Source organism: Equus caballus, chromosome 14 (assembly GCF_041296265.1).
Source record: "Equus caballus isolate H_3958 breed thoroughbred chromosome 14, TB-T2T, whole genome shotgun sequence".
NCBI classification, from domain to species: Eukaryota; Metazoa; Chordata; class Mammalia; order Perissodactyla; family Equidae; genus Equus; species Equus caballus.
This window is the reverse complement of record NC_091697.1, coordinates 46,132,600-46,243,798: the sequence shown is the minus strand read 5'-3', so window position 1 is coordinate 46,243,798 and position 111,199 is coordinate 46,132,600. Positions and strand designations below refer to the sequence as shown.

Here is a 111,199-nt window from a genome sequence, read left to right as displayed (position 1 = left end):
TGGAATGTTGAAAGATGATATAAGAGGGTTCAGTAGTCAAAAAAAAGTTTGAGAACCTGGAAGTAGACAAATTTTGAAAGACATGGGATTTCTCAGAGCCTTTAACTTGATGATATGTACTTTAAATCTCTCAGAGGAGTTGACTTAGTAAATAAGCCTTTCCAATACTCATTAGACAACTTGAGATCAGTTTGCTAAAGAATGTATTTTGGAACATGCTTAGTTTTGAGTTTTCTCAAAGTCTAGGCTTTTAGGAAGAAGCAGAAAATGCTTCAAGGGGATGATAAAAAAGAAAAAAAAACTTTCAGGATCTGTTCTGGACTCAGCTGGATTTATCCCAATGGGCAATGTCTTTTCCACTAATACTAAATTGGGGGATCCACAGAAAAAACTTCAGTCATTCCCCAAAGTTTCAATAACGGTCATCAAACATTGTGGCCAAAGCAAAAACTCGACCTCAACTGAAAAGATAGAAACTCTCCAAATTTTCTGAGGACAACTCTGTTTTCATCAGAACTGCCCCTCTCACTAACCATCTCAGTTTTATTGTGCAAGTTTAATATGGTAGGTGAAATGGCACGTCGCACACAGAAGAAGGCTGGACGACATCTATAATTTGAGTTATTTTAATAACCAGGTTTACATTAACAGTCACTTGATGAACTTTTTTTTTTTTCTTAATCTCAGCTAAACTCAAAACACAGTTTTCTTCACGATTCAAACCAAACAGCTCTTCACGTTCCAGAGCTGCCTCACAGCTACCACAGATCACAGGGAGATAGTTACTGTCTGTCCATATTCACCAGACACAGAACTGACACCCACACACCATTTTCCAAGAGGGAACTTACAATGGATGCTGGCTGCCCAGGAAAGCCCATGTGTATAGCTGGGACTCAAGCTGGAGTTTTCTAAGGGAGAAGGCTTGGGAAACTTGGGGCAAGGAGCTGGTGGGAATTATCACCCTGTTGGGAAGAGCTTCTCAGGGTGAACAGTCCAGGCTTTGGATTGAGGCCTTTGGAGCAGAGCATGACTCTCTGGGTGTAGTTACGAAGAAAAAGCCACAGGATGATTGGACTTTAAAGAAAACCCATTTTCGGGATAACTACAATCCTGCCATTTTTAGAAAACTTAGAAGAAATATCTCCACGGGATGGCTGATTTAACAGTTCCACAAATACCTTCTCAACTACCCAAGATGGTGACCCTCCCAGAGAGAAACTCAGTTGACTGTCATCTGGGTTTAGGAATAATGTGAGAAGGCTGAGGGGAAGGCAGGTCATCCTTAGAGAGGGGCCAGGCCAAGGGATGAGACAGCAAAAGAAAGCATGGTGGGGAGAGGAGGACCCAGCATGGCCTCCCACACTTGGGTGAGACGCCAGTGAATTTTGAGAGGGCTGTGACTCATTGTCATGTTCTCGTCCTAAACCCTTTGTATGGGGCTCTTAGATGCGTCTCATGGAACAGGACAAATCTGAATATAAATCTTAAGTAACAAGTAATCAGAAATCAAAGCCAAGAAAACAGTGGGAGTTTTCTTGGCATTCTCAGGAATTTCTATGCTTGGGAAGTTAATAAGTGAAGAAAGAGAGGCTTCCTCAGATCATGTTGCCCATCGTGAAGGCATTAAGGGGTTGTTCTACAGCAAGGAAAGCTTGTGTAGAATATAAAGTTCTGGTTGAATGTTTCATTCAGAAGTCCTGAGTGTGACCAAGTGGCTATGAAAGATTTATTTTCACGGCATAGAGAGGTCGCAGAGGGATGAGTTGGACTCGGGCTGGGTAACAGCAGCAGATGGGACCCAAGTGGATGTTCCGACTAGAGTTATTTAACGCGTCTTTTCCTCCATCTGGTGTTTATGGCTGGTACTGCAACATATCCCCAGCCCAGCCAATGAGGTATATAGATGCTTCCCATTTGACACGCTCCCTCTGCCTACAAAACCATCATTCCCAGTTCTACGATAGGCCCCCAAATCTCTGAGTTATAAATTAAGAGCTAATCCTCCCCTTCACTTGTTTCCCTTAAAATAAAGGGACCATAAAAAAGCTTAAAATAGCAAGATTCCCTATTATGAAGAAAAATAAACTTTTTCATGATTAGAACACGTTAGCTTTCAAGGGGAAATCCTCTTCTTTGGCTATTTCCAAATTCCTCTTTAGCCATGCATTTCCTTTTCTCTGGTCTTCAAGTTATAAAAACCTGCAGTCAGAGATAATGGCTCCTCCTAAGCACTTGAAAGGTGTCTGAGGCCTGCTCTTTTCTTCAAAGTACTTAGAGCACACGGTTATGGGTTCTACCAGCTGGATCCCCCAAGCACAGAAGTCTGATCCCAGGTTGAATATATTATTTCTGTATCTGGGCCTCTTGGTTCTATAGATCCTCATCTGGCTTACAGAACTTGCCCCCAAAATTGAATTTTCAGAAGTGGCATGATGGGGAAATGGACACTCAGCTCTGACAGACAAGACAGATGCAAATGCTTCATGCTAATTTCCTCTACGTGCCACATCAGGAGGCTGCATGTCACTTCCACTCACCTTAGGAGATTCTGATACTGAAACAAAAAGTTCCCCCAAAGGATATGCTAACGGTAGGGGAAACAGATGGTTTAGGATTGAAAATTAGAACCAGGGCCACAGAATGTGCTCCCTCTGTTCCAGACTAGCTTTCCCAAAGCCCTGCTTGAGTCTCATAGAAGCTGAGATTACCTAGTACTAGTGAAAGTTAGGAACACCTAAGAAAGTAATTCTCAACAGCAACGAAAAGTCCTCTTCTGTCATGGATGTGCCTGGATCTCAGGAGATGGAGAGAATCAAATGCTCATGGTGGCAAGAGAAGCCCTTTATTCAGGCCCATCTGAGCTCCGATCCTAACTCAGGATGCCAGAGGCATGCTACTCTTCTCGTTTGCAAAGACAGCTGAGTGGAAGGTGATCTCCAACACATGTGGAGAGGGAGGTGTTACTTCAGCGTGGCTGCCCTCACCCTGAGGGCCTTGCCTTGCGCCCAGCTGTTGCCTTTTAAGAGCACCAAAGAGGCAGGGAGAGCCAGAGGCAGAGAAGTGTCCTTTCTTCTCTCCTCTGTCCCTTCCCAGGCCAGGAAAGAGAAGAATTTGAAAGCAACACTGAGAAAGAGGCCCGACCAAACACTGGCACGACCAAGAAGGTGGAAGCAATGGTTGGATTTTGGTGTTTTAATAAAACATTCAAAGGAATAAAATCTACTAGGAGGGGACGTGACCAAGTTCAGAACCCAAAGACTGCCTGTCTTCTCCGCAGACCCCGGGGGACTGTGATGAAGTGACGGCTGCCCAAGTGGCCATCTTCCATGGAAATAAACGCACTTCATCAACACAATACACAAGACCCCTTCAGCTCACCCACCCACCTCCCCCGTATCCACCCTACCCCACCCTTGAGCCCTCCGCTTTGCTCTGGGCTCCCACCACCCACTCACCCCAAATAACCTGCGTCCCTTCTATCATTTTCCTGACATCCCAGCTTTGTCTGTCCCCTTGTCATAAGATGCAGCACTACACACGCTCTCGACACTATATAGCAGACTCTTTCACCTTAGTGGCCTGTCTGATTGCATGCATGTAAATGGGGGGGGGGGTCAAACCAATCAAGGCTATGCATAAACAGAAAACAAAGCAATATTCGTAAAGCTAGGCAAGCGAGCGTAACATTGGAGAAACATAAGGCTTGAGGCTTATTGATTCTTTAGATCGCAACTGTTTGGATTCGCTTTCCTTCTTAAATATTGGTGTACCATTTTGGCTTCAAAGAAATCTCTTCTTGCTTCTGCCCCTCTGCGGAGGGGTTGCTTAACTCAGGGATGTGATGTTAGAACGGCCTCCAGGGGGCGCCACGATGCGCTTGCTGGCGGAGCGGACCCCCTCATCCACTTGGGTGCCTGCAGTTGGCAAGAAATTCCCAGGGAGAAAAAAGGGAGAGAGAGGGGTGTGGACAAGAGAGAAAGTGGATTAATTTTAAGGGTGTAAGATATTAAGTGCCTTCCTACATTCATCTCTCAAGACACTTCTATTCCAGTCTGTCAAGTATTCTACACTTTTCATACCCACCTTCCCGAAAACCACCCTCTGCCAGGAAAAAGCCAGGTTCACATCTAGATTTCACGGGACTCTCAGCATCATAACACAGCTAATAAAAAGAACACTGATAACACTACGAAAAATAGCTGCTTACATTCATAGTGACAGGCAGGGTTTTACATGCTTCTCGGATCCTCTCATTCAATCCTTACCACTATCCTGGGGAGGAGGACTGTTTTATCCCACTTTGCAGAGGAGTGACTGAGGCTTGTGAGGGGTTAGGTCACTTGCCAGGGTCTCAGAGCTTGGGGGGTGATGGTCGGGCCCCTGTGGCCACAGCACAAAAGGAAACAGCGACGTGCATTTATGCCCATTGTAAGTTTAGGGGTCACCATAGCCAGGGAGCAATGGAAAATGGCAAAACACGGACAAAAATTTCTGTGGTTAGCAGAAGGTCACCTCTGGCAACGGCACCTCAAAACTGTCAGCCCTTTTCTTTGTCTTCCTCCCCATCTGTCTCGCTCATTGCTTTTTCTCCCTCTTTCCCTGTTTCTCCCATTTCATACTCTTCTTGTTCCCCCATACTGTTCCCTTTACTTAATCCCTCTCCCTTGTTATCTTGCCTCCGTCACATTTAAATTGTTCACCAGAGATGCAAATCTACATTTATTTTTTCCCCATTTTAAGACTACAGGTAATGGAGCAATGGAATAATTATTTTCTTTTAATATCAGACAGTTCTTAAAGAATAGATAAGATGAATGATCTGGCTAACCCATGGTAAATGTGCTATCAATGGTAGCTATGTTGGCATTATTATCATTATTAATATAATAAATATAATAAAGAGAATATAATAAAAATCCTAGGTTAGAAGAAGTTATTGCAACTTAAGCATAAAAATAAGCTATCTTTGAACCTGGGCAAACAAAGAAAACCCAACACATTGCACAGCTCTCACAGTCTAATGCAGAGAATCATGATCAGTTCATAATGCAAACCATCCAGCCACGCTCCCACCCCCGCCCCGACCAGGTGTGATCTCTAAGCAGAATTGGTCATCATTTAAACCTAATCTTTAACCTGACTGAGCCTGGGCTTACTTTCTCAACAAGACTCCTCTTTGGTTCTGCAAACTTTCCTGCTTGCCCCAGTAACCTTCTCCCTAAAAGGTGATGTGGCACTGGGCTGGCAAAGGCCTTCCGGGTTTGCTCCCAGGATCACCCATTAGCCCCAGAGCACAGATCTCTCCCTCTCCCGCTCCTTCCTCCCCTCACTAAAGGTCACCATCAGCTTGTCCAACTCACCGGACAGGCTAAATCCCGACTGATGGAGGTTCCTCACGGGAGGGGTCGGCCGCGTGGGAGAGCCCCGGGTGGAGCCGGCAGGTGTGCCCCCCTTGGGCGTGGTGGTCAGGTCAAACACGGGCCCATCATACATGCCCCTCGGGACAGCGTGCAGGTCTGCCATCTGCAGCAGAGAAAGTGCATCACTGGTTATTCCTTCAACAGTTCGAATCTGTTCTAGACAGCACAAACATAACAGTGAATTAGTGTGTGTAGTGGGAACCAGAAAATCAACGTAGTATTATTTTAAGGAAAGGAGAAGTAGTATAAAATAAAGGGGGGTGTTACGATAGGGTGACAATGGAGGTGGTCAGTGAAGGCCTCTCCAAATAGGTGAGCTTTGACCTTAAGGATCAAAGGAGCTCGTTATGGGGCTGGGGCTGAGGGAAGGAGGAGGCTGGGGGATGCAGAGGAGTGGTGTGGATGGCAGCGTTCCCAGCAGAAGAAACCAATGGTGAAATGGTACGGAATGGAAGAACCGCGCTTGTCGGGCTGGAGGAGAGCGGGCGGGAAGGGTGGCAATTTGAGACGAGGTGGCAGGTGCTGGCAGGAATGAGATTCTGTGGGAGCTCGACATTCACGCTCCTCAGCACAGATCAGAGTTGGCAGCCCTTGAAATGAACATCCTGTGGTCTGACCCGCTGACCTCTGGCTGTGGCTGTGAACTTGCCCTGGAGCCAGCCAGCATCACTCAAGTGCATATTCTGTACTGGGCCTGGTGCCAGGCACAGGGGCTCAGGGTCACATGAAACACGGTGCCTCCCCCAAGGGGCTCACAGGCTATTGCACAAATACAGCAAGACCACCTGAGGCAGCGGTAAGGCCAACACACAACCTCCGCATGTTTCTTATCATTGGCCAGAGATGAGGCAATGAGGACATGTTGCCGTGGAGCCTGAGAGTACAGGATGGCTCATGGTAAGACTCCAAGAAGGCGGGCCACAGAGCCTTCCTTCTCTGTTAGTGACTCAGGCGCAGGTGCAGAGGCAAAGCCAATCAAATTTGCGGATGCTAATAATTCAGGTGAGAGGATGACTATCCTCCCCCAAACCCTTGACCAATAACTCTAGATCATCATTTCTTTGGGTTCAGAATCAAAGTCACATTAATGGAAATAAAGAGCCAAAATAAGGGATGTTTGAGTTTCACTCTGTTCTCTATTGGGCCAAAACTGGAGTGTGGAATTTGACTCCATATAACTAACTTTAAAACGATCACTAATAAAGAGATAAGAATAGTGAAGGGATTCAAAGCGTTGTCATAAAATAAAAAGTGAAAGGCCACAGGGATTTTTAGACTAAACCATAGATGACTTTGGAAACACATGGATGCTTTGAGAGATGGGTTTAGCTCATTCTGTGCAGGGGCCAGGAGCAGAACTGAGCTGGTTGGTCGCCTTCAGGAAGGCAGACTTCAGCTCAGCAGAAAGAAGTTCATTCTCACAGGCAGAGCAGGTCGGCTGCCTCAAAGGTGGGGAGGCTTCCTGTGTTGCAAATGTCCATACAGAGGCTGACAACCACTTACTGGGATCACTGGGGGTCTGGGAGTGGGATGGGGCACTTACTTATTGAGTTTCTGTGAGCCTCTCTCCATAGTGTGTAGACGCTGGAGTGTGCACCCATATTCCTGTCCCCAGCCCCCTACCTCATGATCACGACTGAAGACTCATTCTCCCAGCCGCTGGAGGTGTTGGCAGTAGGAAGTTCTCAGCTGAGTCTCTTCCAAGAACTGCCCTCAGCTGAAGATAGCCACCTTGCCCAAGGCCTCGCCCTCTGCCTAGGGGCACCCCACATCCAGTGACTGGTTCGTAGGTTGGGGTGGGGGAGCATGGGAGTGAACACAAGGCCCAGACCCCCTTCAAGGACCAGGCCAGATCCAAATATCCCTGTTATCAGCTGAGGCCTTTGTGGGGGAAAATCTCTCTCTCAGAGTCTGTTTCCCAGGCTCTCTTTCTCACCTTGACTTGCAGGGAGGCCGGGGGCCCTGGGGTGGGTCCAGGCACAGAGGTGGGCATGGCTGCTTCCTCTGGACTGGCCCAAAGTGACTTACAAAGTGAGCCCCACTTCTCCTCTTCTCCCCAGCATCTCCTCCATCCCATGAGCACAGATGACTGTATCCTTTCTAACAACGAGGTCAGGACCCGGGCTCAAATTTCACGACCCCAGGGCTGGGCTAACCCAGCTTTGCAGAGCCCTAACTTTATAGGAAGGTGACCTGGAGACTGATGTGGGGTGGGAGGGGGAACTGAAAAGACTGTTCTGGGCCTCACCCCTAAATCAACAAGGGCTACTCTGTTTGTAATGTGTAGACAGACACACATACACATAGACATAAATATGTATACACAAGTGTGTGTGCATCCATCCATCTATCTGTGAAATCAGGGCCATAAATAAGATTTTACTTGAACCACAGAACTAGCTAAAAGAGTTACAAACATTTGCCATTTATCAGTATATATTTTTTAATGATTTTGAATTACTAAAATTTTAAATTACTTTTTAAAAAAGCATTACAAAAGTGGAGGAAACTCATTTTAAAAAAGCTTCTTTAGCCAGAAAGGTTTCTGAAACCCTCCTTCCTAATACATTAAATCTGTGTGATTGTCCTTCAGGAAGAGACTGTTGCTGTGAATTTCTCTGGGAGGGTCCTGAGCTATAGACCCCTCCCAATCTCATGGTTACTGTCCCTGTGCCTGAATGGGACACAGCCCTTCCTCTCCCCCAGGTGTGTCTTACCTTCCTCCGGGCTTTAATGCGCTTGTAGACATAGTCAGAGAACGGGCTGCAGGGGATGAAACGGCCGGTCCCCTGCGTCACGTGCAGGTTGCCATCTTCCAGCATGATCTTCCCCTGGCAGATGACCACCAGAGGCGCCCCACGCAGCTCCATCCCTTCAAAGATGTTGTACTCTGCAGCCTAGAGACAGGGTGAGGGCAAAGCTGTGGGTGTGGGTGCAGGAGGGAGAAAAAAGGAAGTGGTTCTCCTGGGCTTGGGATCCTGTCTTCAGGGTCACTAGGAACTGATTCGCCAGGTAGGCCAGGAAAAGCTTACAAGGCATATGCAAGCTGCAGTGGGTAGAGGCACCATGAGACAGATACTCGCTAAGTAAAGGCTGGAATTTCCAGCAAAGAGAGGCATCCGTCTTTAGTAAGGTCCTCATGCAGAAGTAACTTTGGTCGCTGGCAGTTTCAGAGAGAACCTGGATAACCAACAGGGATGCTGTACTTGATGGCCTTGTGTTGAATGGGTGAGTAAGTGGGCTACATTGACCCTTAGGTCCCCACTAGCTCGAAATTAAATAATGTGATACGACACAAGGTTTAAGCAAAGGCCATTCCCACCCAAAATGGGATTTCTCCCTACCCTCTTCATTTATTCAACAAGTTCAAGGCATTATTGCAAAGTGATTAAGGACATGAGTTTGGAGTCAGGTCCTCTAGGTTTGAATCCTAGCTTCACCATTTCCTTGCTGTATAACTTATCTTGTCTCTCTGCATCTCCATTTCCTTATCTATAAAATGGGGATGATAATAGTGTCTATCTGTAAAAGACTATGAAGATGCAATGAATTAAAGTGCTTGAAAACTACTTCTACTAACAACTATGAAGCCCCTTTCTGTTAGGCACTGGGCTTTAATTATTATCTTCCACATGGAAGTCCTCATGATGATGTCAGTGCTGGTCACCAGTTTTTTCCTATTCTTTCCCCTCCTATCATTGTACTTCCTGCACCCCTGGAGGAAGGTACGGCCACAGGACTGGCTTTGGCCAACACAGTGGGAGAGGAAATAATGTCACGGGAAAGCTTCCAGAGCCAGTACACCGTTTACCACGTGCTGGCCCCTAGCCTCAGCAATCACGGAACCGTGGATAAAGATGGCACCTCCATCAGCTTCCATCCCTGAGTGACCAGGATGGGCAGAGCCCCTTTGCTGACCCATTTTAGAAATCAGGAGTGAGAAATAAACTGTTGAGGGTTTAAGTCACTGAGAATTTGGGATGGTTTGTTATTGCAACACCTCCTAGTCTGACTACCCCCGCACGCCACATACACACATCTCTGCTGACCAAGTTCCTTGCACACATTCTCCCGTCTGTTCCACTCCCACCAGCTCCAGCCTTACCGACTGGTGGTTCTTGGCAGAGACAATCTTTACAGCATCTGGATCCCAGATCACCAGGTCGCTGTCAGAACCCACAGATATTCTTCCCTTACGGGGATACAGGTTGAAGATCTTGGCAGCATTTGTGCTTGTCACGGCCACAAACTGGTTTTCATCCATTTTTCCTGTGGCCTATTGAAATATAAAAAACAGAAAAATTGTCAATCTAGGGCTTCTGAGCTCAGAGTGGGGTGACCACCAAGGCCAAGAAATGGAGTACAAAGAGGGGATTCTGAGGTAGTGAGGATGGAACTCCATCCAGCAACCTATGGAATCAGCTTGGCCATCATGGTGGCCCGGGCAAAATGGTTAAGTGCACGGCTTAAGATGGAAGTTACTGCTCCTGAAGTTTGCATATGTGCAGACATCTACCTACTTATTTATCCTTTCTAATTCTAAAAAGGATTATAGAGAGTTCATAGTAAAAACAAATGTGACTATGAGTCCATTTTTTTAGACATGTGTTTGTATTTACATGGGCATAGGTCAAATCGGGAAGAACCTCACCCAGAGGATAACAGTGGTCATGGCTGGATTGTGGGATTATCAGTCATTTTTGTTTTCTTTCGTGTGTGCACTTTTCTGTGGTTTCCAAGTATTCCTGATTCAGCATGTATCATGTTGGTAATAAGAATATGTATATTATTTTTTAACAATTCCAGATAGTGCCAACATAAATATATATGTACATTCACAAATACATAATGATGTTAAAAAAAGACAAAATCTATGTAAGAGACAAAAATATTTATACCTTCCCTCTTCTCAAAACAAAAAGCCTGGGTAAGGAAAGAAGAATTTAGTTTAAAATCTAGCTTTGAGGGCCAGCCCTGGTGGCCTAGTGGTTACATTTGGCACAGTCTGCTTTGGCAGCCTGGGTTTGGTTCCTGGGTGCAGACCTACACCACTCATCTGCTAGTGGTCATGCTGTGGCAGTGGCTCACATAAAAAAGAAAATAAAGAGGAAAATCGGCAATGGCTATTAGCTCAGGGCAAACCTTCCTCAGCAAAAAAAAAATCTAGCTTTGAGCTTCCTGGGAGCCAAGAAGGAAAACTTGGTGGATTACATTGTCCAGACAAACAAGGCATTAGTTTATCTGCATTCTGTTTGGCTCTGAAATGAGTGTCTTTAGGGTTCTTAAAATAAAACAGAGGGAAGTGATCAACTTAATAATGAGTTATTAATTTTACTAAAATCTTAGGGAGAGCCTTCATTTGCATAGCTATTTTTTTGGTCAGCTTCTATGATGCTAACAAGGAAAATAAAGCCAGGCCACTTTGCCAGAAGACGTTGATAGACAATCACTTGTACAGCCTGGATGACCACACAGCAGTGTAGGGCACCCTTGACGAGCAAGACAACTTTAGTCCTAGGCAGAGACGCCACACTTCTCATTTCCAAAGGGCTATAGCCACCCCTTTCAAACGAAGTGATAAAACTCTCCAAACAAACAGAATTTTAATTCCCTATTATTTTAAGTACAGATCATTCGTGCGTCAGATGAAGGATCTGTACATCTCGTACCTAGTCCTTAACAACCCAGGAGGCCCCCTCAGAATCCTAGACCTCAGGATTCATCACTCTAGAAGGTACATTCCCAAACCACCTGAGCCACCTGGTTCCAGACACCTCAGCAGGTGTGAGTCCTTGTCTGCACCCCGCCACCCCGAACAGATGGACATGGAGGAGCAGTGGCAGCAAGTCCTGATCTGGCCCTGGCCACCCTCGCATGACCTCCATCCTTACCACGGCCTTGTCCCAGATGACAGACATCCGCTCCTCCACCCCGTTGGTGCCCTCGGGAATGGCTGTGAAGTTGTCCTTCCCGATGGCTTTCTGGGCAGTACTGAAGGTGCAGTGGGCACTTCCAGAGAGCTGCAGGTCCCCACTGGCAGAGGAGAAAAGCTCCATGTGAACGGGAGAGGTGGCTAGAGGCACCTCGGGGGCCGGGAATCGAGTGTCTAGTGTAAGCGTTTGGAGGGCCATGACTTGAGTTTGGGATCCTTCCTCTGCCTCTTGCCAATATGTGAACTTGGGTGAATTTCTTCCCCTCTGTGGGGCTTAGATACCCCATCTGGAAAATGATGGGGTGGGAGCAGATCTCTTGTGTAACACTCCAAGTGAGTGATGGAACTGATCTTCAGAGGCAGCAGCCAACGAGTCTCCTGTCATTTTGGTTAGGTGGTCATCATGACTAGCCATCCAAACTTAGGCAAATGATTTCATCTCTCTGGCTCTCAGTTGCTTAATCTGTAAAATGGTGATGATACTCCCCACTCATAAAGTTGTTATGAGGGACAATAAGATCATGTGTGTAGTGCTCAGCATGCAATACATATTAACTATTACCATTATTAATATGATTACTGTAGTTATTTTTAAAATATGATGGGGAAGAGCCTGTTGTCTCTGCTCAGCACTGCAGGGGAATTCTCAATGTGTTTTCCTCACTGCAGACTCTAGTCTAGCTGATGGATGGGCTGTTCCAGTCCTCATCCCACTGGCCCCGTGATGTTTCCACACAATGCCTGCTGCTTGTCACTCTGCACCAACCTGGCCAGCAAGGAGTTGATGTAGTCAGGAGTTGTCGGGTCGGGACTCAGAGGTGGGGATGTCACAAATGCAGCAGCCTTAGCCCAATTCTTGCTCCAGTAATGGGTTCCATCTGTGCCGAGGCTGGCAGTGATGGGCTCGCCAAAGACCACATTTCCTGGAAGAGGGGGGTAATAGGCACTGGGCTTGCAGAATGTGTGTGCTGCCCTGGGCCCGGCACAGAGAATCACAGCCCCTGAGCCTGCTCCAGGCTGCGGCTCTGGAGTTAGTCAGACCTGGGTTCAAGTCCACGTTCCCAGCTTTTCTAAGCCTCTGCTTTTCTATCTGCTAAATGGGAACAATTTTGTATTCCCTAGATTACAAGCAGCCATTGGTTGCAAGATGCAGCATTAGTTCTCAATTTTTGAGGCAAAGTAAAATTTGAAGCCAAAGAAAAAAATAAATACATTGATTCTAAGATCCATCCTCATTTCAGAAATGTTAAAATGTAGAAAAGATCTGTCCTGGAATTGATGAAAAAAGATGATGTCAATTTCTCAGGCTTGCAAAAATGAAAACATTTGGCATATACAAAGTGTTTGGCACACAGGAGGTGCTCAATAAATGTGATTTCTTTACACCTCCCACTCTTTCCCACTGTAGGGGCCCAAAGCCCTAGATGTGCCCGTTTCACTGGGAACAGCCAGATCCTGCTGTTACAGGGACACACTTTGGTTTTGCAGAGTAAAGTCTACTCCCAGGGATGAGAGGATCCCATGATCTTGTCCATCACGTTTCTTACTCCTTAGCCTAAGGCAAGGAGTGATTTGCTCAAGGACACCCAATAACCTGGGGCCCATCAAAGATGAGGCTAGCTTCTTGGACCCTGTGTCTGGAATTAGGAGCTTACATGCCCAAACCAAGGAGAGAGGAGGAAGGATATTGGGAAACACACCGATGCAAGCTGACCTTCTTAAAGAAGAAAGGATCAGAAGGCAAACGCTGTCTCACAAAAGATGAGTTGGTATCAAGTTTCTCTGTGCCAGAATCTCGAACTAAAGATTCCTGTACAGCCCTGGGCTTCACTAGCTTCGATCCTACATCTTCCACATTCAAGTTTCCCACAAGATTGAAATGTAGGAAGGCTCAATGGCCAGAATTGTAAACAAGTATTGCCTTGCTTCAACTCTAATCAATGGGTTTTGCGTGCCTGGAATTCTGTGTCTGGAAGAATTCTAAATATGCTTCTGATCTCATTCAAAAGGACTCATGATTGATTTGTGATGTCTGCCAGGGGCAAAAGAAGGAAGCAGTGGCAATGATTCACATATGACAACACTGCTCTTTGGGGGGACAGTAAAAAGGATCAATGCTTGACTAATGAGAACTTCAAGGGATCTCCCAAAATATTTACCAAACTAAAGCATACAGGATCACAAAGAAATAAAGAAATGAAAGTCAAGGCAAGCACTCAAATATTATTAGGGGAAATACAACCTTAAAAATGGAAGAGCTCTCTCTTTGGGCTGTCTCTAGATGGGAGACTAGAAAGAGAAAAGATTGCAATTATGCCTGGGTTTGAATACAAGCTCTCCCAGCTGACAGATCCTGGACAAGATCTCCCAGTTTCCTATTCTGAAAACTAGTGATAATAATGCCAATTTCTCAGGGCTCTTTGAGAATTCTACATAATAGTAAAGACAAAGTATTTATCTCTATGTAGTGCCTACAGTGGGTCCGTGTTAAATCGTAGACTCCTAATATGAATTTTGAACAGCTATGCAGAGTCACTAAAGGGCTCTTCATGATTAGACACGCTGGGGTTTAAATAGTAACCTGGTCAGGAGGGAAGAGCAGACCCTGCTGCCCTCTCTCTTCCTGCTCTGAAAGCTCTTGACTCTTCCCCGAGAAGGACAGGTCATGAGATGTTTACTGCCCTCAATCTCAACAGGCAGTTTTTCATCACTGAAATAATGCCTCCCGTCCACCCTGAGACACAGCTGTACTCGTTCTCCTTGCCAGAGAATCATGAGCCAGATAAGGGTGGGGAATTTTTCTATGTGAAGTTTAAAATAAGACCCGGCATCTAATTGAAACAGGCTGTCCTTGAGAACCCCAGGTCCCCCTGAGAGTGGATCCCAGACAGCAGGTAGCCATCTGCAGCAGGTGTCAGAGGGCGAGTGTGGCAGGTGGTCATGGGGAGAGATGTGGACTTTTCTTTTCTTGTTGGCTTTCTCCAAGAATGGGTAAGGAACAGTGGACTGCTTTCCTGATTCTGGCCCGATGACTCACACCCAGTGGAGCAACCACACAACGTCATGTTGAGACATTTAAAAGCTGAGAGAGAAAACAGCAGGCTTACTGCGAGCAGGGGAAGGCAGGAGGTGCCCCAGAATCTGCCGGCTAGAAAGACTGTCTAGACAATTAGGAAGATTCCCCTCCCACAAGAAAAGGATTGCCTTTGCCAGAAGGCCAGGCAGCTGAATACTCAGCCATCACAGTCAGCTGGGACTATTTTAAGCCTTCCCAGTCACTCACACGTGGAGTTTTACAGATCAGTTGTGAGTTTGGTAAATGAATCACTCATGTTGGGTCTCGCCACCACCAGAACGGCCAGCAGCACACGGCGGTCATGATCGTACAACCAACAGGGCCTACTGAATCCTCTCTCCCAGCCAAGCACAGAGCCCTATGCCTCCAGTTTCTCAGCCACACTCTGTTCACAAGCGAGCCCATCAGGGTGTCACTGAGGACAAGAATGAAAAGCAGAAAAGAAAGCTTTGACATGGGGGGTAACCTTTAGCTAAGCACAGCTGAGTAAATGAAGCCCACGTTAACAATGGATGGAGGAAAGCAGCAGAAATGAGAAGGGAGTGTGGATAGGGTCCCGAGTCATGAAGGCCTTGTTGCTAGACATGCTTGGAGACCCATTCAACCCCTTTTCTACAGTAACTTATCCCAACTTGTGTAGCTTAAGTGGTGGGATTCCATCTTCACAATGCCCTCAACCCTGGCCAATCAATTATACCATTCCCAGAGCAGTAATTGGTTCAGGGATGAGCCCATGACCCAAACCAAGGCAATCACAGTTCTCTTGGGGATTTATCCTCGTGCTATTAGAAAAGATGTACTCTACCTCCTCATCATGCTCCCTACCAAGTGTTGAGGACAATAGGAGCCCCTTGGCATTTATTCTCATCACTGTTCATACTGAAAATAAGGCCAACAGAGAGGAAAGCAAAGCCAAGAAAGGAATAAGAGTGATAGAGCCCTAACATCATTGTTTAAAGCCCTTGATTCAGCCATACCTGAAACATCTTCAACCAATAATTTACTTTTGTTTGTTTGGTCAGTTTGAGTTGGATCTTTGATTTCTGCATCCAATATAATCTTAACTAATATGTTCATTTATACAGCTCAGATGATATGAACTGACAACGAAAAATCAAAGGGAGGAAGAAAGATGCATCAAGTCTTCAAAGAACTGATGTCAGCTATGTCATCTTGGGCAAACCTCTTACCATTCCTGAGCCTCAGTTTACTCATCTGCCAAGTGGGAGCAATCCCAGGATCCTGCCATCCACACAGGATACAGAAAGGATCAAATGGGCTAACATGGATGAGGGGCTTCCCAGAGACCAAGGCAATGAGCAAAGTAGGTACCATTTATAAAGGACAGCCAGGGAGGGAAGGAGCCACATGGTGTGTCAATGGCTCTGAGATCTTGAGAGCACAAATCACCTTTTTTCCTGGCTTGTGAGATGAGGTCGGCCGCACTCTTGCTCATGACCTTCGTGACGTAAAGAGGACAGTTGGTTTGGCTGGCGATGGTGATGGCACGGAACACAGCCTCAGCTTCTAGCTGCAAAAGAAAGTCCCCAGCAGTCAAGAGGAGCCTGAGCCTCTCAGAGGCCACGCCCCTGTGTCCACAAACTGGGAGCGCGGTGCAGCACAGAGGCTAAGAGAGGATCTGGAGTTGGACGCCCTGGACCCGAATCTCAGCTCTACCACTCCCCAGCTGGGACACGTCACTTGGCTTCTCAGTGCCCCCGCCCCTCCCCTGTGATGTGGAGAGCAGGAGATGTAGCACAGGGTGGCTGCGTAAACGCAGAGCCTGGCATAGAGTAAGCCCTGCATCAACGTGGCGGGAGTTTCTCCTCAGCCTCTTTTCACTCCAGCGGGCATTTCTTAGACTAATAATTCCCAGGCTTCTCAGGACAAAGACTTCTTTGATTATCAATCTCCTCCATCCCACCCTAACGTAGAGTTCATGTTTTCAAATATGCTAACCAGCCCTGTTGCATTTATTAAGTAAGAAGTAACGAGTTTTCCCTTATTTTATTAACAAAGTTGGGTCTGAGAGCCGGGTCCTTCTCAAATGGCCTGGGGCTGAGTTCTGGTTCTGCCACTTGGAAGCTGGGTGACTTCAGCAGCCTTAGGCAACCTCCCCAAACCTCAGTTTCCTTGTCTGTAAAGTGGGGATAAGGACCTGACACGCATGGCTGTGGTGAGCATTAAAAGAGTTCATCGAAGTAAGGCAGGTAACCCATTCCCGGGACAAGGCAGTGTTCCCTGCAGGCTGGTTATTGGTGTCACCACTGATCACAGCCTCCATCCGGTGTGAGAGCCCGTGTTACCAGCCAAAGCCTGACTTCGTCTAATTTAGCCCAAGGCAGAGACGTTGGCATTTTTCCATTCCATCGGCAACAGTTCTTTTTTGGATGGCTAGCACATTCTGGTTAGACCCTGCAGCCCAACACTTTCAAGAATACCAAAAATAGCTTGCAGATGCCCAGCATTTGTCTAATGCAAACCAGTTACTGCCCGTGGTGGCTGTGGCTCAGCAGACAGACTCTACGGACTTGGCTGGTCCGGCTAGCGTCCCCCGAACTGCACTTTATTCCACATGGATGAGACCCTGGAGGGTCCGGACCACAAGTGAATGCAGTCACCTTGCTGAAGCACCCAGACTTCTGGAGTTCTGCAGTGGCGGTCACTGGCCTCGGGTTCAGCTCTCTGAACAGCATCACTCAAGACAGTATCTGGCTGTGCTCTGAACTGAAGAGGCCTGGCTGGCTCCTCCTCTGCCCGTTCCTCCCTCTTCACACCTACGCTGACTGCTCCGGCCCCCCAGGACCTCAGTCCTGGCCCCTCTGATCTCATTCCCCGGCAGCCCTGCAGGTTTCTCAGCACCTTGACAACATGACTATCTTTGGAAGGTGACATCACCCTCCAACTTCACCCAAAAGGGCTTCCAGGGTTGTCGGGATCTGCAGCTGAGAGGCTTTCTACTAAAAAGGAGACGGGAACAGGGAGGAGGGTGGGGTAGAGGGGTTGAAAAAACAAACCAAGGAACAAAAATAGACTTTGCTCAGAAATCCCCTGGCTGCTGCTGAAGAGCTCTATCTTGCCAGCACATCTCTACAGTGACCAGCATTTAAGAAAAGTTTCACAAACAGTGCTGATCAGCCTGGCCTACTCGCACCGTGTAAACAAACTTCCAACACCATTGACCAGTGGCTTAACCTCTCTGAGCCTCAGATTCTTTATGTAACAAGAACACCGACCCCCTAGAGCACCGGCAAGGATACCTGGGATAATGCAATTAGCAAAGTACAGGGCGTCAGTAAATACTGCATAGAAGGGGCCTGGTATAAAGGAGACAGACTTTTCAGGAATGCTGTGATTATAACCCCAATCACAAATTTTTCTTATCGAGGTATAATTGACATATAACACTACATTAGTTTCAGGCGTACAGCGGAATGATTTGATATCTGTACATATTGCAAAATGATCATCACAACAAGTCTAGTTCACATCTGTCACCACAGTTACAAAATATTATTCTTGTGATAAGAACTTTTAAGATCAACTTTCAAAAATGCAATACTGTATTATTAACTGTAGTCTCCGTGCTGTGCTTTACATCCCCGTGACCTGTTTATTTTATAGCTGGAAGCTTGTACGTTTGACCATCTTCATTCGGTTCCCCAACCCCCAGCCCCTGCCTATGGTAACCACCAATCTGTTCTCTGTATCTATGAGAGCCTGTTTGTTATTTGTTTGTTTTTTAAGATTCCACATATAAGTGAGATCCTGTGGTATTTGTCTTTCTCTGTCTGATTTATTTCACTTAGCATAATGCCCTTAAGGTCCATCCATATTGTTGCAAATGGCAAGATTTCATTCTTTTATACGGTTGAATAATATTCCATATTATATTATATTGTACTATATTATATATGTATATATATATATATATATATCACATTTTCTTCACCCATTGGTGGACACTTAGGTTGTTTCCATATCTTGGCTCTTGTAAATAATACTGCGGCATACATAGGGCGTGTAGATATCTTTTCAAATGAGTGTTTTCGTTTTCTTGATAAATATCCAGAAGTGGAATTGCTGGTAGTTCTATTTTTAATTATTTGAGGAAGCTCCATATTATTTCCCATAGTGGCAGCACCAGTTTACATTCCCATCAACAGACAAAATTATAAACTATTTCAACTGTCAATAAATTAAGTTTCATGAGACAAAGGAGTTTCTGGGGTACTGACAAAGTTCTGTTTCTCCAGCTGGGTGCTAGTTACACAAGTGTATTCAGTTCGTGAAAATTCATTGTACCTTTATGACAGGAACACTTTTCTCTATGTCTGTTGCATTTTAATTTTCAAAAAGATTCTAGAAGAGCTGGGTGATGGGAAGACAATCATTTCTGGTTCTGACTCCTTCTTCTACCTGTTGGACAGCGTGGGGCTTGGAATGACAACAGGAACAGGGTTCTCTTTGCTGACATGGAGGGCCTTGAATCTGCTCCAGGCGCCAGACCCAGGCTGGTCTCCCAAAGCCAATATGCTCTCAGCCAAATGGGCAGCCAGTTCCCAGCTCTGTACCCTGCGCCAGCAGCTGAACTTGTTGACATCCCAGAGACATGGAATCAGCCACTAGTTACTTTTCTTTCACTCTTCAGCTGCTAAGTACAGCTGCTAATCAGCATTCATTTTACACATGGGAAACTTCCATACCTGGATGCAATCATCACCTTCCACAAATCAAGAGATATAATGCCTATGAAAAACCCACTCAACCTCCTATCCATATGGCCGATATTCTGCAGGACTCAAAATATATTACGGAATAAGGGAGTAAGTGGAAAGTCTGGAGATTCACACTGATTAAGAAAGGATTTAGATATTGACCACTCCCAGTGGATAACTGAGTACACTCCAACTTGCGATATCTTGAAAGAGATTACGGGTCAGAAGTAAGCATTTCCCTTACATTCTTTTCTAATTTTCTCAGGGGCTCTTGAGTCAGAAGTGGTTTTTGGAAGAAAGGTTCCAATTTTGCTGTCTGGTATTCATAGTCTCCCCACCTTTCAGCGATGTTTGTTCATACCGTGTGTGTGCGTGTGCCCAGGGAAGGTAGGCTGAACGCAAACCCTCCAAATCTAAAACGAGCAGCAGGCCATAAGCGAGGCTGCTGGGGATTGTGATAATGGGAATCACTGGGAAGAAGCTGGTAAAAAAAAAAAAAAGAGGCTCCACTGCTACCTCTTCTCTCTCCCTCCCCTCCTCCTCCCACCCCCATCCCTGCAGCTTACCTCCTCTGGTCTGCTCAGTACATGGCCTTCTGGGCCAGTGATCCCCATTTCCAACATCCGAGTTTGCTCCTAGAATGAAAAGAGAATAGAGAACAGTTTTTTACATGAGCTCAAATGAGGTTTGGAAAAATCATGCTGTATGTTCTAATCTAGAAATGTGTTCAAGGGAAGAAAAAGAATAAAATGTGTACGTTGAACAAATTTGTTAATTCTGTATCTGAAATTGCAAAATAGGGTAGAGTCTTAACTAAAAGGAGAAAAAACATTTAAGGGTGGCTTGCTTTTATTAAAAGGAAGACAGTCTGTTAGAGTATCAGGGTTTTTTTCTACATTATGCATCGTCACACCAGTTCCTTTATTCTTCATTTCTTTCAGATGCAGATACCGCCAAAAGAACACTCCCTTAACTCTGTTTGCTTACTCAATCATGCATTTTAAAACCCATTCATTTAATAAAATGTACTGAGTATCCACTTCATGCCAGGCTCTAGGTCAAGTACTTGAACAAAGGCAACAGGGCCCCTGACTTCAACGGGGCCTGCGGTTTAGTGATACATTTCCCAAAGTCTGGTCCACCCACCACCTACAACAGAATCACCTGGGCTGCTTTTGCAGCCGTGCAGATGTCCGGCCCCCTCCAGGCCTACCAAGTCAGAAAATGTGAGGTTAAAGCCTAAGAATTTGCATTTTAATAAGCTCCTCAGGCTTTTTTATGCTTTAAATTTATGACTTAAATAAGTGAATTCAGAATTTAACCAGACAATATAATGCCTCTAAACAGCATTACCTGAGTTAGCCTTTTGGTTAAATTCTATTTAATTACATCATAGACATGGCAGAACTGCCTACTCCTGGCTGACAGCTAAATTCCTCAGACCTCAGGCCAGCTTTCTGGAAGAAGCAGGTGGCTGGGCAGTGAACACACATGTGGGTTAATTGGAACTGGCACAAATCCTAAGCCACCATATCTACAGTTTTGCTGGCATTCACTCTCAAATGACGAAGGCCAGTTCCCATGAACCTCTGCACCAGTGATACGCGAGATGAAGGAGAGTGAACTGAACAGAACCTTGTCTCACTTCGAAACCATGAGATGTTTAGAAAGGAAGGGATTCCTTCCACCTGGAAAAGAACTATTTTTTATTGTTTTTTGTTTTTAATAATGTAACTTTTTTAAAGAGGAGTAGGAAGAAAGATGCATTTACTATAAGCAACCACGAGAAGTAAAGCGGTCCTTGTCTCCAGCTTTATAGAATTCAGACCGAAGTCAGAGGGTGATTTTTCCAGCAAAGTACCTCCACTTTTCATTCTTACTGTTCCGTTTATGGAAACTTGGACTGAATAAATTTCTTTCAAGCTCTAGTGAGCTTCCACTCTGAATCGCCTCCTGACGTCACACAAGGGTTGAGCTGGCCAAATAAAGCATCTTCTGTCTTCTATGACACTGTCACTTCTATCTTGTTAAGAGTGCTAGGACAATACACAGGAGGAAGCTCGCTCGAGCAGTGGTTTCCAAGCACATTCGAATCGCCAGGGGACCTTTTCAAAATACATTTGCCTGAACCCTACTTCTGACCTCCTGACTCAGAATCTCCACAACCAGGAGAATCCCGGGAATGGTTCTCTAAGCTCCACAGGTGATTCTAATGCATTGCTCATGCTGGGAAGTCCTGTTCTAAAAGCCACGGTGTCCCTACAGCTGGAAGATTAAGAGTGTCACGTAAAGACCCATCGATGCCACCTTACATGAATGGGGGAGCAGTGGGCAGTTTGAGGCACTCATCCTGCTGTTTGGTCATGGCACAATTTTGTTTGCTCCACGAGGAAAGGAACCCTGTCTTTTTCATCTTCCCTCTCCAAAGCTTGGCACATAGCAGGCGCTCAATAAATATTTGTTAGATGAATGGCTAAAGACGCTGTACTCTCAGACTGTCCTGCCAGCTTGAAACTTTTGAAAATTTCCCTTGTGGGTACCCATAGGAAGTATTTCTTCTTGCTCTTTAGTCCCTTTTGCATAAAGTGGAGTGAGAAACTGAGTACAGCAGCTGCCTTCATTTAGACAATGTGATCAAATCTTTCACCTCAAGCTGAATTTAATAAACACACACAAGAAATTCATCCAAATGGAAAAAATGCCCTTATTCTTTTCCTGACTGAGAACAGATCTTCCCAAGGAAGGGAAGGGTGGAGGTGGGGGGAAACCAGGGAAACTTCTGTGCTAAGGAGCCACAAGAGGAAGCTAGAAAAGGGGCCCATTTGCCTCCACAGGGATCAGAATGAAGAAGGAGGTTTCGTTTTTAGGGCATCTGGAGGGAGGGCTGGGACCTCTGGCTGCTGCACTGAAAATCTGGAGAAAGGGGAGGAGTGACAGCTCTGACACCACCAGGAGGCCTCCCATGGGAGCAAGGCATTTGGACCCTCTTTGGAAAATGATTTCATTATATCTGGGTGTGTGGGGGACTTGGGAGAAGGCTGTCAGGGGCCTGACTAATTAACCTCTTTGGTCATAAGCAAGAAGAAACTGCACACTTAGCTTCCCTCCCCCAGTAGCGAGATAATGTTCAGAGTCTGCAATTCTAACAGCTGGAGCCCTGCACGGCTGGGGCGCTGCCTCTCCGGGAGGCCTGCAGCTAGATTGATGGAGCAAGGGGCCTTTGATGCACCATCTCTGGGCAAAGATGCCTACCAAGGCACATCACATTAGGGGTTAAGAGTTTGTTCTCCTAGGTGTTGGCTGTGATCCTTGGGCTGGTGACCTAATCCTTCTGAGCCTCAAAGTTCTCATCTACAAAACAGGGAGGGTGGTAGCCATCTTTAAAGGGTTGGGTGAAGATCAAATGAGAACATACACTTACAGTCCTGGTACACAGCAGGAGGTGCTCACCAAATTACCTACTGTTAGAAGCTCACAGGCCTGAGATGAACATCGGCCTCAGCATTGTTCCCACACCCCTGCTGATCACACTCACCAAGTCCTGGACAACTTCTAAAATGAAGACACAGCCCAGCACTTGGGAGGTATGGATGCATCTGTTTTGGCTCACCTCTACAGCCTAGTGCCTGGCACAGAGTGCTCAGGAAATACTCTTTGAAAGAATGAATAATGAGTTCTTGTTGTTAATGTTATCAAATGGACTAAGAGAGCTCACACTCGTTTCTGGCTGCCTCCTCCTAGCGGAAGCCAATCATGAACATTTCTGAGATAAACAAAACTCTAGCTAAGACACATCTGTGCATCTAGCCCATTAGGCAACCCAGGAGATAGAGAGAGAAGTGCTGTCTGCTTCCTTACAGATGCTCACTTTGGGCCTTGGGGCCTCACTTTCATCACTCTTTCCTCAAGTTTCTCAATATGATTTCGAGGAAACCAGTGGGACGTCTGATCCCCACAAGACCTAAATTCTTTATTATCTAAGGCCGTGAGTTCCGCAGTCCTGGATCAGATGTCTAGCTTCCGAGAAATGCTGCCTTAGGGTTTTTCTTCAGGACAGAGAATGTCACAAAGCTTACAGTCATTTTCAAAACAGCATCAGCAATGCTCTCTCACTCAAGGGCCCTATTTGAAAACCTCCTCTTCCAGGATGCCTTTTCCGATTCTCCAGAATGGTCAGACTTCTCTCTGTTTTACAGCACCTTCCCCTCTCCACCTCACTTGTCTACATTTCCCCCTTTCTTTCCTCCTCCTAGACTGTGAAGCCCTTAGGGCAGGTTCTGTTTTTAGCAGAGTAGTTATGAGGGGGTCTTGCATATATTGGGAGCTCAAGCAACAGTGAAGAAATGAGGAAGCAAATGGAATGCCACCCCGAGCGCAGGCAGAAAGCGCACTTCAGGTAGCTGCAGTGTGTTACCTGGGCAATGATATCCCCATTCTCAGCATGAACTTGAGCAATGGCTCCCAGCTCTCCCAGACAGGTGAAGATCTCATAGAGCTGAAACAGAAATGAGTCTTTGTCACCTTCACAAGCCACTTTGAGCAAGCTCACATAAGGGCCAATTACTAGAGCCAGAGCTAAAACGAATGGGATAAACCAGAGAAAATAAGTGACCAGGGCAGAAATATACAGACTAAAACAGGCACACCAAAAGAGGAGCACTAATCCCAGGGCACTGCAGGAAGCTGTCTCTATAAAGAACTCATCGTGTCTCCGAGGCAGAGAGGGCAAATATGGAACAAAGTGCTACCAACTCCTCTACTCTGCCTCCCACACACACATTTTAAGTGGAATTATGTCCCACTGAGCTGAGATAGAGTTTCAGAATCCTTCTCAACAAATGTTCCCCAAAGCCCCCACAGCCTGGCCAGAAGCTAACACAAAAGCTTGAAACCTCATCTCTTAACCTGCCTTCATCTCCTCACCAGAAGGTATGGGAATTCATTTCTGTATTTCCTCTGAAAACTTGAGATTTGTCTTAAACAAACACATCCCATGAATTTCTTAGGGAGAAAGGTGGAGGCAAGCTGGTACGATTACCCCAAACAGCAGAGGGCCCTCCTCAATCCTGCAAGGCTGAGCACCTCACCCCTTCACTGAGCTCACGAAGGGTTTGGGGGTCATTTGGTAAATGGAGATTCAGGTATGCCCTTCCTCTGGTCCTTTTGAGAAAGCCGCTGCCAGTGGGAATCCTAATTCCCTGTCTGCCTTGCCATGGGCACCCTGCCCATTACCTTATTTAAAGTGCAAGGGCTTCAAGAAGCACTCTTGCCCAGTGGTCTCCCACAGTGACCACAGTGACTCATGTTCAAAGAGCCAAGGTCATCGGCAACAACAGGAAACCATCCCGATACCCCAAACCACACAGCAATGGGTTGTTACCTCCGTGTTGGACACTTGATACAAATCCTTATAGGCCATGTAAACCATGAAGGAGTTAACCCCTGCAAGAGAGGGAAGGGAGGGAAACGGGAAAAAGACAACATTATCACCACCACTCTCCATCCTTTCCTCCCCCTTCTATCGCCCATGGGGCCCAAGTGCATCACAAGCTCCCGTCCAATAGAAAGCAGATGCCTCTCATTCTCCAAGAGTATTTGTCTACTTCCTCCTCTACCCCGTAAAATCAACAATTCCTATGATGTCATAGCAGAATGCTCTCTTCTTCTGTGCCTCTTTCTTGCCTCCCCTCTCCATGATTCCCCAGCCCAGAGGGTCAAGAATTTTCGAGATTGCTCAAGGAGGTATATATCATCGAGAATCACTGTAGCACAGTAGTTGTATTCACACACTGGGAGTTGCACCACATTCTAGTTCAGTGAGCTTGGAATATCTAACCTCTTGAGCCTTGGTTTCCCCATCTGTAAGATGGAAAAATAACAATACCCTGCTTCATAAGGTAGTTGGAAACGTTAAATGAGATAACACACGCAGAGCTCTCAGCAGCACATATTTGGTCTCCACCAACGCATCTCCCGGGATCAGCTTATTTCGCTATTCAATGAATGCTTGCTCTACACTAGGCCAGTGCAGGGTGCTGGATCTGAGAGGAGAACTAAGGTAGAGATCCGTCCTTGGGGAACGAACAGAGCTAATGGGCGGAAGTCAAGTTTCACCTTGTGCTTAAATATCTAAGTCATAAGGGCTATAAAGAGACAGCCATTTAATTTTGCACCCAAAATAAACCATTAATATAGTAATTTACAGAAATAGGTGGGACTGGGGAACAGAGAGTCATTTTGAGGAAAGGAGGCCAATTTTGGTCTCCAACCATTAGGGCCATCTCAGCCCACAGGGTTCCAGGCCAAAAGTGGGCTGTAATTTGAGAAGCTCCCTCCCCAAAGTGGTTCAGCTCAGGGCAGTTTTTCCCAACACCACCCTTCCCACAAGCCTGTGTCACCCACGGAATGACCCAGGCCCTTTGGGAAGGAAGTAGGTGTTAAAGCCGTTCAATTTCCTACCCCAGTTGAGATACCCAGTGTGAAAGGACACACAAGAAAAAAGGGGGAGGGGATGATCTCACACTTCATATCAGGAAGATCTGGGCAGAGCTTGTGGGGTGAGGACAGGCATGGAGAGGAAAACTCTTCTTCTAAGAGGTCATCTTCTCCCCTCCCACCCAGCGCACACTCTCTCCCACGGCACTCCTGGCATTTGCATCGAGACTGCTCATTGATAACAGTATTATAAAAATCAGTATTATAATAATTAGTATTATTAGTATTAGTACTAGTATTATAGTCCCAGTACTATTATAATATAATTAGTCATATAATATTACTATTATAGTAATATTCTGCATCCTGGGGCGTTTATCCTGTTGCTCTTCACTGGCCTGCTTCTTTTTGCCTTGGATGCTTGGCAGAGGCCATTCTTTAAATTTCCCTAAGTCCCCAGGCCGCCTCAGGATGCTGAGCACATGGCATGTCTGTGTGCACATCTTGGAGGTGGTGCGCACGTGTAAAATATCTGACAATCAAAACACAGAAGTAGAGACAGAAGACTCTAAGAAGACAATAGAAACTTACATCATGCACTCACTGAGAGGACACACACAACGAACATGTTTTCATGCTCTGGACTCCTAGCTTGAGTACAAACACATCTTTGCTCCTTTTCTGAGGATGCCATTGTTACATAATAGCAATGGTTTGATCTTTGGAGTAAAAATGATAGAGGTTAAAAATTCCTAACCTAATATTCACCAGCCGTGTGACCGTATGTAAGATGTTAACCTCTCCTGACCTGCGTTTCTTCCTCTGTAAGATGGACAGTATTGCAAGGAGGTGAAGAGCATGGACTTTGGTAGATCTACTGATTACTAGCTCTATGATCTTGGGCTACTTATTCTGAGCCTCAGGGTCTCCATGTGCAAAGCAAGGACAATCATCCCTATCTCATGAGGCCGCTGTCAGGGGTAAGTAAGATGGTATAAATAAAGAGATGGTGTCTGGAACACAGTGGGACCCCCACATCCAGCACTCATGCTCAAGCTTCCAGGCTCCAGCAAGGAGAAGTGACTCAAATGAGCGGATGGTGTGGGAAGGACAGGCAAGGGAGAAGGGAAGAGGGTGAGTGTGGGCCCACCTTTGTCCTTGATGAGGCTCTGCACCTCCTGCTTGACGCTGTCATTCCAGTGGGTGACGTCCACGTGCAAGGCGTAGTCACAGCAGCTCTTGCCATCGGCCCACTCCCGCCACTTCTCATAGGCCTCCGTCAGGCTGGACTCAGGCTCGGGCACCACGTGGTCAACTGAACGACAGAGGCCCCAGATGGGGGACTTACCGACACAGCCTTTGTTCCCCTCTGTGCGGGTCTGCTCCTGCTTTCTTAGTTGTGACTGCAAAGTCTCTATTTGCTGACATGGAATTAACTTTAGAAAGCGCTCCCTGGTGGTTTCAAGGTGGCTGATGATTTAACTGTCACTTAGCTATGTGACCTTGGGCAAATTACTAGCTTCTCTAAACCTCAGTTTTCTTGCCCTTAAAATGGGCAGGAAGTGGGGTGGGAGACAGGGTGTAACAGTACCTTCCTTCTAAGTTGGTAAAAGATTAAATGGGAAAATGCACGGCAAGTGCTTCACCTGATCCTGGCACACAGGTAAGTGCTCAGCTAACGTTAGCTGTCAACGAGTGCCTACTATTTGCCATTATTACCAGGACTGTGGGGAGTCATTGCTGGGGGTAAAGGTAGGATTCCCTTTTGTGGGCAGAAGGTGAGGTTTTAAAGTCATGAGAGGGCACAAGAGAGTGACATCCTTGTGCTTATTGTCATAGGAAAGAGCTGAGTATTGGTTAAGGGAACCTAACACTAGGCTCACAGATCTTATTTCCATGTAAACTTTTTGTCAAGAATATGGTTTCTTTGAGGCCCAAACCTACCCTTGCAGTACCTGCAACTGTGGGTAATATTATTAAAAATAATAACATTTACACAGATAACAATAGTGACGATGAAGCAAAAGTTACACTCTTACAGTTCCCCTGGGCAGTTGAGGGAAAGTGTGAATTGGCACAACTTCCCTAAGAAGAATTTTGAAACAGATATCAAAAACCTTGATGTTTTTCACACCTTTACTCAATAATTATTCCCGTGCCTAAGAATTATTCCTAAGGAAATAAACATGGCTGTATGCTAAATTTGAGTTCTAAAGATGTTTACCACTGCAAACATTATATATTTATGTAAGCAAGAAACTGGAAATAAAACCTTTAGCAATAGAGAAGTTTGTTTAAATAAATAAATTGTGCTAACTTCATAAAATGGACATTAGGCACCCATTTTAAATGTGATAAAATAAAAACAAATGAATGGGAAAACATTCATGACATATTATTTGGTGAAAATGGTAGGCTAAAACAGTATGTCTATTATGATCCTGTTTTTGTTAAACAGGGAAAAAAAATAGCCAAATTATATATAACAGCGATGTGGGATTTATGGGTTTTTCTTTTCTTTTTGCATATCTAGGATTTTAAAATTATCTACGAAGGACATGTACACTTTTATGGTTCTTTGTACGCTTTTTTCTCTTGTCACCTCGAACTGTGACTTTCCTCCTGCTCCTTCCCGAATGCAGAGATCAAGCATAATACACATGTCCAGGATGCTGAACTGGTCCAAATCCTTGCCTAGACGGCAGAAAGCCAGGCCAAGAGCAGTCATTTCCTCTGCCTTCTATCACAGGCAGCCCAAGTGCACTTATCGGAAAACAAACGCAGGGAGCTACATTACTGATGCTTGGACCCACACCAGAGCCTTTGTGGGCAAGCAGCTGCTGAGAAGTCAGCTGGCTTCCTCCCTTCGGCTGGAGAAAAGCTTTGCTCTCCCTGAATTGCACCTTTTATGGCCTTGATGCAATTTTCCTGGGCGTCCACACCCAACTAGCTGAAGCTGAACCCTGCTAATGCTCCCATCAAACAGAAGCAAAAGACAGTGAATAATTCTCCAGCTCAGGCTGTTCTGTGTTCTTGGGTGGATGCATACGGTGTTAACATAAACAGGGCTCTTGCTGATCAAGTTTGGGAACATTATTGGGATGGGACCCAATTCGTCAGGATTCCTTTGGGACAGGAAGGATTGCCCTGGAACGCTATCCATTCGGTAATCCAGTGGCATGCAAATCCCTAGGTTTCTTTGGAATTGCAATAATTACCAGTAAAAAAACAAAACAAAACAAGGGAAACCACCCCCACAGCTTGCCTAATCTTAAAGATAGGAATTGGTCAAAATACAGTGCAGACCAGATAACACTAAATGCCACTGCAGTCTACCAGTTTCTCAACAACTGCACGTCTCCATTACCATTCTCTCTGGGATGCTCTTAGCCTCATTTGCACTATTCTGCCTGTACTCTCTGCCTACTTCCACCCCAGACCCCAGCTGAAAGTGCTGAAATAACTTTGTGCCCACTATTTACAACTTTGAAGTCCACTTTCCCCAGTGACTGGCCCAGAGATGATAATTGCTGACTCCCCACCCAAGGCACACCCAGCCCCTGCTCTAAGGCAGACAAGAGAGGACAGCTGTTTTCATGGTCATGAGCTTCATCCGTCTCCTCTCTGCAGTTAAGTTACAGGGAGCTGCCAATGTCCTCACTAAACCTGCTTTTCTCAGGTCCCATCAGGCAGAAAGTCTATAAATTGAATTGAGGGAAGTGTACAAGTTACCATCAGAGAGCACTGTGATTAAGACATTAGTTAAATACTTGCTTCTAGGGACCACTTACACACTTTACATGTGCGTATAAAGTCAGGGGACTTACTGATCATGGTGGTGCCCCCCGCTAAGGCAGCCTTTGTCCCTTGGAAGAAGTCATCCACTGTGGTCATTCCCTTGTATGGCATCTGGAAGTGAGTGTGGACATCGATGCCTCCAGGGATCACCATCTTCCCATTGGCCTCGACGGTCTTCACTCCTCCAGGGACAATCAGATTGTCTCCAATTTGCCTGGTGAGACAGCAAAACAACTGGCAATTTAAAAGAACAACTTCCAAGAAGAACATAGTATTATAAGGATTCTAAACATTGTAACTTATATTTATCTAAGTCGTCTCTGCAAGTGATTTACAAGCTTAGCAATCTAGAAACAAATAAAGATAAGTACACATAGCGAAAACTTTTACAGACACAGAACAATCCAATATGCTGTTTGGTAGGACCACGTATCTGGCTTAATACTGTAACCCCAGTGGTTTGACAGAGTCTAGAATATAGGGTGTGTAATAAACATTTTTTTAAAAGTAAGTGTTTTTGTTATTCCTTTCGTTTTGTTCTTTATTTAAGGGTGAGAAATAACATTTGGAGAAGGATCAAGAGTGTAAAATAATGAATCTTTAGGAGAGACTGGAGGAAGTAGTGAATCATTTAAAGAACAGATGTGTGAGCTTAGCTATCCTCTAAGTGGGTTCACCTGTAGTCCTAACAAAAGGCATCTGTCTGGGTCATTTCACACCTCAGGCTTCACTCGAAATTCCACTCTTCCCTGATTAATTTCTCTGTCAGTCACAGCTGAAGGCAGACTCACAAAAGGGAAGTTAAAGATGCAGATGCCCTGGGCACCAGCTGCTTTTGTGCAGTCAGCATCTCAGTAGAAGCTTCAAACCAAGGAAGGTAATTATGACAACCTCCTCCAGACACAGCTTCCCCGAGGAAGGTTCAGAACATCCCAGGGAGGAAGAGCGGGGGGACTCAGGCAGGGAGAAAGGCGGTGAGTATCCCAGAGGCACACTACACAAAGCAAGCGACAAATACAACTACTCCTGGCACAATGTTACCTCACAGACCATCCCATGTTGCTTGGCTTACATCTGATTTCACATCCTCAGTTTAAATGGCCAGTTAAACTTATCCAATGTGAATTCCAGGTAGACCTATGACTCATAAGCCTCTCGGTGATCATCACACATCTCCTGCCTTGGGGATGCAAGTACCCCACAGCCAGTAGCATGAATACTTTCTCCTTTTGTTCACAGCCAACCAAGAAGGACACTCTCTTAGGGCAGTAAGAAGTCTACACTGGCCTGCCAAAATTCAAGTTCTACAACTAAAGCCAAGTATTCCTGACATCTCCAAGAGGGCAATTTCACCACAGCACCACTGGGCCATTCCAGAGCCACCACAATTCAAAACACACCGTGGAAAAAATGCAGCCTCTGGATTGTCACTCCACTCTCATCCAGATCCTGGCCAGCCGTGCTCTCATCTTTCTCCTTCACTGATTTTCCTGTGAGGGAAATTGAGAACCACTGGCATGAAGAACTGCCTGGTCTGTGTGTGTGTATGTATGTTATGTTCCCACCATTTTGACAACTCATATAAGACCGAGTCTGAAACAGAAATGCCTTCCCCCTTTTTCTCCACTGAACCAATCAAGGTCACATTAATCTTTGAAGGCTCACCTTCTATCTCCCCTCTTTGGTCAAGTTTCTACTGACAGCCAGGCCTAAAAATGACGAGTGTCGCTCTGCCCTGGATATGGGCTATGTGGATTCACCATCTTGGCTCTGCTAGTTACCAGCTTTATGACTTTGGCCAAGTTACTTAACCTCACCATGTTTCAATTCCTCCATCTGTAAAATGTAATAAAAATGCCTCCTCCATAGGTTTCTTGTGTAGATTAAATGGTAATATGTGTTAAGCTCACAGAACACTGTTAGGCACATAAGAATTCAACAAATATCAGCTATTATAATTAACAACCATTCTAATCCCATATAGGCCTCTCCTTCCTGTTTCTCATGTCTTCTACTAATTTAATACTTGATATTTATATTATCTGGTAATATTATGTCCTTTGCATATATATAGATATCTCAGTTCCCCTAAAAGACTGTAAGATCCCTGGGGGGAGAGAGCATGATAATTTGGGTCCCAATAATATCTACCAAGCATGTGACATAGCATGTGTCCAGTGGCTAGACTACTGCCTTGCACATAGCAGGCACTCCACAAATACTCACAGACAGGCAAAAAAATGCTGTAACAATTGGAGGAAACTATCTCTGTTTTTATGCTCTGTGAGTTAAGAATGTTTTTGGAGATACGTAAAATTTCAGGATTGGATGAGGATTGTGTTTATCCACTCTCTCTCCACCACCAACACACACATCTGATGGTTAAATTCTTTCTATAACATGCTTCCAGTCTCTTCCAACAGAGATGGCAAAAAGAATTCATTTTACATATTCAACTCTGGTAGTAGATGCCTGAATCACTGTGTGAAGATGGTTCCTGAGCCTGTAGTTAAGGCTCAACCGCAAAAAGTACTGTGATCAACTAGTGATGCCTGACATGAGCTCTGAAAAGAGGGAGAAGCATTAGGTACTAAATTCTTTTCCATCTCTAAAAATCTCTAAATGAGGGAACTCGCTACCTCCGAAGAGAGTCGACTATACACAATAATTTCGTAGCAAGGGAAAAATATAAAATCACTTGTGGCTTATATTTTGAAGAAATTATTGTTTCACATTGGTTAGCTTGCCTAGTGTTTCCATTTTTCCGACTTGTAATATGAAAAAGTATGTACGTAAATTGGCAAGGCAAGTAAACACGAATATCTTCATTCTTGCATTTGTTCTTTCATTCATTCATTCAACGTATTTGACTAATATATTGGCAAGTTATTTACTTTCTCTGATCTTCTTTCTCCTTGTCTGAGAAGAAGGTAATAACAGTACTTATTTCATAGGATGGCCGGCAGGTTAAATGAGATGAGGCATGTAAAACATTTAACACAGTGCCTGGTACCTCCTACATACTCAGGGCAAGGTAGCTCTTATCAACGTCCTTCTGTACTAAGTACTGGGTTAAGTGCTGGGGATATGGAGATGGACAAGATATGGTCCTTGCTCTCAAGGGGGCCTATCAGTGTCAGAATTGCTGTGATTGATAAAAGCACATGGTGTTTTGAAAGGTCATAGGAGGGGAAGCTAGCCTAGATTTGGGGGCTGGTAAGCAATGTCTACCTACACAAAGTTAGATCTAAGGCAAGTCTTCAAAGATAAGTAAGAGATGTCCTATCACCAGAATCTTAAACTAGCCAACGAAGTTGAATAATATAAAAATAAAACTGAACAAAGCCAGAGATGGCTAATAGGATGGGTTGTATAAACCTGTCTTAGACAATACCTTATTAGTATGGGGCATACCTTGCTTTACGTGATTAAAGGCTATGTGTAGATAAAATCCTTTTTTAAAGGTCCTTATGTCAGGAACCTGCACATAAAGGTTACCTGGTCGTGCTGCCTACGGGCCCCCAACAGCATATCATTTTGTAAAGTAATTATACATCCCTAGGCATCTATTTGGAAATCTTGCCTGAAATGTATATTCTATCTGTCTTCTCCTCATCTAAGGCCAAGCTAAGTCAAGGTTTAATTTAAATGCCCTCTCCACCCCCAAACCTTCCTCTGAAGGGATTTCTCCCTTCTGTGCACTTCTAAATCACTTATCCTCATTTGAACTCCTTTGGTAACTATTACACAAGGCCTTTTATTTTTAGGGTACTGTAATTTGTGCAGATTTTTCAGTAACCTTAAAGATATGGTCACCTCTTCCACTTTTCCAAGATGCATGGAATATCCATCAGTGCAGCTTGCACAGGGGCCCTCAGCATCATTCAGTTGATTGAATTCAGATTTTTCACTTCATTCATGTAATCCAAGTGAACTAAGACTAGATCCTACTTCTTTTTTTTTTTGGTGAGGAAGATTCACTCTGAGCTAACATTTGTTGCCCATTTTCCTCTTTCTTTCCCTGAGCTAACATCTGTGCCAGTTTTCCTCTATTTTGTATGCGGGTCGCTGCGACAGCACGGCTGATGAGTGATGTAGGTCCATGCCCAAGATCTGAACCCACAAACCCAGGCTGCTGAAGCAGAGCATACCAGACTTAGCCACTATGCCATGGGTTGGTCCCTAGCTCCCACTTTTAAGGGATTATGGCCATCCACACCAAAGGACTAAAATAAAGACTCACTTTGAAGGAGAAGGAGAAAGAAAACACAGAGAACCAACAGTCTAGGAAGCAGATAAGCAGCGAGCTTCTTTCTGAGCCTCTAATGAAGATAGAAAGTGCAAAAGGATAGAGAGAAGCACTCTACATACGTACTTTATTAAACCATCTTCCATGTAAATATCAGCATAAAAGGACTGATCATCGTTGACAATTCTGCCTCCCTTGATAAGAAGACGGTCACTCTAGAAAATAAGAAAAACATGAGTCATTCTCACAGCTGGGATTTCAGAGAAGAGCAGTCTGCCAAAGCTTTCTCAATTCATTGTTCTAGAGGTCTAGTAGGAACACTTTTACTCCAGACATCTGCGTGCTCAGTGCACTCAATATTTGAACTGGGTGTATTTGTTGCGGATCCAGCCTTTCTTGTTTGCCCTTAATTCAAATTATTCTGGAGTTTCACCTCTTGCTTCTGCAACCTATCATAGCCACTCAGAAACATAGCTACTTGAGCAAAGACATTCTTTATATAATCTTTTCTGGTTCAGTAAGCACTAAATATTTTCAGTGGGATAACACATACCTCAGTGCCTAGCACCCGTCTACTACTCTGTTGGCACTCAATCGTGATTCTCAAAAATAGAACTTAGGATCAGGCATATAATGAAATAGACTTTAAAAGTTTCTATAATAAGGGGCAGGCCTGGTGGCACAGTGGTTAAGTTCACACACCCTGCTTCAGTGGCCCAGGATTCAGGGTTAGCATTCCAGGTGCAGACCTACACACCTACACATGAAGCCATGCTGTGGCAGTGTCCCATATACAAAATGGAGGAAGAGTGGCATGGATGTTAGCTCAGTGACAATCTTCCTCAAGCAAAAAGAAGAAGATTGGCAACAGATGTTAGCTCAGTGCCAATCTTCCTCACCAAAAAAAAAAGTCTTTATAATGAGATGGGGGTCATGTTTTGTTTAAAATTCAGGATACTTTTACATGTATACAAAGTTGTGGAATGTATAAGAAAACCACTTAATGAAAAAAAGACAAAATATCTACGGAGAAACTATGCAGGATTCATATTTGCTTCATTATACTCAATATTTCTCACATTTTCTGAAATGTATTTCTTTATTGTTTTTGTTATAAAAAATTGCTCTTCTTATGAGAAAAGTCTTTTTAAAAATTTTAACTTAGATGACGTTTGGATAAGTAATCCAACTGGAAACAACACACATATACTCCAAGGTTATTAATAAAATATAAACATATATTTTATACATAAGTCAGAAGAGGAACAAATCAGTGTCAGCTTTAGAGATCACAGATTTCATTAAATGAATGAAGCTTAGGCTGCAGCATGCGGGACGGGTGCAGCTTTGTTGGGGTCATGAGGGAGATCAGAATTCTCAGGAGCCTGGATGAGTAGAACCACAGCATGAAAAAAGAATGGTGGGCTGGAGTTTGTTTAGAATTCAACTTACAGACTTCAACTCCATCTATCCATCCATCTACCCATCCATCTATCCACCCATCCAGCTATCCATCCATCCATCCATCATTCATCTACCCTCCCATTCAGCAAATAATTATTTAATATTTACTACTAAACAGGTAGGGAGGGTACAGTTGTGAATGAGTCACATGGGGTCATTGCATTTATGGAACTTATAGGGGAAGTCTGACAATAAAGAAAGAAAGTCAACAAAACAAATAAAACAATATGAAATTGTATTATGTGTCACAAAATAGAGGGTAGTAGGGCTTGTTTAAATAGAGGCTGGAAAAGGTCTTTTCAGGGAAGATCTAATTTAGATGGGGCTGGGGATGGATGCCTGCGGGCAGAAGGAATAGCGTGTACAGAAGCACTGAGGTAGAAATAAGTTTTGCTTCTTTGAAAATTGGAAAAAGATCAGTGTGGAGGGAGCTTAGGGATCAAGGAGAGAAGTGGCATGAGATGAGGTTGGGGTGTAGCACTGGCTTTCAAGAGGATGCAGGTTTTATGGGGAAGGAAGCCCCACAAACAGGCTGACTTCTGGCTTCAGAAATAAGAGAGCATGTAGGGGCCGGCCCCGTGGTCGAATGGTTAAGTTCACGTGCTCCGCTTCAGTGGCCCAGGGGTTCGCTGGTTCGGATCCTGGGCTCAGGCCTAGCACCACTCATCAAACCATGCTGAGGTAGCGTCCCACACAGCAGAACTAGAAGGACCCACAACTAGAACATACAACTACATACTGGGGGACTTTGGGGAGAAGAAGAAAAAAAAAAGATTGGAAACAGATGTTAGCTCAGGGCCAATCTTTAAAAACAAGAAAAGAAAAGAAAAGAAAGAAGAAAGTGTGAACAGCACCCGAAAATGAGAATTGAGCCTACGGTTCCACGTGGGATCTAGCAAATTACCACTTAGTTTCTCCTGCTTCCAAGGTATTACGTGAGAATAAGAAATTTCATCATGCCATATTGTCAGGGGAGAGGATTTTAAAAAGATACACATCAATGTGGCATTTAGAAAAAACCTATCTATGTGGCAAGCAAGATGCGCTAATGAAGTCAAATACAAACTCCCACCACACGTGATCTACAAGCCCCTTGCGGTCTGGCCTCTGTCTGTACGTCCCCCTCACCGCCATTTCTATCATATATTAGCTCATATTTTATACAGTGGCAAAACTAAGAAATATGTAGTTCTTCTCACCTATCAGGCTCTCTGGCCACTAAGCCGCTGCAAAGATGTTCTCTCTGCCTCCTCTTATGTGCACCTGGCATCCGACAACCTTCTTCTCCTTTGTCAGGCCTCCAGTCAAAGGGTTTCTCCATGAAGACGTTACCTGACTTTCCAGAAAATTTCACCTGCCCCCACTGCAATTTAGTTCAAACAATTATAATGATCTATAATAGCTGGTTTATTGTACAATTGTCTCCTGACTAGAACAAAGACTCCTTTAGTCTTGGAACCATGTGTCTTTTGATCTTTTTACGTTAGTTCCTGGAACCCATTCTAGACAGCTGTTAAATATTGGTCAAATGAATGGGTGAAGGGTGGGACACAGGAGGGTGTATTATATTAGTATGATGGAAAGGCCATCTGAGTCAGAAAATTATGTGAAGTGGCCAGAAAATGGGATTTTTAAGGAAAAAAATGTTTTTAATTGAAGGTTATTGTAATCTACTGTTTTAACAGTAATTGCAAAATTATAGGAGGCAGTCCTAGGACTGTGCTTCCCAAACTAGGGTGCACATTAGAAAAATACAGATTCCCTGGCCCTGCCCTAGGCCACTAAATCTGTATTTTATAAGCTCCATCAGTGGCTCTTATACAGCCATCAGCCAGCCCAGCACCAAGTCACAGACCAGCATCTGGAACCAGTGCCCCAGGCACACTTCTATGTGTCTGGGAAGGCAACAGAAGCATCTCCAGCAGGAGCTTCATAATACAATAATCTTGGTAACTATAAGAGTTCCCTCTCATAGCTCAGTGCTTTTCTGATGTTCTTTATCTTTCCAGCAAAGAGCTGAAGTATGCTAGTTTTTGGAAAGGAGCCAGTGGCTGCCTGAACTGAGTCCAGCTATGCAATATGACCATCCTCCTGCCTAGGGACACCCAAACCTGAGCCACTGGAATGATCATCACTTCTTTCAACAAGCATCAAATGTCAGCAAAGGGGCAAAAGCTATCTCAGGCCCCATGTACATCAGGGGGATAGTAAGAGGTGATCCAAGTGGAATTAACATCATTGAGATGGCATCATTGGAAACTCTTCAAATGCTGATTAAACAAATCTTCTCTGGTTCAATAATCAAGAGTCCAGAGTGCAAAGATGACTTATAGGCCTGGCGTAGCCTTCAGAAATGGGAGTAATAAGACCTCTGCTCTATGGTCTATAGTATTAATATTATTATTTGTCAGAGATATCCAAACCTTAACTCAGAGAGCTCAAACAAATGCTGCCCTTGGGGGTCCTCAGCTTATCCTCCTAACTTTTATTAAAGTGGTTAATAAAATTGCTTTATTAATTTGAACTCTTCCCATGCATGTGGGACCCACTACAAAGGGCAGGCTAGGCAAACTGCCATCAGACACAGAAGAGTCTGAAAGGTAAGTCTTGGGCTTGGCATTGAAAATGATGTAACTTCTGACCCCTCCCAGGCCCTATAAAACCAAACCTCACTGGTTCCAGGTTACAAAACATCCTTGTCTGTGAATAAGGACCAGCCTTATAGAGTAAGACACGCTAGGGTCAAAACCCAACAAGGCAAACAAATCTGACAGCTATGATTAAAAGTCATCCTCACTGTGGAGAGAAGGGAACCCTCATACACTGCTGGTGGGAGTGCAAACTGGCGCAGCCACTATGGAAAACAGTATGGAGTATCCTCAGAAAATTTAGAATAGATCTACCATATGATCCAGGTATTCCACTGTTGAGTATTTATCCAAAGAACTTGAAAACACAAATACATAAAGACACATGCACCCCCACGTTCATCGCAGCATTCTTCACAATAGCCAAGACTTGGAAGCAACCTAGGCACCCATCAAGGGATGAATAGATAAAGAAGATGTGGTATATATACACAATGGAATACTACTCAGCCATAAGAAATTATGAAATCCAACCATTTGTGACAATATGGATGGATCTTGAGGGTATTATGCTAAGAGAAATAAGTGAGAGGGAGAAAGTCAAATACCATATGATCTCACTCATAAGTAGAAGATAAAAACGACAAACACATAGCAACAGAGATTGGATTAGTGGTTACCAAAGGGGAACGGGGGAAGGAGGAGGGCGAAATGGGTAATTAGGAACATGTGTGTGCTGATGGATTGTAATTAGTCTTTGGGTGGTGAACATGATGTAATCTACACAGAATTCAAAATATATTACAACGTACCCTTGAAATTTATATAACGTTATAAACCAATGTTACTGCAATAATAAATAAATAAATAAAGGTCATCCTCAATGACGTTAGAAAGGACTGGTGAAGGGGGCTTTGTGGGATGCTCCATTTTCTGTTCCTGGCAGCTGAGGCTGTCAAGCATCCATGAGCTAAGGCCCAAGAAGGTAGAATGGTCTAGTTTGGAGCCTACCAATGTTTCTCATGTAATGATATATATAAAGAATGACGTATTTCTAGAGCACACTGGGGTAATCTGGAGGGTTCTGGAACCCCAAATGAAGCTATTCCAAGCCTGAAGCAACCAGCTGAGGACTCTGGCTGCCTTAGACCCTGCACAGCCGCCCAGGGCTGGGTGTGGCAAAGTCTTGCAGCCCAGAGGGTACCAGGCATACCAGCAGGCAATGCTGGGTTCAGCTGGGTTCTCCCACTACTGGGAGAATCAGGCAGACCACTTAACTAGGTGTGTGACCTTGAGTTAGGACTTAACCTCTCAGAACCTCAATTTTTTTATTTACTCAGAGTGGATAATAATACCTAGCTCACCTCACAGGATGGCTGCCAGGAATAAACAAGGGGGGGAAGTATGTGTGTATGTATGTATGTGCATGTATGTACACATAAATATATATAAAAATCTAGCTTGCAGTAAACACCTCTAAATATTAGTTATATTGATTCCATTCATATTATTTACCGTACTTTAAACTTTTTTAAAAGCCTTAAATTAAGAAGTATATTGGAGAGGGACTATTGTTCCCATTTCCTACATGGGGAGATATACACAGAGAGGCAAGTGACTTTCTCCAAGTGACAGCGTTGACTAGTTCCAGTTGGAAGCAAATCCAGGTCTCCTACCTCTTAGCATTGGATTGATTTCCATCTGAGGCCACTGTATCAATGGTCCTTAAACCTTATGACAAGTGGCTCTTTCTGACAGGGCTCTCTTTTCTGTTTGATACTGAATTTGACTGTCCCGGTGCTGAAACTGCTGACCGGTTCTCTGCGGTAGGTAACTTAGGAATCCAGTAACTTTTGAGCTACTATTTATAAAATCAGTGCACTAAAGCTGCCGCTTACGGCCTGAATGTGTTCATGCAGCTTATAAAGGGACTTAACTTACAATCCAGGATAACACAGGCCCTTGAAGTCTGATAAAGTCCAACCTTTTTCCTTTCACTAGGGTATGATAATAATTAGAAAAATCAGCTATAAAAAATTAGGTATTTATGAGAAAAAAGGGAGAGAAGGGAAACAGAGAGAGAAGCAAAGAAAAGAAGAAAGGAAAGGAGTGAGGAAAGGGAGGGAGGAAGGAGGAAATAAACTCTGTAACAAGGGATGCTGTTAAGAATGAACGCCAGGGCCGGCCCCGTGGTCGAGTGGTTAAATTCGCGTGCTCCGCTTCGGCTGCCCAAGCTTTCGCCAGTTCGGATCCTGGGCACAGACATGGCACTGCTCATCAAGCCACACTGAGGCGGCGTCCCACATAGCACAACCAGAGGTGCTCACAACTAAAATATACAACTGTGTACTGGGGGGAGAAGAAGAAGGAGGAAAAAAAAAAAAAGATTGGAGAGAAAAAAAAGAATAAATGTGATTCAAACTAGACTAGAGAATGAAGGAACAGAATCTTAAACTCAAGCCTGTTGGAGATGTTGGTTTCCATTTTCGTTTTCCTCATCTAGTCTTCAATTTAAAGAACTTAAATTACCTCCTCCGTCTCTCTGAGCTAATGAGAATGTGCCTCCCAGAGAACCCAGAGCTGTCCGTGGATTTCTTCCCAGTCAACAAAGTCAGCCTGAGAACAGGACTTAAGACACATCTGTTCTATACTCTGCAGACATTCCAGCAGCTCAGAATAAAAACTATAATCCTAGGAAGAGAAAAGGAGGATGTAAAATGGAGAATGAATCTTCCAAAATCAAATATTTTGTTACCTATGTTCAAATCACAAAGCACAGACCCTCAGTGGGGACTCAAGATCCTTGTAAAAGTCCAGATGAAGGCGCAGGTGGTTATTTAAAATAAATTCCCATCTGGGTAATTAGATTTGACTTCCTAAAAACACTCCCACTCTTAAGAATACATCAGGATGGATAGACAACATGGATAAAATCTTGTTTTTCTTCCCCAAAGCAGCATCATTTAAAAAAGAGGGAGAAAAGGCTTTCTAAGATAGCCCAGTTGACTCAACATGGTATTCAGAGAAAGGAACAGACTAGGCTCTAAGGAGACCAGAGTTCTCATCCTGGCTCTGCTCTTAAACATCCACCCTTGAGTGAGCCACGCAGACGTGAGTTTGAATTCTAGCATTAAACTAGCTGTGTTTGGACAAGTGACTTCCCGTCTCTGGGCTTCAGCTACTTCACCTGTGAAATGGGGACAATGAAAGCTTTCTCTTAGGGTGCTGGTTAGGATTCTGGGAGACACTATATGTAAAGGGCTGAACTCTGCTCGGCACCCTCTAAATGCTTAATACATGTGAGTGACCACCATTATTATTACTTCTTACAATTATAACTGGTCACTGTAAAACTCTCCTCTCACAAATAACTCAAGAAGAACTGAACTAACACTCTGGTAATCAAAATATAACAGACTTTGCCATAAAGGGAATTCCAGAGACGCCAGTCCCCAGCCAACCCTCAGCAACTGTTCTCAGATCCTGCCACCAGCAGCCAAGGTCAGCCAAGACTTCTCCTTTTAAACCCACCCCCACGGGGCAAGTTCCCATGGCCCCTCCAGGTCATTCTGCCTCTGGAAATAAGCCTCCTTGAGGAGATAACAATCTATTTGCTCTCTTCCAGCAGGAATGGAGAGTGGGTGGTGAGGTCTTAAACCTGCCCCCAAACCCACTCTCCTTGCCCAATGCATGGATCTGTTTCTAGGACCCTCAATGACAAATATCCCATTGAGACAGAGAGAAAGAGAAAGGTCCAGGAAAAAACAGACAACTTGAAGAGCAAGGCAGTTTCTTGGCTCTGAGTCTTTATTGAAATTGGGCATAGTTTTACAGGGTGGGCTACTCCACACCTCTGAATTGCTACAGATGAGTCTCAAAAACATTCCTCCTTTCTCTCATCATCCAAACATACTTAGGACCAAGTGTGCTGGATGGAGGTTAACCTGGGCACTCCCTTCGAAACACAGCCCACTCAGCAGAATTCATAACAAATGGGAAGCACTGTTTTCACTTTCTTTATTAAGTTTGGTTTGGCCCTGGAGGGACAGTACACAAGATAGGAAGAGCAGCAAGGCAGAGGCAGCAGCCAAGGGCTGTGTTAACCAGGGTAGGGTGGCTGCTCGGTCTTCTGAACCAGATATCAAAGCCAGCTTTGTGCATTCTTTCCTCTCCAGAACTTCATGTTAACCATTTTAAAGATGTAATTATCAAAGGGCCAGACAAGTTATGTGGCCTGCCCTGGGTCAGAATGGAGCAGGGGAATGAACTGTGGATGGCATCTTAATCCTAGCCCCCTGATAATGGTCTCTCGATCTTCAACAGGCTTCCAGACACAGATAAGCACAAGTGGATAACCAGCCCAGGACCAAGAGGGTGGAGAGCAGAGGAACAACCCAGTGTTGCACGAAGCCATTCCATTCTCAAGCAGAAAGGTCAAGTGGCTCTGAGAAGCCCAAACCTCAGTCACCCATGCACTACTTTCACAATATTGGACGTATCCTGGTACAAGCTGTACTGTTATTACTTACTATTATCCTTAAATAAATGTATTTTAAAAGTAAACATTGTCTCACTTCCATAAATTCTAAGCCAGTATCACTTACCAAAAATAGACAGTAAACCTAGGAATGAATATGAGAAAAACATCGCTACATTTTGGCTATATTCTGCTGCCTTCCAAAGGGTTCTAAAGGATGAGCTCAGACTGCTCCCTTGGTTAAAAAGGAAGATTACCAAATGTCATGTAAGTGTTCAAAACAGACTAACACTACACTGAAACATTTTCCTTGATCTACTCAGAAGATTTGAAAAAGAATTAGAAAGGGGACAAAATTTCTCCCTACGTGATTCAATGTTATTTAATGCCCTCTTCCAGAATCACCTAAATGACCTAATGTAATAGCAGGAATACTATATCTGCTATTGAAACATGGACCAACATGCGCCAACATGAGCCAACATGGATGGACATGGGTCTGTCAGAAGCAAGAGCAGAGCCCAAAGCAGAGAGGCAGGGACCTCACAGGTACTGGGCAGCACAGCCGAGGGAGGAGATTGCTGGGGATGTTGAAGGATCACTGGGTGAGAAGGCAAGGAGGGATGTAGAAAGGAGGCAGGGTCTAGTGTGGGAACAAACATGCCTTATCGGAAAATAGGATGTGCCAGATCTGGATGAAAGAAGAAATGTGGTACATCCTTAGCTGGGCTTTTGGGAGGGAAAAATGGAAAAGTTGCTGCCTGGGATGGAAACGAGCCCTAATAGACGTTTGCAGAGCCATTCAGAATTTAGGGAGCGACCAGTGGAGAACGGAAACCAGAGCTGCATTTGCATCTCTGCTACTCTCTTATTGTGTGACTTTAGGCAAGTGACTTGATCCATCTTTGGGCCTCAGCTTCCTCAGCTGAGTGAAGGTGCAGCTCTCTAAAAAGGCCCATTTATGTATCTGTAAAGTACAGAAAATAATGCTGATATCACAGGACTGTCATGAGAATTAAGTGTCATGATGCGGGGTCAGACACTTAGAAAGGCTCCATAAGAGGTAGGCATTACAAGTTACTACTGTGTTCTTATTATAGAGATGCACAATTAAAGGCAAATCCAAATTGCAGTACACATGTAAGGTAGCCAATACTGTTATATATAAAATGCCTGAGCAACCTGTTGCTCAGGGCCAAGAGTGTAAAGTAGAACACAGACTAAAGAGAAGTCACTGCTTCAGAGAACTAACTTTTGGTCATCTTTGGTCTGGATGTATAGGATAGTTTTGTGTTTTGTTTATTACTTATTTGGGTGTTTTGTTTGCTTGCTTTCCATTGTTCTTTTCGGCCTCAAATCCACGTGCTATGGGTGAAAGCTCTCTGTATATACACAGGCTAAAAAACTGGGATCCAGCTTTGTTCTGACAGGGTCCCGCGTCCATTAGCCCAACAGCCTGTGCAAAAGCCAAATGCCGACTTCATAAGGAAGGAGAGCCTGAAATTTCAACCCCAGCGTTGATTCAAGGGATAAACGAGTTCAATAATTCATGCCTGAAACATACCCTGTGTGACTACCAGCTGTGAGTTGTATGTTAGGTGTACGGAGAGGCAAAGATGAAACAGTAGGAAAAATAAGCCATGAACATAAATAATAATGTGAAGTAAAGAAAGAAAGGGTAAAGCTATAGAGACAGTAAAATGATGACTGGTTGCCAGTGGTTTGGGGAGGTGAGGAGGGAGGCGGACTGAATAGGTGAACAGACAGAACACTGAGGACTCTTCAGGGCAGTAAAACTATTCCAGAAGCTACATTAATGGCGGACACATGACACTGTGCATTTGTCAAAACCCACAGACCTGTCCAAAAGTTAAGCTTAATGTACACTACAGGTTTTTGTTAATAACATATCAATACTGGTTCTTTAGTTGAAACAAATGTCCCACACCAACACCATATGTTAATAATAGGAGAAGCTATGGGGCAGGGTAAATGAGACAGAGTATATGGGAGCTCTCCATATTTTTTGCTCAATTTTTCTGTAAAACTAAAACTGCTTTAAAAAGCAAAGCCTATTAATTAATTAAGAGAGAGCGCGAGAAAGGGAGAGAAATCCTGTCTGGTAGAAATCAAAGAACAGTTCCCAAAGGCCTTGTCAAAGTAGGTCTTGGGAAATGCTTGATCCGGACATACAGGTATGGCCAAAGGCAACTCTGGTCAGAATGAGGGACAATAATTCATAAGTAGCACTTACTGAGAACTTCTTATGTGCCAGTAACTCTTAGAAGCTTATGTACTTTTCTTTCAATTAATTCTCAACAAAATGCTATGAATTATATGCTACTATTATATCTGTTGAGTTGATGAAGACACGGAAGCTGAGGGAGGTTGGCTTATGGTCCAACATCATATAACCAGTCACTGAGAGAACCAATTGTCCCAATACAAAAATGCATTTCACTGGGAAATTGTGGAGCTGCACGGGGTCCCTGACGCTTGGCATCCTGGTATGGCGGGATGTGAACGATAGCTGGCTAGAGAGTTTGACCTTTACTCTGTGGGGTCCTGGACAGCTCTGAAAGGATTTTGAGAAAATAAGTGAAATACAATCTCAGGGAAAAGAAAAAAAAATTAAGCTGACAGAATGGCCATGCTGGAGAGCAAGGAAGAAACTAGTTTAAAGTACCAGCAAGCGGCAGGGAGGAAAAAAGAGAAAAGGAAAAGAAACCACCTTTGTCCCTCAGATGCCAAGAAACAGATGGAGTACTCAAACTGGATTACTAGAGAGAGTTTAACAAAGGGGCGATTCAACCACGTGCCGGCCGCGTTTAGGGAAATTAAATGGATGTGCAGTATCCAGGGCCTACCAACAGCAGGGAGCCATCACCGTCCCCAGGTCTGATGGAGGCAAGGGCAGGGAGTGGTTATCGGAGCTGAAGAGGGCAGCTGACAGGAGCCGTGACCTTCAGCAGAGGCAGGCAGCCAGTCTACAGTGACCCAGCAGGAAGGAATCAGGGAAAAAATACCCTGACTTCATTGTTCACCCTCCCTCCAGGCTCCTTGTGGTACCATATGAACTGAATCCAACCAGAAGCCCAAGGGCAAAGGACTTATAGAGGCAGACCAGACAGGTCCAGGGCATGGAGCAAGGCAGGAAAAGGTGGAGAGGGTATCTGGAGAGGCAAACAGAAAATATCCAGCCCAGTCCCTGCACATCCAACAATGGGGCACGATTTAATAAATTGTAATACAGCCACACTATAGATTATTATGCAGCTACTTTTTCAACAGGTTAAATCTGTATCTTGAGCTGAAGAAATATCTAAAATAAGTAAGTTGCAGACCAATGTGCAAAATACGATTCTATTCTTGCAAAAGCAATCAAAAAATATTATAGGTAAATATGTTTATATGCTTTTGTGTGAGCAAGAGAAAGGTCAGGAAGGATGTACACCAAATTATTAACACTGGGTATGACAGGAGGAAGGGATGCAGAGGGTGGAGGTCCGAAGAACTGAGCTTTTTTCTCTTCTCTTTCTCCTCTATTTATTTATTTACATTATCTCACTAGTTGCGCAATGCATATGCCATTTTACAACTTTGAAAAAGGATTTAATAAAGAAAATTATAAAAAGGAAAAAGAACAGGTGATTGCCATGGTCCAGTGTGACAGCAGGAATATGGATTAGAAATGGCATGGTGCACTGCAGAGGAAAGCTGGAATCAACTAAGCAAGAGGAGGAGATTGGAAAGCCGTGTGTCAAAGTCGACTGACGTTTCAGGGGAGGATGGCCAGGAAGGACCATTAAGAAAAATGGAGAACAGAAAGGAGAGTAATAAAGTTGAGGAGAGAGACTATGAATAATAATTTTGAGGTGCTGGTCGACCATACAGCCATCTGTATGAAATTTCTATAGAAATGGGGGCCTGCGACTTAGGAGAATGGTCAGGTGTTAAAGCACGGACTTGAGTTAACGCCATGCTAAAATGGCTACAATAACTGAAAGGCAGCAAGGGATAGAAGAAAGACCCCTGGAATGGGAGGCAGGAGCCCTGGATTCTGCTCATAGGTCTGTGACCCTGAGCAAGGCACTGTGCCTCTCTGAGCTGCTATCCAATGAATGGGACCGATTCCCCTCTTTTAGTCCTCCTTGCTCGTTTCTGACTGGCAGTTGGCTCTGACTGGGCCTTTGGAAAGACAGGGAAGCCTAGTGAATTCCCACCCTATTTCTTCTCAGAAACAAGTAACTCTTTCACTAAATCTGAAAGCCAGCCAAAATGCAATTCCCAGAGGAGGAATGTGGGCTCCGGCCTTGGAATGTGTGAGCGGCACCTTCAAATGACAGGCAATTGCTCCCCATCTATTTGTGGAGGCCACAGGGATTCTTCTCCAAGCCTTAACTTGTACTTTTAAACTTGGCGGGGGCTGCCTGGGGATTGTGGTTATAAGCACACAACCACTGGCTTATGCAACTTCCTAAAACCGTCCCGCGGTGGATGCGTTTAAGAGAACGTACAGCTGCGATGTTCCAGCTCACACCACGCTGCCATGGAAGGGGCCCTTGGAGAGACAGCGTGGGAGGAAGGGAACTGCTTCAAAGACCAGAGATGTTGCCCACTTTGCTCTGTCATGGAGTCCAGACATCAGAGATTGAGTCTATACAGGAGGGCAAAGAGGGGCCTCATCATTCACTTTGCGGATAAAGAACCCAAGTGGTGAGTCAGTGCCAGAGCAGGCTGATGGAATGATGAAAAAGAGAAGGGCTTTACAGTCCCGGCTGCAAAATAAGGAAAATGATATCTGTCCCAAAGGACTGAGGTGAGGATTAAACCCAAATTGTGGCGCATAGTAGGTGCTCAATAAATGCAGATTTATTTAAAAGCTAGGACCTAAAGCTTCTCAGGTCAATGCCTTTCACTTGGATGCCCACCCGCTCTCTCCTCTGACCCCAAAAGTAGCTTGACTTTTCATTTCTTTGTAGTTTATATATATGCCTTAAGGACCTTCCTACAGGAACCCAGACCACTTCCTAAGAAGGAATACAGGGAGCAGAGGGATAGAGGAGTTCACTCTTTTTTCTGGCTCTTTCTTGACACAAGAAGCAGACAATGGTGATGACCGATTCTCTTGGTCACAGCCTTCTCTCAGCCTAGAAACCCACCCACGGCTCCGCTTTCATTTGATAGATCGGTGGTTATTAAAGCAGTGGTTATTTTTGACTCTTGGGTCCCAAACTTCTCCAAGTTACATTGACAGAGAAAACTGCAGATGCTCTTGAGAACAAAGACTTCGAGAGGTCAGGCAGAGTTTGAATGAAATGAACACTTGAAATATATAGAATTGAGGCACCACTTGAAAATTATCAGAACTCAGAAATGAGACTAGTGGGCAGTAAATCCCATAACGAAAGGTTTCTTCACCTTCAACAAATATCTAAGGCTTTACACAACAGGTACCTCCTGGAATGTGTTCAAGACTGCCTTCTATTTGCAAATCCATGAGGACATTACCAGGATATATTCGCTGTGCCCGATGGCCTGTAGACTTCATTCCTATCTGCAAAACCACAACATTGCACATTGTACTCTTCTCTTCCCAGTGATCACTACCTAACAGTCTACGATTCTAACACCAGGAGAATAACCTTTAGGAATATTTCCAAATAGTCCGTTCTTTTATGATGAAATAGCCTGTTCTTTTATGACGTGCCCCTGCTCAGAAACGTTTCAACAAGGGTTATGACCACGGAAGTTCACAGGTGCAGATGTTTCATGCATATCAAGCAAGATGTCATTATGACATGTATTAAATTGTGTCTAAAAAAACAGCAAACAAGTTACAACCTTTGCAAGTCTCTCCAAGTCATCTCAGACCCCACAGGTTTTCACCTCTGTGTTACCACTTTTGTCCCTGTTATCCCAAGTCTTTTCACCTTTCTTTCATCATTCCATCCACTCAAAGTGAGACTGCGCTAGGCCTTGGTGATAGAGCGGGAATGACACAGCATGATCTCTATCATCCTGCAGCAGTTCTGATAATACTGTTTCCTTGACACCCATTCTTCCCAAACCACTTAACCCAGGGAAAGCACATTAGTTGAAAGTAAGGGAACAGTGCGCCTTTTCACTTATTTACTTACTTATCCATTCACTCCTTCATTTAATGTTTGTAAATGCCTCCTGTTCACGGTACTAGGGATACAACATTGAACAAAATAAATTCCCCGCCATTGGACCGCAGTGGTTGAAAAGGTGAAGAACAATTAAGCTACTAAATAAGGGCTGTAATTTCAACAGTGATAAGTGAAATTTAGAAAGACAGGGAGAGGAGGGTGGGGGCTTGGAAGAGTCTGGGACCGCTTCTGATTAGGTTTTCAAAGAAGGTATGTCTAAGAAGCTGTCTGCAGAAGAGAGGCCGGAATGATCTGAGCCAAGTAAAGAACTGAGTCTAGAAAAGACTGCTCCCCACGCCGAGGGAGCTGCAAGTACAGAAGCTCTGAGCTGGAGTTGGACTTGTCAGGTCCGCGGGAGAGCGAGAGGGGAGGATGCTGATGCCAAGCCACTGACGGGCAGTGGCAGGATTGGAGTTGAGAAAGATAGTCAGGACCAGGCCACATGGAACCTTGAGAGCCATGATCTGGGTTTTATTCCAAGTGCAACAGATGTTTGACCAGGGGAGTGACTTGATCTGATTTACATTTTTAAAGGATCACCCTGGTTACGCACGAAGAATGCCATAAAGGGTAGCAAAGTGGAAGTACAGAGACTGGTTGGGGGGTTCTTGCAATAAGATGACAGAGGCTTAAGCTCAGACAGTGGTGGCAGTGATGAAAAACAGTGAGAAGCAGTTGGATTAAGATTCTATTCTCAAGGTAGAGCCCACAAAGTTGCACAGCTAGTATAAAGCTGGGACTTCCAGTATCTGCTGGAAACAAAGCCCATCCACCTCTTAACTTGATCGTGTCTTTTTATGAATAAAGTCCACATAAGTTTAACCTATATCTTTAAGCATAAGACCACATCACCTTGAGACAGGGAGGATGCAGCTGCAAGAGAACCATCTACATTCCATATTTAACACAGCTCCTATTTCCCACATCATAGCAACGGGGTGTACCACCAGCTCAAGTTAATTTGATTTTTTGGCTTTTCTTGGTTGATTGCATATTTATCGGATCTTATTGTTAAAAATACTTCTAAAATATGTCACTGTATAACTCTGGCATAGGCAGTTCCAAAATCTGCTCATGTTACAGACGTACGGGTCTGGTTTCCTGCTTTAGCAAATGCGACCCAGTGTGGGTAATTGATTCTCCTTTGACGGGTCAGATTTCTTCAGGGCCTGGGGTCCATCACTGCGAACATTAATTCTTCATCGCGTGTAGCCGTCCATTTCGACACGCGAAGGTGTAAGCCACTGGGAAGACTTTGTAGTGAAACTCAAAAGCCTTGATTATCTTTTTACGTTTCCATGATCTCCATTTTTATTCTAAAATCAAGGGCCAAATAGTTCCTGTTCAGTTAAGTGGGTTCCACGTTATTGAGACTTTGGAGTACATTTTTTTTCTCCCACGGTAACTATTACCTAGGCATGTTACAAGGATGGGACGAGATGCCGTATATAAAATTATGATTGAAAATCAGTTAGTATGGACTCTGGCATGGCATCATTTCTTATAAATATTAACGATCTTGGTTTCCCTTTTCTGTTCATTGAGAACTTCCCAAGTTTGAAGTTCTGAATTTTTAAACGTCTTTGTTCTTAACTTCCCCCTGTATTAGTTTGCCAGGGCTGCCATAAAAAGTACTAGAGACTGGGTGTCTTAAATAACAGAAATTTATTTCCCCACAATTCTGGAAGCTAGAAGACGAAGATCAAGGCACGGCAGGGTTGGTTTCTTCGGAGGCCTCTCTCCTTGGCACATGGATGGCCCTCCTCTCCTCCCTGTGTCTACACAGGGTCTTGCTCTCTGTGTGTCTGTGTCCTAATCCCTTCTTGTAAGGACACCAGTCATATTGGATCAGGGCCCACCCTAACGACCTCATCTAACTTAACCACGTCTTTAAAGACCCTATCTCCAAATAGAGTCACATTCTGAGATACCAGAGGTTAGGACTTCAACACGTGAATTTTGAGGGGACAAAATTCAGCCCACAACACTCCCTCATACTCCCTGGAAAAAAAATTGTGAGAAAAGCACTGAACCAGAGCAGGAGAAATGAGTCCTGTGCCCCATTATTTAAGGCTATTTTGCTATCTGACCTTTGGCTAATTATTTTCCCTCTCTGGCCCACACTTTCTTAATCATTAAAATGAGGGAGTTGGAATAACGGGTCCCTTATTTCTCTTCTTGCCCTTAACCGAGCAAAGCTAAGTTTTCCCCACAATTTCTCACAGCAAAAAGCGTCTGAGATAGAATACTCAATGAAGCAAGTGAAATAAAAGCAAAACAAAACAAAAACATACCTTCTTTGCAGAATGAACCTAGGATGAAGTCTCTAGAAGCAGAGGATTATATTCAATTGCTTTAAAACTTTCTAAGTTGTTTAAAGCCCTTCCTCTTTGCAAGGCTATCATTTAAACCAATTTAGATGGCAAAACCAGAAACCCCACTCTGAATTTATCAATATCCCCAAACAAAGTAATCTCATCAAGATTTGGGGCACAGATCGGCTTTGAGGGAAAGGAGGATTTCAAATAAAGGTCTCCTTGAAAGAATTAAGGAGAAAAAAGTTTTAAAAACAAACACACGTACACACAGAAAATGTAAAATTAAAACCAGCTTCCAAGCTTATAGGTTAAGCCATTAAGAAGAGGGGGGAAAAAGAACTGGGCATGTTTCCTCTCCAGCTGTGTAGCTTCAGGTCCCAAGACACTGTGTACCTCTACAAATGTCAACAGCCTCCACAAGACAGGGAGGCAAGCAGGGTGGCTGAGTTGGAAAACAAATGTGCTCATTCAAGAGAGGAAGAAAATAAAGGGAAAGCAGAGTTTTCCTGGAAAATGGCACAACTGTTGAAGCAAATGATGACAAGAATATAAAACTAAGATTAAAGATACTGGGATTCAAATCTACGTCTGATACTCATAAGCTGAGCAACTTTGGGCAAGTTACTCAACCTCACATCCTGCGGTAGCTCTTAATTTAACTTCAGCTAAAAACCTGCAACTGAAAACGAATCCATCATTTCATTTTTGTTGTTAATACCAAGGTCTTAAAAACAACAAAATAAATTCAAACAAAATAGGATTCAGATCCCCATGCAGGAAGATAATATGTAGGTATTTGAAATTGTTATAAAAGGGCATTTAAATTGTGGAAAGATGTCATAATATATTGTGGATGAAAGGCAGGACATAAAACAGGATAAACAATATGTGGTACCATTTCAATAAATGGCACATATAGCAGTAAGAAATAATTCTAGATGGGTGTACTCAAAAGTTTACAATGGCTATCTCTGAATAATTTCATTGTAGCTTAAAAATATTGCGCTCATTTTGTTTGTTTCTTGGTAAATTTTTCTACAACCATCATGCTTCTTTTTTGTAACTGGAAAACAAATTTCCTACTCAATTTTTAAATTTCAGTGCCCTACAGTAAATGAGACCATATTAAAAGCCATAATTCATTCAGCTCCACTTGGGTCTCAGTTTCCTCATCTGTAAGGGGGGAATTTACTAAAAAAATCTCTAAGGATATTCTGATCATGAATTTTACAGAGCCACATTAAGTTAAAACCTCAGCAGAATCTTGCTTAGGGTTTATTTAAGAAGCTGAGGAGTGCAGCATTGGATGTGGAAAGAGAAGGTGGCATTCAAATCCACATTAAGCAGAACCTCTTGGAGCCAGCCCTGTGGCCAAGTGGTTAAGTTTGCATGCTCCACTTCGGTGGCCCAGGGTTCGCCAGTTTGGATCCTGGCACAGACCTACACACTGCTTGTCAGGCCATGTTGTGGCAGCATCCCACGTAGAAGAACTAGAATGACCTACAACTAGGATATACAACTACGTACTGGGGCTTTGGGGAGAAAAAACAAAAGAGGAAGATTGGCAACAGATGTTAGCTCAGAGCCAATCTTCCTCACCAAAAAGGATACTTTCAAAAAAAAAAAAAAGAATCCTTCATTGGTATTTTTGCTAATTCAATGCATAATAGCGTCTGGTGCTGACAGTGGTGGGCACCTCCCTGGCAAGTTGGCTGTGTAAGCAGAACAGTGTGGAGCTGCTCCAGGCACGCTCAGAAGCAAGAGTGCTCTTAATGGGAAGGCTGCAGAGCTGCCCGAAGTAGGCAGTGCTCATGAGTCCAAACCCATGCACCAACTGGCTGTCATTCCTCCCATAACCTGAACTACTCGTGCCTCACAGGAAATAGGTGCAGAGAAGAACTTAATCCTGTACTTGAAGTAAGTGAACTCCAATTTGAACCAATGTCTCCTGACCTCGGAGGTGGGAGCAGATAAAAGAAGGTAGAATTTAAGAATTTAACCCCAGATAGAGGGGTTAAGAATGTGGGCTCTGAGTCCGTTTGAATTTTGGATCCCCCACTTAAGGCTTGTGCAATCCTAGGCAAATTTCTTGATCTAAGTTTCCTTATCAATAAATGGGAAGACCTAGTTGGCAATCCATCTACCAAACTTTGTTGTTTTTAGGATTACATGAGATAATGAATAAAAAGTACTTAATACAGGATACAATAAATATTAATTCTTCATATTATTAAATTAATTTTCTCTATATGGTCTAAATTAAATGTCCCATTGCTAGGCCCAGAGTTGATGGTCAACAAACACTTATTTATTCAATCAAAAAATAGCAAAATGCTGTTATTATACCTGCTTATATTATATATGACACATAGTACTTCAAAGGCTTTCTGACCTAAGATTTTAGGTTCCATGAACATACTTTAATTCTCCCATTTTGCCTTCCCTTATAGATGCTCCCTTTAAAAGGATCTAGTGATTATTATTACACATAGACCTATTTAGATCATAAACTGTACTGTTCCTACCCAGAGATGAGCTTGGTAAAATATGCTTTAACTGTCCCCACCCCTCAAACCAAAGAATGAATTTTAGAATAAAAGTTAATAACAGGAAGAGTTCCAAATATAAGCCCAGAGAAGTTGACAGATGCAGTAGGGTGAGGAACTGAAAATCTTTGAGAGAACACACACACAAGCATGAAAACATTCCATTTAAATGGCCAACCCTAAGAAAGAAACAAAAAAGAACTATGGGCTGCTCTTGAACCAAGCTTTCTAAAAGGCGGAATTTGCTGAACAAATGCACATTGGCCTATCTAATTGCTGCTAATGACTCTAATGATGTGTGGTTTCTGTGCAAAGGCAGAAAGAGGCCTCGATTAAGATCTATGTTAGATCCTCGTTCAAATAGTCATGGTGACAATTTTCTCTATTTGAAAGAAGACATAAAGGTCGGCATTAATTCTTTTAAATCATCTGCAGTAAGAGAAATGATGGGTCTGTTAGCAAGCAAGTAGTACCCAGGTAGGCCCCTCAACTAGGCTGAGGAGGAGGTCAGATGCGGAATTTGGAAGGAGAGGAATGGAGGCCTGAAAAGAAAGACAAATTATGGATGGACTCTCTGGCACATGTGCCCAAGTGTGGTCCCAGATTACAGTGAACTCCGCTTGTTCTACTAAAGTGCTGTCATGTTTCCCTTGGCCCAGTGATCCTGTGCGGTTTCTTAGAACCAGGCCTTATCTCTTAAAAGTTAATATACTAGAAAGTTGTCAATGAAATGGAGGATGATGTACAAGCACAAATGTATGTACATTCTGATCATCTTGCTTGAAACTATTCCTGCAAAGCAAGTGTTAAATGTATCCATTCAATTCAACAATTTACAGAAGGCTTAACATGTGCCAGCCAAAGGCTAAGTGCTGGAGATTCAGTGGGAACAGAATGAAAACCATCCCTACCTCATGGAGTGTCCATGGCATTATTTGGCCTTTGGGGTGGGTTATTTCCATTGGATGGCCGCCATCACATTTAAAATATTGGCAAGAGCAACTAGAGAAAGCTTGGTGAGCATTTACAGACCCGGAGTTGTTTTCTGTAGATTTGCTCGTTTGTTGGAGCAGTCTAGATTTGGGGCAACTGTCGCCTTTGTCCTCTTACCAATGGTAGTCTTATCCAAAAGAGAGACTATACGTGCCAGCAGATGAATCATGGTATCATTTTAATAATACTCATTTGAATTAATACTAAAGCTCTGCTAAGAAAAGGATGTATCAATCATCATTATTCCATTTCTCTCCTGCATAGTCTATTAACCAAGTCCACTCTCTGAAGGAGAAAAAGGAGAGGGTTTTAAGGGTAAAAAGCAACCAAAGATCCTTATATCCAACACAGATGTTGGCTGGTCCCACTGAGTTTAAACCAACAACTACTACCCTCATCCATTTTCTCCTTGCTCTCTCTTCCCTCACAGGGATGGCTTAAAATTCCTCTCTGTGCATTCAGAACAAAGTGAGGATGGCTGACCATGATCTCAGGAGAAAAGCGAAGACACAATAAAGGCCCAGAGGGTCATGTGCACCGGCAGGGACCTTGGGGATCATCTAGTTCCATGTCCTCATTTGACTGATGCAGAATCTGAGAGGAATAATAAGGGTTTGGCTAAAGTCACAAATAAACTAGAGGCAAAGGCAGGCCTGAACCATAATGTGCTGACACTCCATCCAGGGTTCTCTTCCTTTCCCTGCGTCAGAAAACAAGAGGGCTCCTTTGCTCTGCTAGTCAGAGGAACTCCTCTCTTTAAAAATGCAATCTCATTTTATCCTTCACATCTCATCATCCAGCCCTTCCATCGAAAAAAAGAGATGGATTAATTAAGCCATGAGAAATGTGTTCTCAAACTCCAAATGTCCCAAATAGGTTCCTGGACCATTCTAGTGTGGAGCTCCTCCATCTGGCTTAGAGTGCTGGGTGTGTCCTGTGTTTCTCTGCCTGGCTGAATGGGAACAGGGAGCCTGGCTCCTTCCACGTCTGGGAAGAGGACAGGGACAGAAAGTAAGAAGGGGCCTTGGGCCCAGATCTGCACTTACGGAAGGCAGAAAAATAGCATCTGCTTTTCCACCCTGCACTCATACATGCTCCAAGGCAAGAGCCAAAGACTAACTCATACAGCTGGAAGAGCAATGCATGCACCACTGTTAGGAGGACATGCACTCAGTCATTGTTCCAACGGTGATGTGATAGGTTTGGCCAGACCATCCCCACGCCTTCCACCCTGTGAATACTGACCCACACTGTGAGCTAAAAGGAGCGGACAGCTGGAAGTGATGGAGGTGGGGATAGTCATCTGTGGATATGGAATTACTGCTTTCCTGCCTATGAAACAAACTCATCTCTGGAGGAATCAATCCCAGGATCTTGCTTTTTCAGCTGTGTAACCTTAGTCAAGTTACTTAAATCTCTCTGAGCCTCTATCCAGAACACCAAACGATGGTTAATAATTGCAGCTATAGGAGTTGTTGTGAGTAACCCGAGATAATCCAAGTAGTTTGTGGTAAGGCATTCAATAAATGGCAGCTGTTAATAACCGCTCCACTATGTTGAGTCCCATCTTTCTAACCACTGAGTCCTCTACAATCTAATTAACAGAAGAAACATTCCTCAAGCGAAGCAGTTTTCATAGCGGACTCCACGTAGAGACTAGAGCCAAAAGAAGAGGGCGAGCTGAGGGGTTCATCCTATTCCAACAAACTATTTATTTTTTAAAGATTTTATTTTTTTCCTTTTTCTCCCCAAAGCCCTCTCGTACATAGTTGTATATTCTTAGTTGTGGGTCCTTCTAGTAGTGGCATGTGGGATGCCACCTCAGCGTGGCTTGATGAGTGGTGCCATGTCCACACCCAGGATTTGAACCGGTGAAACCGTGGGCTGCCTCAGCGGAGCGCACTAACTTAACCACTCGGCCACGGGGCAGCCTCCCAACAAACTATTTTTTTGAGGGACTCTATTTTATATATTGAAATAGACACATACTGAGTTTGATGAGAAAGGGACCTCGCAATAGAAGAATCTGAAAATAGAGGAGCCTACTCCTCTGGGCTGTCCAGGGTCCTTCTCATTTGTTTCCCACTGGCCTACAGAAAATGGGAGAAAAGGTAAAGTGGAGCATTGATTTGGGGAGGGAATAACCAGGGAGGAGTTCTTGCCTCCTGTTAACATCCATCCCAGGAGATGGTGAAATATGCAAATTTCCAGTCCCTTTATGATTAGAAGCACTGACTCAATCAAAGAGAGGCACATTTACATCCTAGCGAGACACTCCTACTGTTGTAAACATGTTGTAATTTTTCAAATGTACTAAGTAGACAAAAATAGTTCCAGGAACTACGTCAATAGGTAAAGAGCAGAAGGCCCTTTAGGATATGAAGGGGTTTTTGTCCCATTTCAAATTCCATTTTATTTTTTTCCAACGAAGGAGAAAGGGCAGAGAAAAAGACACTGAAGAAGGAATTGCGAAGAAATTGCTAGAAAGGATATTCACCATCTGTGTCACTCTAGGCTACATTGAAAACAATATAGCTAACTAAATAAGGAAAATGTGCTTTATTGAGGTTAAGGGACAGTCTCTGTACCCAAGTCCAAAGGCATCTAATGGCCTCTATTAGGTTGTCAGAAATGAAGGACAAGCATAACTCTGAGGAACAGTGGAATATAACTAAATCAAGAAAAAATAAGAGTTGCTATAGCACTGTTAATTTTTGTTTGTTTTTGAAAACTTATATTAAAAAAAATAGTTTTCCAAGTCGTCTTTCTACCCCAAACCTTTGTCAAGTGTTCTTTGATTAATTTTTACATTCCAAAGTAGTTGAGATTTCATAAATACATCAGTGTTTACCATCTTGAATACATCCAGGGTTCACAGACCACTTTCCCGGTCACTACCTCATTTGAGCCTTTCCATAGCCCAGCGAAATAAGTGGAGAGGATTTTTATTTATAAACTGACAGTTCTACCACACAGACTGGAATTCTCTCAGGAAATCTATTTCTCCAGAATTCCCCCAAGTGCCCAGCTGGCTCCGTCACAGCTACTAACACAGCACTTTGTCTACCTGAGGCATTTTGCTAGTATTTGAGAAAGAGGAATAACCTGGCTGAGAATAACCACATACCTGCTCAAAACATAAAGTAACAAATGAACACCCCAGGCAGGGCCTGGGCTAAGATTTCCATGATCAGATATCTAAGATGCTTTCCATTCCTAAGTCTTTGATATTTTTCCTCTGTCTTTTCCTCTGGAATTTCCCTTCTAAGATGCCTTACAGGGACAGAGCTGGCTTTGGGTGACTTCTTTCTTTTTGGTCTCCCAAACTTGAGTCCTCCATCTCCAAATATTTGCTCCCAATCCAAAGTGACACCTATTGAAGCAAGAGGAAGGCACAGATCCAGGGATGGGGTGGCACTTCTTGTCACTGCCCAGGTTCTAGTTTAGTTCTAAGCTTAACTGCTACAGAGATCTGGCTGTTCCTCCAGTTCCTAAGGTCCCTTCACTTCCCGTCCAAAATGTAAAATTCCCATGGCACCCGCAATGCTCACAATCACGCCCTTCAGGTGAGATCACAGCGCTCTGACTACGGGAACTAGACTGCAGCCTCCAGATCGTGTTCCTGACTGAGGATGTCTTCTGGCAATTCCCAAATGTCACACACGCTCAACAAGTCTCCAATGCAGCGGAAATGCATTATCTGCAAGATGGTATTTACTGCAACCCAATTAGCATTTGCAAAAAGCCAGTTCTCTGTGGTTTGTCTCCTAGAGGGAATTCTGGAGCTCTTTACCCACACCTTTCAAAATCACTGCACGTGCCTCTGGGAGGCAGGAGCTGTGCCACAGCAGCTGAGGCTGTGAAGTCAGACAAGACCTGGGTTTGATTTCCAGCTTTGCCCCAAAATTCTTGTTGTGTAACTCTGTATAACTGACTTCACCTATCTATGTTGCAATTTCTTTAACTGTAAAATGGGTTTTTGCAGAGATTCTGATAAGATAATACATATAGAGCACTGGAAGCTCAGTGTTAGGTCCCTACCCGCTCCCAGGGTCAGCTTCAAGTTGTAGCTTATATCAGAGGAAAACAAGGACTATTCCTATCAAAACTTTCTACCTGTGGAAATGATATGGTAGCTCCCATCCCCCAAATTGTTATTTATATCTATTTAAAATAAAAGGTAAGAGAGACTATATTATGGGATTTGTTGATAGTGGCAGTAAAAATATGGTATATAGGTCCTGCCAGGAGTAGGGACAGTCTGAGTCTTTCCTCTAAACCATCTGTCCTACCAAGACCAAGTACAGTCATGTGTCGATTAGATTAACGACAGGGATACATTCTGAGAAATGCATCATTAGGTGATTTCATTGTTGTATGAATATCATAGAGCGCTCCTACACAAACCTAGATGATATAGCCTACTACACACCTAGGCTATACGGTACTAATCTCATGGGCTGCCTGTCATACATGTGGTCCATCATTTACCAAAACGTCGTTATGTGGGACATGACTGTAACAGCGAGGACGGGAGCAGAGACACCAAGAGGAGTGTGCTGGTGAGGGCCACGCGCTTTGATTTCAGTCGGGTGGGTAGGTTATTACATCTCTGATCCTGGGCAAATGCATTTGATTTTCCAAGTTTCTTTTTAAAAAATCTCTAAGATAGTAATAACTACAGCACCTCTCAGCCAGTGTTGATCCAAGGATTAAATGAGACAATGCATGTAAGGGACACAGCAAAATACCTGACACAAACACTCAATAGGTGTGAGCTATTCTTATTAGGAACAAATTTAATTTATTTATTGATTTAATTGACAATCATTAGTCACCTATGTGCTAGCCACTGTGCTAGAGAGTGGAGACAGAGGTGAATGAAAGGTCCCTACTCCGATCTGCTGAACCACCCCAAACTGCCAGTCTCTAACACTTAGGAGCAAGGGCTAGTGTCGAGGTAGAAGGTGCAGGTCATGCACATAGGTGACCTGAGAAGGGACAATGAGATCTGAAACCTGAGCTATTCACAGGGAAAGCCCCAGCCAATTCTACTAGCAACAGAGAAATGCCCCCCTCCAGGAAACCAATTAGCACAGGATAGTACCAAGGCTTTAATCTCAGGAGGGGAGCAAAATTAGGTGGAAGGAAAAACAAAACACAAACAAACCCTGAGTGTGGCCCCCAAATTGTGGCAGACAGTAGTGCCTAGGGAGGCAAAGGGTACACGGCAAGCAAGACTGCCCCCATCGGTCCTCAGATGACAGTGACATTTAGCTACTGGGTGGGGCAGCCTTCACAGAAAAGGAATATAGAGAGGAGAGGAAACTTCATTCAAATTCCATAATCCTACCATTTTAAAAAATGGACTAGAATTGACAGTAGAGGATATATGTTATGTTTAAATATTTAATCATGTTTTCTGTATATGTATATCTGTGCCTGTATTTTGATGTTTGTGACTATATCTAGGAAGGGTATCTCAACCCTTGTAGTATGCAGATAATCATAATCATCTATAGATATGCAAACATATAAAAAATATTTTATTCTACAATAGAATTCTTGTTCAGGGAAATACAAATACAAAGCATGGGAAAAATGTGCAAATGGATTCCTTGCCCCCAAAGCCCAACGCCCCCCTCCTGCCATGCCCCTCATCTCCCCGCTACTCCACATCCCTTTCAACAATGAAGACCAGGCAGGGCTGGCTGGAAGAAATTCACAACCACGGTCCATTCCTGCCACAGCTGCTGGAGACACAGCCCCAGCTTCAAGGCAGAGGCTGCGATGCAGCACCACGCCCCACGCGCAGAGAGAAAGGATGGAAGCCGCACTGAAAATGAAGAATGCACCCCAGGGAGGACCATCCAAACAGGAACAAAAGGGAACCCCTTGCAAACCCGGCCCTGAGATTAGGGCACAACCACATTTATGGGGGCTTTCTAAGGCAAGTTATCAGGGCTAAATTTCTCTATCTTTTCTTAAAGATGGTTTAAGTGATACCTAAAAGAATGGGCGTGGCCCTCAGTGCCATATCATAGGCTGAGGCCATAAGAAGAACCATCGCAGTCTTCAGACTAGGAAGAAAAAAATAATCTGTTCTTTGCTTATCCCAAACAGGAGAATCAGCAAATGCATACTGGATGTAAAAGCAAGCGGCACACACGCAGCATACCTCCTGCATGTAACAGCATGTGAGCTGGGGTCCATCCCTCCTGAATTAGGGAAATAAGTATAAATATTGAGCTTTTGTCCCAATCAGCCTTTTTTTTCATGATATCTTCCACAGCTCTTGGCAAAGATGACTGGCACTGAGAAAATACTGTGCATTGTAAAAGACCCACAATGTTTCCTCAGTAATGTGAGGAGTCAATGGTATCAGGTAGTGGGAAAGGAGGATGGGTTTAAAGCCAATGCCTCTACCTGGCAAAAGGATCCCTACTCATCCCAACTCTTCCCCCTGTGGAGTGTTTCTTCCCTGGGACCAGGTGGACAGCAGGTAGGGGTGGGGTGCACTTGTGTGGGGTGAAGCTCAGGTGCATGAAAAAGACAGGATGCTGCAATAGAAATATACTACTTGACAATAAAGTGCTCTAGAAGCGAGAACAGCTTCCTCCTGCCTGCAGAGGGAAAGGTCCTGGATGGCAATCGCAACCACACAGGGTGTTGCGAACATACTGGAACAAGCGCAAACACACCCACGCCCACAGCAAAACCTGGCGGATCTGGGCAAATTAACCACGGTAGCAGGTACAGCTTTGCCCCAGGGCAGCTGCAGAGCCTCCCAGGGGCCAGCTGATCACTTCCTTTGTTCGTCTTGCAAAGATGGAGTAGCCACCCATTTCCCCACTACACACCCCATTCACTACAGACAAAGCACAACCGCACTGCTTCGTGCTAAACAAACAAACGTCAGTGGTTTTTTGTTGCTGTTTTGCTTTTTCTTAAAAATGCTCATCCCAGCCTGTCGTACGCCCCTTCCATTCGGGGGCATTATTTCAGCGCATCCCGGAGGAATCCCGGGCCGGGGCGCGGTATTTTGCTACGAGATCTCCTTGCGGGACGCCGGTGAAGATGCGGTTCCTGTACCTGATAATGGCACGTCCCCTCTCCACCCCGCCCTAGGCGCTCGCCCAGAGCATCTGACACCCGCCGGCCGCGGGTGGCTCGGTCTTGCACACAATGGCAGTTGGACACGGCAGGCACACTGCGTGCGCCTGCGACCGCAAACTAAAATCTGCTCTAAAAACTCAGCCTTTTCTTGGGATGAAGAGGAGAAATGACATGAAAATTGTAAAATACATCGAGGGCAAAAAAAGTTGGTCGTTCCCGCTACAGCCACGTTAGCTGTCCAGTCCCGAATATGACGCACCGAAATATGAATCGGGGTGAATGCAGGCAAGAAGGGGACAAGGTGAGGACGGATGGTCCAGACACCCCACCACCCTCGAGGCGCGGGGGCCAGAGCCATAGGGCTGGAGCTTGGAGAGGGGCGCGGTCGGGCTACCAAGTATCCCTGGGGAAAGGTGTCATCTCTCCACACCCCGCCCCGCCAAAGGAACCTTAAACAAAAAGAACGCTCCGCCTGGGGCAGCACGCACTGACACCCCGGGCGGCGCGGGGGTCCAGGGAGAGCCGTGAGCCCTGCGTGATTCGGGAACTACCGGGTGGTGGGAAAGAAGGATAAATAATCCAAAGTTCTCTGCGCCACTGTTTGGGTTTCCTCTTTGTTTTGTTTTCCCCAAACCCCAGGGTCGTTCCGTCTGGGTGGCGCCCGCCGCGCCGGCTAGACTGACCGCCGCTCTCCACCCCCCGGACCCCGGGTCTCCATCCCTCCCCGGGGACCGGACCAGGGAAGCCGGTGGATCCGGGCCGCCCCCGCCCGGCGCAGCGGGCAGCCAGCGATGAGAGACGGAGGCGCCCGGCGCCCGACTCACCGTGATCCGCGGGATGTTCTTCTTGCCTTGGTAGGACATGGTGGCGGCGGTGGCTGCAGCAGCTGCCTCCCTCCCTCCTTCTTCTGCTCGTGCTCGCCGGCGCCGTCCTCAGCGCACAGCGCCCCGAGATCAGGTGGAGCGAATGGTGCGCTGGCCGCGGCCGCCGCCTCCTCTCGCCTCCGCCCCCCTCCCGGGCTCCCGCGGCGGCTGCCAGAGACAATAGTAAATCTCCCCGGTCCCCCTTTCACCCCCGACCCCCCCGCCACACACACCCTCCTCCACTCGCGTTCACGCCCGGGCTTTTTTTTTTTTTTTCTTTTTGCGGTGCCAGCTGGGACCCCGTAAGACAAGAATGGCTGATCCGCGACTCCTCCCTCTTCGCTCTTATCCCTATTGATTTTCCTCTTTGCATCTGCCTCACCCACTTTTTCTTTTTCTTCCTTTTTTTGTGACTTGCGAGTGCGGCGGAGCCAGCCTGCTCCACAGCCACCAGAGGGCGCGAGGGACTTTTCCGGGTGGGGATGCTGCAGTCCCGGGTGTCGAAGAGAAGCTGTAGCGTCGCCTATCCTGGCCTGGCGGGCCAAGCCCGGGAAAGAGCCACCGCCTCCGACCAGCCCCGGGCCCGACTGCCCACCTTCGGCGCCCTCGCTTCAGAAAGGAGACGGCTGGGGACTTCCCTCCCCGAACCCGCTCTCCACCGCGCTGATGCACGGCGGCCGCCTTTGTTACAGCGAAGGGCTGGGCGCCGCCTCTGCCGGGCTGGCCGCGGGGTGTGTAAACAGCCAGCACGGTCCTTCCGAAAGCAGAGAACGGCTCAGACTTTGTGCATCCTGGCCGGCCCGCTGCTATCCTGAGACCACGAAAATCCGTATCAGAGCGTGTGAAGCAACCACTCATTTTCGGAGGGAGGGCCGCGAGGGGCACCGTGTCAGTTAACATCAACTGTTCTCTCCATTTCAAAAGTAGTCTCAAAATAATATGTTTTAAAGGAACTGCACTGCCTGGCTCTCAGAATCGAAGGAGGGGTATTAATGCTGCTCTGTGAGTAGAGTGGAAACCACCTGCAGTGGGAAGGCCAAGCCTGGCCCACGACTGTGCAGCCACGGACCCTGAGCCGCACTGCTCCTGCTCCCCTCCGTCGCGAACCATGTGCGCGCCTCCCACTCGAGTTTACTTTAGGCAGAGCTGACAGACAAAGGTCAATACGGTACTGGCAAAAATACGGCCTTTCGGCGCTGGAATATATTGTCCTTTAGCTACCTGCTAAACTCAAAGGGCCAAGGGAGACATTTGGAGGGGCCACTGTGGGTCAGGGCTGAGCGGTGGTCAGTGTGGGGGAGCTTCCTCAGCTCTGCTGAAGAATAATCCCAAACATACGGTTTAAATAGCAACAACAAAAATGGCTTGCTATGCAAAAACTGTAAAACTCTAAGACAAGTCTTCTACCATCCCCACTCCTCAGTTGTGATCCTCATGCCCTACTCCTAAATAGAAATTCTGTAGATGTCACTAAGCATGACTAGGTCTGTGTTAGGGATCTTGAATTCACATTTCTATAAGGCAGGCCACTAACCACAGTTTGGAACAGCTTTTCACTAAATTGAAGGTTTCCTTTGCAATAGAGAAGCTATTTAAGCATCCACAAAAAGAAGGTACAGAATATTCCAGTTTGCGCTTTTCCATAAACCTGAAATGAACCAGCCTGGTCACATAATCAAAGGGCAGACTAGGCCCCCCCGAAACACTCCCTCAAGTGAGTTAATCTTAGCAGCGGGTTATTCATGGGTAACTGGACTGAATGCAGTCTTCACAGGAAAAGTCCGCAGCAGTCTCCACTTTATTTCTGTGATACTCTGGCTAGGAGAATGAATGCCAGGCAAAGGTCACCTCCCAGTACTCTTCTGCAAAGCACAGGGGGAAAAAAAGGGCTGAAATGCAAGGCACGCCCTAAACATTTTGCTTTGTTCTTAGAGCTTAAATGCGGAGACCACTAGCCAAGAGTTGTGAAATTACAAAGCATTCTGGGGATTGGCATGCAAATGAGCAGGATTATATTTAGAATAGAGTAAAAAGAGAATTAACTGCATACTATGAAAACTTGCAGAACTCTCTCTTAATCTTTCTCGTGGATTTGACTGCCCCAAACTTGCTGGAAGGAATCTTGCAAGTTTTTCTTAAGAAAAGCAAAAATATGTAGAGGATATTTACAACCCTAAAGAAATACCACTGCTTTTTTTTTTTAATTTCATTGGTTTCTTTCCACTTTTTGTATCCTGATTATCTCCTGTTATTATAATCCAGGACACTTTCTACTAAATACATTTATACCATATTTTTGATCAGTTGATGATTTTGTGTGTGTGTGTGTGTGTTGTTTCACATTACAAGACTTGGTTAAACTCTTTGAGGTTTGGTTTGCATGCAAGAGGCCATGCAGAATAGGACTTGTGATGTGTTTCTCCGGATCAGACTCCTGTGACAAGCCATGCCCAGGAATGCGTAATAACCAGCTAATTGGTTCAAGCTGTTGCCAAAATCAGAAATGTACAACAAACACGAGTTTTTCCCTCTTTCGTCTCCTTCAATCATCGTTCTCTTTCTTAAAATAGTGTCTAAGATGAGTTTGAAAGGAAAAGCCTTCTTTGGCTGTGCTTTTCTATTCAAGGAATAAGAAAGGCAGCCATCAACACAGGATGCCTCTGTGTCTGGCCAAGTGAATGAAGAGTGGAACCAGCATGGATGTTTTCCACAGGAGAATGACTCTGAATGGTTTTCCTTGGACACAGCAATGCTTGGCTTTAGGTATCTCAGGAAACTATGAGAGAGAGAGAGGGAGACACAGAGAGACTTAATTTATGGTCCCAAAGAAACTTAATTTTGGCCACCAAACCTGCCACATCAGTAGAATTCTACACCTCAATCAAGGCTACTTTGTCCTCGTTGCTCAGGCCAAAGGTTTGACATCATCCTTGACTTCTTTCCTTCAATCACACTCCATATCCAATCTGTCGGGAAAGGCTATTGGTTCTGTCTTTTAGCTATATCCAGACTATGGTCTCTTCTCTTCATCCAAAGCTTCTCTCTATGTCTCACCACCATCAGCTATCACCTGGACAACTGCAGTAACCTCCTAATTGGGCTCTCTTCTTCACCATCATTCATTCATTCATTCAATCTCGAAATAGTCACCCAATATTCACCTTGTGCTTACAACATGCTATTATTTTTCTAGGTGCTAGTGGTATAGAGGTGAATAATAACCACAATAACAATAATGTCCCAGATCTCATGGAGTTTATTTATATCCTGAGTCAAAAGAGTACCACCTGTCACTTTTTCGCCCCCTCTGTGCTTTATCTTCTTGGTACTATTAATTTATTATTGCGTATTATCCTTTTCCCCATCATTAAAATGTAAGCTCCCTGAGATGAGGGCAGGGAATGTGTCTATTTTATTTGCTGCTATGTCCTGAGTGTGTGAAATAGGGCCTTGCCCACAGAAATCTCTCAATAATTATTAGGTGAGTGAATGTAAGAATGTTTGAAATTGTGTCTGAAGATAGAGTAAGTAGACGGAATTAGAACTTTCCTGTCACTAAAGGGCATGTGGTTAGAATCGACACTGAAGAATATTTTTGCTTCTCTAAGTCTTCTTAGCCTTTCCTAATTCTAGATTTCAGAGCAGGTGAATCCAAGACAGCAAGGAATCACTTTGCTAATATGATACAGTCACAAAATGCCAAGTAACACACGGGCCAAAGAATGGCTCAGAAGAAGAGACTTGTTACCTGAGCACAGATTAGACAACTGTGGCTTTGAAAGGAGCTGCCATCAAAGTATAGCGGAAGATCAAAAGCCTTGTGTTAATTTACAGACTTGTTTTAAAAAAAGAAAAAATCAATACTGAGTTCAGAGAGGAAACAGTGGACTGGAACCCAGACTGGTGTACTGCTTAAGGATCTGGACTTGGGAGGAGAGGAGCCTCAGTCTGTACCCACTTCCTATTTCTGCGGCCATCAGCAGACTACCGCAACTTCTGAGCCTTGGTTTCTTCATCTCTAAAATGAGGGTCTTATTACCCACCTTACAGTATTTTTGTGATGACTTATTAATTCACTCAATTAATATTTATTGAAGACCTACTATGGATACCTAAGCACTAGGGATACAAATAGTTTGATATTTGTATTAAATAGACAAAATCTCTGCCCTTTTGAAGCTTACATTCTAGGGACAAGTCAAGAGTAAAAAGATAAAGTATACAGTGTTTAAAATGGTGGCGAATGACTGAGGATAAATAAAGCAGGGATGGGGAGGTGGAATTCATTTCAGTGTCTTGAGGATGTGGTGGAATTTTACATACAGGGGTCACAGAAGCCAGGTAAGATGATGGTAGCTTGGACCAAATGGTAACAGTGGAAGCAGTGAGCAATGGTCAGATATTGGATATATTTCAAGGTAAAGCAAACAGCATTTGCTGATGGATTTGAGTGGAGGGTGAGAAAAAGAGGAATCAAGAATTACACTAAATGTTTTGGCCTGAGCAACTCAAAAGATAAAGATGTATTTTACTGAGATAGGGAAAATCGTGGGAGGAAGGGGATGTGTGAAAATGGTAAGGAGTATCTTTGTGGACACTCCTATTAAACTTCCAAGTGACATGTTGAGCAGGCTGGTGAAAATGCAAGATTGGAAATCTAAGGGAAGACCTGGGTGAGAGATACAAAATTGGGAGTGGTCAGCCTCTAGGTGTTATTTAAATAAGGCTGCATGAGATCACCACAGAAATGAGTGTAGACAGAGAAGAGAGCTGAGGTAGATAAGCATCCTGAGCGGAAATGCGCAACCAGGAAAAGAAGCAGAGAGAGTGGTCAGTAAGACGGAGGGAACACCATGAGAGTATCATGTCCTGAAGAAACAAAATTATTTCAAAGAGGAGAATGTGTTCACTTTGCTAAATGCTATTGAAAGGTCAAGGAAGATGAGAAGTGGGAATTAATCAGTGCATGAAAATACTGTCAAGGTCACGGAGGACCTTGACCAGCGCACCTACAACATGAATATCTTAATACCACCTCACAGTGGTTTTTTGTGAGCGTATAATAAATTATTCAAGTAATATTTACTGAGTACCTACTATATGTCTGTGTGTGCCAGGGCAGTCTTAATGAAGCTGCGGGGGTAAAAACTAATTGGAGTGTTTCCAATAAAAAAATCAAAGTGGAAATTAGAGACATCCAATATAGACAACTCTTTCGAAGGATTTTATTGCATATGGAAACAGGGAAATGGAGCAGCAACTAGCAGAGAAAGTGGAATCGAATACGAGAGAAAACATAGCATGGCTGTGTGCTGATGGGGCCGATGCAGAAAGGAGAGGAAACTTCATGAGGCATGAGAGAAATGGGACAATTGCTATGTGGTTCTTGAATAGGCAACACAGGTGACATCTAGTGTTCAAATGGAGGGCTTGCCCTTAGCAAGGAGCAACAATGAGTCCTCCACAGGAGCTAAAGCGTCGAGTATAGTATTGGCACGGAGACAGGTAGCTGGGTAAATTTCACGGAGAGAGTTTATGGAACTTCTCTTCTGATTGTGTCTTTTTTTCTCTGCTACCAGCTAAGACAGTTTGGGAGAGAAGGTATCAGAAGTTAGAGGGGAAAGGAGTTGGTATGAAATAATATTCTAGGAGACTGAAGGGACTAGGGAAATATGGTGTAATGACCTGGCAGCACTAAGGATTCCCTTCAGCTAGTGGCCATGAATTTAAAGAGAGACCCGTAGGCCTGGTTGTGGGTTTTCCTCCAGCCACACACAGCTGTACACATGCAGGCATGGAGTAGGTAGGACGTGGAACTTACCGAGGATTTTGCTAGACGAGTGCTAAGAAGGGAGAGAGAAACTCAGGGAATGAGGATGAAACATGGGATCTAAGCTAGTTAAGCGAGAAGGGAGAGTAAAGGACAGCGAACATATTGAAGATTAAATAAGATTATTCATATAAAGCTCTTAGCACAAAGTAAGTTACTTAGCTGGCAGCTATTCCTACCATTACTTTTAACATTCTGATTCTTATATGCTAAACTCATTTATGTCAGGGACCATGTCTTATTTATCTTTGTAGTCCCCAGCTCCTTTATAATGTGTGGAACAGAGTCAAATCAATGGGGAAAAGTTAACTGAACAGAGGAGAAAATCGAGCATATTCTCTGTCTTCCTTTTAATCTCCAAAATATCTAAAGTAAGTGCTTAGCCATTTACACAGTCTGACTACTGAAAATATTTTCTACTTTTTAAAAACAAATTTACATTTTGCTACATTAATATGGGGAAACATTTCCCCCTGGTCTTGATTTGAAGAATGGAGGGAAAAAATAGTCCCAAAACAAATATAGAAAAGTTTTGAAGAGGCAAAATCCACATACCAGGCCTTAGTGAAATATACAGGCTGTTCCAATGTGCATAAAGAAACGTTTAGTCTCAGAACTGCCTGTGAAGCCGTTTGGGTCCGTTAGTTTTATGTACATTTCAAACAAAGGAAATCACAGTCATGTACTTCCAGAGTCACGGAATGAAAATCAAAGTGATGATTCACCTGCTATTATTAGATGTTTACATATTAAATACACAGAAATAACCTGACAAACAATCCTTCCCTTGATACACATAAGCCAAAAAAGAAAAAAAATACAGCCACAAAAAAAAAATACTCTCATGGGCTTATTCCAAAATCAAACTTATACCAGCGTGAGCAAGGCGTGCAAACCTCCTTCTCCCTGGATGGCGTTTCCGTTCATTTCATCAGATGATGATTCTGAAGGTTTCTGGCCTTCTCCATAAGCTTTGATGGCAGTTCATTTCCAAGCCACAGGCAGGGCCACGCTGGCTAAGGTTGTGGGTTAAGGTTAGGAGGGAGGGATAAACTACTGTGTGTTCATTTCCATTTCTGACCCAACACATGTTAGACACGCAGGTGAAGTTACATTCACACTACCAGTAATTCTTGACAGTTTTGACTTGGAGATCATAGGGAAAGATACTAAAATCACACTTTTTATGGTCTGATTGATTTATTTAAACTTCAAAAATTTTGCAAAGAGTGGGTCTTCCCTAACTTGTTGCTGTGTGTTACCTTCCAGCCACCAACCCCACTTTGCTGCAGCTATGTATGTGCATGGGACTGGGAAAGAAGGTAGCCCAGTGCATTTCACTTGGATTTGTAGTCTCTAGGGTCAGCTGTGGATATAAGCTTATGTATATTCAATTCCCCATACAACTAGCTCCCTTTCTTACTAAAACCACTTTTGTACCATGCCATTCAGTTGAATTTCCCATGAAAGAAAACGAAGGGGCTAAAACTGGATGCTTTTTTGAGGAGTGGTGAGGACTGAATTTGGGACTTAATATAAATTTACAAATGATGAAGTTTTATTTCATTCATTTATTCATTGATGTACGCATAAATTTAGCAAATATTATTTAATCCCTCTTTAGGTCAGGATCGATGGTACGAAATGAGTCACAGAACTAAGCTCACAGAGGACTCTGAAACAACAGAGGCAGGTGGTAGCACTCAACTGTCAGAAGCCAGGTGGGTGCAATTATCATAATGATTGCCAAGGTCAGAGTGATGGGCAAGAAGGCCTGACCCGAAGACTTACGGAGATGGTTAATAGATGGTTGCTGTCACTATGAGCGAGATAGATGGAAGTCACCCAGAAAGGTACTGTGGCAGGCAGAATAATATCCCCCCGAAATGCCTATGTCCTAATCCCCAGAAGTTGTGGAGATGTCACCTTACAGGACAAAGGGGATTTGTGATTAAGGATCTTGACATGGGGAAATTATCCTGGATTATCCAGGTAGGCCCAACGTAACCACAAAATGTCCTTAAAAGAGGGGGGCAGAAGGGTCAGAGAGAGAAGGAGATGTGATGATGGAAGCAAAGGTCAGAGTGATGTGTGCATGAGCCAAGGAATGTGGGGAGCCTGTAGAAGTTGGAAAAGGCAAGGAACAGATTCTCAGAGCTTTCAGAAAGATTGAAGCTCTGCTGACATCTTGATTTTAGCCCCGTAATAACCATTTTAGACTTCTGACTTACAGAACTGTAAGAGAATAACTCTGTATTGTTTTAAGCCTCCAAGTGTATGGTAATTTGTTACAGTGTAACGGGAAACTAAAATAGGTAGTAATCAAAGTGAATCGAGGATTGATGATCAGGAAGATGAGGGTAATCACTCCATTAAAAAGTCACGATCCCTTGCCACTTTCTGGATCTGATCCAGTTTTCAGGCTTGCAAAATGTTAACTGAAAGGGAAGCTGGGTCATCAGGAGGAAGGAGCCTGCAACACCTTGCCTAGTGTATATGGTAATGATTTCTCTACTCCTTCCTCAAGGGGTCCTAGGGCTATATACTAATGCCACGGTAAACATCCTGAGGACCAATCGATACAAGTTCCCAGTTGACAATGATACCTACAGACTTAAAGCATCATCACAGCTCTTCTGTTAGAGTGGAAGCATGTTGAGGCCAGATAATAAATGGACTCCTGGTGTAGATCTGGCTTCCATTTGGCCATTGGGTTCACAGATCCACCTAGTGGTCATTTTTACAGACCTCCATTGATTAATTGAGACAGACAAATATGACAATTAGCCCAACCACTAGGTTGGTTTCTTAGCCTGTGGAGTAAGAGCTATCAAGTAGGAAAGACCAAATAGAAGGCTCTAAAATGGACCCCCATCCCTACCCTGAGATATTAAATCAAGATAGTAAATCTAAAAAATTTTTGCATCTTAAGGGAATGGTAGAGGTTAGTGACACCCTTGAAGACCTGAAGGATGCAGGGCTAGTAGTCCCCATCACATTGCCATTTAATTCACTAGTCTGGATTTTACAAAAGTCAGACAAATCCCAGAGCATAACTCAATCAAGTAATAGCCCAAATTAAAGCTGCTGTGATATTTTTCTAGAGCAGACTGTCACAGCCTCAAGTACATAGCCTTTGAGCTAACGAATGAGTTCTTTTCCATCCCTGTCAGTAAAGGAGATCAAAAGCAGTTTGGATGCACTGGGAACAGACAAGAGTACGTATGAAGAGTCTCAACCCCAAGGCTATGTTAATTATCCTTTCCTCCATTATAATATCATCTGGAAAGATCTAGACCATCTGGACATCTTAAAGATGTCCCACTGGTATACTCTATTGATGACATCACGCAAATCTGACCAGATGAGCAAGAAGTGACAAGCACATGGAAGGCCTTGGTAAGGACACATGAACTCTCAAGAGTGAGAAATAAAGTCTACAAAGATTCGGGGCCTGAAATCTGTAAATTTTTAGGAGTTCAGTAGACTAGTGCATGCTACAACACTTCCTCTAGAGTAAGGGACAAATTATTTCATTGGGCAATTCTCCCTGCAAAGAAGGAAGCACAAAACCTGGTCAGCCTCTTCAGGTTTTAGAGACAACATATCCCATACCTGGAAATACTTTTACAGCCCATTTACATGAATGGCTGTCAGCTTGAGTGGCACCTAGAGCAGGAAAGGGCTCTGCAGCAGATCCAGGGTGGAGTGCAAAAAGCCCGCAGGATTTATGACTCAATAAGTCCGATGGCATTGGAGGTATCTGCAGTGAGAAAAGTTAGTACTTGGAGGTTATGCAAGTCCCAATAGGAGCATCACAATTTATACTCCTAGGTCTCTGGAGCAAGAGAACTAGGCACTATTTGAAAAATAGGTCCTTGAGTGCTACTGAGTCCTGCTAGTGATGGAAAGCTATAGTCATGAAGTGACCATGCAGCCAGAAATGCCCATCATGAGCTGGGTGCTATCAGACTCAGTAAGTCATAAGATCAGGTTGGCCTAGCAACAATTCATTGTAAGATGGAAGTGATGCATCCAGAATTGACCGTGAGAAGGGCTGAAGGGCATAAGTAAACTACCTGAGCATGGTCCAGTCTCCCATGTCAGCCACTACCATTGTCCAGTACCTTTCTGTTAGCACACACCTATGGCCCTTATGATCAGCTGAGGGAGGAAGACAAACCCTAAGCCTGGTTTACAAATGGGTTGGCTTGGTATGTCGAGCAAGTTGAAAATAGACCATGGCCACATGATAATCCCATTCAGAGGTGGTGTTGAAAGACAATAATGAAGAGATCTGTTCCCAAATGGCCAGAGCTGCAGACAGTGCAACTCGTCATCCACTTTGGAAAGAAAAGGGGCTTAAGATTATATATAGACTGCTGGGTAGTGTCAAAGTGTTCCTAGGCAGGAAGGGGAAAGATTAAAAGATCAAGGAAAAGGAAGCCTTGGGTAGAAGCGTATGGAGTGGGCAGGAAGAGTAAAGATGTATGCATTACATGTTAATGCCCTCCAGAGATCATCTATCACAGAAGATGCACTAAACAATGAGGAGAACAAAATGACTCAGTCAGTTGACATCACCCACGCTCCAGCATCAACCACCCTAACATTGGTACAAAGGGCACATCAATGGAGTAGACATGGTGACAGGGATAGAGGCTACGCAGGGAAATGACAGCCACTTACCAATGCTGATCCAACTACTGATACTGTGAAATGCCCATTCTGCCAGCAACAGAAAGCAACACTGCCTCCCCAACATGGCCTCATCTTTCAAAGATACAGACAGCCATTTGGTACCAAGTTGAATACACTGGACCCCTTTCACACTGGAAGGCACAGAGATTCATGTTTATGGAAATAAACATATATTCTAGGTATGGATTTGCCTTTTCTGCTCCTAGGGACTCAGTCAACACTACTATTTGAGGGCTTAAAGAGTGTTTGATGCACTAGCATGGGTTCCCGCATAACTTCACATCAGACCAAGGGGCCTGTTTAATAGCAAATGAGATGCAAGCAAGACCACGCGACCATGGAATCTGCTAGTTATATCAAATACACATCACCCAGAAGCTGCCATCCTGAGTGTGGAGGAATGGCTTATTAAAGCCACAACTGAAGCACCAATTCAGAGATGATTCCTTGTAAGGATAAGGCACCATCCTCCAGCATGCATTGTACATTTTAAATCAATGCCCTTTTATGGTGCTGTGCACCAAAAGGGAGAATATGTGGATCCAAGAATCAAAAGGAAGAAGCAGAAGTGACCCCTTTTACCTCCATTCCCAGGGACCCAACTGGGAATATGTGCTTCACATCCTTGCAACTCGGTTGTTTAGTGTCTTTTCTCCAAAGGGGAAATGCTTCCACCAGGGGGCATAGCGAGGGTCCTACTGAACCATAGTTATATCTGCTGTGGGGCACTTTGGGCTCTTTGTGCTTAGGAACTAAACAGGCAAGAAGGAGAGTCAGCATCCTTGTAGGACCCTGACTATCAGGAGAAGATAGGGCTGCTGTTACACAATGGGGGAAAGATGGAATATGTATGATGCCCTTGTGATCCACAGGGGTTCTTTTAGGTACTATCTTGCCCAATCATGATGGTAAACAGACAAGTACATCAGCCTTAACCTGAGAAGGATATGTTGACCAGGGACTCTGACCTCTCAGAGATGAGGGTCCATGTCCCAAAACTAAGTAAACCACCTGGACCAGCAAAGGAGATAGCTAACATTGAAGAGGAGAGGATAATAATGAGTATTAGTGTGGCCCGAAGACCAACTGTGGGAAAAGAGGCCCTGAGACCCCCAAGAGATGAGGCGAACCCAAATCCAGACGTTGCTGCTCCCATAACTTACACAAAGAAGTGAATCTGTGCAGTGTAAGGAATGGTCTGTAGTAGACACCAAGAAGCTCCACCCAGCTCCCTCTTCAGGACTGAAGGACTCATTCCCCCAGGTACTCTCAACCCTCAGTGGTCAGCCCTTTGTGCAAACTGCCCTTGTCTAGGGTACCCACACCCACAAGGGCAGCCTGATCCAGTCATTGGTTAATGCGAACATATAAAGGGCTGGCCTCCTAGCCACAAAAGGGCAACAACTCCCAAGGGTTAGCCCAGTTTCAGGCCCGTAAGGTCAGCTGAAGCCTTTGCTAAGATCACATCACAGCTCGACTTCTCCCTCTGCCCAATACTCTCCTTCCCCTCTCTTCCGTCGTTGTGGATCCCAGGGTAACTCCCTAATGAACTTCCTGCAACCTATTCCCCTCCTCAGATCTGCTTTCCAGGAAACCCAACCTGCAGCAGCAGGGTTGATATTAAATGAATATTTACATGGAGTGACATTTTTATTTGGCCAGTATTTTAAAATGCGTAGATTTCATGCTCAAATTTAGATTTCTTTAAAAATTGGAAAATTTGGCAATTCTGAACTCATAGACACACTTTGGTACCCATGAGCTAGAGCTGAAAACTAGCTGCCCTTTGGACAGAACATGCGACTCTCCAATCAGCCATGTCTGCTGCTTCCTTTTCCTTTATGTGGGGTTGGCTTCCATGTATTTATGCCACCTGCCTGGCTTACAGTCATTTGAATTTTGGACATCAGTCCATTTGGAGACTGAGTTATTTAGGCATTAGAGAACAGGGACTGTGTGTCTCAAAGGTGAGGGTTGTTCTGTTCTGAAACAACTCTTTTGTTTCAGTCTGTGGTGCCTGTTCAGAATTGAGAGAGCAGTGAGTTATCTCCAGGGAACTACCTCCTCCGTAGCCCATCCCCATCCCATCCCCTACTGGGCCCTAAGCCACAGACTGAATCTCAGAACTACTGGACTCTGTTAAAAGCCTGTTTGAGAACACGCACTGGAGCTGTTGAATCTCTGGTTAAGGGCAGTCAGTTTCACCCCGGGGCTGAATGGAAACATATGTGATTGGATTCAGATCTCTCCCTATATAGCACAACAGCTCACTCCCAGATGAGGGATGTGAGACTCACTCTTGGATGGAGGCTCAGAATAGCAAGCCAGCCCCCAAGTGCAAGGCTGCAACCCCAGTTTATATTTTCCAGGTTTCCCATCCGTCTCCAGGAAGGGACCTTGGCTGCACGTCTTGTGTTTTTTCCCTCCGGTTTCCTGTGCTTAGCCATAGCAAATGCTCCAGGGCCACAAAGCCTCATCAGTCTCTGGCTCCCTATGTGTTCAGAGAAGTAGGAACGGCAGAGACATGTCCGAGGGTCCAGTCACAGCTTTCTCTGAGCAAATTCCCAAAGGAGCAGTGGAGTGAAAAACAGGCACCTCTTGCGCATAACTGGTATGTCTACAAATGAGTGCTTCTTTGCTGGACTGGTCACCTCTACACAGATCCCGAATGAAACCCTGGATTTCTGACCTCGAGACACCCAATATTAAAAGGTGACCTGGTACCAAGCAGAGTGCTTGGTCAGTTTTGAAGGTCCAGGTACTAATTTTTCATTGAAGACAAGAACCAGAGACTGAAATGAGAAAACTGTTAGATTTTCCAAATTCATTTCAGATTATTTGACTTTGAAATTAACAGTCTGAAAAACCTTTTAAGCTTTACTTGCCTCATCTATAAAATGGGTCAGTAGAACAGATGAGCGGATATGCGGACACAAACATGAGGCAACAAGTCTTATGAGACAGAAAGATGAGTTGATTCATTTAAACGGAGTTGCTGGTGTACAGCAATATAGCACAGAGTGATTAAAAGAATAGGTTGTGGAGTTGCTGTAACTGAGCAGACGGAAAAGGGAAAACCCCTGCCCCACCCAGCCCTCGGTCAAATCCTAATCTTGCCTCCCTAATATACCAAATTAGATAAAGACTTTCGAGGCCTAGAGCACAGTATGCTGAGCATCTTCCTAAAAGGTACGCATAATTAACTAATGCATATTTTAACAAGTAACCAGGCCCTGTTTTCATTACTTCATAGCCACAAATAATTTACAATGACGTCCAAAAACCCCAAGGTAATGCTGACAACAGAGTTGAACAGATTTTGTCATTGACATCAGCCTGGTTTATACATGTCATGGGGATTCTCTGCAGCGTGAGGGAAAGTAATGTGTAACAAGGTGCTCGTTAAAAGAACAGTTCTGTTGTAATGAGGGTTTTAAGCTAATGCCACTGTGGAAAATAATTATTACAAACATCCACATATCTTTGACTCAGCCTTAATCAAAACTAAAGCTGAAATTGGGGCCACTTTCTTTGTCCAAGGAGGAGCCCTGGAAATCACTTGTAGGGGTAGCTTTAAGGGAAAAGGTTACTAAATATTTATACATTTACTATAGAATTTGAGGTGCATCTGTATTTATTCTCTATTTTGTCACCATAAAGTTGAGTCTCTCTAAGTCCCCTAAGTTTTTGTAATGTTGAAAGTTTGTTTTAATAGGATCCAAGGTCTCTTCACTTAAAACCTTGAGACTGTGAAAAGTTCTCATAAGAAACTGCTTGATTATGAAGTTTGTTGTAAAAGATACCACTCAGATAAAGGTAGAAACTATGTTTGTCACAGAAGGCTGATCTGACCCATTAACTTTGTAATGACAAATTTACTATGATCTTGCTAATTGACTTCTCATGAACTAGTATGAAAAGATGGTAAAGACTCTTGGAAATATGAACAGAGCTAATAACACTCATATGACTTTTTTTTCCCAAGCAAAATAGAAAATAACTAGCCAATTAACTTGAGAACTCAAAGCAGCCTCTATATTTTCCATGACTACATCAATACACGAAAAAAATGTCTGAAGCAGCCAACCATCTGCCGCCAGGGACAGAATGGGCGACTGGCTGCTCCTCCTCCCCTGCCCAAACTCCTATGACCACTGGGGTACCTTCAAGCTAACACTGTGCCCTGGCAGCCTTGGCCGGTGTCGTACCCCTGCGCCACCACCCACTTTGGAGGGGTATGCCTGAGGCCAGCAGTATTCTCCTTCCCCAACAATGCAGGTCTCTGCATCAATGATGGCAGCTGAAGGGGGGTATCAATACACCTGTGTGACTGATCCCTGGGTCCCCTTGCTTTCCTCCCTACTTGGAAGAATCCATCATTACCATGATGGTGTCAAAGTGGCAGCAAAGAGAGCCCAGCACAGAGCTCAGAAAGAGAATCCAACGCTGCTAGTCACACAGACTGATATTTCAATTCCACCCACGCCATGTACTAAGTGTGGTGCCCCTGGACCAGTTCTTTTAAACTCAATTTCCTTCTCTGTAAAATGGGGATAATATGGTTAACGTATATGGTATGAAGATTAGGTGAAATAATGGAGAATACCTGATATTCTGTGAACGCTCCAAGAAACCGGATTAATTGCATCAATTAAAATATTGCATGAGGTTGTCCAAGGTACAGTGTTATTGAGTGAACCCAGTCCAAAAAGAGCCAAACAAATTCTGTGGGTATGTATTTTTGCACATTTTTGGGGGGAAGGTGAGTCTCTAGTTTTCTTCAGATTCTCAAAACGGCACGTAACCCCCAAAAGGTCACGCATTCTCACCACTGAGACAGTGCTCGGGACAGAGCTGAAGGTTCATCATCTCGTCAAAACTCCCCACAGGGTCAGCTGAGATTCCTATTGAGGCTGCATTCTTCCTTTCCTTTCCCTTCCCTTCCTTGCCCTTCTTTCCCTTCCCTTCCCATCCACTGGTGTTGATCTCAAAAGCATCCCCTAAAAAACCTTCTGCATGATAATCTTTGTCTTATGATCCACCTCGTAGGGAAACTGGAACACTCAGCAGGTCTCAAATGGGTTCCAGAACCTTGTGCACCTTCTCCAATGCTTTGTAGCTCAGCTACAAATACCATGCCTCACCGGCTCCCTTACCGGAAGCCCGAGCCTCAGTCTTTGGTGCTTTTGCACCGTCTGCTCCCTCTGCCTGGATCAACCTCAAACAGTTTAGGTCCTTTTTATCACTCAGGTCTCACTTCAACGTCACCTCCTCGCTTACCTGTATGCGAGTCTCCAATCATTCCCCAGTACTCTCAGGTTAAAGTCTGAGATTCGTTTTTTTTTTTTTAAAGATTGGCACCTGGGCTAACAACTGTTGCCAATCTTTTTTTTTTTTTTCCTGCTTTTATCTCCCCAAACCCCCCCTGTACACAGTTGTATATCTTAGTTGCACATCCTTCTAGTTGTGGGATGTGGGACGCCGCTTCAACATGTCCGTGCCCAGGATCCGAACCCTGGGCCGCCACAGCAGAGCGCAAGAACTTAACCACTCGGCCACGGAGCCAGCCCCTAAGGTCTGAGATTCTTAATCAGATGTACAAAACTCGCTACACTTGGCCTCTGTGCATCCCTGTGGCTTCATCTCTCTTCACCCCTGCCTTGGACTTTGTGTTTCACTAAGCCTAGGAGCCAGGAGTTTCTCTCCCACATTATGTTACTTCCTGCCTCCAAACACTTGCCCACATCGACTTTCACCTGAAACGACTGTCCCCTTTTTTAACTTGGGAAATGCCAAACAATCCTTTAAGACTCAACTCAAGCACTGAGTTGCAACTCCAGAAAGCAACTGGAGAAAGCAACCCAAAGCAACTCCAGAAAGCTTTCCCTGACACCTTCTCAGTGCCCCATGGTGCTTCTCAGAGCCTCTGCTGACCTCCAGCACTGCATTTAGAGAGTACCTTATAATTATGTTTTGTCGGCTGTCTTCCCCAGGCTCCTTGAGGGCGGGGCTCTGTTTTTTCATCATTGTAACCCCAGTGGCAGTATAGGGACTAGCATATAGATGAAGGCACTCATGAAATGCGTGTTGAAAGATTGCTTTGGATGAATACACACCAATATACATATATACATACATGTGTTCATTCCCACATATTTACTGACATACCTAAACAAACTCAAACCAAATGTAAACCCTACTTGAGAGCAGAATCCTAAAGAACTAATGGATTGGTTGGGGTGGCAGAAAGTTTTGGATGGACCCATTTGCACGTTAACAGGCTACCATTTAGATTGACTCAGTGAAAACGCCTTGTTAAAAAGTTAAATATAACAATCTCAGTAAAACAATTTTTTAAAAAAAAAGAGAGATTGCATTAAAAAGATTCAAGTGCAAATACCCAGTCAGGCTGGAATCATCATCTATAAGCCACAGTTTCTTTTACCTTCTGAGGCCTTACAGTCATTCACTCAACTCTATTTACATTAACTACATTTTTTCTGTAAACATTTGGCCACTCCATATTTCTGTATTCATTGACACTGAGAGAGTAAAATGAGTATCTCTTGGTTCCATTTCCCAATTGGAAAGAATCTGATTGGCTCTGCTTGAGTCGGTTGTTACCCTACAATCTAATCGCCTATGGAGAAGGGTTGGAGGAATCAGGACATAAACTTGGCTGCAAGGAGCCCAACCGTGTGGACATAGAGGCATTTCTCAGGAAAAAGGAGCCATTACAATCTTGGCAGAACCCAAAAAGATGTCTAGTGTACTGATTCTTACCTGCTGTCCACACAAAAGGGGAAGATGAGGGTGCACAGAAACTCAGACATCATCACCAAGGAAAAGAAAACAATGACACAGGGTCAACTTTCACATAGGAAGTCTATAACAAGAGCACGAGAGAACTGATTGAGATAAATTTTGCAAAAGTGATCCCTGAAAACGTAAATCTCCCTGTCTGCCGTATGCTATAACGTGTTCTCAGTCCTGGTATTCCATGTATCTGTGTCTCTCTCCCCACACCACCCCCATCTCTCTCTCTCTCTCAGGCTTCTTGATCTCTGTCTTTGATTGATTGTCTATTTGAAGTAGCTCCATTCTTCTTTTAGAGCTTCAAAGAGATCAATTCCATGAGACCACAGTGATCAGCCCACTCAAGCCTACAGCTGAAACACATGAGACTAGAGAAGGCACATGCTGCCCGCCCCAAACATGCAGTTAGTGACACCATTAGTGTAGGGTTCTGACTCCTACTCCGGAGATCCACCATCCATTACATACTGTCTCACTTTATCGGAGATATATAGGGGCAGGAGGGGATGGCAGTGTGGTTTGTGCCGTGTTCAAAGTTTCAGTAACAATAAGCTCAGTCTCAAAGGAAATAAAATTGTGCATAATATCAGAAAGAGATGAGTAAATGCTAAACCAGAAACAATTACTACTGTGAGATCCAAGATATAATGATGAGGTGGTGTTGTGAAAAGAAAAAAAGAATGACTCAAGAGGCCCAAGTTTTACTCATGTCTATTTTATTAACAAACTGTTTGACCTTAAGCAATCGCTTAACCTCTCATCTCTTTAGTGGAGAACAAATTATGTACTTCCAAACTCTTTGGGCTGATGATCAAATGAGATAATGGAAATACCCTTGTTTGAAAAAAATGTACTCCACAACGCTATATGAAGACCAGGCCTTACTATTATTTTTCCATCATGTTACAAACATCCAGGATTGATATCCACTCAAAGGCCCATTTACCATCATTGCTTTCCAAGTATGACCATCCCTTTAAGTACCTCTCTATTTTTCAAATTATTTATTTCTCCAGATGCGCATTTCTACTTTTCCAGGCTGATCTCATTTGTTCATTTCCTGTCCATATTTCTAATCTTGCTAGGTTCCTCTGTACTGTCTCTTCCTCACTAGTGTCTGTAACACCATCCTATTTACTCTCATCTGCAGATATAATTACTATAATAGGTTTACAGCCTCTCTCCAAGCCATTAATAACAATGCAAAATGAAATGCATCTGAAGCTGATCCCCCCAGCATCTTCCTGGAACTTGCAGCATGCCATTTTTCATTCTTGTTGGGTTTTTCAGCCAGTTTTGAGGTCATTTCTCATGGTTCAGAGAACCTAACCCAATCCAAGATGGTTTGTTCTTTAATCATATGGGAACCAGACCTTGTTTCTTCTGCTCATAATAAAATAAATAAAATAAAGTAAAATAAAATAAATTATGCCATGCCAACACATGAAGCAAGGCACTTAAAGCCCTGAGAATAAATGAGTGGGTCCCTTATCCAAAGATCTCCCATCTCACAACAGTGTGACAGTGCTCATTGTGGTTCTGCCTCTGTGTTGATCCAGAAATCAGGAAAACCTAAGTTTTCCAAGTGGAATTCCGAATCCTTGTGTTTCTTTCCAGTGGAGAAGCTGTCGCCAAGTTCCTCCACAAACCTCGGGAATAGGATGCACAATCTTTGAGGCTCAGTACAAAGGAAATAACTTTTCTTTGTTGTTTTTCTCAATAAATTGGCTGACATTAGAGTCCTTTCTTTGATTCCAATACAACACTTGGCAGTTTCTAAAGAGAAAGGAGTTTGAAGAAGAAAGAGAAAGAACACAAAGACTAATCCATGGGTGAATAAACTTGAGAAATCATTTTGAGGCCATATTTTTTTTCCTTTTTTTCTTTTTTTTTTTTTTTGAGGAAGACTAGCACTGAGCTAATCCTCCTCTTTTTGCTGAGGAAGATTGGCCCTAAGCTAATATCTGTGCCCATCTTCCTCTATATTGTATGTGGGATGCCTCCCACAGCATGCCTTGATAAGCGGTGCATGGGTCTGCCACTAGAATCCCAACCATGAACCCCGGGCCACCGAGCAGAGCGAGGGAACTTAACCACTTTGCCACCAGGCCGGCTCCTTGATGCCATATTATTACAAACAATTTTCTTTCCTTTTTAGCTTGGAATTAGTTTTTCTTTGTTTTTCAACTGAGTTCATCATGGAGTGCTTTGTCTTCTTCTAATCTCTGGAATATATCTCTTCACTTCCTCCTGAGCACTTCTGCCAATGGACTTTCCCACCAGCAATTTTGCCTTTTCCAGTTCAGTTTTGATTCAAGCTCTAAACAGTTGAAATTCCAACTCAGTAAAACATTGGGGCTCTTTCTGAACTACCGTAAGGATCTCCAGATTTCTTTAAAAAATACATTAAAAATATTTTACATACAACGACCTTAGAAATACTAAATCTTAATTTTTGAATAACGAGAGAAAAGCTGCAAGTATCTTAATACCCTAAGCTAATTGCAGTGTTAGGAGAAGTCTAATTACTTTCATCTGTGAAAGCAGACAAGCATGAACTTGGGACGCACACCTGGTTTTCTATCCTGGCTACATCAAATGCTTGCTTTATGAAACTGGGAAATTTCCTTAACCTTTCTAAGTTTGTGTCCTCTTCTAGTACTACTCCCATTGTGGAGCATTGTTTAGGTTAAATGTGCAAAATGGTGTCTGGTAAATATAATGTCTGGCGCATAGCAGGTGATCAGTAAATGTCAGCTGCTTCCCTTGTGCTCCCATACCCACAATGGCACAATCTGTCATCTTTTGTTAATACACATGGCTCACTTTCTCATAACACAATTACCAGGCAGTTATGAATGGCTAAGAGGAAAATCTCTTTTCATGGATTTAATAATAAGGATAACGATACTATACAAGCAGTATTCTAAATATTTTTATATGCGTTATTGCATTTAATCTTCACAAAGGGAGGTAACTTTACTATTCCCATTTACAGAAAAAGGATGTAGAAATTGAGAATGGTTAAACGACATGCTAGTTAGTAAATGGGTCAGGATTTGATGTATATAAAGCATTGTATATAATGCCTGCCACATGGTGAATTCTTTTTTACTATTTTATTGAGATCACATTGGTTTATAAGATTGTGTAAATTTCAGATGTACATAATTATATTTCAGCTTCTGTATAGACTGCATCATGTTCATCACCAAAACTCTAGTTCCCACCTGTCACCATACATACATGCCCCTTTACCCCTTTTGTCCTTCCCCCAACCCCTTCCCCTCCGGTAACCACCAATCTGTTCTCCTTATCTATGCATGTGTTTGTTTGTTTATCCTCCACATATGAGTGAAATCATATGGTATTTGTCTTTCCCCGTCTGACTTCTCTTAGCATAATACCCTCAAAGTCCATGACATGTTGTCATGGTGTTGTCACATCATGTTGGCACAATTTTGTCCTTTTTTTGGCTGAGTAGTATTCCATTTTATATATATGCCACATCTTCTTTATCCATTCATCAGTTCATGGGCACTTGGGTTGCTTCCACATCTTGGCTATTGTGTATAATGCTGCAGTGAAAAGAGGGGTGCATATCTCTTTTCAAATTACTGTTTCATGTTCTTTGAATAAATACCCAGAAGCAGAATCACCGAATCACATGGTATTTCTATTTTTAATTTTTTGAGAAATCTTCATACTGTTTTCCATTGTGGCTGCACAAGTTTGCATTCCCACCAGCAGTGTATGACGCTTCCCTTTTCTCCACATCCTCTATCCTCTCCAACACTTGTTATTTCTTGTCTTTTTAATAATAGTCATTCTGACAGGTGTGACGTGATATCTCGTAGTTGTGATTTGCAACATGGTAAATTTTTAATAAATATTAGAAATTTGGTGGAGGAATAAGATTTTTTGTAATATAATTAGATCCCTTCTTGTAATACCATTTTTAACCATCTTTATTGAGATATAACTCACATACCAAAAAATTCACCATTTAAGTGTCCAATTCAATGGTCTCTTAGTATATTCACAGAATTATACAACTATGATTACAATCTAAGTGTAGAACATTTTCATCACCAGAAAAGTCCTTCATTTTTTTTAAAATCTGGATTTTCATAGATTTCTTAAAGGAGAAAATATCATTGTATCAAAAACGACACTTCTCTCATACACTGTTGACTGGAATGTAAAATGGTACAGCCACTCCAGAAAATAATTTGGCAGTTTCCTATAAGACTAAACATGCAGTAACTATTCGACCTAGCAACTGCACTCTTGGGCATTTATCCCAGAGAAATGAAAACTTACGTTGCCACAAAAATTGTACAGGAATGTTGATAGCAGTTCTATTCGTAATAGCCAGAAAACGGAAACAACCCAAATGTCTTTCAATAGATGAATGGATAAATAAAATCTGGTCCAGTCACATAATGCAATACTACTTAGCAATAAAAAGAGTCAAACTACCGATAGATGGAGAACTAGGATGGGTCTTAAGGGCATTATGTTTAAGGAACAAAAATCATTTCAGAAAGTGATATACCGTGTGATTCCATTTCTATAACATCCTCAAAATGACAAAGCTAGAGAGATGGAAAACAGATTAGTGGTTGCCAGGGAACAGGGAGGGGGCAGGTGTGATAATAAAGTGGTAGAACGAGGGAGCGTTCCCTGGTAGTAATGGGATAATTCTGTATGTTGGTTGTAATGGTGGTTATACGAATATGCATGGAATAAAATTGCATAGAACTACACACACATACACACACACACACACCCCAATGCGTGTAAAAATTGTTAAAATATGAATAAGGCCCTGCCATATAGTTAACATTGTTGTACCAATGTTAGTTTCCTGGTTTTGATATTGTACTACTGTTATAGTAGATGTGACCAGTGGCAAAAGCTGAGTGAAGCATTCAAAGAATTCTATGTACCATTTTTGCAACTTCCTGTGAGCCTAAAATCATTTCAAAATGAAAAGTTAAAATAATGGCATTTCAAAAGGAAAGCCAAGATGAGTTTTGAAGAGGATGCCCAGACCTGAAAGCTGGCATGTATATGATTTTTGAGACTGTTCTTGGGATTGACACAACTTGACCATCATTATTAAAGACCTGACAGAAAGATCTAGATCACAAAACAAATTGCTCAAAATGGAAAATTATTCAAGGAAATGGAAAGAACAGCTTGAAAGAACATATAAAAGCAGAGCCCCAAAGCCGTTTATAAATACAAGCTAAATTAAAGAATAAAAGATACCTTACGAAAGGTAGAAAGATCAAAGTAATTAGAAACTATAGAAGTAACCCCATGTAAAAGATTGTTTTAACATGTTACCATAATAAGGAATATGACTCAAACTCTTGAAAACACTCTTAGAAGTTTTAGAGGGGAAAATTAGAGTGAAAAAAATCTGAAGTTAATCTTTTGGATTAAGAGCATGAACACAGAGCAGCACCAATGAACACATTCCCAGAAATGAATGTATGATTGTTATACTGCTTCCACAGTTAACAACAGTAACAATAACGAGAAGAAGCACAATTATTGTTATGTGCCCAGGAAATTTTCTAAATGTTTTACATGTATTAACTTCTTTAATTCTCATAACAACCTGCTGAGATTGATACCATTACTATGACCCTTTTTACAATGAGAAAACTGAGGCATGATGATTGTGTGTTATTTGACCAAGCTCATATAGTAGGTAAGTGGTAGAGCTCAAGTTGGAATTGAAATAGCTACAAATGGTCATAAATCCCATTTTGAAATTCAAAATTATACAAAGGATGTGAAATAATCTATAATTTCAGAATAGAAAATCAAGCCCTAATACCAATTTGTCCCTCAATCATCTAGTCAAAAGAAGAAACAAACTGATTTTATTTGAATTAACATAAACTTTCAGTTATCCAGGGTCCAATCACAGGAAAATTTTTCTGACTATAAAATAATTGATGTTCATAAAGATGAATACAGCAATATGGTAGATTAGATAACCTAACGCTGCCAACAAAAAATATCTAAGTGCACAGTTGGGGACAAAAACAAGAGAACTGAAAGCAGAAGTAAGCAGAAGAGCTGACACTTTGGCTGCTTTATTGGAATTTGCCAATCTTGGTAACTAAGGGTTTGGGTTTTAAAGCTCCAGGGAACAAGAAACGAGACCCTTTAGTACACACCAAAGAGAGAGGGATTGGAACAGAGACCCCCATATAAATTTTGGTCCTTCCATGAAAAAAGTTAACCAGAAAAATCTTTTTATTAACAAAGGGTGAGGAATGGAACTTGTTTGCCTTGGCCCATTCTCTAGATGGAGTATTGTGGGGAAAGTCTTCTCAGAATTTATAACAGTGGGAGGACCCACACACAGGTTTAGACTTTATTCTAAAACAATAGGGACTCCTAAAGTGAGATTTCAACATTAAAAATGGTCACAGCAAAGATACCACTGGGGTATCTGGCAAAAGCAAAACCATTCAAAAGAGACACTTTGGACCCAGGTTCAGTGGATTCTTTCAGAAAAAGTGGTATCTAACATGACTTTACAATTAGAAATTAAAAAACACGTGAGAAAATCATCCACCATGAGCAAGATGTAGTAGACACAATAAGTATACTAAGTCCCCTCAAAGCTTCATATAATAGAACAATCAGATAAAATAAAATCAGTATGTTTAAATTGATGAAATGCCCAGTACAAATCATATTTAAGTACAGGAACAGAATTAGACACTATCAAAACAGAAAATGCAGATTAGAAAAAAGGGGAAGGGAATATATCTTCTGGAAAAGAAAAAAATAGCCAACGAAATTAAACACTTAATGGAGAGTTAGACAGTAGAATAAATACATCTGAAGAGAAAATTTGTGAGCTGGAATGTAAATAGGATCAAATAATCTAATTGTGGCAAAGAATGAAAAGAAATGGAAAACACAGTAGAGAGGTTAAGAAACTTGGACATTGCTGAGATGGTTCACCATAAATTAACAGGAGTTACAGATAAGAAAGTAGAGGGATGGAGAGAGGCAATACTCACACAGACAATGGCTAAGACATTTCCAGAATAGTTGAAAGACATGAATCTTCAGATTCAAAAGTATGTTGAGTTCAGAGAAGGAATAATAAAAATACCTAAATCTGTAATAAAATTGCAGAACTCAAAGAAAAGATGTTAAAGGCAAGTAATGAGAAAGAAAGAGTGTTACAAAGGAATTTTGATTCTGAAACCACATCAGATTTTGAAAGACCCCTGGCATCTTAAAGAAATATCACCACCCAAGGGCCAGCCCGGTGGTATAGTGGTTAAGTTCCCACACTCCACTTTGGCAGCCCAGGGTTCACCAGTTTGGATCCTGGACATGGACCTACACACAGCTCATCAAACCATGCTGAGGTGGCATCCCACATAGAAGAACTAGAAGGACTTACAACTAGGAAATACAAATATGCTATGTACTAGGGCTTCGGGGGGGAAAAGAAAGAGAAAGATTGGCAACAGATGCTAGCTCAGGGCCAATCCTGCTCACAAAAAAGAAAAAAAAAATTCCAGCCAATACAAGGTTAATGTCTAGTATATTTTATCTATTCTAATTCTCAGGAATCTGTGCAAGTCTCATGTGGAAATGATAATAATCTTTCCTTTTTACGTAGTATATGGTTTTTCAAAATCTGTATCACATGATGAGTATAGTCTTAAGAATGGGACCTCAAAAACGAGCAGAAGGTATGAACAGATGTTTTTCCAAAGAAGATATACAGATGGCCAACAGGCACATGAAAAGATGTTCAACATCACTAATTATTAGGGAAACACAAATCTACAATGAAATTTTTACCTCACACCTGTCAGAATGCTATAATCAACAAGACAAAAAATAACAAGTGTTGGAGAGGATGTGGAGAAAAGGGAACCCTCATACACTGCTCTTGGGAATGCAAACTAGCATAGTTACTACAGAAAACAGTATGGAGATTTATCAAAAAATTAAAAATAGAAATACCATATGATCCAGCTATCCCTTTACTGGGTATTTATCCAAAGAACTTCAAATCAATGACTCAAAGAGATTTATGCACGCCTATGTTCACTGCAGCATTATTCACAATAGCCAAGACATGGAAGCAACTCAAGTGCCCATCAACAGATAAATGGATAAAGAAGATAGGGTATCTTCTATGGCTGGAATACTACTCAGCCATAAAAAAGACAGAATCACGTCATTTGCAACAACAAAGATGGACCTTGAAAGTATTATGCTAAGCAAAATAACACAGAAAAAGAAAGACATGGACCATATGATTTCAATCATATGTGGAAGATAAACAAACACATAGATAAGGAGAACAGATTAGTGGTTACCAGAGAGGAAGGGGGTAGGAGGAGGGCAAAAAAGGTAAATCGGCACATATGTATGGTGATGGATAAAAACTAGACTACTGGTGGTGAACACGAGAGAGTCTATACAGAAACTGACATACAGTAATGTACACCTGAAATCTACACACTGTTATAAAACAACATGACCTCAATAAAATAATTTAAAAAGGAAAAGAATGCGATCCCTGGCTCTGGAGATAGATGGCAGGAATTCTAACCCTGACTCCATCTACTAGAAGCTTTCTGACCATGGGCAACTTATTTAATTTTTCTGTCTCATTTAATGTATCCATAAAATGGTAGCACTCATAGATTATTAGAATGTTTAATGTTTTACGTGAAACGATACATGTAAAATGCTTAAAAAGTGCCTGGAATACAGGAAACCCTCAATGAACATTACCTAGTGTTATTATTATTACTATATTTCATTTAATCTTCACAATAGCAATGCAGTAGAGGCTTTACTTATTTCCATTTCCCCATGGAATTGTAGTATTTGATAGTTAATGCTCATTCAGAATCACAATTAGACTTTTAAGAGCTGAGACCAGAATTCATGTCTCTTGTGTCCTACCATTTCGAGCTCTCTTTTTAATTATTGCTCTTATAAAAATGTTTTTCAATAAAGGATTTATCCAGGTTATCTAGCCCATAAGATAACACATCTCTCAAAATTTCATACATTCTCTTTGTATTTATTGGTCTACTAGAGAGGGTTCACGGATCTTCTTAATACATACTCTGACTTTTTTTATTTCCATTGCATCTCCAGGCTGTACACACCAGTGTCCATTAGGACTGGCATATGCATAGCTGAATAACTGTATGTAATGGAAGCTGGAAAATGAAGTTTTTCAAGTTGGTCACACTACCTCCCTCAACAAAACCAGAGTTGTCTTAGTAAGAAAGGAGACAGTTGATTATTGGTTAGACAAATGCCATAACATATAAGAGGTGTGGTCTGAGATGCAGATAGCACCTTTGGAAAGAAGGAGGCAGCCAAGAGAACGCAAGAAGCCTCCCAGGGTTTGTGGCCCCGCACATGCTCTGTAAGACTCTGCATAATTTGGCCCTGGCTGACCTCTCTGGCTTTGACTTTTGCCCAACTTATGTCCTCACTATCTCCAAGATTTCAGGTTCTTAAGCATGCCATGCCTTCTCTTTTATGGATCGTCTGCCCAGAAACACCCTCCCACCCATCCCACCACCACCACCACCGGCAAGCACACACACAAACCAGCACACATTTCCATCATCATACCATACACGCACATTTTGCCAGGCTGACTCAAATGTGCACTGAGGCCATGGGAAGCCTTCCTGCCCCCCAAGTCCCAGTTCAGTTCCCCATCTGTCTCCTTGCTCCTGTGGCCCTTTGTGCATACCCCTATTGTAACACCTATCTCATGTACTGCAAGTGTGCTTGTAAGCGTAGCCAACCTCTCTCCCCTCACTTCCCAAACCGTTAGCACCTTAAAGGCAGGAACTCTTCTATTTTCACCAGGTCAGATTTGCATTTTGCTTATTTTTGGTTCACCAATTATTTGCAGAGTATCTGGCACCTAACAGGAGACCAATAAACATTTGTGGAATGAAGAAATTAATAAATTCAACTCGAGTATTTCAGTTAATAAAAGGAAAAAACAGTGCAGAGAGCCAATAATAATAGTTATTGTATACTGAGGTTTATGAAATGTGACGCATGCTGGGTGTAGGGCTCTACATGAATTATCTTCTCTAACTTTTCCAACAACCCTACGATATACATGCAAATACCATGCTCATTTTACAGAGGAGGAAACTGCGGCTCAGAGAGGTTATTTGCCCAAGGTCACAGAGCTACTAAAACATTGAGCAGGGATTTGAACCCTGGTTGTTTCTACTCTACAGTCTAAGCCCTTAATTACCAGGCTATGTTGCTGAAACTCAAGTTGGCTATTATTTTGAGAGGGTGCTAAAGCATGAAGCTACGGAGCACTGAACAGCTATTTGGGTGTGCAAATCTTGCTGACTCAGTGAAGGTCATTTCATCTTGTCTGAAGAGAGAATGAAAAGAGAGAGCAGTGAAGGGGGTGGAGGGTGGTGGGGAGGTTGCTTTATTTTGGGAAAGAGAGGAAGCAGCATGACAAATGAAGTAAACTGAGAATCCCACATCAGAGCCACCACAGATCAAACCTCAGACAGGCATTTCATCTATCAACAGCATTCTGACAACAAGCTAATTAAATATTTCTGGGGAGAGGGTCCCCATCTTGACGCACAAGTGCAAGGGCTGAGTTCTGAAGCCTGTTCTCCACATGAAGCTTTGCAAAGCCAGCTTCCCAGATGGCCTGATAATTCCTGAAGCAGCATAACACCCAAAGCTCACCGGAAAACAGGCAAAGGCAGCAGCTTATGCAGAAAGCAAGCTTAGCATAATAAGAATAATAAAAGCTTACATTTATTGGGCACCTGCAATCAGTCTCAAGCAACTGAGTGGTTATTTCATTTAATCCTCCAAAAGAATATAATGAGATAGACATTATCCTCACTTTACAGACATGGGACCAAGGGAAAGCAATTGTAGCTCTTACTTGTCTACTGTTTCTCAGTCCCAGCTCCATCCTTCCATATTCTATCCTCTCTAATCTCTACTTGGTTGGGACTCTGCAAACTACATCACTCAGGACCCTTAACCAGCTAGTTTCCTATTAAGTTCTGCAAATAGAAGGCAGAAAATGGAGAAGAGAAAGCCAAAGAAAGGGAAACAGAATTTCTTTCCTGCTTCCTTATTCCTGCAGCATCACCCCTGGAGCTGCAGTTGTCTCCAGCCTCCAGCTTCTCTGGCTACCTCCACTCCCAGTCTTGCCACACCCTCTCAAGAGCTTCAGGAGCAGTCAAGTGGAGGTCTTTCCTCAGAAATCTGAGCACCGACCCTGCAGGGCAGCCCTTCTGAGCACGTCCATTCTGGAAACTCGATCTTTGTTGTGGTTGCTGCTTCCTCTAGTTACTATCTCTAGATTCACCTCAATGTTCCTTTTTCGCTCTGCCAGCTTCCAATACATGTATACTCAATTCCCTGTGTTAAATCCCCACGGTCTGAAGTACCTAGTACCTGATGTCTGTTTTTATGACTGAACCTGGACTGGTACAAAGACGTGAAATATCTTGTCTAATGTCACACAGCTAGTAAGCAGCATGGTGATTGCAATACCTGGGTTTTCCACAGGAGTTTAAATAGGCAGCCTTATCTGCTGTGAGGAGCTAGGGCCACAACAGATAATCCATACACATGTGTTCAAATGAGCCAGTTTCTTAGTGTTCATATCATGATTACATTTTTATTAATAATAATAACACGTATAATGTTTTAGAGTTTGGAAGGGATTTCATAGTCGTTACTTCATATGATTCAGAAAGGAAATGTATTATAGCTAAGGGTAGAACCTTTGGAGTAAGATAGATATTAGTTTAATCTTGGATCTGCCATATAACAGCTGTGTGACCTTTGGCAAGTTACTGAACACTGTTGCAACTTAGTTTTGTTACCTATGAAATCCGGTTACTAGAGCTACCGACCTCTTAGGCTGTTGTGATCATGTAATTAACGTAATACAATATATATAACATGTCAAGAACTGTGTAGGTTCTGAGATTTTATCCTACTTCCAACCTAACAAATTAGCTTATTATTTCATGGATGCTGGCAGGAGACAGGAGACTCCTGGGTCAGGGACAAATGACTTCATTACTCATGACTAAACCATTAGCCAGAGTTTCATGTTGGTTTTTTGTTGATTGTTCACGCTTCCCAAGTCTCACAGGGATGATGCAAAGGGCCCAGCATGGATGCCTGCACACGCAGCGGGTTGTGTTATAGGAGAACGTAGTGCTTGGGAGACTCACTACCTTTGTAGTAAGCTGAAGTGAGACTACTCTTTGTCTGGGGGAAACATTACTTCATCTGTCAAGCTTGCTCACTGAAAACACAACCATGAGAAAGGATCCAGGTAAATAGCAGTCAGGGCCTTGCATTTGGGGGATTACCAGCAAGAATACTCAAAGCCCATGGTGGACTGCCTCTCATCAAAAAATTTACTCAGTACTCAGTAGTTACACAGTAAGTGGTAGTTATCACTATAAGTCTCATAACGCAATCATGAAAAAATGCCCCATTTTTTAGATGAGGAAACTGGCTCAGAGAAGTGAAATGACTTGCTCAGTGGTAATACCCCTTGGGGAAGTGGTGCTTCTGGGTCCAAAACTCAGAAATCATGACCCCAAATCCCACACCCATTCTTCTCCATCAAGATGCCTATTTGTAAGGATAGGTGGCACATACCACTAGCCCAGGATCGGCAACATAGTTTGCAAGGCTCAGTGCCCATGTTTCTAGAACTCTTGAACTTTAGAACCAGAGGGGCCCTAAATATAATCTATTCTAGTGGGTTTCGTACTGGTTTACCAGGGACCTAGTTGTCCACGGAGCTTCCCCAGAGGCTACGAAGAGTTGGGGTGAAGCACATGAAGGAAAGGTTTCAGAAGGCCTCTGTCCACGCAGCTCCATTTTTATTGGGGTTATGCATAAGATTACTTATGATTTTTTTAAGGGGAAGGTATGCTCCTAGAAAATCTCAGATTTAACTTAACTAAAATGTTGTTTCAAAAACGGAGAAGCTAAGGCCCAGAAAGGTAAGGGATTTGGCTAAAATTACACAGCAAGTAACAGAAGAGTAACAAAACCAGGTCTCACTCTTGCTCTCCTGGCATTCAGACAAATGTTCTTTCCACCAGGCTGGGAGTGGCCTCAGATAAGTGTAAGGATGGTTATATAATGAGACGTACTTCTAAAAGTAGACAGCACCAAGCCACTATCAGGAGGCCACGCACTCTCAATTGCCTGGCCAGACATGACAATGATCTTCCCAACCAACTAATGTAGCATAGTGCCTGAAGTCAGAAAAGCCTGGCGTCATTCCCCGATAGACTGTGCAGGGAGCTAGTTGATGTTCATTCATTTACTTGAAATTTACTTCATTTAACGCAAATATTAGTATATGCCAGGGACTGTGCTAACTCCCAGGGATACAACTGTGAAAAAGGTAGATTTTGAATAAGTTACTGAAACTTTCTTATTCATTCATTTAAAAATATGTATTGAGCACCTACTGTGAGTCAATCACTGTGTTGGGGACTAAAGGCATTGCCCTCAAAGGGCACCAGGCTAGTGGGGAAGAAGTAAACAAGAATTTCTAATACAGAATGATAAGTATCGAATAGGGGTGCATTAGGGAGTACACAGGTACACCTCACTCGGCTTTGAGGACCCAGGGAAAGGTCCCTGGAAACACTCAAGACGAAGCTGAGGTCTGAAGGAGAGGGAGTGAGAGCAGCCCAGTTACCTCATCTGTAAAATGGGAGTAACAATATCTTCCTCTCAGGATGCTCTGAAGGTCCAAAGAAATACTCATGGGAAGGGTCCAGCCTGACACACAGGGATGGCATTACATGTTCCTTTCTATCGATATCTTCATACACACCGGAGCTGACCAGGATCTTATGTCTGACCAACAGAGTCAGCAGCCCACATAGGAAGAAATCTTCGTCTCCAGCCTCATTAGCATCATCACTAGCAAGTAACCAGGTCCAGACACTGGCCTTGGAAGAGAGCCTGCACTGCTGGCCACTTCATTTGGGAATTTCACCCTGTGGCAAAGACTGCACGAAACACAATTTTCCTCCTAAAGTGGTTTCCTCCCCCACCTACCCCTTTTGTCTCTCCCGCCCCCACACCGGCACCAAGTGATTTATGTCTCATTGAGGGCCTTTTCCCCTTCGGAGCCCATCTGGCCTTCCTGCCTCAGCCGGCAGGGAGGGTGTAATCCTGTGTTTGCAGCTTTACAGACTGGTTTCTATGGAAATTATGACAATATTACAGCTATTGTGGAGACACATCTTTACTGATTGAATGAAGGAGATGGGACTTTTGAAAGGGGAAATTTGAAATTAAATATCAACAAACTAAGACCTTAGAGACAATGACTAGTTTTCGTGGTTGTTCCTATCAACAGTAAGAAACAATAACAAACTAATATTGTTTTTGTATTAACAATATGAAGAAGGGTTATTTCTCAAATCCTTTGTGGAGACTACACAGAGAAGATAAAAATCAGGCCCCAAGCAAGTGCTCACTGGCAAATAGTCAGAAATGAGAGCAAGGTAAAATTTTAGATAGACGTTAGAGAATGGAGGGGTAACTTAAATACCTAAATGTTTCAAATTTCCACCACGTCACCCGAGACCAGGCTACCACTGCATACGATTGGGCATGTTTTGTTAACTGCTCTCTCAAATCATCAGAAGAACTTTGTAAGGAATTGGGAAATAGAGATGCTTATTTAGGGAAAAGGAATGGTCAGCATCCATTAATAGTTCCCAAATGCTGAGATGGTGAAAAAGTAACCACAAAACTGTACCTCCATTTAGGGTTTCTCACCAGCACCATTCCTGACTTCTGCTGTGGCCATGTTTTCTCCCATGAGAGGTTTAATCTCTTTTTTCTTAGTCAACTATGTTTTGAGGTTAATTTGAGCAGGTTTCTCTTCTTTATAAGAAAAAATGTAATGCTTTTATTCAATTTCAAAAGCAATACAAAGTCACTGTAGAAAAATGTGGAAAATGCCGCTGAAATAAGAGAAGGAAACACAAGTTCATTATCCCACTGCTCAGAAATGTACCACTGCAGAGATTCTGTAAAATTTCCATTTAATTTTTACTGTGGCTTAGAGCGTGGGTTTGGGAATTTAGACAGAATTCTGGCTTTGCAGGCTGTCTGAGCTCGTGCAGCTTACTGAACCTCTCCAAGCCTCAGTTTTCCTACCCTAGGAGTAGATGATGCCATCCTTGAGGCCTGAGGGACTAAATAAACCAGGAACACTTTCTCACGCCATTGCACTTCTGCAGCATCGTTTTAATGGCTCTGTAATATTCTTTCATATGAATATGCTATAAATTACTTACAGTATCCTGTTACCGAATCAGTGGTTTTATATATTTAATATTAAAATACAACGAGTGACTTCTTATAAATAATCTCTAGTCCTGCCTTTGTTTCTTATGTGTTATTCAGCAGAGGGGTTTAATTTGCCTAATTTACACCAAATACACTGAGCACACATGACTGTAGTGGACACTGAGGAAGAGCAGACAGGAGCAGAGTGGTGTGTCCTGCCTTACAGAGCTGAGAGCGGAAAGAGAAGAGAAGGGGCACTGGGCTGGGAAATAGGAAATGTGGATCTTATCTCCACCCCCAAACCCCTTCTACTAACTGGGTAACTTGGACATGTGACCTAATTTCTTTTCTCATTTGTAAAATAGGTATAATTATAGAATTTCCCTCCAAGGACTTTTGTGAACAGAATTAAATTAATAAATGTAAAGTGCTTTAAAAAGTGCCCAGCACAGCACTATGCATGACAGCCAAAGAGTGGAAACAACCCAAGTGTCCATCAGCTGGTGAACGGATAAACAAAATGTGGTATACTCATACAATGGAATATTATCCAGCCACAAAAAGGAATGAAGTACTGATGCATGCTACAACATGGATGAAACTCGAAAACATTATGCTAAGTAAAAGAGCCAGATAAAATATAAAGGGCATGTATTGTTGATTCCATTTATATGAAATTCCCAGAATAGGCAAATCTGTAGAGTCAGAAAGCAGACTGATGGTTGCCAGGGGCTGGAGAGAGGTGGGAAGAAGAATGCCTACTTAATGAGTACAGAGTTTTCTTTTGGGGTGATGGGAAAGTTCTGGAACAAGATAATGGTGATGACTGTACAACATTGTAAAGGTCCTTAATACCACTGAATTGTACTTTAAAATGGTAAATTTCATGTTATATTTTGCCACAGTAAAAAACAAAAACAGTGCCCGGCATATAATAAGCACTCAGTAATCTTCATTTCTCATCCTTATTCCCTGTGGAGGTCTCAGTTCTCCTAATTATAGAGGAAAGACAAAATAATCTGTGAAATTGCTTCTAGCTCTAGATTCTGCAGTCTAGTTGGACGAATCTGGCTTGTGATAGAGAAATCTTTTCATGAATATCCATTTCCTGTGCTGCCCCTCCCTCTCCTTCCTCTGGCCTGAGGCAGGAGGCCCAATGCCCATCTTCTGAGGGCTCATTTTGAAGCTGCCATCACCTCTTCCACGTGATCCCTTCCAGTACCTGACAGATCTCTGACTGCTGTGACCCTGGAGGGACTCATGGTAGACTCGCAGTAAATATGTGCCGGACCCATCGATGGATGAAAGAACCAATGACTGAAAGAGCGCATGGATGGCCACGGACTCTCTGCGTGCGTCTAGTGGAGTCAGCCCCAGCTGAATTCATGAGCACACATGTCCCAAAAGGTAATAAACACCCTTCCAAGTACACCCTTTCCCCGAAAACTCCTATCACATTTTTATTGGACAAGTCATTATTTTAGTTCCCTTTAGTCCACATTTTTAATCTGCTAACACACCTTAAGTGAGCCCAGCATTCTCCCTGTTCACGTAACAACGCCACGCTCTGTTAACAACTCCAAGAGATCTCTTTTCTACCTTTACCTTTCCTCTTTGCAGCTCCAGGCTGTTTGACACCTTCACACTTCTCCTTTTTCTAGCACTCCAGCAAAGCCTTATTTTAAGCTTGACCTCCTTCTTCCCACTCACTCAGACTTCCTTTCTTTCTTTCTCTCCCACTGTCATTTCCAGGTTATCCTCTTCAACCTCCCTCTTTCTCCTATCCTTGTTTTTTATAAAGCCTTGCCTCCACATCATAAATTTGCATTCTCTAAAATATCTTGCATTGTTCTCCTCTTCATTGTCAGATATGTATTTATTTTTAATTTCCTCCTCCAATCGCAGACATCCTGAAAAGAGAACAGGTGTTTCTTGTTGAGCCTTTTAGACTGTTTTGCAAAGTTATCACATCCACTTCCAATGTCTGAATCTTTTCATACTGAAAAGTTGCTATGACTCACTCTGCCACTCCAACATACATGCAAACACACACAAATACACACACACACTCCTGTGCCCCTTTTCTTGTATTCAAGACCAGGGGTTGGCCAACTATTGCCCTTGGGCCAAATCACACCCATCATTTACATATCGTCAACGGATGCTTTTGCTATACAGAGTTTAGTAGTTGGAACAGATGGCTTATAGCCTGCAAAACCTAAAATATTTACTATTTGGACCTTTACAGAAAATGTTTACAGACTCCTGTTGTAGCCAATTGAGGGACATCTCATCCTTTATTTGCAAACTCTTATCTGATAGCACGCAAAATCAGATGCTGCCTTCATTTCAAATACCCCACATCCATTTCAAACTCTCTGCTCCCTACCCCGTAATCTCACTAAAAATTTCCCTGTGTATCACTGACCGGCTTCCTGACTCTCCCCTGGTGGTGTGTAGGAGAAAACTATATCTCTGGAAAGGTTTTCCCTCCCTACCAAGTGTGTGAGATATCATCATTCATCAACTGTATATTTTTTTTCCTTCTCACTCACTGTCCATTTATCACACAACTTTCCATTTCATTGGTTTTATTTATTTCTATCTAAGTGACAGGATGTGGGAACGCTAGTCTGAGAAAAACAGCCAATAGCCCCTCCCTAGCCCACTTCCAGCTCAACATAAGCATTGCATCCTTTCTCTTTGGATATAGACTAGCTTCTTGGAAATAAACCAAGTGGTTCTGCCTTCAATAGAAACTGTCTAGAATAGTGGTGCATGGGCTCCAGGGTCATGATTTGAGCCCTATCTCTGCCACAATGTTTTGAATACTATGTGGCCTTAGCAAGTGCCTTTAAATCAGGCCAACCCACCAGCAAGCTACAGCACACAATAAAAATTATCATTAGGCACTGAGGGCATATCATGACAACTGACTCAGTCCCTCTCCACTTCTTCCTTCCCTTGTTCTATCTCCCAGCCTCTTCCTAGGACCTCATGGCCTCTGATGCTTTCTGCTTTAGCTACTGTGTTCATCTTTTGGACTGGACCAAATTCTGCTTTCCTGTTTTGAATCTGTAAGCCCCATCCTTTCACTTGCCAGAAAGTCCCACTAGCAGACATTTTATTTTGGATAATCCTTTTAGCCAAGCCAATTCTAGGTGCTGGACCCCATTCAGAACCAGTGCTTAACTGCCACCATATAAAAGGAGAACAGCAAAGTGGTATACGAAAAGCAACCAGACAGTCCTTGGGCTTAAATCCTGCCTTTGTCTATTTCTAGTTGTATGATTACAGGAAGTGAAGTAAACCCTCCGAGGTTCAGTTTCTCTTCCAGACTATGTAGATGCTAATACCTATTTTGTAGAGTTATCGTGAGGATTAGAGACATCAGTGCCTTGCATAAATTAGTACTCATACACGGAACTTTTTCTTAGAAGAAACCTTGAACCTCATATTTGTGCCCCCAAACACAAGGAAAGTAAAATTCTAAGAGATTATGGTGAGATCTACTTTGGTAGAGAAAAATTCTGTTCTTTCAGTGGATCTCCTTTTACAACCTTTAACTTTCTTTCTATGTTTTTATCTCCAGCTAAGATTTAAAATCTTTTTCACATGTCTTTTACTTTGTCCTCATTTACCTGGCTCTTATGGCCCCTTCATCTCATTTGCTGTTGAGCAGTGTGGCCCAGGCCGCATCCTTCTTTCTTACAGAATTTACACAAGAGGCTTCCCTGGCTTTATATACCCTAAGGTTCTGCCCATGAAGTGGCGCAGAGGAAGCAACTATCTCCAGCTCAGTGTTCCTGTAGCATGACCACACCACATGTGGCCATTTCTAGGAATTTTCCATTGCCAAGTGGTAATGAAATAAATATGCACAAAGATTTAGCTAGAAGGAGGTCTATGACTTCCTTACTTACAATAGCAAAAGAAGAGAAAGTAAAAGTGAAATCAAAACTAAAGACAAAAACATAAATGTCCAATGAAAAGGAATTAGTTATTACACGTGATAAATCACAATGGAGTATCTAGCCATTGTAATTATATTTTGGAAAGTCTTTGATGCTCTGTAAGGGTGCCAGAATAACTTAAGTTTAAAAAAATAGTTTAGGGTTTCCAGTCCAACGTGTAGGGAGCTAAGAAGTTGCCACTCCATTCTAGCAACAAGTAAAAAGCTGAACAAAGTGACAAATCAACAAATCTTAGATCCAGCAGAAAGGAGAGGTCACAGGGTAAAAACCACTGCCCCTAAACCTGGAGCCACCGAGAGGCAGATACAGAGAATCAAAACTCACCTGAACAGAAGCCCAGAAGCAAACTCTCCCATGGGAACCAGCACCAGGCAGGAAGAGCTGTGATTGACAAATTGCTGGAGGCCCCATATGGACAACTGAGAGTTCAAGACTCCAGGAGGACCCAGTTATTGGAGGGCCCTCACAGTTCTGTAGTCTTCAAGGTGAATATCAGAGAAAAATCGCCTCCTGCTCCTGGCAGGAGCAGGGGAAAATGAACTATTTTGAAATACACCAGAGCATTCTATTCTTCTTAACAAGGCCTGCCTTCAGGAGAAATTATTTTACCAGAGCCTAACCTACTCGAGGAGGAGGGAGGAATACCCAGCACTAGCCACCTCTAACCTTCCACGTGGGAGAAGGAAAATACACAACTCCAGCCCCCTCCAGCCATCCTGTCTCACCTGAGGGAGGCGAGCACTGAGAAGCGCTGGTGAAGCCCACAGTCCAGGGACAAGAGCTCACCAAAAGACTGAGACCTAATCACAGCACTATGCACTTCCCGTCCCTCCACACTTCACCACTACATCACTAAAGGCCTATTTATTGAAGTTCCTTTTATTCAGTACATCGTGTCCAGCTTTCAACAAAAAATTACAAGGCATACTAAAAGTCAAAAGACACAGTTTGAAGAGACTGAACAAACATCAGAACCAGAGTAAGATATGGCAGGAATGTTGGAATTACCAGACTAGGAATTTAGAAAAACTATGATTATTTCCTAAGGGCTACAACAGAAAAAGTAGACAACATGCAAGAAGAGACAGATAATTTAGTAGAGAGAGAGAAATTCTAACAGAGAATCAAAAAAAAAGGCTAGAAATAAAAAACACTGTAACAGGAATGAAGAATGCCTTTGATGGACTCTTTAGTAACTAGACGTTGCTGAGAAAAGAATCTCTGAATTTGAGGATATAACAATAGAAAGTTCCAAAGCTGAGAAAAGAGAAAAAAGACTGAAAAAAACGATCAGCATATCCAAGAACTATGGGACACCTACGGAAGATATGGCATACACATAATGGGGATACCGGAGAAGAAAGAAAGAAACAGAAGCAATAGTTAAAGCAATAATGACCTAGAATTTCCCCCAAATTAATGTCAAACACCAAACCACAGATTCAGGAAGCTCAGAGAATGCCAAACCAAAAAAACTATACATAGGCATATCATACTCAAGTTTAAGAAAATTGGAGATAAAGAAAAAATCTTGAACAAAGCCAGAAAAAAACCCACCTTACCTTTAGAGAAGCAAAGATAAGAATTACATCCTATTTCTCCTTAGAAACCATGCAAACAAGAAGAGAATGGAGTGAAATATTTAATATGTTGAGAGAAAAACCCACCAACCTAGAATTCTGACCTTGCAAAATATCCTTCAAAGTGAAGGAGAAATAAAGACTTTCTTAGACAAACAAACTCTGAGGCAATTTGTTGGCAGTAGATCTGCCTGTAAGAAAAGTTAAAAGAAGTTCTTCAGTTAAAAAGTTAAAAGAAGGAAAATGATACAGGTCAAAAACTTGGATCTACACAAAGAAAGGAAGAGCACTGGAGAATCAATTAGTGAAGATAAAATAAAAACTTTTATTTTCCCTATTCTTAATTGATTTAACATAAAATAGTTTATTCAAAATATTAACAGCAACAATGTATTCAATTATGTGTGTGTGTGTGTGTCTGTGTATATATATGTTTATGTATGCTTATGTATAAGTGAAATGAATAAGAGGAAAAGAAATTTTAAAATATTTTGAGCTAAACAGAAGTGAAAATACAATATATCAAAACTCATGGGATGCAATTAAAGCAGTGCTTAGAGGGAAATTTATAACACTGAATGCATACTTTAGAAAAGAAGAAAGACCTAAAGTAAGTAGTCCAAGCTTCCATCTTAGGAAACTAGGAAAATAAGACAAATGAGACCTAAGTAAGCAGAAGAAAAGAAAGAATAAAAATTAGAATATAAATCAATGAAATTGAAAACAAGAAATTAAGAAAGAAAATTAACAAAACCAAAAGCTATTTCTTTGAAAAGATCAATAATATTGATAAGCTTCTAGCCAGGATAACTAAGAAAAAAAAGAGAATATACAAAGTATTTATATCAGAAATTAAATAGGGTACATTACTACAGATCCCATAGACATTATAAAGATAATAAAAGAATATTACAAAAAATTCTGTGCCCACAAGTTTGATAACCTAGATGAAATGGACTAATTCCTTGAAAGACACAATCTGCCAAAAGTTACAAAAGAACAGACAATCTGAATAGGCCTATATCTATTAAAGAAATTTAATTAATAATTAATAACATTCCAAAGCAGACAGCACCACACCCAGATGGGTTCACTGGTGAACTCTACCTAACATTTAAGAAAGAAATTATACCAATTCTCTACAATCTCTTCCAGAAGACAGAAGCAAAGCGAATACTTCTTAACTCATTCTATGAGGTCAGCATTACCCTAATACCAAAATCAGACAGACATTAGAAGAAAACTAAAGACCAACATCTCTCATAAATAGATGCTTCACAACAAAATATTAGCAAATCAAATTCAACTGTGTGTAAAAACAATTATACACCACAACCAAGTGAGTTTTACCCATGGTATGCAAGCCAGGATCAATATTAGAAAATTAATCTAATCCATCACATAAAACAAAGAAGAAAAATCACATATTATATCAATAGATGTAGAAAAAGCATTTGACAAAATCCACCACCCATGCATGACAAAAATTCATAGCAATCAAAAATATAGGGGAATTTCCTCAACTTGATAAAGAACATCTACAAAAACCTACAGCTAACATCATACTTAATAGTGAGAAACTTGAAGAAACTGACACTACTCAACTTCAAGACTTACTATAAAGGTAGAGTAATCAAGACAGATCGGTTTTGGCAAAGGAGTAGACAAATAGATTAATGGAACAGAATAGAGAGCCTAGAAATAGACCATATAAATAAAGTAAATTGGTCTTTGACAAAGGAACAAAGGCAAGACAACGGAGCAAAGATAGTCCTTTTCAGCAAATGATGCTGGAACAACTGAACATCTACATGCAACAAAACGAATCTAGACACTGATTTAATACCCTTCACAAAAACTAACTCAAAGTGGATCACAGACCTAAATGTAAATGCAACACTATAAAACTTCTAGAAGAAAACATAGAAGAAAACCTAGATGACCTTGGATATGACAATGACTTTTTAGGTACCAAAGGCACTATCCATGAAAGAAATAATAGGTAAGCTGGACTTAATTAAAATCAAAAATTTCTGCTCTGAGAACGAGGAGACAAGCCATAGACTGGGAGAAAACATTTCCAAGAGACACATCTGATAAAGGATTGTTATACAAATATGCAAAGAATTCTTAAAACTCAACAATAAGGAAATGAACAACGCAATTTAAAAATGGGCAAAAGATCTGAACAGACACCCCATCCAAAAAGATATACAGATGGCAAGTAAGCATATGGAAAGATGCTCCACATGGTATGTCATTAGGGAATTGTAAATTAAAGCAACAAAGAGATATCATTACACATCTATTAGAATGACCAAAATACAAAGCAGCAACCATGCTAAATGCTGGCAAGGATGTGGAGCAACAGGAGCTCTCATTCACTGCTGGTGGGAATGCAAAATGGTCCAGCCACTTTGGAAGACAGTTTGGAGATTTCCTACAACACTAAACATACTCTTACCACAAGATCCAGCAATCACATTCTTTGGTATTTACTTAAATGAACTGAAAATTTTTACGTCCACACAAAAAGCTGCATATGCATGTTTATAGCAGCTTTAGTCTTAACTGCCAAAACATGGAAGCAACCAAAATGTCCTTCAGTAGGTGAACGGATAAATAAACTGGTACATCTAGACAATGGAGTATTATTCAGCGCTGAAAAGAAATGAGCTGGCAAACCATGAAATGACACGTAAGAACCTTAAATGCATATTACTGAGTGAAAGAAGGCAATCTGAAAAGGCTACATACTGTATGATTCCAACTATATGACATTCTGGAAAACGCAAAACCACAGAGACAATACAAAGATTAGTAGTTGCCAGAGGTTAGAGGGAGGGAGGGGTGAACAGGCAGAGCACGAAGGACTTTTAGGGCAGTGAAAATACTCTGTATGGTACTATAATGGTAGAAACATGTCATTATACATTTGTCAAAATTCACAGAACATACAACACCAAGAGTGAGCCCTATTGTAAACGATGGACGTTGGATAATAACAATACGTCAAGGTAGGTTCACCAGTTGTAACAAATGTACCACTCTGGTGGGGGATGTTGATAATGGAGGAGGCTAGGCAAGTGTGAGGGCAAGAGAAATATGGGAAATCGTGGTACTTTCCACTCAATTTTGCTATGAACCTAAAAGTGCTCTCAAGAATAAAGTTTATTAAATTTTTTAAAAAGTAGTAAAAAATAGTTTAAAAACAAGTAATACTGCATGGTCTCACTTTTATTTTGGAATGAAAATACGTGTGTCTTATACACAGATGTGAAGAAAATCCCTATTGCGTTCACAGCAGTTTTCTCTGGGAGATTATGAGGAAACGAAGTTTATATTTTCCTATTCTTTGCCTATTTGGTTCATCTTTGTTTCTTCAATATTACTTTTTGATTGTGCACCCACATAGCTGGTGCTTAATAAATGTTTTTTGAATAAACGAGTAAAGAAGAAACTAGTGGATGAAGGGAGATTTGGAGATTCTTCATTATAGTTACCGTGACCCTTGTAAGCACATCCCGCTGGCCCGACCCCACATATATATTTATAGAGAGCACACTGACCCAGTCTGTAGCCTCACTGCAAGCCTTCAACAGGTTTCAACTTTTCTGTTAGCAACTGGTCCATTAAAGAGCATATATCCCTCAAGAACTCAGGCTGACAGTGAACTCATTAATGACTATAATACTAGAACTGCTGACTGACGGCTTTGGTCTAAAGATCACGGACTTAAAAGCATTCGCCCAACTGGGTGGGCCACTGGGTACAAGAAAAAAAGTCAGGATTTATATTTTTATCTATGATGCTATCTCTTCTTTTTTAGTTTGTACTTTTTATTTGTATTTTATATGTCATAGGATATTCATACATTGTCTATGTAATTTATTTTACATGTGTGAATTATTTTACGTGTGTACATATATATACATATACATAGAGAGAGAGCATGCTCAAAAAATTTTGCATAGAAGTGCACAATCAAGAAAGTTTATAGACCACTGCCATAGTGACCATCTGGTCCAGTCCCTTCATTATAGAAAGGAGGAAACTAAAGTCTAGAGAGAAGGGAGGTAACTTGCCCAGTTGTACAGCTGGTGAAAGGTTGGGTCTTAAAGCTGAGACTGCTGATGCTTTGCTCAGGTTTTTTTTCCTGCCTCGTCTCACTGTTTTTGATCGAGTAGAACTGTTTTTTGAATGCCATGAGTCCATGTCAAGAGAACGGATAAATTTTAACACCACATTTTCCTAGAAGTTTAATTGTAAAAAGTGCTTACACACCTAAATAGACCTTTTGCCTCCTCTCGAAAATGGAGGGCTGAGTTTCCAGTCACAGACTGCATTCTCCTCAGCCAGATTTCCTATTCCTTGCAAGCTTTACCCACTGTCTCACAGGAACATTATTTGTAGGGATAAAGCCCAGTGGAAATTAATCATAAAGAGAATCAGCAGAGAAATCGCTGACAGAAAAGCATCACAGACAGTGCTCCGGCCGTCTACAACATTACTTACAAGAGGCGTCTGAAAACCCTGTCTCCAGGGACCATTACTTTGAGGGAACTCTGCCAATCGCAGCATTACTTAGAAGGTACACTTTTTATGTTCCTCAAATGCCTACTGTCAAACTAAACCAAAGTTCTGAAAGATTTCAAACACTTCCAAGTTTGGGTAAGTAAATATACTCCCAGATTCAAGTGTGGCCTGAGGGCCAGGTGAGCAAGAGCTGTTTGTCCTAGCCTAAGTGCAAACTTTCATTTGTCAGAGCAGCCTTGTGAAGTTCATTTACACTACAGGGTCTGGATTCTGATGACTAGAGAAGCCTTTGTAAACCCAGAATTCTATTTCCAGCTGTCTTCCCTTGTGCAGGGTAAGGAGGAGAGCTTCAATTTCTCTGAATCATTTTGAAAATGCTTTGCCCAGGACAAAAGAAGGCAAATGGTCTAAAGGTAAGAGCCACATCTCATTCGTTTCAAATTCTCTCCTCCTAGACCGAAAACCCCTGCTGACTTCATAAGGGAAATATCTTGCACAAAAGTGGCCCATGTGTGAGGCAGGGAACTAAAAACGACCCAGGGCTCCTGAAAGGGAGTTATCAACAGACCCATGTAATCATAATGTCATTATTTTGTTTTCTCTGGATGACAGAGTCTTTGCAGTATCATTTGCTCTTGGCAGACCATATATCATAATTCTCCTCCCTTTAGTGATTTTTTTCACTGCTAGGAAAATTCTGCATGCATGGAAACCATCTTGAGAAATTGTGAAAAATATTTACGTTTCATGTAGAATTTATTTTTATGTACTTATTGTCAAAAATTATAAATAAAAAGTTGTGTGGAGGATTTTGGCAACATGAATGCCTATCATGAGAACAAATCTAAATACATAATTTAACAAAGCATTTACAGGTAGGTCCAGAACCACAATATAAACACCCAGTGATACCTCAAACCTAGAATTTGGCATTCAGAGTATAACTCAGTGACAGTTTTTATATTTTTATTCTGCCCAACACTTTTGTTATTTAATTGTTTCATAACTTATTCATTTATTAACTAAACTCATTTCCTTAAGGTAGGAGTTAATAATTAGGTATGCCAGAGACAAAGCATATTTTTCTTTTATCAAGACATTTCTTTTTTTTTTTCCATGTGAAGAAGACTGGCTGTGAGCTAACATCTGTTGTCAATCTTCCTCTTTTTGCTTGAGGAATATTGGACCTGAGCTAACATCTGTGCCAATCTCCTTCTATTTTGTATGTGGGACACCACCACAGCACAGTTTGATGAGTGGTATTGGTCCGCGCCAGGGATCCGAACCCATGAACCCTGGCTGCTAAAGCAGAGCACACCAAACTTAACCACTACGCCACCCGGCTGACCCCTCAAGACATTTTTTAAAGTATCTCTTTCCATAGCTTCAGAAGCAACTTGGAAGAATAAGGATTTTGCAGCAACTGTTCTCAAAGGCTGAGCAACTGATCTCCAAGTGTCCTGAATGGGCTGGTGGCAAGATGGAGGAAGGTTTCTAGAACAGTGACCAGAACATCTGTCCTTGCCCTGCATTACAGTAACACGTCAGGGGCAGACACAATGGTCAGGCTCATCGAATTAAAATCAAGAAGCAGTCTCCCAATCTGGAAAGAGGATGGACTCAGGAATCAGAAAAATCAGTTTGAATTCTGGTCCCCACTTCTCATGTGATTTGGGACTCAACACAGATTCTCTGGGTTTTAATTTCCTTATCTGTAAAATCATTTTCTGTGAGAAAAAAGATAAAGATATATCTCTCTATATATATGTCAGGCACAAAGAAAATGCTCAAAAAGAGGTACTTATTATCAAATTTGCAGATGGTTCAAAGCTGTAGGTTGGGATGCTGTATTAAGGTTCAAAATTATCATGATATAATAGAAAGATGAGCAAAGATGGTGATGAATATTCTAGAGGGAAGAAAAATAAAATCCTAAAGTTAAAGTATTTTTTTCCTTTTGTTTTTAAGTTCAATTGTACCATCTTAGAATGGAGATGTCCTGGATCATGTGGAAAAGTTTCTGAAGGTTTGAATGACATGGCGTTTACTATGGAGACAACAGTAGGACATGGCTGTTGAATTATCAGGTGTAATCTTGTACTACAGAAGCATATGCTGTGTATAAATCAAGGAAACTAACTAGCCTAATGCACTTTGCTATGGCGGTATCCCATCTGCAGTGCTGCGTTCAGTTCTGGGTATTTTTGGAAGAATATTTACAAAATATAGTGCAACCTGAAAGTATATCAGAATGGTGAAAGATTCATACAAGGGATAGCTGAAGAAGCTAGGAAGAACAAGGCTAAAAAAGAGAATTTTAGGGAGAATGTGATAATTGCCCTCAAACACATAAAGTGCAGGAGAAATAAACGAGCAATAGTCATTAACATGTATGGACTACTTATTATGTGCCAACTAGTCAGGGTCATCCACATTTTGCAGATGAGAAAACTGACACACAGAGGATAAGGTACCCTCTTTCACTCTCACAATTTGTAAGGGTTGAGCCAGGTTTCGCCCCAGTAGTCCATCCCAGATCTGGGAGAGATATTAAAGCTATTTTGCAAATATTTCTAATCTCTGTCTTTAGGATCATGGTAAAATTGCACTCTCCTAATTCTTTTGAAGTTGGACACGGACAAATAATTTGCTCTGGCCAATGAAATGTGAGCCTAAGTCATGTCTGTGACTTGAGTGGGGGATTTTAAGAGTCTGTGAGCAATGTGCCACCTGCTCTTCCCACTATGGACGTGTGGACATGGAACCTCCATCAATCCAGGTCTCTGAGGGGCGATGAGGAACAGAGCTGCCCAGCTGACCCGTGCTGGACAAGTAGCAGGAGCAAAAAGTAAACTGTTACTGTTGGATTAAGCCACTGAGATTTGGGGACTGTTTGTTACTGTGGCCTTACCCAGACTTTTCTGACAGATACACAAACTCACATGCTTAAAATCATTAAAATATCTCAGAATAAGGAAACACAGTTATTCTAATATTTCCAGAGGTCAGAACTAAGAATAGTTTGCAGAAACTACAAGTAGGCAAATTTGGGCTTATCTTAATTTTTTAAAGTAAAGTTGCCCAAATGTTGCTTCATGAAGTAGCAAGCTCTTTGAAAATGGCAGTATTTAAACAGAGGCCAGATGAACATTTCACATCTATGTAGGAAAAGAAATGGCTTAATTAAGGAGGTTTGTATCAAATGCATCAAACCTATGTTGAACACCTCCAATGTGCCAGGCATTTCAGCCACAAAGAAAAATCCCAGCACACAATGCCTATCCTGAAGGAAATAATCATGAAGTACAGAAGTAGATAACCTCTGCGTGTCTTCTAACAGTGTGATTCAACCAAATTAGAGATAATAACATGGCCTGGATGAAGCCGACAGCAAGCCCGAACTTACAAATAACCACGTAGCGCTGGAAATCCTGCTGATGCTTAGGTTGTATTATTATTTTTCAATTAGGAGCCAAAAGTATAGGGTTTGCAAAAGGAAGGAAAACGACAGAATTGCTGGGTTTAAAGGAGGCACATTTTCCCTTTCTCTAGTTACCATTCTTAAATCTTGCAAACCAGGCATATTATCTGGCTTACATCAGGGGTGTTCCAGCACAGGGAATAGCACTGACTCACAGCAATTGTTACCAACCTTTTCCATCACTTCCCCCACCCCTCAGAGTCAGGAAGGGAAGATTTCAATACTGATCGAGTCAGACCCGAAGAGAGGCAATAAACTTCGTAAGGGCCATTCTTCAGTTTAGACATCAGCTAAAGCCCTTCCAAAATATCAGAAGTTTTTCCTAAAAGGTGATGTGAGCAGGGCCTAGAGGAATCCCATATTTTAAGGATGATGTGAAAATCACAGACTAAATGAGTGATTCCAAGGGATATGGACATTGTTTCCCAATGGCATCTTTAAACACCACTAACTTCAGTACTTTCTTTTCCCTCATGGTATCAATAGTTACAGGTCTGTTTGTTTTTTTTAAACTTCCAAAACTCAAACAGTGGAGAGATGCGCTGTCCTCTCCCTGGCTAGCTGCATTTTAATGGAAAAATATCTAAAACTTGGGTAAGCATTAACTGTAATTGTTCTGAGGCAGACATTTCCATTTCAGGTTATTATTCATAACAGTATTAGTGCAGAATAATACATGCGGGTGGATTTTGCAGCCCTTATCTAGACAAGGAAGATACATGTGATGAGTATTGTTCCCCAACTCAAAAGCGTCAGTTTGAACTTTGAATAATGCAGCCCTGCCCAGGCCCTGAATTTTCTGAACCACAGTTTTGATTTTCTATGAAATAAACAAATCAGGGCAAGCTGGATTTCAACATCATACCTGAAGTCAGTTCAGTGTGACACGAGTTTCTCAAAAATGCACATGCAGAAGAAATTGGCTTTGGCACATGTAAGTGCAGCAGGGAATCTGCAGTTCGTGCTACTTTAATATGCACTCTTAAGACTCTCGCCTATTTTTAAAAATACAATGACATTCTCCCAGAGACAGCTGGATCCCTGCGGTACCCAGTTTTGCGCCAAGCTACGTACACAAATACACTCTTTACAAACACAGATGTGAAATGTTGATCCGGGACAGAAGCGAGGCACGGAGATTCGGGTGTTTAGTCTAGTGACTCCACACCCAAAAGTTTCAGGGACAGAGCTGATGTTTGAAGAGTGAGAGAGGAGCCCGCCCATCCTGTCCTTTCATCCGGGCACTATGGAGATGACCCCATTTTCCCAGCACCAGTTTGCCCTCTGCCCTGGTGACCCGGGTCGAGATTTAATCTATGGCCAGGGTGGGGGGCCAAGATAATTGTGCTGTTGGTTACTCGCACGAAGTGAAGGGCTGGAAATCACGATGCCCTCCTGGGCTGGCCGGGCTGACACACCCACCCAGAACCGAGGGCCGGAGGTGCGGCAAGGAGGCAGGGGGATCCGCGCACCCTGGTCCCGCGCGCACCGAGATGCTGCGACTGGGGGACATGCGCGAAACCAGGTCCCGGTTAGGAGGTCACGCTACGCTCGGCAGAGGATGCCCTTTTCCTTTTCCTAGTCCCCCACCCCCATGCAAAGTGAGCAGGAGAAAGTTGTGCATGGGCCACGGCGCTCAGGGCTGAGAAGGGAACGAGGGCAGGAGGGGAAGAGACCCGGGCCTCCTTACCTTGTCCTTGGGGCCGAGGTTCTGCAAAACCTCCTTGCCTGTGGCACTCCGGATCTCCACCCCGGCGGGCGCGGGCGATGCGGGCACCGGCTCCCTGCTCTCCTCCCGGCCTTGGCCCCTGCGCGGGGTGTCCCCCTCGACCCCGGCTCTGCTCCCCGAGCCGCGGCCGCTGCCCTGGCTGCTGCGGGGAGTCTTCGCGCCCCGCTGCCCCACGCTCAGGGCATCGAAATCCAACGTCTTGCTCTCGAAGGCGCCCTCCACGTTGCAGAACATGCCGCCGTACTTCTGCCGCGGGACCTGGTCCGTGGTGCCCGGCCTGGCCAGGTACACGGGCAGATCGTCTTCGTGGGAGCTGTCCCAGCCCCTTCGGCCCGAGGCCATGGTTCAAGCGCGGCGGCGGCCCGCGGGCTTTCTTCTCGAGAGGCGGAAAGGGCAGCCGCCGGCAGCTTGCGCCGAGCCACAGTGACTGGGGCGGGAGGAGGCGCCTGAGCCTTCGCGCCAGAGGCGGCAGTGCTGCTCCGGTTCCTGCCAGTCCCCAGCGAGCCGCGAGCGCGCGGCGCAGGGGCCGGCACAGCGGCGCGCCCCGGCCCGCACCTCTCCGCCCTGCCGGCCGGCCGGCCGCCCCTCCGCGCACCCGGACCCGACCGCGGCCTCGCAGGCTCACGCGTCCTGATGGCCCATCGAAAGGAGAGATCCCAACTGGGCGCGCGCGCGCGTGCACACACACACACACACAGACACACAGACACACACACACAGACACACTTCCCGCTCGCCCAACAGCCCCCAGATTCACCCTCAAGAACTTGCCTCACTCACGAACCCTGCTTTACCCACACTAACTCCTGAGTTAGCGTCACCAACGAAAGTCTTTCTGTCCCACTTCTGCACGTAAACCTAGTTGGCTCAGCTGTGTTAATCTCAAAGCCAAATCCTGATTTGCAACCATACACAAACTCAGATTTACCAGGCTCACAATCCTAGACTTTGCTTACTCCTAATCCCAGACTTGTCTCATCCTAATCTTAG

The 111,199-nt window shown here is 43.1% G+C and overlaps 1 protein-coding gene and 1 long non-coding RNA gene across 4 annotated transcripts; one reads left to right on the top strand and one right to left on the bottom strand.

Annotated features, from left to right (window-relative positions):
* Positions 1 to 610: 610 nt before the first annotated feature.
* Positions 611 to 110,834, bottom strand: DPYSL3 (dihydropyrimidinase like 3). Of its 3 annotated transcripts, none has more exons than XM_070233093.1 (15): positions 62,556 to 62,758; positions 62,131 to 62,337; positions 33,758 to 33,846; positions 29,412 to 29,596; positions 26,735 to 26,899; positions 24,530 to 24,591; positions 23,564 to 23,644; positions 19,716 to 19,784; positions 15,842 to 15,962; positions 12,122 to 12,278; positions 11,315 to 11,456; positions 9,529 to 9,699; positions 8,141 to 8,320; positions 5,364 to 5,526; positions 611 to 3,917 (listed from the first exon to the last, which is right to left on the bottom strand). In XM_070233093.1, the coding sequence occupies exons 2-15, from the start codon at positions 62,167 to 62,169 to the stop codon at positions 3,829 to 3,831; spliced, it is 1,713 nt and encodes a 570-aa protein (XP_070089194.1). In that variant the 5' UTR covers positions 62,170 to 62,337; positions 62,556 to 62,758; the 3' UTR covers positions 611 to 3,828. The 3 variants fall into 3 exon arrangements, with proteins under 3 accessions (XP_070089194.1, XP_001501814.2, XP_023473248.1); XM_001501764.6 differs by having other exon boundaries at positions 62,552 to 62,588; XM_023617480.2 differs by lacking the exons at positions 62,131 to 62,337; positions 62,556 to 62,758 and adding an exon at positions 110,171 to 110,834.
* Positions 61,317 to 63,122, top strand: LOC138917283 (uncharacterized). Its single transcript, XR_011425052.1, has 2 exons — positions 61,317 to 61,607; positions 61,946 to 63,122. It is a non-coding gene; the product is annotated as an uncharacterized lncRNA (long non-coding RNA).
* Positions 110,835 to 111,199: the final 365 nt, after the last annotated feature.

Bases quoted from the DNA above. Each gene is read 5' to 3' on its own strand.
- DPYSL3 (XM_023617480.2), bottom strand. From the start codon at position 110,551: ATGGCCTCGGGCCGAAGGGGCTGGGACAGCTCCCACGAAGACGATCTG. The intron at 33,847-110,170 runs GTAAGGAGGCCC...CTTATTTTCTAG, and splicing joins ACCTCGGCCCCAAGGACAAG to AGTGACCGTCTTCTTATCAA. The intron at 23,645-24,529 runs GTAACAACCCAT...TTTCTGTTTCAG, and splicing joins ATCAAGTGTCCAACACGGAG to CTCTATGAGATCTTCACCTG.